Source organism: Vigna umbellata, chromosome 2 (assembly GCF_029865625.1).
Source record: "Vigna umbellata cultivar VRB3 chromosome 2, Vumbellata_1.0, whole genome shotgun sequence".
NCBI lineage: Eukaryota > Viridiplantae > Streptophyta > Magnoliopsida > Fabales > Fabaceae > Vigna > Vigna umbellata.
In genome coordinates this window covers 42965645-43083442 of record NC_142166.1, presented here as the reverse complement: position 1 = coordinate 43083442, position 117798 = coordinate 42965645, and the positions used below count along the sequence as shown (strand labels likewise).

Here is a 117798-nt window from a genome sequence, read left to right as displayed (position 1 = left end):
TCCAAGACTGAGCTCCATGCATTCATTCTAACACTCTTGAAACCGCACAAAGAAGTTCCACCTTGGAAATAACCTTCATAACTTTGAAACGATTGATATCACTTCACATTCGCATAGTACACCAATACATGAGATTACTGATCATACATTAAAGAAATAAAAACAACCATACAAGTTATTAGAAATCACCCAATAACACAATTTATTCATAGCATCTCGATACTCATATTTAGGTAAGAAAAACAGCTTTGAAACTCTCACCAACAGTTCCGAATAGGTCAAAAATCCCCAAAACGACCTAAAGAACGTCCAAAACGGACATCAAGAATCCTGAAAACTCCCCAAAATGTTGTAATGCAGTCTAATGGCGCCCAACGACACCACACTGTGCCTCCCAATAGTATGATAACAAAACACCACTTTGAAATTAAACTTTGGGGACATTATCCTAAACTTCTATAGACCCCTAGGACCCTTTAGAACTTGAGAAAACTTAAAGAACCCTAATGTAACTCAAATTGACACTTGAAAACCCATTTTTCACTTCTACAAGCTACCTAATTTCATTTCTACTCTTTTAAACCCTCAAACCAGATTTCAACCTGCACGAACAAGTCCAATTACACTTGCTAGGACACTCAAAAACCACATAATACTCTCAGTTATCCTACTTCTCATTTTCACCCCTTAGAACCCCTAAAATGGGCTAAAAACTCAACCTATGAAGTCATTTTCCATTTCAGAACAAATTTTACTAGTTTAATCACCTACACACGTCCTAATAGGTGTGATAACATACTTCTAACCTTTCAAAATAGTGCAGACCACTTACCTTAACATTTCACTACTCAACGCTCTCTTTTTACACCAAAAACACTTAAAAACAACCCATACAAACTACCCTTTTTATTTCACACAATTTTTAACCATATAATCCCTCCTAACAAGTTCTAAATTATCTCGTGACAGTCCCAAAACAGATCCCATGGCATTCCATACCTATTTCTAAATTTCACTACCTAAAACCCCTTCTTTTAAGCTTAAAGTCTAAGTAACTTGACCAATACTCTCACAACCACTTGAATTATGTTTCAAACAATCAAATATCCTTATCACACACAATTAAAACATTATACAGTAGCAAACATATTATCACATCAATTATAATAACATCATATCATTAAAAACACCAATTTACATACATCAAATTTATCCAAACACACCATATTTTACTAAAACGTCTAAAATTTATATAATTACTAAATTTACACTACAAACACAACTAAAACAAAGTCTAGCTTCCCTTACCTCAAAATAATAGCTAAGTCCACTAAAACGTCCCGTTGGTCGCTTAAAACACAAGAAATTCCTAAATGAACCTACAAGGCACCAAATTGGAAATAGACGGAGTTTTTAGAACTATAAATTCACCAAGAATATGAAGAGATGGCTAAATGATACATGAATAACAGTTCTGTGCATGATCATTGACCAAAGCAAAGAGGACAAAAAAACGAGTAAAAACTTACTTGCTCTAAAACAGAAATTGATTGGTTGGATTTGTAGGCTTTGATGCAATGATTGTCTAGGCACCTCCTGATCATCAAATAAATGACTTACGAGCAAGAACATTTAGAGAGAAGGTAGAGAAGTCTAGAAAATAAGGTTATAGAGAGATGATGCATTTTAAAATAATGAAACTCGTTTATAATTAAACTGTTTATAATAAAACCATTTAATATTAAAATAACCGAGACTCTTAAACTATCATCACTTTTAAAATACAATTTTCTAGAGTTTTACAACTTTTATTACAATTGACATTTATATTAAATATTTCTCATATTTAACTATAAAATAATAGTTTTAATTATAAATTAAATATAATTATTATATTCAATTATTAAGTAGAATATAATGATTATAATATTATTAAAATATAATTATTAAATGTTTTGGATTTAAATGTCAATATTAAAAATATAAGTATAATTAGAATATAATTATTATATTGACTACATGTAAAAATATAATTGGTTTTAAAACAATTCTAGAAATATTTATAATTAAATATAATAATTTATAATTAAATTTTGAAATATTTAATAAAAATTAAATTTGAATATGAAAACAATTTATCAAAATTAAAAAGATAGAAACCAAATTAAATAAAAATTGAGACAAAACCAAATAAAAGAAATAATATAACCACAAATTAACACGTGAGACTCACATTAATACTTACAATATTGATTTGTTATATGAAAATTTTTTAAAATTAAAAAATAAAATTAAAAATTAGAAAGAAAATGATCAACTATGACATATATATATATATATATATATATATATATATATATATATATATATATATTAAAATATTATTAAAAGTTTTATTTTATATATATTTTTTTCATTTTTCAGGACATATGGGTGAAGAGAAACATCTCTTATTTTAAAAACAGAGTAAAACATCAATCTAATTGATTCGAGTAAATATAAAAGAAAAATATATTTAGGAGTAGATTGAGAAAGAATGTGTCGATTTCATGTAATTTCAAGTTAACCTGCAGAATACAAAAGTTAGGAATTAAAGTGTTTGTCTTTTAAAGAAACTCCGAATTAAAATTGAAAGTAATATACAGGAAAAAAGTAAGATAGATTAAATTATTTATAAATTGTGAGTTTTAACTGATTTTTTTATTTTGTAATTTTTAAAAAAAAAGTTAGTAATCTATGCCGTTTTTAGATAGGTCGTTGAGAGTTGTGATTCAACTAAAATTTCAACGTTATTAATTAAAAAAAATCATATTTCTAAAACTTACGAACAACAATTCTTTTAAAATCAAATTGATTACTAAAAGGAAAGATAATTGTTTAGTCTTTAGCAATTTTTCTATGGTTAAATTTTAGTAATTATGAATCATAGTATTAAAATTAAAAATGTATCGATAGTATATAGTATTTAAAAAAAATTTCAAATCGAACTATTGGTTAATTTATATACATGATTTGTGTACAACTCATTTTAAATATATGTTTAATTTAACTTAATTCACATTTTAGATGTGAAAAATGAAAGTTAATAATATATTTATATTTAACTTGCAGTGACGTGAAACCAGATATAGATAAAATTAATTAAACTATTAATTTATTTAATGTCTGAGGACATATTTACCCCGTGTAGTACAAGAATCATCTAAAAGTTGAATAAAATTAAAGTAAATTTAAACATAAAAACGTTAAAGTGGAATTAAAAAAAATATGATTAAAAAAAATATTGACAAAAAAAAATAAAAATCGATGTGCATAATTTTCATCTTTTACATCCTCTAGTCGATGTTCTAAAACATCACATAATATTACGGAGGCCATTTATATTTAGAATTATAATACGTTAACAACTTATTTTTAATAACTTTTTAATAATAAATTATGTGTATATTTAAAATGAACCAATAACAAATTATGACATAAAACGATGTAGAAAAATGGTCGAAAAAAATTGTTAAAAAACATTTTTCTGGTTTAATAATTGTTGCTAAGTCAAAAGTAGCAAACCTCCCACTTCAACCGTAACCGTGACATGCTTCCAAACCCCAAAACACGACAAAAACTTGTTCCTCCTAAAAACTATATATCTTCATACCAAAGCAAGAATTTAACATAGGAAAGAAAGGATAAAGAATGTATTAGAGGGAAGAAAAAGATGGATAAATTGATAATAAATAATATGATGGTAGTATCAGTTTCAGAGAGTACATGAACCCTATTGAAGATCTCCCAAAAGTCACTATCAACGTGAGGTTAATAAGAATCACAATAATAAAAACAAATCTTCGCTGTCTTTCTAATTCCAACTCCACACAACCTCGTACCAACGATAAAAATAAACCCTAACCATGCAAAACTCACGGATTTCTACACCAACCCGGCCACTGCGCCAAACAACACCACGGCCACAAATCCGGCGGTCGAGACTCTGCGGTGGGAAGCGATGCTCACGGGAGAATCTGCAGAGGGACCGCCCGCGGGTCCATCGCTGGAGACGGCGGGACTGGAGGCAACAGCGGAATCGGGGGAATCGGCGGCGTCGGGAGCAGGGGGAGATTCTGTTGAGGATTCGGTTGGGGATTCGGCGGAGGTGGAGGTGGAAGGAGACGGTGAAGAAGACGCCGGAGAAGACGTGGGAGAAGTGGAGGCCTTTGGTGGGGTAGCGGTGGGGGCAGAGGCGGGAGAAGTGGAGCTGCTGGCGGTGGGAGAAGAGGCGTTGGTGGCGGTGGGAGGAGAGGCGTTGGTGGCGGTGGGAGAAGAGGCGTCGGTGGCGGTGGGAGAAGAGGCGTTGGTGGCGGTGGGGGCAGCGGCGTTGGGAGGAGAAGCTTTGGGGGCGGTGGATGGAGAAGCTTTGGGAGCTGAGGCTTGTGGCGACGAAGTGGTGGGAGTGGCGGCGGGGGAACCGGAGGGAGCTTCAGCGAGAGAGGAGGTAACGAGTAGCGTGGTGAAGAGGAAGAGGAAGGCTGTTTTTGCCATGGTTTCTGGTTGAGGGAAAAGAAAGGACAAGAAAAGAAAAGAAGATGAAGATTAAGAATGCATGTTAGGAAAAGGATAGAGTGTGGGTTTATATACGTTTGTGAGTGAAACAAAACGATGTAATGAGTTTTTGTTCATCTGAGGTGAGGAGAGGTTTTCGTTTTGTTTTCTCCATCGGTCCTGCAGAGTCAACTGCGCTAAGCCAACCAACAATTCTAATTATGTCCTTTCCTTAACACCTTAATTATATATAGCTTCTTTCTATTTCATTCAAAACTTCTATGTACGTAACTAAAATTACACCTCCTCATGCAATCACTACTCACAATATATATTCTTAATATTACAAAAAAAATATCACCTCCATTGTATTTATTTCAATAGAAAAATATATTTCCACACAAATTTTTTAACAATATTTTAATATAACACACTTAATTTTCTCACTAGTTCCTTATTTATTTATTATTATGCTCTCATACTCTAAATCCAATAAAAAGATAAAATACTTTTCTTTTTCAACAAACAAGTATTGGACAATATAAGCTTTAAAGAGAAAATAACATTGTGAGTGTATGCAAAGATAATTATTCTTTTTTTTCTCTTCATGCATTTATCTTTACATAGACTCCTTCGAAAAAAATTTGTTACTTAGAGTTTTAACTTGTAGGGATATAGTCTTTTAGTATGAGGTCATAAGTTGTGTTGTGTGTACAGAGGAGACAGATAAAAAGTATGAAGAAAACATTTCATGAATATTTTCTTATCTCTAAACATTCTTATGATTCTGACGTAAGTTTTTGAATAAAGACTTGTACTGAAATGATTTGCATAGGAAAAGAGAGCATAACACAACCAAAAAGAACATCACTACATACATGCATTAAAGCGTTAGATAATTCTAAACGTTTAGTCATTATACGCATCTAGACATTGTCTGTTTGAGTAATATATAGTGTTTATGATATTTTTTATGTATGTATTTAGCGCTTGTATTTTTATCTTAAACAATTTGCTTTGTTAAACGCTATTTCGTTTAGACGTTTTGTTAAGTTTCAAAACAATGTTTGTTTTGACAATCTTATCTTAATCTATATCTCCATTGTCTAATTCGTGGTTATTAAGAAAGGAATATTAAAATTTATCATCTACTGTATATATATTATTGTTACCATTGAATATAAGTCTGACCGCTCAACCGATTGGTTAGACTCAAATGTTACTGTTGAATGTCTGACTGGTCGACCGATCGATGAGACTCAGACCATGTTATTACGAACAGGGTCAATCAACCTCGATCGGTGATCGGCGTAAGATAAGGACTACGAAGTCAGGTGGAGGATATTCGTAAGAGCTTCCTGTAGCTGCTTGGTCCGGACAACCGTTGAATATCATTTAGCACGCAATTAATGGTGTAACGGTCACCGTGAAACGGTTAAGATTTGCATTGATTCTCATTAAGGGGCAAATTAATTAATTAGATTCCTTTAAGCCCTATAAATAACAGATTATCAAGGAGGTAAAGGGATCTTTTTTCCCAATTTTAACTCATTACTAATAGACTTACAGAGGTAAATTTTGACTTGAGCGTCGGAGTGTCTTCTGCAGGTTCCCCCCCCCCCCCTCCCCCCCACTCGGTACTTACACTCTGAAGAAGAAATTTAGGCGTGGAGATTGAGATACGGAGAACCGACCGGTTGAAGATAGTGGAGGCTGGAGCATTCTCGAGCGGAAGTGACAGGCGGTATCCTCGACCCATTTCTGTAGAAACATTTTGGTGCCCACCGTGGGGCCGATGATTGTTGAAGATACCTTAGCGAGACCATAAGGATGGCACAGGACCCAATAGTGTTTATGCAGGAGATGCGAAGAAGGATGGAGGCGATGAAGGCGGAGATCGAAACTTTGAGCGACGAGCGTGATGCGGCTAGAGAAGCTCAAGCTAATTAACAATTTTCCGCACACGCTCAGACACCACCCGTTGTAGAATTTCCAGAAACTGATTAGGACTCGGAAGAAGACACTGACCAAGAAGCTGATTATAGCCGAAACCAAGGGAAGGATCATGGCGAGACCAGCTCGCACAGGACTAATAATCGCCCTGCTCTGGCTGCTTCATCCATTCACGACGGAGGTTATGGAGGAACAAATCCCAAGAAGAGCGTTTCTAGTTCTGGAGAAGTATGATGGATCAGGAGATTCGGTGGAGCACTTGAGGTCCTTCGTCGATGCTATGACCATCTACTCTCCCAATGAGAATGTGTGGTGCATAGTTTTTTCCTTATTAATAAAGGGAGAGGCCTTAGCATGGTTCCATTCGCTTCGACCCAGAACCATCAATGACTTCGCAACCCTAAGAAACATGTTTGAGAGGCAATTTTCTGCCAGTAAGATCCGAAATTTAACGTATATGGAGTTAACGAATATCAAGCAGGAGAAGGGAGAGAGTCTTAGAGATTTTATGGACCGATATAACAAGACCGCACGGCAGGTGAGGGGGGTAGGCAAGAAATTCACGATTAGCACTTTGGCAACAGCGTTGAGGCCTTGCCCTTTTTCGGACAACCTGTTCGCAGAACCCCCTATGACCCTGGATGAATTACAAGAAAGAGTGACTAAGTTCATCAGAATCGAGGAGATGAGAGTCGTTCAAAAGCGGCAACACGAGCAAAATTCAACCTCAGGTCAAGAGAAGAAAGAGGGGAAGAGGACGTTCGTCCAAGACGAGTGCCAGAAAGGCCAAAAGTATAGAGATGGTCCGGAAGGGCCCAAATTTGAAAGATATACCCCGTTGAACGCACCAAGGGCTACAATTCTGGAAGAAGCTCTGAGTGCTGATCTCCTTCCACCTTTGAGGCCTTCTAAATCCTCAAGGAAAGCCGACGAAACTAAACATTGTACCTATCATCTAAATATAGGACATACCACTAAAGATTGCACGGTGTTGAGGGATAAGGTGGAGGAGTTGATTTGGGCAGGGCATCTAAGGAAGTTTGTGAAGAACGAACGGGTGGGGAGAAGCCCACCTAGGAGGGCTAGGACCGAACGAACCGATCGGAGAGATGATAGACGCCCAGATCATAGGCAAAGCAGAAGCCGGAGTCGTGACCGACCACTACGCGGCGTAATAAATATTATATCCAGAGGATTTGCTGAAGGAGGCTCATCAGCATCGGCAAGAAAGAGGAGTCCGAGGGAGTTAAAAAGTGTTCATCGGGTGGATGTGAAGAAGCGCTCAATGCCACCTATCACATTCACTGATGAAGATTTTCATGCCCCCGATCCCGACCAGGATGATCCGATGGTAATAACTACTGTTATCGCTCGGTATAGCGTGGAAAAGGTGTTGATAGACCAAATCGTGGGATTCACAGGAGAAAGAGTCGATACTCGAGGATACTTAGACTTGAGGACTCGACTTGGAACGGACAAAGAAGCGAAAGAACTCAGAACAAGATTCCTGTTAGTAGAAGCTCATACTCCATATAACGCTCTGCTGGGACGACTTTGTTTGAATGCTTTCGGAGCTGTGGTCTCCACCCCACATTTAGCCTTGAAATTCCCGTCAGATAAGGGTATCATATGCACTGTACGGGCTGATCAATGGACAGCCCGAGAATGCTATAATGCTAGCTTAAAAGTCACACCCTTCGTTCCCCCTCAAACGGACAGAGGAGCAGAAACAACTACTAGTTAAACTCGACATCTTGCTAAAAGAACTTATTAGCTCAAAGGAAAAACTATCCCTAAACTAGGTAAAGAGACTCATATAAACATTTTTCTTCAATTAAACATTATTGTCACGTTTTATTAAAACATTTATTCTTTTTTCTTTAAAGTTGTTTTGTTGAAGATAATATGCTCGACCAAATTTTTTGTTTACACAAAGTTATCAAATATTCGGCCACTTGGCCTCTACTGTTCGGCTTTCCGGGGCCTCAAGTATTCAAGTATTCGGCCACCCAACCTCACAAATGCTCGGCCATTTGGCCTCTAACGCTCGGCCATCCGGCCTCACAAGTGCTCGGCCATCCGGCCTCACAGGTGCTCAGCTATCCGGCCTCACAGACGCTCGGCCATTCGACCTCTAACACTCAGCCATCCGGCCTCACACGTGCTCAGCCACCCGGCCTCACAGGTGCTCGGTCGTCCGGCCATGCAGATGCTCGACCATTCGGCCTCTAACGCTCGGTCGTCCGGCCTCATAAGTGCTCGTTCGTCCGGCCTCACAGGTGCTCGGTCGTCCGGCCTCACAGATTCTCGGCCATTCGACCTCTAACGCTCGGTCATCCGACCTCACAAGCCATCCGGCCTCTACTGTTCAGCCCTATGTGGCCTTAAGTATTCAGGTATTCGGCCATTCGGCCTCACAGGTACTCGACCATCAGCTCTCACAGGTATTCGGCCACTCGGCCTCTACCGTCCGTCCTCCATGGCGTCAAGTGTTCAGGCATTCAGCTGTTCGGCCTCACATATTTCATCTACTGGGCGATTCTTCAAGAACTCCTGGGCCACAGACAGTCACTCACGTCTACTGGGAAGTTCTTCAGGAACTCCTGGGCCACGGGCGGTCACTCACGTCTATTGGGAGGTTCTTCAGGAACTCGTGGACCACGGACGGTCACTCACGTCTACTGGGAAGTTCTTCAGGAACTCTTGGGCCACGAACGGTCACTCATGTCTACTGGAAAGTTCTTCAGGAACTCCTGGGCCACGGACGGTCACTCACGTCTACTGGGAAGTTCTTCAGGAACTCCTGGGCCACGGACAGTCACTCACGTCTACTGGGAGGTTCTTCAGGAACTCCTGGGCCACGGACGGTCACTCACGTCTACTGGGAGGTTCTTCAGGAACTCCTAGGCCACGGACGGTCACTCACGTCTACTGGGAGGTTCTTCAGGAACTCCTAGGCCATGGGCGGTCACTCACGTCTACTGGGAAGTTCTTCAGGAACTACTGGGCCACGGGCGGTCACTCATGTCTACTGGGAAGTTCTTCAGGAACTCCTGGGCCACGGACGGTCACTCACGTCTACTGGGAAGTTCTTCAGGAACTCCTGGGCCATGGGCGGTCACTCACGTCTACTGGGAAGTTCTTCAGGAACTCCTGGGCCACGGACGGTCACTCACGTCTATTGGGAAGTTCTTCAGGAACTCCTAGGCCACGGACGGTCACTCACGTTTACTGGGAAGTTCTTCAAGAACTCCTGGGCCACGGACGGTCACGACCCATCACGGGTTGGCTCATTAGCTCACTTAATTACAATTTTTTTTAAATAAAAAAATTACAACCTTTCTATAATTCAAATCTAAACAAATTTCACCCCCAAATTTGTTTAATTAATTTTGAAAATAAGGAACTTAAATAATTTTTTCAAGAAAAAACAAAATAATAAATATTTTTTTATAAAATTAAAATTAAATTTTAATAAAATAAAATTAGGTAGGTGGGTTGGTGGGCCAACCCAGCCCACCACAGGTTCAACTCGCATGAGCCGGGTTTAAATAAGTCGGGTTGAAATCTAACCTGCATAAAAAAAATACAATTTTTTCAAACTCAACCCGACTCAAACTTGTGGTGGGTTGGATTAGCCCACGGGTTGTGACCCATTTTGAGAGCTCCACTGTCATTAAAGGTAATTTGGTAATCTTCATTCTCTATCTATTAAAACATATTTTTAATCAATCCTATTACTACAATCTCTCACAAACTTTATTTCTAAATCCATTCTCAATCAATTTCCAATCTCTTAAATAAAACAATACACACTTTCCCTCCAATTCATTTACTTACTCTTCCTAAAATTCATCTACTCGAGGACAACCTAAATTTATACTTATTTTTGTCTTTATATATTTTTATTTAATTCTATTTCTATAACTTTTTAAAATAGAGCCAGGTTAAAATCTATGTAAACTCTCTTTTCTCTCAAATCCATTTCTTTTTTTTACAACATAACACCATTTATTCTGACAATACCCATGATCACGAACACCACCTGGACGACACCCATAAATTTGAAAGCTTTGTTTCCTTTTTACTACTCTTAGTTTAATATTGAAATAGAAAAAATTACAATCTTTTATATTAAGATAGAAAGTAAGTATGTGTTTTTGGTGGACTATTCGTTAAGTAGTTATTTTTGTAATCTATTATTTTTTTTTCATTTATTGAATCACCAAAAGGTGTTGAGTAGTTTAATTTATATATTATGTCCCTAACCTTCATTTATTCAATGTGTTTTTTTAAATGGGAGATTTCTCATAATCCAGTCTTTGAAAAGTCTTTTAATCAATGCCTTTCACTGTGGAGGATATATTTTCTCTGCTCATTGCCAGTTTCCTCTTTTTTGTCTGTTAAAAATGACCTTTATATTAAAAAGTTGTCGATACCCTCATAAGCAAACTTGATTTATTTGTTTTTTTCACAGTTAACTTGGTGGATGTTGGACTAATGGGAGTAGTGTGGTTATTATGAAGAAATGCTAACTTCATGCTCAACTATTATTTCTTTAAAATCAGCATTACCTTACTATAATAACATCAAAGTGATTCATGGTAGAACAGTTTATGAAAAAGTTCTGTGGTTGGATACTGCAGTTCTCTGGCATAAACAAATGGCCATCAACCAGCTCAAATTATACATCAGGTGGTTATTCTTTTTAAGACAATTACTGTCCTTCAACTTCACAAATCATTTTTTTAAAATCAAACTACACAAAGGTTGGTTATCTCTTTTTTTTTTTCACTTTTTTCTATCTTCTTTATTCAAAGCAATGAATCTGTATGGAGCATCCACTCGACAGCATCTTTGTGCTACTTGATCCAAACAAAATTCAATCATATCTTTCCCAATCAGCTAACGCTGAAACAAGATCTATAACAGTATACTTAAAATATTGGCTACCGTTGCAATAATTGGGTAACATAAAAATCACAAACTCACTTGTATAATTTGCTGTGAATCAAAAACAGCATTTGCATCACATTTCACCTTCCATCCCTAGCAATCATGATCAGAATTGAAACTAAATTATAACTTTATTCCACAAGTTCAATATATAGTATGCCCAAATTACACATTTAAAAGCAGAACAGTACATTCTGCAACTGCCCCCTTGCAATAATGGTAATGGTAATAATAGGTGACAGATAGCAAAGATCTTAACCAAAACCAAAGGATTAAAAAATTTAGAACATAAATTTGTACTAATCCCACTTCCTAACTGCACAAGATGATCCTTGTGAGAACAAGAGAGAAGCAAGCCATGGAGAAGAAAAACAAGAAAACAAAGTCCCTTGAAGACCATTTCCTAACATCTTTGGTCTCCACCCTCAAACTCTTGGCTCTCCTCAAAGCATCCACCTCCTTCATCAAATCAAACTCCAACCCTTTCTTCTTCAACTCCTCCACGCACTTACCCAGCAACCCTTTGTCCTCCTTCTCCCGCAGCAGCATCCTCTCCATGTGAGCCTCCACAGCGCTTTTGTAGCGCAGGGCCCACATGATTCCGAGAGAGAATAGCAGAGAGCAAAGTGAAGGGAACCATGACTTGTGACAGGAAGAAGACGGTGATGATTGTGAAGAGTTGAAGAGGAGCATGAGAGTGGTGGAGTGGAAGAGGAAGAAGAAGATGTAGAGTGTGGTGATCTCTTTGCGCGTAGAATCTATTTGAGTCTCCTTCAGAGCTATGCGGGTATTGATGAGTTCCTCTTCTTTAAGCCACTGCTTCAGGAGGAGCTTGTGCGTCGGTGTTTCAGCGATTTGGTGAAGTGGGTGCATGTGCTTCCACTCCATGATCGATGATCTCGTTGTGCTCTGTTGTTGTTCGTCGTTAATTTTAGCCATTGGAGCGTTGCAGAGAGAGAGAGAGAGAGAGATTGGGTTCGTATTCTGAAACGAATAGTTGTATATAAAAAGGGTGTATTGATGAGGATTTTTGAATTTTTCCAACGGTCGAATTTTGTGAATTTCCAGAAATACTCCTCCCTACGGTTTTTTTAAATATACGTTTCCATATTTCTAACGCTAAAACGGGACAGATGACTTCGAACTTCTCAAATTTTATTGTAAAATAAAGTTATATCTTTAATTATATTAATTGTTGTTTTTCTGTCATCAAATATTTACTGCTGTTATTGTTATTTACTATTGCATCACTAACAACTCCATTATTTTAAAATAAAAAAAGAAGAGAATTTAAATAAAAAATTTAGTAATACAGCAAAACAATATTTATAAGAAACTAATTTGTTGTATTAGCATTTTAATTGATCGTTTCAACTTCTAGTCAGATACTAACAACGTAACGAACACTCACCTTATTATATTATTATTATTATTATTATTATTATTATTATTATTATTATTATTATTATTATAAAATAAGTTATAGAATCAAAACTTTGAAAAAAAAATTACTGAGAACAGCGAGAGAAAACCGGTGGAAAATAATAAAAAATATAGTCGATTATAAATTATAACACTTAATTTTTACTTTGGTTAACTCCTTTTAGTTGTCTTTATTTATGTGAATTTTTCTTAGTTTGATTTCCATTTTTTAAAAATCTCCAATTAAGTCCTAAAATGGGCTAATTTGAATCAATTGAGTCTCTGCCGTTAATTTGGCTTATAAACGTGGCATGCTGAGAGGAATGTGCTTGTGCCGCAGTCAGCACCATGGGCAATCCTAGGCCGCCGTCAGCCGCCCTGCCGTCTTGCCGCAACCTCGCCATCACCTAACACCAGCGTCACCGGCGCAAGACCACCTTGTGCCGCCGTCACGCAATCAATTTATAGCATTCCAGCAACCATCTTCATCTTCTCCAGCAGAACCCTTGAATGCGAATCGCAACGCCGTCCCGAGTTCGATTTCTCCACCCGTTCGCAAACATCTTCATCAACCTCCCTCATTGTCATTCAAACACCACCCACTGCAAGTCGTCGATGTTCCCCCTGGTGGTTTCGTTGTCCCAATTGATGTTGTTGTTCCCCCTGGCAACACCGGTCTCGATCCATCTTAGACCTCTTTCTTCCATGTGCTTAACATTCCAACGGTCTTGAGCCATCGCTTGGCTTCTCCAAATCGTGCTTTAACATATGGAATAATTGTTGTTATCTCAAAAGAGGAACCCCAATTCCAAAACAGAACCTGAAAGCCATAATCCCAAAATCTCAATCATCAACTCAAATGAAACTTACGAGATCAAGAACACAAGAAGCATAACTCTGACCCCAAAACGCAATTTGAGAAAACAAGAATAAAGCACCTAAAAGAGAATTCACCCTAACCCCCAATTCGTGAGACCCAAAACTGCAAAAAAGATTTTAGAGAACATCCAAAATCGCAACAATCAGGAAACCCAATTTCAACCCCGATTCCAAACGCGAAAAGATGGCTCGATGTCTAAGGAAGACGATGAACCTTTGAGTTTCAATTTTCAGAATTTTCTTTTTAATAATATATTCCAGGTACAAAGATATGAGAATGTTACGTTTACTTCCAATCTCAACAAGATTGGGGATTTTAAAAAAACAGAGATCAAACTGGAAAAAACCCACATGGGGTTTAACCTTTTACTTTTTTACTCTTAAAAGATAATGGTAACATTAGTTTCTAAGATTATATTTTACCCATCTAAAATTAGCAAAATTCAATTAAATAGATCAAGACAACCAATGTAAAAAAAGATAAAGATAGTTATATTATTGATAAAGTTGTCAATTTAATTATAGTCCATTGATCAATTCCAGTTCACTTTTAAAGTAAATTTCTTTTAATTGATTTATCAAATAAGTGGATTGCAAAAGTTTCGACCTATAAAATTCCCATATAAAATAGGGGTTAAAGTAACCATAAGACTTCAATTAATAAATCTCTATAATATTCTAAATTGTAAAATAATCATTAATTATAAATTGATCTTTAATTAAATTTTACTATTTGCAACTTAATTAAATAAATCAATACAAAAGACGTTCTAAATTATTTCCTACGAAAAAGAACCAAATTAAACTTTTAATTTGAAACTTATAAAAGAAATTGAATAAAGATATTGAAATGCAAATTTGAGACATATGATATTTCTTTTTGACAAAAAGAATTGACGATGAAAAGAGTTATTACGTTACACGATTCAATATCAATTATTGACATTTATTCCAACTCTATAAAGAAAGGGCATTTATTCCATCCAAACGAAATTTACAATATAAACAATACACCTAACGCCATGTCTAGTTCCGTTCTGGAAATGAAAGACTTAAATGTTCCTCTTACGCCTCTGTTCCTCTTGAACTGCAGCTGAAGCACGATACATTTTCATGCAGATACAGTAATATTTTCTTTGCAAATATGCATTACGCATACTCGTCTTCTAGTGCTAATGCTATAACTGCAGATAGTGCTTTTCCCCTATTCCTTTTAATGCAAAAGTCAAAACTTCGCCTCAAGAAGAATCGAGGAGTATGGAGCTATATTGTACGTGTTTCCTATGCTATGGACACCATCAAGAACAAAGTCGTCCGGTGATTTGAGATTAGTGTCCACCTGCATATGCGTCCATAATTCAAATTAGATAAAAAAGTATGAGGAAGATCTCATATCGAATTACATTTAACAGTGGACTGATGCAACAAATAAAACCTTATTGCTCTTCAGAAGAAATATAAATTAGCAACCATAGAATCCAATCACACTTTGATAGATGTATTCTTTCGATCAAGTCAAAACCATAGACTTCCAACAAGATTATCCAAGGAGTGGGTGTGTTTTTTGTGGGGAGGGTAATGCTTGGCATTTTCAGAATAATTAATCTTTCTTTGAAGTTTGGATTTGACGCTAATCTTCGGCTAGGCTACGCCCTTACTCACAAATTGTGCCCACACCTTTGTCTTCTTCCCTGGGAGCCAAGGTTGCTCCTCAACTATTAATGCGCATAATCATGTTAAATTCTTATTGATCTTATCCAGAAGTGTCTAAGCGTCACAAATTTTCAGCACTTGCCACTCTGATTCTTAGAAATGGATATTAAATCAACAACCTATAATAATAAACTTCAAATCGGCAATAATGAGAAAACACACAATCTCATTAAATACTATGAAGCTAAAGCCTGAAGAAGCTGATGCGTTCAAGATTTTGAACTTTAAAAAAGTACGACGGGATTTTCTGTACTCTTTGGGTAAATATTTTTTCGGTAGTCTTGTTCCAGGGTCTATTCCTTTGTTGTTAAGACTTACGTATAAAAGAATAGTTCAAACCAAAATGTTAATTTATTACGTGGAAAAACCTCTAGATCTAAGTTCAACATCAATTCCTTGACGCGAGACTCCTACAGAATTATTTCCATCTTATGACAAACTTTCATCGCGAAACTATCTAATCGTGAATATACCAATCCCAACCCTTGGGTATTTTCCTGTCCCTTTTCAGCCTAGAGTTTGGACACTCACGTTTTGCATCCAGTATTTGATTGGGCATGTTAATACAACTTCTAACATTTGTCCACCCAACCCAAAACTCAACAGCTGTCTCTAATGCCATATATCTGAGAAATCATGTTTTGACAATTCCTTTACCAACATCCAAGGAACATCTGAGTCAATTAATTAATGATGTTTTGACACATACTTAAGCAACTGGTTGTCAACTAGTTCAAAATTATGCTGCAGGTCGATGCATAGCTCTGTGTCAAGGAGAAGTGATGGCTTTATCCTTTTGTGGGTATGGTCATGACATCATGTGGTGGTGACTTAATCTTTGAATTGATGTATCTTGAAAGAGATTTTGTTGAATCTTAAAATTGTTCTCGGACATATGCATCTTTTTGCTTGTTGGAATATTGTTCTTTTCTCTTTCCATTATAAGGATATTTGTTTTTCTAAATATAAATTCATGATTCACAATTTTGTAGTGATCCAAAACCGCCTAAACTTGCAGTAATCTACAATTCACATCTTGTGATGGTTTTTTATTACTAAAACTTGAATAATCTCAATTTTGAGAATAGAGCATAAAGATTCAACCTCTTTAAATGAAGGACTAATCGAACTATTCCATATTTATTGGGATTACAAATATGCTTAACCCATATGTAACTTTTAATAATAAGAAAGTCATCATTCTAGCAATCAGTAAGCCATCGTTATGAGAAGGGTAATTTACTTCTTTTTCTAGCAAAAGGTACCGGGAATTTGGGCAAGAGGTAAGCTTGCCATAAATATTCCTCTATGCATTGTAATTATGTATGCAAGCGAAAATAACGTATTTTTGGATATGCCACAAAAATGGAAAATCTTACCACACGGAACCACTTCCTCTTTTCTGGAGGTGTGGGCAGCAGTGCTTTGATAAAGTAATCGTGAGCATTAAATGCCAAATAGACATCTGCCCCGCTCCTTTCATGAAGCCTGCATGCATATGCACAAACACAAGGGAAAACACGTGCTGTCAAGTCCATCACAGTTAAGTCTGAAAGGGAACAATAGACATTCACTAATTAAAGTGTTAGAAAGAAGCACTGACTTATCTATCTCATTGCCCAATTAAAGATATACATATATTCTTACGTGAATGCAAGAAATCTGCTGTCATGATTGTCCCAATTGTCTTCATGCCATGTTATTTCATTCTGCAAAAAAATAGTTGTTGCATCAGCATAATGGAAGAGTATGTATTTCTTATAGAACTGCCTGCATCAATGTTTACCGCTTTAAAAATAAATCATGTGCAACAGCATAACGAAGCAGAGGATACTTTACCTTACTGAGAAAACTTTCATGACTGAATACTTCATGGGCATGCCTGTACTTTATCACCTTCGAGAAAAACCTGAAGTGATCACTCTTCCGGGCATCCAACTATCGAGCAGAAAGATAATGAGTTAGAAAATAGTTTCTTAATTGGTCTAGAGGGATGTAATAAACTTGCCTGATCCCACAAAAAATTATTTATGGCGGTATCATGCCCATAACTATTGTTATTTCCATTGCGAGTATGACCATATTCATCTCCCATTAGCATCATTGGTGTACCCTGGTCGTTCATTACAAAATTTTAAATCAGTATTCTCTTTCAGTGATAGCATAATGCAAAACAAATGAAAATCATATATTGGTATCTTCAAGTTTTCTTCAAAAAAGGAAAATTAATCAAAACACAGTGTAACTATTTAAACTGCTTGTATATATAAAAAAATAGGTTAAAAGGCACATTTTCCCCTTCATATATGCACCTGAGATATCATTAGTGCCAAGTGAAAGTTTTTCATTTGCCGTGATCGCAAAGCTCTTACACTAGCATCATCAGTTTCCCCTGCCAAGCAAATACAATTAACTAAAAGTTCAGCAAAAGGAAAATATTACAATCTCTGCCCAACAAAGAGACATTGGTACCATCATTTCCAACTAAAATATTATAGATTTAGTAGACAAGGAAGTACAATTTGAAAACTACCTTCGAAACCACAATTCCAACTAAAATTATCATTGCTACCATCATTTCCACCTTCCCCGTTGACTTCATTGTGCTACAAAAAACAAGAATCAGGGAATATACAATGTTTTGATGAATCATGACACATTGAAGAAAAGAATAAAGAATTACCTTCAAATTGTACGAAACAAGGTCACGCAAGGTGAATCCGTCGTGTGCAATAACAAAGTTGATACTATGATATGGCCTTCGCTTGTTCACCTGTTCGAACAAATGAAGGAAGCCGTCATTATAGAATTATTTGTACAGCAGTATGACAATTCATGAAATTAAGGTAAAAATCAGCTACAACATATCTTAGACCATTATTTCAATACACTAACTGAGTAGGACAGATATAAAATAAAAAAAAAAGGCATGAATGGTGCATTTGGGTCGATTCATATGTTCCATTGATGATTAATAAGTAATGAGGAATATACTTACATAACCTAAGAGAAACTAACAACTAATAGTGTGTTTGGAAAATGAGTTTTTAGAGGATAATTAATTTTTATGGGAAATTTGAAATATTTTATGACAAAAATATGTTGCTTGAATAAAAAAGCATTATACAAACTGAAATTCTGAAGATTTTTAAGAGTATTTTGATTATTTAAAATCATGAAATTTCAGATTCCATCTAAAAAAAAGTAAGAATGTGAAATTCTTTATAAACTTATTTCTCAAATTTACACGTCTCCTATCCTCATATTTTTTTCATTAGCTTGACCTAGGCTAGGGCATCATCAGCTTGACCTAAGCCAGAGCATCATCAGCTTGACCTCAACTGGGTTGTCATCGGCTTGGCCTTTGCCATGACGCTGTCGATTGTTGGCAAGACTATTCTCTCAGCCTATGTAACTTATAGTTTTTAGGTTTAATACATCATTTGGTCCTTACTTTTAGGGGTTTGTTTCAAAGTAATCCTACCTTTTAAAAATGTTTAGTAAGACCCCATATTTCGCTAAAAAATGTTCAATCCGATCCTTTCCGCTCACGCCGTTAAAACATAATGGTGCAAATGTCACGTCATCATCACCATCTCCAGACAAACCCTAATTTCTCTCCAAGAAACCCTAGCCGCCGCACCATCCAGCGCCGTCACCGCCATCCTCGCCGGCAGCCGTCCTCTCCAACACATTACGCACCACCACCAAAGCATCTTCTCCCTACTATTGCACCTCGATCATCTTCGCATCTCACCTTCGTTCTCGCGCCAGCACCCAACGCGATCCCTTGCTATGCTGCGACCACCAATCTTCACCATTTTCACCCTCGCACCAACCAAATCGTCGTCGCGCTAACAGCACTGCCGTCCAATCTCCACCAAGGAATCGTCCACCACTAACCACCGGCCAAATTGCCAGCTGCTGCAAATCGTGAATCGCCACTCTTCTCCACCACTAATCACTCCGCTGCTTGCCTCCACCTGCAACCACAATCAAACCTGCAAGCAAACCGTGGAGACCTAGGGTTTCTCGCATTCTCATCGCATAGCTTTGGTGGTGGCGTGTGTTGCGTTGGAGAGGACGACTGCCAGCGAGGATGGCGGTGACGGCGCTGGATGGTGCGGCGGCTAGGGTTTCTTGGAGAGAAATTAGGGTTTGTCTGGAGATGGTGATGATGACATGGCAGAGACTTTTTTTTTAAATTAAAAAATCATTTAAGTCCACCTATTAACGTATGCCACGTGCTTATGAGATGCCACAGTGGCACTGCACCGTTATGTTTTTAACAGCGTGAGCGGTCCTTTCCGGATTGAACATTTTTTAACAAAATATGGGGTCTTACTGAACTTTTTTAATAGGTAGGATTACTTTGAACCAAACCCCTAAAAGTAGGGATCAAATGATGTATTTATCTGAGACTATTTTAGATAACATTCTTTTCGTTGACATTGACATGAGCTTTTATATTACATTGTGGGATTATTTTTCTCCCTATTAAAGACTGGTGTCATTTCTCTATTGACACAACTAGTGTTACTTTTTGTCTGAACATAGCCTTGACTAACATTGGTTGAAAATTATCACCAAATAATATTTTTGAATCATTAAATACTGTTTAATATTAAAATAATTTTCTGTATTTCGTGGTAATTAAAGTACTCTCTTCAAACAAAGAAAAATTCAATAGATTGGAATTGGAACCAATTCAAATTCAATGCATTTTAATTTGTTTGAAATTGTGAATTCCCTTTCTAGACACATGGTAAATGATGACCCTACAAGTCTCATCATCTAACTTTAGAAGGGAATTAAAATATATAAACCAAATATTATAAATAATATTCGAACATGTCTAACGATATTCTATAAATAATTTTACTGCTTAATCTTCTTTATTTTGGGTCTATGGTCCATCCTATCATAAAATGCTGCGTCTTTAGAATAATTTACGGTAGTTTAATCTAAGATTTTACCACGAAAAAGTTAAATTCCATAGTTGTTAGAGCTTAAAGTCATTCCTATGTCTCCACTTAACAACTTAAGGAGTTGGTCTTTGACATGATACAAACCCACGAAGTTAACAAACATAAATATCTATAAGTAGCTTACTCTGTAAAGATCAGAAGACCCAGCAATACGAGTAGCAAAGCTCCCCTTTACACCATAATCACCCTAGAACATGTTTTTTTTTTAGGAAACAACAAAAGGAACAAATCAAATAAGCCATAAATCAAGATAGATTGGACAATCTGGATGTATTTAAATTAAGCATCTTCTTACTATTAGAATTACCTTAATAAATTTCCGTACATCATCACGATATTTCCCATTCCATTCAGCCCACCTGCATCAAACATAAACCATTAATGGAACGTGTTTTCTTTTTAACAATAGATTACCTTCTCCATGAAGAAATAATTTCCCGTACTTATGCAGAGATTATGTCCTGGAAATCATTATCAGCACCAAAATTAATATATTGATACAGCTTGGATGGTGACTATTGGCACAGACATATAGATCACGTGACGATAGAGTGACCATTTCATGCTATGAAGCTACAAACAATATCATGTTCAACCACCTTGAGGAATTCAATGGCAGAATTAGAACCGCCAAAGTAACTTTTGTGATGATTTTATGTTATATAACTTGTGGTGCAAAGTTGCAAGTGAGAATGTTGCAAGCAGAAAAAACAATGAATGCCTCATGATAGCAAAACACTGAAATCAAGAATTAAAATAGTAACCTATACGCTGCCAAAATCAGTAAGATCTTCAACCTTCCGGATGTACAGGAGACTATAACAAAGACTATTCATAAGATAATTATATTTGCTTACAATTAGAAACATTAATAACAAAAAAATTACCGATCCCAATTTGGAAAACTCCCAACAAGATAAAGACCTCCACAATCCCAAGGCTCTGCAATAATTTTACATCTTGATAAGACTGCATCTTTAGCAATTGCCTGGAAAAGTAAATAAAAATTAGTTGACTGAAACATTAAAAATTATAAATTCTCAATTTTCTTGTTGACGGACAAAACCACTATTCAATTATTGTCTCCAAGTCTATAAATTGCATGTGTGGTTAAAACTAATAAAGTTAGGCAAAACCAAATCAACCAAAACTATTCAAAAACCAAATGAACTCCAATTCAAGCTTTCGTTGTCTCTAAATTTTTTATTTTGTCAGTTCTATTTGCCTTTAAACTCAAATTAGGATGGCCCCAAATTTCAACGTGGTGCCAAGGTCTTCAAGATCTGAAGGGTAAAATGAAGAAAAAGTGTCTTGCCCAGTCGTAAAGCTTATCTGTGCTTATTATCATTATACTTTCTACTACTTATGTTTCTTGTTCATTTTCACCAGGAGTTCAAACTAAAGTTTAGACCTAACAATTTGTCCTTTTAGGTTCATTAAATGCATCTAACCATAATTAACTAACCGTGATTAACTAATCACGCAAATAATTAACCCTAATTAACTAACCGTGGTTAACTAACCACGCAAGTAATTAACCCTAATTCACCCCTCACCCCTCACCCCTCACCCTAATTCACCCTAATTCACCCCTCACCCCTCACTATCACCCTAGCCTTGATCCTAACCATAAACTCTAACCATCACACTAAACCTGACCATATACCTTACTTTGAACCCTAAACCCTAACCATCACCTTGATCTCGAATATGACCCTAACCTTACCTTGAGCCCAAGCCCTAGTCCTTACCTTGAGCCTTAGCCCTAGCCTTTACCTTGAGTCCTAGCCCTTGAGCCCTAGCCTTTACCTTGAGTCCTAGCCCTAACCCTTACCTTGAGCCCTTGAGCCCTAGTCCTAGCCCTTACCTTGAGCCCTAGCCCTAAGCCCTAACCTTGAGTCTTAGCCTTGAGCCTCGGCCTTAAGCCCTAGCTTAGATCTAGCAAGAGCCCTAGCCCTAGCCTTAGCCTTGAGCAATAGCCCTAGGCCTTGAGCCTTAACCTTGAGCCATAGCCTTGAGCCCTAGCCCTAGGCTTGAGCTCTAACCCTAGCCTTAAGTCCTAGCCTAGCCCTAGCCTTGAGCCCTAACCTTGAGTCCTAGCCTTAAGTCCTCCTAGTCTTAAACCCTAGCCCTAGCCTTAACCCGCTACCGTTGATCCTTGGCCCTAGCCCTAGCTTTAAGCCCTAACCCTAGCCTTGCATCCTGGTCTTGAGCCCTAACACGTTCTAGCTCAACCCCTAGACCTAGTAGCCCTCTAGCCTTGAGCCCTAGCCAATCCTAGCCTTGATCCCTAAACCTAGCCCTCTAGCATTGACCTTAGCCTAGCCTTGAACCCTAGCCCTAGCTTTAGCCAGAAGCCCAAGCCTTAAGCCTTAACCTTAAGCCTTACCCTTAGTCATGGGTCCTAGCCCTAGCCTTAAGCCCTAGCCTTGAGCCGTAGCATTGAACCTCAAGCTCGAGCCCTAACCTAGCTTTAGCCAAAGCCCTAACCCCTAACCTAGCTTTAGCCAAAGCCATAGCCTTAAGTCCTAGCCTTGAGCCTTAGCCATGAGCCCTAGCCTTGAACCCTAGCCCCATAGCCCCCTAGCCTTAAGTCCTAGTCCCCTAGCCTTGATTTCTAGCCCTAGCCCTAGTCTTGTGCCCTAGCCTTAACCCATAGCCAGACCTAGTCTTGAGCCTTAGCCCTTGTCTTGAGCCCTAACCCGGCCTTGAGCCTTAGTCTAGAGTACCAACCTTGAGCCCTAGCCTTGAGCCTTAACCCTAGCCTCAACCCTAGCCCCCTAGCCTTGAGCCCTACCTAGCCTTGAGCCTTATCCCTAGCCTTAAGCTCCTGAGTCCTAGCCTTGAGCTTAACCCTAGCCTTAGCCCTAGCCTTGAGCTAGCCCTAGCCCCTATCCTTGAGCCCTAGCATTGAGCCCTAGCATTAAGCCCTACCCCTTAGCCCCTTAGCCTTGAGCTCTAGCCCTAGCCTTGACCCATAGCCCTAGCCCTTCCCTTGAGCCCCAGACCTAGTCTTGAGTCCTAGCTTGAGCCCTAATCCTAGCTCTAGCTTGAGCCTTACCCTAGCTTTAGCCCGAGCCTTGAGCCCTTACCGTAGCCTTGATCCCTAGCCCTAGTCATAGCCCTAGCCTTAAGCGTTAGTCCTAGCCTTAACCTTAAGCCCTAGCCTTGAGCCTTGAGTCCTAGTAGCCCTAGCCCTAGCGCTAGCCTTGAGCATTAACCCTAGCCTCTAACCTAGCCTTGAGCCTAATCTTAGCCTTGAGCCCTAACCCTAGCCTGCCCTACCCCTAGGCCTAGCCTTGAACCCTAGGCTTGAGCCCTAACCTTAGCCCTCTAACCTTAAGCCCTAGCCCTTGCCTTGAGCCCTCAACCTCAAGCCCTCAGCCTCGAGCCCTAGCTCTAGCCAAAGCCCTAGTCTTGAGCCCTAGCCCTAGCCTTTAGCCCTAGCCTTGAGCCCTAGCCTTGAGCCCTAGCCCCCTAGCCTTGAGCCCTAGCCCTAGTCCTAGCCTTGAGCCCTAGCTTTATCCTTAAGCCCTAGCCCTAGCCTTAAGCCCTAGCCTAGCCCTTGGTTTGAGCCTGAGCCCTAACCCTTGACTTGAGCCCTAGCCCTAGCCCTTGGCTTGAGCCCCAGCCTTGAGCCCTAACCTAGCCTTGAGCCTTATCCCTAGCCTTAAGCCTTATCCTTAGCCTTAAGCGTTAGCCCCAGCCTTAAGCCCCAGCCTTAAGCCCCAACCTTAACCCTAGCCTTAGCCCGAGCTCTAACCCTAGCCCCTAGCCCCCTAACCTTGAGCCTAACCCTAGCTTTGAGCCTTAGCCTTGAGTCCTAGTTCGAGCCTTAGCCTTGAGCCCTAGCTCAAGCCCTAGCCTTGAGTCCAAGTTCGAGCCCTAGCCTTGAGTCAAGTTCGAGCCCTAGCCTTGAGTCAAGTTCGAGCCCTAGCCTTGAACCCTAGCCTTGAGCCCTAGCCTTGAGCCCTAGCCTTGAGCCCTAGCCTTGAGCCCTAGCCTTGAACCCTAGCCCGAGCCATAGCCTTGCCCTAGCCCTAGCCTGAGTCTTATGCCCTAACCCAAGCATTGAGCCCTAGCCTTGACTCCTAACCTTGAGCCCTAACCCTAACCAAGTCTTGAGCCCTAACTATAGTTTTGAGCCCTTAGCCTGAGCCTTGAGCCCTAGGTCTAAGCCCTAGCCCTGAACCCTAGCTCTGAGCCTTGAGCCTAGTGGTTGGGCCCATCCTGCCCCGCCCTAACCATCATCCTAACTTGACTTTCACCCTAAACCATTACTTGAACCCTAACCTGAACCCTAGACCTTAACCTTATCCCTGACTCCTCGAACCCTAACCATCAATCTACCTCCTAATCCTAAACCTAACCATCACCTTAAACCCTGACCATCACCTTGACCCCGAGCAATAACCATCACCTTGACCTTGAACACTAACCATCACCTTAATCCTAACCGTGAACCTTGATCTAAACCTCACACCAAACCTTGACCAACCATAACCCTGGCCCTCACCATGACCTTAAACTTCAACTCTCACCATGACCCTAGACCTTAACCATCACTCTAGTTATGACTTTAACCCTTATCCTAACCATCACCCTAACCCTAAACCGTGACCTTGACCCTAACGTTAACATTATCCTTTATCCTAAACCTTTATCCTAACCCTTACCTTGAATACGGATCATCAACCTAACCTTGACCATCACCTTAACCCTAACTTTAACCTTCACCCTAACCCTAACTTTAACCTTCACCCTAACCCTGACCATCACCTTAACCATCATTTTGACTCTGACCTTAACCCCCGAACCTTGACCATCACCTGACCCTAAACCTTGACCATCATCCTAACCCTAATTTTGACCCTTACCCTAACCATCATTTTGATTTGAAACCAACTCTTTCCCTAAACCTTGAACTCTTATCCTAACCTTTACCCTACTCTCACCTTGACCCTCTCCACGAAGCCTTACCTAGACCCTCACCCTAAATATTGGCCTTAAACCCTCACCTTGACCTCTCCACGAAGCCTTATCTTGACCCTCACCCTAAATCTTGGCCTTAAACTCTCACCCCTCACCTTCACCTTCATCCTCACTCTCATCCCAATGGTTGAACTAACTGATAAGTACCATACCAAATGACAGTTGAATTCATTAAACATATCTCATGCAAATTAATAAGTTACCCTAATAATTGGGGGGGCATTAAGGGGGGAGCCATCAATTCCTCGACACAGAACACTTGCAAGATCAAATCGAAATCCATCCACATGATATTCGGTGACCCTACAATAAAGCAAATTATTATTAAAAAACACAACAGTGCTTACTAGGAACTAAAATGAAAACTATGACTTAAGTTAGTTTGGAAATGATAGCATTTGCAATGCTAAAAGATGATTCCTGTCATTTAAAAAAATTAATAACAATAGTTAATTAATAACAATAGTTATGCCTTACCGGACCCTCATGCAAACATGCCAGTTTTATTGATTGCCATGTAAAATAGAATCACGGGAAGGGGGACAACGGACAGAAATTTTGACAATGGAGATCTTCATGAAAATGTATCAATTTAAGACACCAAAAATCTAAAATTCTTATGTATTAATTCCGATTTTCTTTCATGAAAGAAATCAAGTCATACGAAGACATACAATTCAGAATTAAAAAATAACGTTGTGTAAGTAGTCCATACCAGTGTCTTAGGCTGTCAAGAAGTAGCTCCATAACCACAGCATGGTTACAGTTTAATGTATTACCTGGGGATAAACAGTCATGTGAAGTGAGAAGCTTTAATGTTGATATCAATATACCAAAATTATGTTAGTGATAACAGAAATATAAAAAAAAATTACACAGAAAGAAAGTATTGCATATTAAATGTCCTCAAATAAGAAGGCACAGCTCGACATAATGGAAGTTTTCATAAAATTAAAGAGAACCCTGGTTGCACAAACAGAAGGTTAATAAAGGACTACTACATAGCTTCAGGTGTCTAGATTTTCATAAAGGTCATGTGAAGGTGGAAGTGATGATACGTCCCCCACACTGAGCATTAACAAAATTGGGCCTAGACCAATTTACAGGTAAGCCGAGGCTTGACATAGACTAACCCGACAGTGCAATCTAGTACTGTTTTATATCTACACAACTTTGTAAATATTTATGATCTGTCTTCTTCATTTTTTTCTTAGTATTTGCCCCTCATGTTAGTTTGCTCTCAAAATATATTTATTTTTGTAAGAGTAAGTGTTAGAGATTTCCCATCAGCTAGAGTCAAATTAAAGTATGTCCTGCCCTAAGCATGAGATAATGTGTTGAAGATCTTATATCGACGAGAGAGATTATTAAAGTATGGTATATAAATAGATACAAACCTCATCTTACAAATTGATTTTGTAGGATTAAGTTAGACCTAAATCTACTTTAAGTAAGCATAATAAAAATGTTAGTTTAAGGATTTAGGAACACACACACACAAAAACGTAACAATTTTATAAGATTAAAATTAATAATTTTTTATTATAGGAAGACAGTAAAAAAAATTACTAAATCAAAATATTGCTTCTCTTTTCAAAATGAATATAACAAAAAAAACAGTAATTACTTCTTTTCAAAGTAGCACATGAAGCAGAGCTGTTGTCTAATTTCTTGTGTACATTTAAAGTTGAAATGTCTCAACAAGGCAGTTAACAATTACAAATTAAGATTATGATGTCAATTATTTCCTTTGATGTAGTCTCAATAGTGGACTAAATCGACATTAATCCTGAACCTAACACACTTTATATGAGGGTTGGGGCTTTTTCAAGTGGGTCAGTAAAAAGGAGGTTATTTTAAGGGTGGGTTGGAGTTGATCAGGAGGTCACAAGTCAAATTGACAAGTCTAATCAAATTAAAATAGAAAATATATATATATATATATATATATGTGTGTGTGTGTGTGTGAGTGTGTGTGTGTGTGTGTATATATATATATATATTCAATAGTATAACTTAAAAATAGGTGCGTGAAGTTGTAAATTTGTATGAATAAAGCTACAAGGATAGAATCTTAATGGTTAGACCAAGATATAAAATTACCACAGCCAGAGAAGTTTAGCAATTGCCCATTATTGTCCAGCATGTAATAAACCTGCAGAAACGAAGAAAGTTTTCATTAAGAAAAAACAATCATTTTTAACATTCTATATAACTAACATCACAGAATAATTTTGTTAGTGAATAGATGACCTCAAAGCTAAATAGTGTTTCCAATGACAGGTAAAGTACTCGAGAGAGAAATTCCCCAGGAATAGTTTTAAATTGTTGTAGAATTATAAAATGAGAGAAAGTTGTCATTATACCCCTAAAATTTATTAGAAAACTGAATTAATCTATCTTTTAAATTATTTCTTGTCTTTTTCATACCTCAACCTATATACATAACTTATGTTATTGTGGGTTCTTATCAATTATTGTTAACTGAAAAAACAAGATGTATGAAGTTATTTCCACTCATCAGGTAAAGTAGACTGTGTATAGGACTAACCAATTCATAAGATGACTGCAAGAGTTAACATCACTTCAGGTATCCTAACATGCAAGTAACACAATCTGTCAAAACAATAGTTGCAAATTGAAGTTACCTTATTATCTATGCCACGGAATGAGGTAGTGTAAGGATTGGCATCATCAGCCTCATTAGTATGATTATAGACCACATCCAAAATAACCTGTGTACGGATAATATTTAGTGAAAGAGCCAGCAGGTATATAAGACTTGAGATAATATAAAATAAGAGAAAACCAGAAAATAACAATGTCAAGCAGACTTCCACTCAAAGGTTGTGATACTATAATATTAACATCACTACCTCTATACCAGAAGAATGCAAGGCTTTAACCATCTCTTTGAACTCTCGAGAAGCATTAACTGATCCTCCACCAGCACTAGCATAGCGACTCATAGGAGAAAAGAAATTTATTGTAGAATAACCCCATGTATTAATCTTAGAAAGAAAAAATACAACCATTAGTCATATATGACATAGCAGCCACTTGGTAAACCAAAGTTACATATTCAGAATTTCTTCAATGGTCAAAGAAATATACATATCCCAAACATAGTTGGTCTTTTAATATTTGCACATTAACTCTGCATATCAAAATAAACTTATGCTTCCAATATGTATTCAGTTATAATGCATTGAGTTTCTTCAGAGATCAATTATAATCAGCAGAACCCCTTTATTTATTTATTTATTTATTGGAAATACACAGTACCTAAGGAAGAGCTTCAATATTAACTTTGATACAAAAAACAAAGAAAAATACTTTTCTAGATTACCATGTGATCTCTGGGATTTTGACGCCTCTGGAATTCCAACTCATCAAACTCAAAGACAGGCAGCAATTCTACTGCGTTGATACCAAGCTCTAGAAGGTGTGGAATCTACTAGACAAACAATAAATTAAGTTTAAAAACAGAAAGAGAATAAATTTTCCTGAGTAAAGATTTGTTGTGGCATGTATTCTTATATGACATATCAAAGAAATTTTCGATAGGCCCAATATAGCTTAGCTCTCCATGAACAGTCTATCCTATCCTTTGGATTTGAGTTGAGTTACCTCTTAGACTCTTCTAACAGAAACAAATCAATCTAGAGGTGGGAGAAGGAGATACCTTTATATCACCTTTAACAAAAAGTCAATGTTATTCCATAAGGGTTTAAAATTGCTGCAGAACTTCAACATTACATTGCGAAAGTAACATAATCCCAATATTCAAATCCCCCCTTTTGTCAGTAAAACATCTTTTACTCAGCTGTTTATATTTTAACGCTTGAGGCAAAGGAAAGCTTGCTTCACTCGATTTCATATCAAGGATTTCATTAGGTTCAAAACTGCTACAATTTGATACGTTTTGGGCAAAACACTTCGCAAGGAAATATAACTTTCAAAAAAAGTTACAGTGATGCTTCATATTTTTCTTAATTATAGTACAAATATTACCTTTTCAATCACACCGAGATAGCTACCACGAATTTTGCTGTCCAAACCACTAGATTCATCAATTGTAAATGCACGGACATTCATCTCATATAGAACAAGATCTTTCTGCATTAGCAGCAATAAAAATAATGAAAATGGAAGCAAGCATTAGACTTCATTCAACCAGAAATATATTCTCAGTCAAAATGAAGAGCATACATCAAGTCTTATAGCACACAAAGCAAAGGTAGAATGCTAGCTATAGACATAGTTATGCATAAATCAGCTTGTACAACACCTTGATCTAGCAAAAATGTTGTGATGAACATCGTTTACAAGCAATGGCAGGCATTTGTGCTGGGAAAATACCTCAGAAATATTTGGAAGCTTGTAATTTTCTCCCCAATCGAAAGGCAAGCTGTCAAAATCATATGTGCCAAGAAACTTAGACAACTTCATGCTAATATCCCCAAAATATCTTCGGCCTTCAACTAGTTTTGCATAAGGATCAACAAGCACAATGTTGCTGTCAAATCGATGCCCCTTACCCCAATCTTGAGGTCCATCTATGCGATATCCGTATAGAACATTGCTTCGAGGAAGATCCTGCCATTAAAAGTTGTAAATATACTTGAATGCTTATTTTAGTCAACTTCTAATAGAACTAGGTCACGTCAAAAGAAAATCAAGAAAATAGATAAAGTGATAGAAAAGTTTATTATTCTCCAGTACAGGTGTGCAACTCTTATGTAAAGCCATTGGTTCGAGTACTTATCGTTGAAAAAAGTGATGGCGTTATCTAAAATGTGTACTAGGTTAAATAAGAAAAGTTTAATGTAGATGTATTTATTTATGACAGATATCCACATTATTTAACCCTATTAGTATATGAAACCATGAAAATTTTCAAAAACTGATCCAACATGAATATGTTAGATGTGATTATAGCAAGGTTAATTTACAATAAAAAAGCAAAAATTTCAACCAGGAAGTGTGCCCAATTGCATAAAGAAATATCAATCAAAATTTAATAATAATCACCACACAAGTTCAAAATCAACCAAGTTAAATGAAAAAAAAAAAATCAATCAAGTTTCCTATGAGTATATTGACATGGTGTTTAATAGGAACAGAATCTTTATTAGACATGACAATGGGAAATTATAACAAAGGGGGAAGTGAGCAGATCCTTAACAATGAAAGAAATTGTTGACAGGTGTTGTCCTATTTCAACAGGGTATTTCCTCCTTAAAGAAATTTATTCTACATATGCGTATTTCAATATAAAAATAAGGAGGAAGTAAGTAAAAGCTTACACGAAATTTTAATATATGTTTTCATCTACATAGTCATCATGGTATAACAGCAACAAATTTAATACATAACTTCCAATTACATTTAAAACTTTTAAAAAATCTACATCACCATTCCACAGTAAAGTAACTCATGTGGGAATTCGATGTAATTATCTAAACAAACATGCCAGATACAATTCCCACCACACTGACAATATATTATAGAAAAATGCAGGTACAACAATAAAGTTGATTTTTGTCTGCTCAACCCAACATTTCTGACAAAAATTAACGAAGGTATTACATAAAAATATACAAATTTTATGCTCAAATATGCAGAACAGTATTATTTATTTAAACAATTTTGAAAGCTACTTGGTAATTGTGAAGGTATTGTACTTTTGAAGTTGTTACAGAATCTATAACAACAATTTCAGCAGAAGACCAAGGCAAGGCCAAAGTCCAGGTAGTCTAATAGCATATACCTCAATACAAATGTGCCAAATGTCCCCAGTTTTGTTCAAATCAGGATCCAATACCATTTCTATCATGCCGCCATTCAATATGCCAATACTTCCCCTACAAAAGAAAAAGTGTGCAAAGCAAAAGGAAGCCAATAAATTTGTGGCTATATTTAATTTTTTTTAAGAACTAGAGTCAAAGCATAAAGTTTAATGGCTAGATAATTCAGGCAATATTGCAGTCAAGAAAATATCTTACCAAGACAAAGAACATTTATGTTGCAATTTGCACCTCATCTAATCCCCCCACCCCACCCCCACCCAAAAATAAAACATATAATCATGCTACAGAAGAGAACTCCAAATATTAGAAAGATTTAGCAGTCTGCACCCTCTTCCAAATTTTATCAGGACCTTAATGAAAAAAGAACATCCTCAAAAATTGGACTTATACAACAAGATGGAGCTAAATCTTTAATTGACCGAGGACAAGAAAGATTGAACTGAAGGCCATTTTGTCAATAAGGACCACCTAAAAGCCTAAGTTAGTACATTAGGGTCAATTAATAGTTATAGTAGATATATAACCTTAATACCCATAAACCAAAGCTACAATAAAAAAGCACCTGATAGTGTATAGTATGAACAATATCCAAAGTTTCAGTATTTAAGTTGCTCCAGTACCATGAGGTCATTCCAAAAGAAACCCAATCAATATAACCATGTGAAACTGCTTGTGACACACATTAATATCTTGAGCGTAAATGCTTTAAGCTTTCAAAATTGATCTCAAAAAGAATTAGATATTGAATCTTTATTAATAAAGTTCTTGCGTCATGTATTACAGTTTTGAGGAAGTATACGAAACATGAATGATAGTCAATAGTAGAAACTAAACAATCATGACAATAATGCTTACATGTAGCTAAAATAAAATTAAACAAACTACATTTTTTAAATATATACTCAGGTTTATGAAATAATTTAGAGCTTGAACTAATCTCATCTTACATAAAGAATATTTAAATTTACCTCTCAGGAAGGACCAAACAAAGTGTGACAGCAGTTGCATGTCGTGAAAAAATAGAAAAATTGATGCCACTGTCAACTTCTGATACACCCAATGGAAATGCCTGGCCTGGTAAAGTTTTCCATGATGGTCTGCTCTCTATTACTTTGGAGGATTCTTCCTGGAATTGATAAATATATTGATGTCCTTCAAAAGTAGATAAGCAAGGTGGCACTTATCATAATTGAAGTGCTCTATTCGTTACTCAGGAAAAACTTTTGCTATGAGATGTATAAATCTTTCAAAGTGCGCTGTTTAGACTGGCTACTAAACCTATGCAAATTTACATCAAGTTCATCCCACTTTATTTGCTTCTACAATTAAAATTTGAACTTTTAATGTCTTCTAGAAGTAATGAGACTAACATCAAAATTTGGAAAGGCTTCCTATCCGTGAACCTTGCTCTTTTTTATATCACATTGACAGATTATAGACATAAATTTTATTTGAGTAAACTTTTTCGCAGTCATTTATTTATAGGAGAAAAATTTGATAAGGAAACATAAAATAGCTTACGAATAATTTCAAAATAATCTGAATTTCTATGAATTAGCTTATGCATAAGATCCAATATTTTAGCTTTGGGAGAAAATCGTTTTATTTTTACCTAGAAAGCTTTCAAAGAAATTTCTCTAAACAAACCCATACATTAAATATCAAGTTGCATTACAAATTCCAGCTGTGCTACAATCACGGCCTCTGATATTTACGAAATAAAAGTTTTCATCTAAGGCCAGTGACGCATGTTAATGACATAAATACCTCAAGAACCCCTTCTTGAGCACGACCGCCATAAGCATTAGGTGTCCTGTGTTTGGAACGATCCATTGTCTAACCTATGCCAAAATTTTCAATCAAAATTTAAAATAACTATGAGAAACCACTCCAAGAACTTCAAGAATGCATTACAATAACGTACCTCGCTAAAAACTCCATGTTCATCTTTCGTTATGCTTCCCGATGCTTGCTTCATAAACCTCACCGGCCTAACAATAAAACCAAATGACAATTCTCGAAAACACTTGCGCTCAGTAATAACCTAATATTCTTGCTTGTTACAACCAGTGGATGCAAAATTGAAAGCGGAGTACCTTACGCCACGGACTGACGAATTTCCGGTGAACGAACAGCGGTCGGCGTTGTTTCTTGCGGAAAACACCGAAGCGAAAAGTGTGGATTGAGATGCGACTTTTGAACCGCAGAGTAATGGCTGGAGGGGCATCGTGAGTGGAGAAGTGAAAGACGTGATCTGATTGTGTTATTTTGATGAAGACGAAAATGAGTAGTTGGAAATGGAGTGTTGCTGTGCCGATGAATGAGGTTGAGCGGTGGTGCTCTGGATATTTGTGTCACGGCAAGGAAGCAAGCAGTGCGAAATTCATGTCTGACACGTGAACGGTAGTTTGGGAATAGAGACGAGAACGTGACGGTCGAGTTCTGTCCGGTGTTGCATTATTGGGACATGCGTCTTTTTCCGTATAAAATATCTCACTCATCACCACACTTCTCACTGCTAAATGCAGATCATCTACGTTTTATGTATGAACCGCCCAAAAATGCAGTTGTATCCAATGGTTCGTAAGCTTTAAATTTGTGTTTACTAAACCATCTAAACACTTTAGCGGTGAGATTGGGAACCGCACACCTGGCAGTCCTCAAATGAATGCAGGAGAACTGGTTCTCTGAATATTACACAGGTTTGATTGATGGAAAAAAAATTTAATATTTATTTTTATTTTATTTATTTAAATTTTTTAAGGGTTAAATGTATTTTTTTAATTTTAGAATTAGTTGTTTTTTTAAACTATATAGATATATTTAGTCTTTTCTCTTTAAATTATTAATGCTATTTGACACCGTTTTAATATTAACTAATAAATATGTTTAAAATATTAAATAAATTTAATAAAATTTGATTAAAAAAATTAAATTTATGATTTTTTAAATTGAATCAAAATTTCAAAAGATAAATTAATTCTAATTTTTTTAAAAGTAAAAACATATTTAACTATTTTTTAGTAAAGGAATATTGTTCTTTAGTATTTTAGGGGAAAAAAAGATAATAATGATAAAGCTAATATCATGAAAATTTTCATTGGTAAGAATTTCATTTCAAAATACATAAATACAAAAAAGTATAAGTTCTTTTTCAGTACAGAAAACATTATTTCATTTAAAAAAAAACTTAATTGAACAAAAAATAAATGTAAGGACTAAGTTAAATATAAGAATATAACATTTAACATTAACGACAATTGATACTAACATTTGTCATGTAACACTGATAAGACATTGTCATTCCAAATTCCACGAGTATTTAAATTGCATATCCTTTAATAGATATAGTGCGGCAGAATGTACGTGGGTCCATTAGCCCAAGAATGTGTGTAGGCTTATGAGTCCTAAGTTTGGGTCGTCTATTAGATCTTGATTCTTTTTTTCACTTGGGTCAGGTGTATCATCTGAGTTCTAAAAAATGAGAAAAATAAATTGGTTCTCACATTGATTGTTAAATAAACTTAAATTAGGAGGGTACATTTGTAATTTAGTTTTTAATGTTTTCATTGTTGTTGTCATTTTGTTTTTGGAGTCCATCACGTTTTTTTTGTTTTTATACCGGTTGTGCAAATTGTTTAAGATCTTTTATTTTGTTGTATTGCTAGACCAATTACTACACTTGGTAGTTGTTATTTTGTTTCCAATTTTTATGTCTTTTGTAAACTACCTTAGGCCATTTGCACGACTATTTAAAGCCATCGTTAAATGAAAGTAACACGATAAATTTAAAAGTCAAATTATTAAATGTGTGTGTCGTAGTTGTATCATCAAGGTGGTATCAAAGCTTTTATGCTCTGAGTGTCGAGTTGAGAGAAAAAGAAAAAGAAAAAAAAGGAGAAAGAGTGAAATCATGTGAGAAAAAAAAAAGTGAGTGAGATGCTAAATCTCATAAAAGGTATGTCCCTACCTCAATGTAGTAAGTTCAACCACATTATAAACTTCTATCGGGTTGAGAAAAAGAAAAAGAATAAATTTCTTACAAAGGAAGACGATGAAGACATAGGGATTTCGATAGAATCCATATTAGGAACTAAATGGAAATCCATGAAAGGAGCATCGACTTAAACTAAGGCTAGGAGATTTGAAGAAGAATATGGACTTTCAAGCTTGTTCTTGCTTTCCCTTAAGCCTTATAAGACATTGGACCTCTCATAAAGAGTCATGGTCAAAGAAGACGGAAGAAGGTGGAGCTTCAAGGATTCTACTATAATGGAGGATCACATTTTAATCTTCTTCTTTATCTTAAAACACTTTTTGTAAATATGTAATATAGCTCACTTTTAGGTCTTGTATTTGGCCAAGAAACACATTATTAGCCCTTAGTTAGAAGGTAACACCTAAAATGGGTTAGAAATAGGTAAAAATGGCTTTTGGAAGGAGTTAGTTGCAAGGAGCCTTTGCATTAAATGCTTTAACTATGTTAGTTACAAAGTATAAGGTTACTCACATTTAATGTTTAGGCTCCTCATTTAATGTTTAGGCTCCTCATTTAATGCTTAGGCTCCTGATTTAACAATGAGGCTTCTCATTAAATGATGGAAAGGCTCCTAAATATTTCATGTACTTTGGTCTTCTCCTTCATCTATAAAAGGAGAGACACCCTTTTGTAATCCTTAGAACTTGATTGAATGTAAAGTCGTTTGGCCAAAATTGCAAGACTTCTCTTCTTGAGTTTATACCTTATGAAATTGTCTTCTTTTAGACTTCTTCATACTTTCTCCTTCATGGTTGGCCTAACCTCCTAGAAGGACATCTACCAAGACCAAACAACACCAACATCTTCATTTCTTCATCTTTATTTTCTTCCGCTACTATCGTTGTTCATATGGAGTCCATCCTTTGAAGAAGCTTCATTAACCCACTTGGAAGATCATTTTATGTTGTCCCCGTATAAAGACACTTTATTCTTAAAAAAGTACAAAGGAAATATATTGTTTGTCATCTTATATGTAGATGACCTGATCTTTATGGGAAGTAAAGTCAAATTAGTCAAAGAGTTTAAGGAGATAATGAAAAGGAGTATGAGATTATCAATATAGGTATCATGAAAAGGGAGTTTGAGATAAACGATCTAGGTTTGGAAGTGGACCAAAACACAACATGTATCCTTCTGTCCCAAAAGAAGTATGTTGGGTAGATACTAAAGATGATGAAGTGCAATCCGATTTCAGCTTTTATGGAACTCAGCACAAAGTTGTCTAAAAATGGAGATGGGAACCGAGTTGATGTAAGAAGGTATCAAAGTTAATTGGAAGTCTGAGGTACTTGACAAAAACAAGCTCAAACATGATGCTAAGCATGGAATCATAAACTGCTTTATGTAGGAGGCAATGTATTCTCTTTGTAAAGAACTAAAACGGATACTAAGGCACACGAAGGGAACTGTGTTATTCAAACTATTTTATACTAAGTCAAATAATTATCGACTTAATGGGTACTCAGATAGTAACTGATGTGAAGACATGGATGATCGAAAGAGCACAACTGGTTATGTCTTCTTTATGGGGAACACGACTTTTACTTGGTTCTCAAAGAAACAACTTGTTGTGACCCTATCAACATGTGAGGTTGAGTATGTGGCAACATTATGGAGTGTGTGGCATGCAATCTAGCTTAGAACCTCCTGACCAAATTGAAGACAATGGAAGAAAAGAAGGTGGTGATCCGAGTAGATAACATATTGAAAATCGAGTTGGCCAAGAATTTAATCAACCACGAACGGAGTAAGCACATTGACATCCACTTCCACTTTATCCAGGAAAAAGTGAAGGAAGGAAGCCTGAAGCTCAACATGTAGGAAGTAAGGAGAAAATAATTGATATGTTCACGAAGTTGTTGCATACAATGTCATTTCAAAAGTACAAGAAGTTGATAGGGATGAAATATGAAAGAACTTAAGTTTATGGGAAGTTTTGTTCGATAAACTTAAATTAAAAGGGTGCCTCTGTAAAAAAAACCAATTTTTTTATTTCTTGATGGGTTTGTATTTATGCTTTTGTGTTTCTTTATGAGTATTGTTTATGCGCGAATGGGTAAGAAAGGGGGAAAAGGTTTTAGTGTGTATGTATGTGTTAATAAAGGTGGTGACGACTTTGGAAAGCGATTGAAGGAATAAGAAATGTGTTTGTGTTTATAATCATGTAACACAACAAATGCAATCACTTATGAAAGGTCATTGGGTTGGGAAACTAACACCTTACGACATAAACTGGATTTGAGGTCTAAGGTGAAACAGTTCGTGTAAAAATTGGTGGGATATCCAAATATGTGATTATAAAGGTATTAATATAAAGATTAAGTGTGCTACAACTTACACAAAGTGACATTTGGGACATTAGGGGGACAAATCAAAGTTCAAGAGCTCTAAGGAGCGACTTCCATGATGTGAGAAGACCATTGTTGAACATCAATTAATACCAAGTGAGCGTTGGTCCCTCTAAATAAAAATATGTGATCTAATTGCGTTTCTCTAGTGGAGTTTGGTGGTAATCGAAAAATTGGGTAACTTTGAAAGTCTATCCTATAACATCCAATTTGTTGAAGTTGAGGAGGTCAAAACGAAAGGGTTTTTGTGAGAGGTGAAGTGTTGGGTGGGATGATTTGTTTATTTTCAAGGTGATTTGTGTCTTAGGCTAAGTCATGAAGTGTATTGGAGAAATTTACATGGAAGACGATGAATTGTTTGAGTTGGCGTTTTATGTTGATAAGGGTTGCAAAGTGGTCAACCATGGGAGCAGAGACAAAGGGCTTAATGAGAGCATTAATGCAAGGGATGTTTAAAGAGGATAGGGATATTTAGAAGGAAAACAAAGAAGGGTAAATATTTTTAATTTTTGTTTCGGGGTCCCACAAACTTTCCAATGTCCACTAAGTCATCTAAAGGTCCTACAATTTTTCCTCAACTCTAAGTTTTCTCGTAACCGTTCGTCCAAACCATTCGGAAGATACCTGCAAAAGGCACTCAAATGTCAAAGTCAATTCAACTTTTGACAATTCAGATATCAATGGTAGAGTAAATGCAAATCACCTATTTTCTTACCTCAAACCTATACTTATAGATTTTAGAGTGAGCTTTTGATTAACCACTAGTGCAAAATATACTTTTTATATCAATTTTTTATACCTGTTAAAATTCATCAGGCATAAACACTACAAAAAAACTGTTATTTAGTGGAGGTTTATTTTCCATTTTGCAGAGGTTTTTACCCTCCGCAAATTAATTTCCAGGGGTTCCTAAACTTTGGACGAAACTGAAGTGAAAATTAGGGGTTGAGATTTGGGGGGAAATAGGAAGAGATATTTTGGAGCAAGGGTCTGATGAAAGTTGGGAGCAAGGATTTGGTGAATAAGTTAAACTCCCGCTTAGGTTTTAGGAAAAAGGAAAAAAAAGGGGGAATTTTTTTGGAAAATATGATGTTAAGTGGGAAGGTTTAAAATTTTAATTAAGGAGGTTATAAACCTCTTAAAAGAAAAACCAAAACCCCTACAATTACTAGCAATCAGACAACTCATTGTAATAATTTTAAATAATGTTTATTTGTGGAGGGTTTGTATAACCTCCCCAAAATAACCTCCATTAAATAATATTTTTTTTGTAGTGAAAGTGTTACGGTGGCAGTTTTGTAAATATGAAAAACTTTTTTACACCTGTTATAATAAAAAATAAGTATAAAAAGTGATACGATGACATTATTGTAATAAAATACAAATATTTTAAACCGATTACAATCCTAACCGATGTAGAAAATCCTTTTTATATACCTGTAAACTCTATAGCAGGTATAAATTATTGATCTATACCGTTAAATATTATAATAGGTATGGATTATTTTACATTTCCCGTAGTACTTTTTCTTCTAAGCAAAAATTTGCCATTATTCTCTGTTGAGGTTGGGTGAAGTTGCTTTTAAAGTTGTTCCTCACATCTTTTATCTCATTCACTCACTCAAGAAGGAGCATTCACATCTTCTTTGCCTTATTTTCTCTCTCGCAAGCATTTCTCATTGTGCGCGTTGTCTTCCTCGAGATTTCAGTGGCTCGAGAGGTCATCCTTCACCATCACAGAGCATCTTCCTCGCCTTCAGGTTAGGGTTTCTCTCGCATTTCCTCAATTTCTCATGTATGACCGATTGAAACTTCATTTAAACACTATTTCACCTTCAATCTATATCTTCCGCCAACTATAATCACATTATACCGGTTTATTTTTGTGGATGGTTTCTTTTTGATATATTCGACTTGGAACTAACTCTGATTTGTATGCTTTTGGTAGATTTATAGGACGATTGGCGAAAAGTATGGTGTGGAATACTCAGAAGATGAAATATTGTTTAGATACAGAAGAGCATATGGGTAGCCTTGGGAAAATCTCGTCTCAGGTTAGCTTCTTACTTCTACTTTTATTTTTACTTTTTATCGTTCATGTGAAAATAGTTAGATTTTATTACTTGGATATGACTTTGGTTGAAATAGAATTTTGGGTTTTAAGTTTTAAAAGTTTCGCATTAATTGATTTTGCGAGAAATTGCAGAGTAATGTGACCGCAACTGTGGTTGTGATGTGATTGCAAGGCAAACAAATTTTGACATTGTGATCGAAATGGTAGTGCTGGATCGTTTTTAAAAATCTTGATGTTGATATTGGTTGTTGCTTTTTGAGTAGGTGTTTATTAATTATCATGAATTGCTTTCACGGGATTGAAAATTTCACAGTTTGGATCTTTTTATATATCTACCTTAAAATTCAAAAAGATAAAGAAACTTCCATAGTGAACTAAATTCCATAGTGTCAAATAAATAACTCAATGCTCTATAAACTTCAAATGGATCATCAAATGTTCTTCACTCAAATCTCTAACTTAAGACAATTTGTGGATGATTGGTATAATCTACAGTGAACACATGTACCCTGTTATCAACCTCAATCCAGCTACAACTTGGACTCTTTCGAATTTTATACTCTTTCAAATATAAAATTTGTAAATTATATAGGGATGAGTTGTCAGTGCCACTATAACAACATATCCTGAAAACTATACTTTTACACCCCAACTTGTTTTATTGACACTTTGTTATTTCGTTTGTTCATCTGAATGTCGTAATCTTCAAAATAGTCACTTATCTAATAGGACTAGTCCATATGTCCATTGATTCTATGTAAGTAGATACAGAAGCTTAGATATGTAATAACAAATGGCATATGGGATTAATGTCAGATTAATTTATTCAATGGTAGGACGATCACATTATCTTGTTGAGACTATTACATTTCTAGCAGTAGGGATATTTCATTTAGATGAGAGATCTTCAGTAGGAATTCTACTGATTGGTTTATCTTAAAGGCGATGTTGGTGTTGTTCATGAAATTGTAATTCCTTGGCAATGTTTTTTATGCTTAATTCCTTGAATTTATGGAACTACAGTGTTACCTCAGATCTTTCTTAGGCATTTATCTCCTCGAAGGTACTCACCAACTCAAGATGCAAGAGGCCGCCAGAGCATCTGTGGTCAGACACAACTTTATAGTTCTTCTTGCTCCTTAATTTTAGTGTCATTTCTTAATTGGTTGTACCTTAGAGGTTCATCTTTTCTGTCAACTACATATTTATTTTTATTTCCTCACTGGCAATTTTATGTTTTATGTTCTTAGGCTCATGTCTTCATTCTTCAAACCTTGAATGGTAGGTAAAATTTAAAGAAACTAAGAATTAAAGACTAAAGAGTTTTCATGTTATTGATTTTCTGAATCTCTCAATAGAGTTCGGGTATTTTATAATATAGCGATTACAAGCATTTAGGGTAACAACAAGTAACAGAATTGGAAGCTATGATAAGAGCAAGGTCTTTGGAGAACAAAAGGTAAATCAACCATGAATCGTTATGGATACTTTCGTATACATCTTTTATTTTTTTGTGGGAGCTAATGGTCTATTATTGTTCTTCTTCCATGTATATATGTTAAAATTAAAATGTCTTTCTTTTGACGGTGAAATATGCCTTTCTTGGAGCATATGTTATTTCATTTTTTCTTGGAGCAAATGCCTTTATTCATGTTTTTAGTTTAAAATAAATATCATTAATTGTTGTTGCAGGGACAAAAGACATAGGAGAAAACAAGGTATTATTGGTCAAAGTGATACTTGAGGAACAGGTTTGTAAACTCTCTTTAACCTTTCTATAACAAAAAATACGTGGAAGATTCCCTAGTTTGTTATGGAAAATTGCATGTGTTTTTATAGTTTTGTAACTTTTGCAGCTGAAGAAAGTAGATTTAGGTATCAGTGCTCTATAGAACCGAAAATTCCAGTTAGAGGTTAGTTTTATCTCTTATATTGCATATGATGTCTTGATATTGAAATGTTGTTTCATATGATGTCATGGGCATACTGATGAAGTCAACCTTCCAGTTAGCTTCCCTAAATTTAATTTGAAAAAAAAATGTACAAATTCTTATTTTTTTAAGGTGTACCTTGATGAGAGTATTCAAGAAGTGGATAGTCTTAATTCTAGAATTCAGGAGCTTGAAGCTCAAATATGTGAAGAGGATAAGGAGTGCAAAAGGTACTAGAATGTTTCAATATCCATATGTTGATAGTTTTTGTTAACTGTTACACCTCTTCGTTAATTTGGCATTTATTAATAACACGATGTTGCCTTTCGTGGCATTTCTCTGTTCTCTCTGAAACCTCAGAATTACTTCAAGAATAAGGAAATTTGTTAGAGTTCACAATCATGTCACAGTTACAAGATGAACTGAAGAGGCAAGTTTCTTTTTTACAATTTACTTTGCTTTGTAGACTTCTAGTACACATCAATGTCTTTTAATGTTTCATTTTCTTTGTCTTTCTCTAGCAGCATACCATTGTATTCATGTTTGTTTCACCATTTTATTCATAGATCTCAAGTCCAAAAATACCTTTTAAGGCTTTTGAAAAGGAAAAAAGCAAGCGTACTCAACACCTTATTTACAATAATAAGTATATAATTTTTATTAATAAAATTCTATTTATGTAAATGTTATTTAACATTATTATTATAACTTGACTCAAACTATTCATTGTGTAGATATTCGATGACACGTCTCCAATGGAATAACATGTTATAAAGGATGTTCGAGAAGAGTGGATTGCATTTCTTTTATCCGTTTGTAAATTATTAGATGTTTCAATATTACATTTTGAGTTGATGAACTATTTTATGTATAATTATGTTAAGTAAATATATTTACGTACTTTGTTGGATAAATATTACATTTTGATGTGTTAATAGAAACAATATTTATTATTTTGTTTGTTATTGATTATTTGGACTGTATTATGTATGGGATTGAATTTTATGAGGTCTGAATATAGATAGTAGCATATACAAATCAAATACTCTAAAAACAACGTCACTTTTTACACTGGTTATAACATCACTAGGTATAAAAGCGAGACTCTTTTATACTTGTTCTAACACTAGCAAGTATAAAAAGTGATATTTTTGTCGACAACGAGAACTTTTTATACATGCTCTCGGAATATCAGGTATAAAAACAAACTTTGATACCTGGTGTAGATAGAACTAGTGTAAAAGTTAAACTTTTTAAAATTAGTTCTAAATCCAGTATAAAAATTTGAAAACTTTCTATACCCCGGCTTCTATACTTGCTAAAAACCTATATAAAAAGCCTTTTTTTTAATAACGTACATCTTACCTGTACATCATTTCCTACTAATATAACTTTTTGTCTTATATGCTTTAATATGAGGAAAAATACAAGATTATCAATCATTAGAACTTATACAAAATATCAAGTTTGGTTCTTATTGTAACATGTGGTCCTATAAGTGTTAGTTTCAAATATAATACTTCATAAGAGCATGGATTTGAATCTCCTTTCTACATTTCTCTTCATTGAGTCAACTATTGTATTTGGGTCATGATTAATGGAAATGTGAGTCGGTGTAGTATTTGGGATAGTTGTACTATCATTAAAATTTCAAAACAAATTAAATATAATAATTAAAAAGTTGGTAATGACAAATTATGAGTTAGTTGTTGGGTCTATCGAGGAGGATGTTCACCGGGGAGACACAAACACCAATGAGACATGAGTCCAACCATATAAAGGATTGACACCACTCTCTACCAAAAACCTTAAGGTAATATGTTAATAGGTCTTTAATTTTTATATACTACTCTTGGATTCCTAACAATCTCCCCCTCAAGGGTGAGTCCTTCCATATAGATACACTTCCTCTCCAGCGGAAGCATTCCCAACCAACCACAATCACGAGTAGCCATTTCCAACCGTCGTTCATCTTAACGATACTTGCTTACCTAAATACCTTTTGCCATGAAGACTTTTGGTATAGGAACCATTATACTCATCTAAGCCGGTCACCAAGACAAACCATCGGCTTTGATACCATTGTTGGGTCTATGGAGGGGGTTCACTACAAGAAAAATGGCATTTATATACGGCCGAAATCCGTATATAACACCGAAAATCCGTATAAAAAGTGGTGTTATATACGGATTATATACGGTCAAAAATCCGTATATAAAGAGGTCGTAGGTAAGATTACATACGGATATTCCGTATATAATTTATATACGGATATTCCGTATATAAATTATATACGGATAATCCGTATATAATTTATATACGGATATTCCGTATATAAATTATATACGGATAATCCGTATATAATTTATATACGGATAATCCGTATATAAATTATATACGGAATATCCGTATATAATTTATATACGGAATATCCGTATATAATTTATATACGGAATATCCGTATATAATTTATATACGGAATATCCGTATATAATTTATATACGGATTATCCGTATATAACTTATATACGGATTATCCGTATATAATTTACATACCGCTGACTTGAAAGCAGACCTGGTCATCCAACATCCAAAAAGAGACAATTTACAAGACCTGCCCATACCACACAGACAATTCACAAGACCTGGACATTATATCCATTCACAAATTTGATAAATAAATTAAGTGTTTAAAACCTACAAACATGCATTTCACATTAATAATAAGAAAGTTTACATAATTGTTAATCATAATAAGTTCAAATAACATGTTCAAAGTCATTGAGAGAATAAGTGTGAGTCATACACATGTCCTACTTCTAAAAACATAACTAGTAATCTCCATAAATAGTATCATCTTGTGGTTGATCTGTTGGTTGCTGTGGTTAATCTGTTGGTTGCTGTGGTTGCTGTGGTTGCTGTGGTTGTTGTGGTTGTTGTGGTTGAACATTAGCTTGTGGCTGATTCTGGGATTGAAGAAATTGTTGTGCAATTGCGGCTGCAGGAGGTGGAAGATACTGCATCATGACACCAATAAAGCCTTGCAATTGAGAGTTCATCTGTCGAAGTTGGTCATCATGGGTTGATACTCGTGTGTGGAGGTTAAGAATGTCCTCTGCAATCGGTTGCTGAGAAGAAGATGCCTGTGTCTGTTGTATGTAACTATCGACACAGTCATCTTGAGCACTGACATTTCCAATGCCGTATACGCGTCCCTTGTACCTTCCACCAGCAACATCCAACCAACATTGGTTCCTCAATCTTTCCTCATCTGCAGGGTCTAGGGGAGCACATGTTGAAGCCCCAACGGATGCTGTCTCAGATCTTATTTGAGAAAATCTGGCTTCAAACTGTTCCTGTTAAATGAATATCGTTAAATAGATAGACCTAAGAATTATATAACCTAATAAAGAATAAGTTAGTAGAAACTAACATGTGTCCGCCTAGACCTTTCATCGACAAATTCTCCTGTTGATGCTCGAATATGTGTCTGCTGAAATATTTCATCAACATGCACTGACCGACCAAGCTCCTGTGACTGCAAGCAAAGAAGATGTTAGTTGTTAACATCAAATATTTTTAAAGTTTATCCGTATAGAAATGTAAAAATAAATTTATATGTACCAGACGAATTGCATGCTCATGCACGCTAATGGATCCCCCAGTGTGCAAACAACCACCCTTGTCAGATGTCCTGTTCTTTTTGGCCGTTTCACATTTTTGTCTATAAAGTGGCATGTTCCACTTCTCCAAAAGACCATTCCAAACATTATCCCCCATCCAATCAGGTTTTTTTCCTTCTGTTCGAGCTTTTTTAAACATCTCAGATAATCTATGAGATGCTTTTGTGTGGAAATTTTTTTTCACCTTTTCTTCATGGTTAGACCTCCATGAAACCTTTCTCTGTTGACAAAAAAGATGAATATTGGATAAGATAATTGAGGACCTTAACATTTAAAATTAACTGTAGTACATAATGTAAATGAACACAAGTGTACCTTAAAACGCTCAAAGAAAACATCTCTTCGACTCTGAGGTATTTGTCCCCATGTCACCCATGGCTCGTCAAACTATGCCTTGATGGTGGCTGTGATTGCTTTGGATGCTGTTTTTGTTGGATAAAACCTATACCAAAATAAAAGTCAAATATTAGAATAATACAGTATATGCTTGGAACATGAAATTGATGTTTTCTTACCCTCCTCCAATAGGTGTAATGATTGGACGATTGTTGGAAACATCTTCAAAGTCATTGGCTGCTGAACTTGAACGTGGAGGGTTATCCCCTATAGGAGATGGTGATGGCATATTTGTGGGAGTTGTTGGGTTAGAACCAACATGGGGGGAGGGTGATCTCCATTGATCAGCAGCAAATTGTTGTGAACTAGGTGTGACAGGAGGAACTTCCAACGAAGGTGGAATTGATGGTGGAGTAGGTGTCAAACCAGGAACTTGTAATGGCGGTGGAACAAATCTAGCAGTGGAGGTAGAGGTAGGTGTAGATGGTTGACTACTTGAAGCATTTACGTTATTGAAACGGTTTAACAACTTGACCATATAAGATTTCTTCTTGCCCTTCTCCTTATCTGATTTTGCTGAAGGTGGAATAGGAGGGTCACAACCATCTGATGCCATATTCTTCAACAAAAAACAAAATTATGGGGTTAAGAAGCTAATGTGTTGGTAATTTTGGCAGAGACTGATTGGGTTAAGAACAAGATAAAAAATAATGAATTGTCTAGAATTGGTTCTGGGGAATGGGTATTTGGTTCAAATCCGAATACCAGTTTTCTATTGGAGTGTTGAAAGCAGAGTAATTATTAGAAACTTGCTGTCCCAGAAACTTATCTGTATAAAGAGTATTCTCTGCTGAAAAACTACAAATAACATCACACTTGCTTAATTACATTCTACTAATCATCACATGGATCTCAGTTCCAACTAATGTATAAACATACGAGACCTTGTCAAACACAGCCAAACACAAGTATTCATCTTTATCTGCAAGCATTATGCAGTTTTCTGGTTCATATATACAGGATATCATAATTTATGATTAATACATTATGAAAAACAAGTTTTTAAAAGAGTCATTCATACACAACTTACAAGTTTGGTACACAATGTTCAGCTGTTAAAGGGAATCTTAATCTTTTTAAAGTTAGATACCCTAGGAATTCATGCACCAGGTTCGTCTCACTAATTGGTTCTAAGATTGATCATTGGCTTAAAAGTCTGGTGAGATCATTTGATCATTTGGTTTTTAAAAGGGTCATTCAGCTGCAACTTACAAGCTTGCTATATAATCATAATGTTTGAGAATAAAAGATAGGGTATCTTTTTTAAAGTTAGTTCTGATAGAAATTCATGTACCAGGTTCATCTCAACAAAGTATTCTTTTCGTTGAGTTTGGTACAATTAATAATTAAGAGATGTATAGAAACTCATCTCAACCACAAAATTCACATTGTAACCCGTAATTAGTAGAGTTAACCCACATAGGCACAAAGCAAATTTGCTACTGATTCAGTGAAAGACCACATAAAGGTCTATATAAGCACTAGGTGTCTGATAGATAGCTTAAAGCAAAGCATATATTTTTTATTATTCTAACTTTTATGTCTTAAAACTAAAAATTTTAGTCAGCATAATAATGATGAGAAAGACAAATATAAAAAGAGAAAATATATATGGCCTAAAGACATTACAAAACCAAATAGTTCTTTTAAGCCCTTTGAAATCACCCACTGGATAGAGGTGCACAAATAAGTGAGCTCCACTGGATAAGTTCATTGAAAAGGTTGTTTTATATATTACATTCATTCCAAGTATTTATGTTCTTGAATACGTATTTACTGTTCTTGATAAAATTTAAGTGGATTAGAAGATTTATATAGATGTATATTCTTGAAGATTAATTAGTAGTCTAATCAAGCCTTTGCGAAGAAATCGAACTGGGATGTCGTATGGTTGAAGGACAGACATCATATGCAGAAGCTAATGTGTTGGTAATTTTGGCAGAGACTGATTGGGTTAAGAAGAAGATAAAAAATAATGAATTGTCTAGAATTGGTTCTGGGGAATGGGTATTTGGTTCAAATCCGAATACCAGTTTTCTATTGGAGTGTTGAAACTGGTGGTGTGTGGGAATCATACAATGAAACAGTTGCACCAATTACAAAGAAATTTGTTTGGATTCTGAGACAAATGGTAAAAGAAAGGACGGAAGCCCCAAGGCAGAAAATCATGCGAGGGGAAACAACACCCAAATAAAAGCAGAGTAATTATTAATTTTAAAAGTATAAAAGACAACAAAAAAAGATGGATAGATAGATCTACAGTTTGGAAGCAGGAGGTGAATAATCCAATCTTTTATATTCTTGAAGATTAAAATATAAAAGATTTATTTGTAAAAATCATGTGATGTTTAAACCAGTAAAGATATTAGATTTTCATGAATAAAACAGTTAACTGAATTGTACTGAACTAAAAAATAGTTCAGACAGTTACTTTGAGATGTTTTTAAGTACATTACAGTTTTACAGTTTTCCTAAACTAGTTTATAGTTAACTATAAAATTTGACAATACAATGTAGTACAGTGTGCTTTGCCCACCCCTAATCAAAATAACACGGAAATTGAAATTACATAAATTAATTCATCACTTGTTCTTTCTCCCCTCTACAAGTATGGGTTTATGATCACCCATGGGTACACCAACACATCGTAACTCTATTCACTGCTAGAACTGTGAAATGAATCTTCATCCTCATCTTCACTTTGTCCCTCTTCACTGCATTCTTCTTCCGATTCACTTGTTTCTTCATCCATATAGCGTTGAACTGATTGTACATTGTTGGGGTCCACTTCTTCAAGACCGGCTTCCAAAAGATGTTTTTTTTCGTCCAATTATGCCACTCACCGTATCCATCTATTCTTGGTGCACCATTTTCAGTTACTTTAGGATAACCATGAACTCTATTCCAAACTTCTGTTCCCGTCAAATATGGTGGCGCGTCTTCCATGTCCACTTCCCCCTTTTTGAAAGCATTCTTATTTCTCCTAAAGGCATGGTCATTTGGTAAAAACCTCCGATGGGAGTCAAACCACGAATTTTTTCGCCCATTATATAATCTAAAAGCCTTTGAATGCTCCATGCAATGTGGACAAGCCAATTTACCATGGGTGCTCCATCCAGACAGCATACCATAAGCAGGAAAATCATTAATTGTCCACATTAGCATCGCCCTCATGATAAAGTTTTGTCGCCTTGAAATATCGTATGTTATGACACCACTCCACAACTTTTTCAAGTCATCTATCAAGGGCTCTAGGTATACATCAATGCGTACTTTTGGATTGAATGGCCCCGGAATGAGACAAGTCAAAAACATGTAGGGTTTAGACATGCACATTTCTGGAGGTAGGTTGTACGGCGTGACAATTACTGGCCAACACGAATATGGTATAGATGACGCCTGCACATATGGATTAAAACCATCGGAGCATAAACCAAGTCGAACATTGCGTGGCTCAATGGAAAAATCACGATGTACTCTATCAAAGTGCCTCCATGCCTCTCCATCACACGGATGACGCAAAACACCATTTGACGACCTGTTGTGATGGTGCCATGTCATTTCTGTTGCAGTTTCTTTTGAGGCATACATTCTTTGAAGTCTTGGAATTATTGGCAAATAGAACATGGATTTAACGGGAACTTTTTTTTTTGAACTTGCTCCTGTCTTGTGTTGTTGATACCTTGGCTTCCCACAAAATTTGCATTCAACTAACGCTCCATCCATCTTACCATATTCATTATCATAGAATAGCATGCAACCATCCACACAACAATCAATCCTCTGCGATTGTAATCCCAGCTTCGACACTATCTTTTTTGCATCGTAGTAAGTTTTTGGTAAACCACATTTGTGTGGTGTTACATCCAAAAGCATTTTTGCAAAAAAATCTATGCATTGGTTAGGAATATTCCAATTGGACTTGCAAGCTAAAAGCCTCACACACATTGATAATTTGGAGTCTGATGCTCCTTCATACAAAGGTGTATTTGCCTCCAACAAAAGGTTATAAAACCTTTCAGTTTCTTCATTTGGAGCCTCTTCTATGTTAGAAGAATTTGATGCTTGGAAGGGTTGTCTTTGTATGAGAGCATCATGGACCATGTCTTCCATCGTCATAACTTGTTCATTTGGTTCACCTTCTGTCTCCACACCCCTGAAAGTGACATCATTATCTAAATCAGCTTCTTGCATGGTTTCCCCGTGATCCTCCCAAATGAAATAATTAGGCTTGAAACCGTTTTTATACAGGTGAACCTTCACAACTCTTTCGTTCAAAATCTTTGTACAATCGCACTTTGAACATGGACATCGAAGCCCCCCATCTCTTTGATAACGGTCTTGTTCACAAGCTTTAATTATAAACTCTTCAACACCCAATACAAATGACTCTTTCAACGCACCTCTTCCTCTATAACACCTATCGTACATCCATGAACGATTTGGTGGAACTTGATCCATGTTCTGTATACATATCAATTAACGACAAATTAGCCATTACTTAATACAAGGCTAAATTAATTATGTATTACAAGTTTTCCTTCAAGGAAAAGTAATAAGAAAGTTCAACACTAAACAATCAGTAATTGAATTTCCATCACTGCTCCTTGGAAGGTAATGTTAGGTAAGTACTTAGTCATGTTAGTTTAAAAGGTTTGGCATATTACATGGGGTATAAATGTTCATGCTTTATGAAAAGTGATGTTGTTATAATCAGTACACATGATTGGATACTTTGGGGTGTTGTTTGTGTATGAAAAAGTGTCATGGATACACTTTAAAACCATTTATATTGTTTGGTAAGAGAGTATTGAGTATTCTCTTCCATTGTTTAAAGAGAAAAGAACGAGTTTTAAGTATGAGAGGAGTGGAAGTGAGGTTTGAGTGAGTTGGGGTACATGGGTTGATACAAATAATGAAGAAAGTAGAACTTTTTGGTGTCAATGCTGTGGAAAAAGATCATGAAAGAATAAAGAGCAGTGACTGTTGACTACAGGGGGCATGGACAGAATTGGGTGGCTGCTGTAGTGATGCAGAAGAAATACCACTGAGACTAGTGGACTGGACCCCAAGTCCAATACCAGATTGAGAAGAAACAGTACATATGGAAGGAAAATTGAAAATGAAAACATAAAGCTTCAAGAAAAACACCATTAACAACACTTTAAAATGAGAACTAACAGTATGCCATATTTACTTACTGATACTTATAACACATTAAGAAAACAGAAAAAAAAAAAGAACTTTGTATTGAACATCCGAGTTTACAAGTGATGAGCTTCTGTTGACAGCAAATGCATATACACTACAGAGGCTCATTTAAATGATGAAATCAATTATAACAGCTGACTAACAAGCATCCAGTGACGCTGTAACTGTAACAAATAAACTGTCAGTGATAACTGACAAACAGAAAACAACAGATCAGACAATAGAACTAATCAGACTACAACTGATCAAACAAGTAATTCACTCACTGCACAATCCTCCTCATGGGCATTATAAGCGATTGATTACTATTTGCAACTTAATCACGAACCAATCTGAAAATTTTCGATTCTACTTGATACTACAAGATCAAGTGTCTGGTGATTTTGGATGGTCCATGAATTCATATTCTACCCGGACTAAAAAACATTCATTCCTTTAATTTCTACTCTTACCAAAGGAAGCACAGAAGGCTTTACTTTTCCTTTACATAAACAGAATTCATGTTTAAGTAATACACTCACAATCAGACAAATTATCAGGCAGTAAACGATGACCAACAAAAAGAAACACGAATTTTTTTTCCCTTTCCCCTGTACAACTTTCTCCATCACTTTGTACTGAAACAGATTTAAAAATAAGTGTCCAATTTAGCTTGGAATATTAAGAGGACCAATGCTTATGTAGTAAAGAACCACATTAAAAATCAAGAAAAAAGTAACACTAGAAGAACATGCATGTTTAGGCTGGATAGCTCAATTTTTGTGGACCGTAATGAATCTTCTAAGAAAAAAAAAACAACCAAAGAAAAGACAAATTTGATAAACAACTACCTGTTGCAAAAGGGGGTTTTGCTGCTGGGCAGAAAACTGCTTATGGTTTCCCCCAACAAGAGAAGGCATATTACTTTTGCAGATTTAATAAAACAGTACATTCAAAGCTGGCTGGTTCAAAAAAAGACTCAAAGAATGCCTAAACACTAGATCTAACTACATGATATCAGCTAGAAGATTTAAAGTGACCTAAAACCACACAAAGACAGCAAGCACGGTGCAAACACTTTATTTAAAACTGTGACAGTTTTGAAATCCAGAATTTAATCAACTCAACCATTCATTTTTCAATTCTGTGATTGATTGGAGTTGCTAACCCTTGAGACATGCTTAAAATCATAAAAGAAACTTGTCTCAAGCTTTATACACAACAAAACTGAGCAGAAACAGTATTGACCAAAGCAGACCAGAAATTGAATTGGAGAATTGTGAAACAAAGACAAGACAAGCTACTGAAAGTAGGGAACTAAGGTATGCATTTTGCATTTTAGTGATTAACAAGAGTTGCTACTACTTGAAACATGTATAACAATAGTAAACACACTTGTACCAAGATTCAAAACCACAAAATCTGACCAACAACAGTGAGCACAACTTGAAACCAGTGAAGAATATTGATGCAGATTTTTGAAATCATAGTGTGAGGAATTCAACCAGTCATTTTGCTTTTCTGAGATTAATATCAGTTTGCAATCAGTTTAAACACATTTAGACTCATAAAGCAGATTTGGTCAAAGCTTGAAACACCAGAAAACTGGACCAAAGCAGATTATAACAACTCAATGCAGAAAGTACAGTTTATGGACAGTTTGCTACTGGAACCAAAATGTGCAATGCTACTTGGCTCAACTGATCAAGATGGAGGAAATTAGACATTTCTGTTTTTGCCGGAGAGGAGGCTTATGGGTTCGATTAAAGGTGTGATTGAGGAAGAGAGGATGCAGGCTGTCTTGATTGCTTTGGAAGGTTGTTAGGTATCCAAGATGAAATCCCTAACGGGCTCTTTAACTCTCACTCACTTACACCAGGTTCTAAGACCGGTCAACTACATACAATTCACTAACTCCCCTTTTCAGAAACAAATACAGGGTCCTTATATAGACCCTGTTCCCGCCCTCTTAACTGTTATTCTGTTAGATAACAGTTAGGTATTATTCCTCACCCTTTTCCTCTCATAAACCCTCCAAGGCCTAACAAAGGTAAAGATTTGAATTGCTTTCTAACACCATAGGTAGCTAAAGTACAAGAAAAAATATGGCAGAAGGCATGATAGCCAACAACAGACAAAAAGAATAATAAAGATATCTATAAAAGCTAAATATAGAAAATAGAATAAAAGTATTATATGTAAATACATGTAATCCATGTCTTTGTTAGACATATGATACACTATAGGTAATTTATTATGTGTTCAATTCTTCCAATCCAGATATGCTGCACCAGACCAATACATCATGACCACACAAACTCTTTCACTACCCTCAGTTCCAGTTGCAACTGCACTTTCCCCAGTCTTATGGCAACTTAAATATTTCTTGTCAACTATTACCACATATAGCTCCCTTTATCATGTAATGATGTTGGCTTTTTGGTTCGTAATATGGTTTCATGTTTTAAACACTTCAATTCGTCACACAAATTCGACATCTATAGTGCTGGTTTAATCTTTCTATAATTGGTAATTATCTAATGGTGACAAATTCTTCTCCTATGATTGGAACTAATCAGTCAATATATGTATTCAATTTTATATGCATCCACATATAGCTCCCTTTATCTAATTAAGCTCATATTTTGAAATGCTTAAGGTTTATACAACCCTCTTATAGGCTTTCCCTGGTCTAAGGACTTATAATAGCCTTATTCAATACACAATAAAATACAACACAAGATCATTCTTTGATTTCTTATACAGTGTATGTATAGGATATTTGATAGGTCCTCTTTAACTGTGTAATTTCTAAAGGGTTGTAAATATAATTGGGAAAAGAATCAAGGTTAAAATGTAAGGTCTGGGGCAATCAACAAACAAGAGCTGCCATTTTTTTATAAACACCAGAACAACACATAAATTTATTACTGAAAAATGAACATAATATTACAAGATCTTACAACATAATATATCTTAAATTATAAAAACATGCAATACAGTCCTTTTCTGTATTCAGAAAGATGATTATGAGAAAAAAGTTACTAAAACACAACCGTCATTGACATACAAGATTGAGTAATACCTGTAGGAGTATCGAATACAGCTAACAATCTCCTGCCAAGATCTTCAGCTAAGTTTAGTACTTAAAACTTGGTTTGAAGAGGCTGGACAAACATGAATTTCAGAAAATATGTCAATAAATATCTTCCACAGGTGCACACATCCTAACAGTAAGAAAGAAGTTTATGTTTGTATCCAAACTAGTAGAAAACAAATACTTCTAGATGTAATCATAAATAAAAAGATCAATCATTTCAAACATTAATCAAATTATCCGAAATATCATTCTTAGTGCACATTACTATTGAAGTACAAATTGGCTACAAAACTCATGGCAGGTGAAGTTGAGTTTGGATGGCTGCTGCCACATCCGCATGTCATAGCTGGAATAATCATACAACATCACAACAATTGGAGGGAGCATGTGAGGTGCAAACACGTGATTCATGGGCAGCCATGCTTCTTTATTTTTGGTACATTGGACGTGAAATTCATAAACAAATGCATGTGGCACATGGGAAGGAAGCTTATTGTTTCTTGGGACATGTCACGGCTGCACACTAAAGTAGATGACCCCTTTTGTGTTGAATAAAATATTGGAAGAAGTTTGCTGAATTCAACTCACGGCCAAGCAAATTGAAGAATCTTCTTTCACTGTGCAGACACACAATGAAAAAGGTGGAGCACCTCACGGTTTTTATGGGAAATGGAAAAGACAAAAGCAAACATGGTAAGAGAATATTCACGGTTGCACATGTAGTGGAGGGCCATCCTTATTTAATTTTGTTAAAAGGAAGTGTGAAATGAAGGTGGACATTCACGGCAATGTTTATGGAAAAGCATCAAAGAATAATTCATCATGGAGTGAAAGGTGGACAGCACTTTGTTTATTTTTCACATGGTGACATGTAGAAAACATAGCTTTCACGTAATTTGACCAGCACCACTCAAAACCACATGGCATTCTCCTATTTTTCTGAAGTAGCAAAACAAGAAGAGGGACCACCACTCAATTCATGGAAGGCTACACACATGAAGAAGTCACGGCCTTGGATGCAGCTGCAATGTTGGAATAAATTTTCTTTCTTTTGATTTTCACAAGAACAATAAGTACACCCATGAGAGACCATCCTCTTTGCTACGGTACATCCACAAAAGAAGTCTAGTCATCGAGAAGTTCAAGAATATATTTTCTCTTATTCATGTGAATTCCAGATTTGGACCTTGTAATTTCAAGACCGAGAAAGTATCTTAAAGATCCTAGGTCTTTGATTTTAAATTTGGTATCTAAGATGTGCTTAAGATGATTAATTTCTGCCATATCATTGCTAATTAAAACAATATCATCCACCTAAACAAATAATGCAGTAAAAGAAGTAGAAGCAGATTTGACAAACAAAGCTTGATCTGCAGAAGATTATTCGTAATTAAGAGAAAGAAGAGTACCAGATAAGGTACTATGCCATTGTCAACAAAGGGGAAGTAAACTAGGAGGAGGGACAAGATGAATTGCCAAAAGCTAGGCTTTTAGATGATGACATTTTCCTGGGTAAAGTTATAGATAAACCTAGTAAATTCATGAAGGGACAGATAAAGAGGATAAGGATGTTTATTGATGAGGCAGACAAAGGAGTTGCAGAGGTAAACCCTGCTAGCAGGTGGCCAGTATGGGACATTTGGAAAAACATTCACACACTGTGTTAGAAGAACCTGCACTCTATTTATCTATTCTGTGTGTTGATAAATATTTTTCTTTAATTTGTAATAAGCCAAGTAGAAAAATACCAGCTACAGAGAGCTGGAAGGAGAAAAGCAAACTGGTGTGGAGACTGGAAGGACAACCATACGGCCAAGAGGAAGCCAGTCACCACTTGTTTGTTCCTTTACTTTTGAATGTTTACTTCAAGACAACTGTAAAATGTTTTTCATGATGAATGAATTGGTTGATGTTTATTCCTTTTGTTGAAATCCCACTGCATCTTCATTTAGTTTTCTGCACATTTATACAATCTCCTCTAGCCTTTATTTTAGAAGTAGAGTAGCACGTTCAAGATATACAAGTAGGATGCCATCACTTAAAAGAAAAGAACCCAAAAAATTGTCAAATTTGAGAAAGAACTCTCGGTTTTGAGAAGAAGAGAAGGACTTGTACGTTTGTGAAAAGTAGAAGTGAATTTTGGTGAGAATAGAATGGTGATTGAACATAGACAAATGGAGTGTAGGGTAGCGTGAGTAGAGTTCCAGTAGCTCTTAGTGTGATTTCAATGTACTGCAATGTAGTTTTTCACTAAAAAAATTATAAAGTAGTGTAGTGTAGTTGTAGTGGAGAGACCTTCAGAGGAGCTGCTGTGGGGAAAGAAGTCCAACAGCTGGACAGTGGATATGGCTGGAACAGAGAGCTGGAACAGTAGGAGCTTGGCACATGTGATGGAAGGTTACGGTTGAAGCAAAATGGTGTCAAATCACATGTTTTGTTTATGCAATCAAATTTGATGGGCCGCGACAGCCTCATCAATGGTAATCACATCAAAACCATTAAACTAAATACAATACCTATTTACTCATTAAACAAAACATAATAAATGTTTCCTCAATGTGTACAAGTGAACTACTAGCTTCAGTGAAGGAAATAAAGCATAAAGAACCAATTTATTTCAATTCTATTTCTTAAACATAACTATCATACTGAAACCATTGATTCAGATAAAGAGGGAAACTCATAGCAAACATCGTATTGAAGATCAACATCTACATTCTTAAAATCAACAATACACATATCAAGTTAAATCATTCGGTCAGATCATCTACCTCACATTTGCAAGTCAAGTTATGAATTTCAACCAAGTTCATGAAAGAAGAACATAATAGAAGTCAACCATACATGAACCATTACAAAAACACACTTAACTCTCCTATTAAAGCAAAAGAATAATCAGCAGTAAAGACTAAAACACATAGGAAACATACCTTTAAAGCCCTCTCGATCTTCACTAAACAATACAACACCAGCTGAATGAAGATATTCTAAAAATGCACCAAAGGGTTCCATAGACCGACCAAACCACACACCATTTCGTGCCCGGAAAAAAAATATACATGTTAGGGTTTTTTGATATCACAAATTAAGGTATTTAGGAAAAAAAATATACATATTAGTGTTAGTCCATGTTCTCATTACATTGTGATATAATGCGTGGAAAATGAAGCTCCACAGCTAAGTCCCAACTAGCCTAACCAGGTTGCAAGCATTGGGCTGGAGGTGGGGGTTCTGGGTTTGGTTAAGGATATCCCTAAGATGAAGGATATCTAAAGCCTACTGACATGCACACTAACTACAACAAAATCTATCTAAGGGTAATCTAAAAATCCACTAAGTTGTCTAAAACAGTTTTTAATGTTCATCTAACACAACTAAGAACTACTTGTTTTGGTGAAATTCAAATCAAATTTAGAATGAAAAGCCAAACAATTTAAACTACTACTAAACTAAGTGAGTGAAATCTATCAATTTAAGACACTACACTAATAATGGTCTAAAAACAACTAATTAGCACAGGAAGTGTTGATTGAAGATATACTAAAGTAGTATATATGACCTTTTATCACCTTTCAATAACAGCCAATAAAAACAAATTGCAATCTAAGAAATTCAGACTTACCAAGTGCAGAAGGCAATTGCAGCTGGAGCTTATCTCTTCCACTTCAAAGAAACCAACCTAGGGTTTCCAAAATTGCGATTTCAAACATCCAAACAACAACGACCGAAAATAGGTAAATGTAACAACACCCAGAGAAAAGAAAACTGAAATAAACCTAAAATCTAAGCGATTCAAACTTACAACGAGTAGGAGGCAACTACCACTCGAGCTTCCAGTTCGAAGAAACCAATCTACGGTTTCCGAAGACGCGATATCAAACCTCCAAACAGTAATGACCAAAAATAGGTCAATGTAACAACAAAAAGAGACAATCAAAATACAAATTAACCTCAAAGCTTGGCTTACTCACCGCGTTCGACAGATGAAATCTAAATCCACACAACTCGCGATGGCAAAACACACGACCAAACACTGATGCGAAAGAAAGGAGTCGAAGACAGAGAGGGAGAACAGAAGAGGTGCGGGACTGATAGTGTAAAAGTTCAGTGCAGAAGAGGTGCGAGAATGAAGGTTCGCCAAGAGGCAGAGGTTCGGGAATGAAAGTTCAGTGCAGAAGAGGTGCGAGAAGGAAGGTTCGCGAAGAGGGAGAGGTTCGGGAATGAAAGTTCAGAGCAGAAATGTTTAATTCTTTTTTGAGAATCTATTTTTTTCGAGAGTGAGAGGGGGTAAATTTTTGTCAGCTTACTTTGCATATTAGATACGGATCAATCCCTATGAAGCATCCTGCACCAAAGCGCCAAAATTACATACGGCACTTATATACGGAAAATCCGTATATAACGATTTCTTCAATTATATACGGATTTATCCGTATATAACGGGTTTCCAAATATCCGTATAAAATATCCGTATATAATACATTTATTACATACAGATTTAATCCGTATATAATTATCCGTATATAACTGGCTATTTTCTTGTAGTGGTTCACCGGGGAGATACAAACACCAATGAGATATGAGCTCAACTATATAAGAGATTGACATCACTCTTTACCTAAAACAGTAAGACAAATGGTTAATGAATCATTCATCTTTATATACTGTTCTACTTTCTTATTCTTATCTAATGTGAGACTTGAACTCACGTTTAAATTTTCAATATTAATCCATTTATAACAAAAACCCATATCCATGTAAATTAAATTTAATCTAAAAGTATCTGCATTAGTTTGGTATATGTTAGTGTTATAATCTAATGTGACTTACCACCAACCAACTCTTGCTTACTCTTTCATTATTATTGAAGTTTTTCGACAAACAAACGTAAAACGTTGACCACTAAATATTTTTCTCACCAAAACACAAAATAGAAAAACACATTGTCTACCAATAAATTTGTATTCCGTATTTTCCAAAGGCCATAAAGCCATAAAATCTCCGCCGTGACTTTAAAATTTACAAGTAATGTTTCAACGAGAGAATTATGACTGTGTTTAACTTTTTTTTTCTTTCTAAATAATATTCTTAAATATTATTTCAAACAAGTCCTCAAGCTTACTGGACAATGTTTTTTTACTAGTATATAATGAGTAATGGAGAGATATAAAAATCTTGTTTACATAACAAAATGATTTCAAATATATTATTTATATAAAAATAAAAAATAAATTGATTTATCATTGATTATGAAAAATAAAAAAATTATAAATATTTAAAAGAAAATTAAACTCACAATAAAATGTCACATATTATGCTATTCTAGAGCTGTCAAAATGGGTCACAACCCGCGAGCCAACCCGGCCCACCACGAGTTTGAGTCGGGTTGGATTAGAAAAAATTGTATTTTTTTTATGCGGGTCAGATTTCAACCCGGCTCGTTTAAATCCGGCTCATGCGGGTTGAACCCGTGGTGGGCCGAATTGGCCCACAAACCCACTTACCTAATTTTATTTTATTAAAATTTAATTTTAATTTTATAAAAAAATATTTATTATTTTGTTTTTGCTTGAAAAAATTATTTAAGTTCCTTATTTTCAAAATTAATTAAACACACATGTTGGGAGTCAAATTTGTTTAGATTTGTATTATAGAAAATTTATAATTTCTTTTTATTTTAAAAAAATTGTAGTTAAGTAAGGTAGTGAGCCAACCCGTTTTATCCACCAACCCGTGGTGGGTCAAATCAGGTTCGAATTTTTCTGGCTTGCTAATAAATGAGCCGAGTTGGGTTGACTCACTAAGTGACCAACCCGTGGTAGACCGAGTCGGACCGGACCGGGTGGCCCGTTTTGATAGCTCTACTATTCATAAACTTTCTTTTATATAACATATTTGTAACATTTTAAGTTTATAACATAATATTTTAAAATCATATTATTATTATTATTATTTACATTTTTTACATGTTATATAAGTAACTATTTAATTAAATGAATTTAAAGAAAAAGAAGAGAATAGTATGTACACATATGTTCAAATTTATACTTCCATAGAAATAATTTATATCTAAATGAAATTATAAATTCTAGACGAATCTGGTCCTTATTTATTAAGGTATCCTAATTGTTATCTTATCTTATTTTATAAGTTCAAATATTTAATATCCAAGCAATTAAAGAAATTATTTCTTTTACTATAATGTGAAGCTGCTGGTTGCAATAGGATTGTAGGTAAACTTTTTTTGTAGCAATGTGATTAACGCCTTGGCTTTGACCTATAGTGATGACCCTGACAGAGAGACACATACCCTTATATTGTAGGTAAAGTTATCCTAGTAAGTTTGCTTCCCTTACTATTGGGACGCCTTGGGTACAAACTACATTTTATCAAAAAGTGGGAAAGGAGAGACCGAACTCCTTGTGGAACAGGAACATTGTTGGTCAAAGTGGGTAGTTCGCATGTTTCGAGGGATGAGCCTTCAGGCTCCCATCACTTGGTGTTTGTGTTTCAAACCAAAACCAAAAACAAACACTACAAATATGCTGCCACCGCTACACTCTCGCACTCGCAGCCGCCAAGGTATTCACTCGCACCTTTTTTTCACGTTAACCTACCCTAACTTTCTTTCACTGCTTCACTCCTTCATTCGCCGCATCTTCTTCCTCTTCTTCTCTCTCTGCGTACCTGTAAGTTATTTCTCATTCTCTCTACCGACAACGTTCACTGTTTATGCAGAAGTTTTTTTCGTTTCCTTATTCTTATCTTATTTCCCTGTCAGGATATACTACAACCGGTACAAAAGCGATGGCGCTTGTTTTTGAGGTTTACCGCGCTACATCTACTATCACATTGTCTCACTTTGTATTCTATTAAGATTTTGTTCCTGCAGTTGAATCAAATTGATTTTCTTAATCGAGCTTTGAGTCTTTTTTGGTTCATTTGAATGTTTGAATGAACAGTGCCTTGATGGATGCCATAATATGTTGTAGCTAGATGCCATGACTGCTCATGTGTGCCACCTGTTTGTCATTCCTGCCAGTGCATGATATTTTTATGGTTTTAAACTGTAATTCAGTTATTCCTGGAAATCTACCTTTTTTTTTTCTCAGGTTCTTGGCAGATTCAACCGTGCTCGCGCTGCTCGGTTGACACTCCCTCATCATGTGTGCCAAACTCCTTTGTTTATGCCTGTGGGCACACAAGGTCCACTTTCAAACTTGATTCTTTCTGTTCGGTTGCCGCAATGCGATAAAAACAATTTTTCTATTGCTCTGTATTCTCCTCCTTAAAACTTTGGTTGTACTGAAAAAACAGGGTCCATTTTTTAAATGAGTTCCCAAATGGCTAAAATATTTTTGGATTCAGTTTGGTCTGCTTAGTTTAATCTTAGAAGGTTTCACTCTGTCCAGGTGTTTGTTTAGACCAAAATGTTTCTTCTGTTAGTCAGTTAATTTGTTCACACGTGGCAAGCTTTAGAAGGAACAATCTGATCTAATAAAAACATTTTAAGTGATCAAAGTGAAATCTTTTAAATTGAGGGGACCAAACTGGAACAAAAATTTAGATGAAAGATCAAAATCATATTTTAGTTGTCCCCAAATTCTTTTCATTTTAACTGGAACAAAATACTGAATTTATGTTTCTTATTTTGAAGGGAATTATTTTCTTATGGGCTATGATTTTTGTTTGTCCATGGAAAATACTATATTAAATGATGGTATTTGCATTGATTGATGTGATTGTCTTGGTTTGTAAGGAATTTGCTGCATTGCTTACTGGTTGTGGTTCACTTGAGATGCTGCAATTTTGTCTTATAAATGGGATTTTTGAATGGTCAGGAACAATAAAGGGATTGACAAATAGTCAGCTTGAGGATATAGGTTGCCAAATAATACTTGGAAATACTTATCACTTGGCCCTTCGACCTACATCCGAGCTTCTTGATGAAGTTGGTGGCCTTCATAATTTTATGAATTGGCAAAGGGGTCTGCTTACAGATTCTGGTGGCTTTCAAATGGTAGTTCATGACCTTGTGTATATTTGGTTATAGTTTTTGTTAAATGTAACTAATGGACCTTGGGCCATCTCTTTGTATCTTCTTTGTATTTGAGACACTTATATATATGCATGATCCTATGGTGGAACAGACACACAAAGAGGGATTATTTTTGTCTCTTCACCAGATATCTCAACAGTTTTTAATAACATTGCATGTACTTTGTGATTTCTAGCATTCTCACAACCGTTCTATTATCTTTCATCCTGAATGATTTAGTGTAATATGTTATGTAATTGAACCAATATTATACATTTGTTGATTGATAATAATGTTCAGCATCCGTGTTAAATGAATTCATTTTTGTTTCACTGATGTTTTAGGTTTCGCTGTTGCATCTTGCTGACATCACAGAAAAAGGTGTGACATTTCAGGTATTTTTTTTTCCTTTTGAAGATATAGAAAATATTTCGATGGTGTGTTCTTTGCTTCACTCATGATCAGTGTTCTGAAATCTGGTTTGTGACTGTGTCTTCCAAACTTATAACTTTGACTGCAAACCAGTGTGATTAAATCCTAAACCATCTAAATAATTTCTAACCCACAAAACAGTGAAAACTGGTTAAACTGTCTAAAACTGGAGAGTTGGACTAGCTTAGACTTCTAAAAAATTGCCTACTTTTCTGCCAAACTGAAAATTGGGCTTAACTGGATCAAACATGGGCTGGTTTTCAATTCTCCTAATATTCCATGTTGATTTCAGGCCTCATAGTCCAAATATGTTAAAAAAATATAGAGAAATGGAAATAAAAGAAATGCATTAGATATTTATCATTATATATTTACTTAGTCTCATACCTCTGGTTTACTAATACGCTCTCACATTAATATACAAATAACTACATATTATATAACTTAAAAGAATTATTATGAAAGAAAGAAGATTTTATTCAATTGATCGATTTGAAACAATACATCAACTTCTATATATTGAGAACTCAAACCCTAAAGTAATAATTACATGAGATCTCTAGAACCTTCTAACAACTTCTAAAAGCTCCTAACAACTTCTAGTAATACATTTAATATCCTACCAACAACTTTTAGTATTGCATTTAATATCCAACTAACAACACTCTCCCTCAAGCTGGCGAGTGGATATCTCATTCCTAGCTTGCATGTTAGATCATAAAATCGCTTAGTGGGAAGACCTTTTGCAAATATATTTGCTAACTGAAGTCCAGTAGGGACGTAGGAAATAGTGATAAGATCATTATCCAATTTCTCTTTAATAAAGTGTTGATTTATCTCCGTGTTTGGTCCTATCATGTTGAACTAGATTGTGGCAATGCTAATAGTTGACTTGTTATCACAATAAATGATCATTGGTTCTTCACATGCTACTTTAAGATCATTTATAATAATTTTCATCCATAACAATTCACACACCCCTTGTGCCATAGCTCGAAATTCAGCCTCTACATCAGACCTTGCAACAATATTTTGTTTCTTACTTCTCCAAGTCACCAAATTTCCACCTAAGAACATGCAATATCCTAAGGTGGACTTCCTATCTATGACAGAACCTGCATAATCTGCATCGGTATGCACTTCCATTTATAATTTTTCATCTCTCCTATACAATAATTCCCTTGTCTTAAAATATTGAAGGATTTTGTTTATAGCTCGTAAGTGTCTTTCCCTTGGATTATGCATGAACTGACTAACAACAATGGCTATGTCTAGTCTGGTGTGACCTAAGTAAATGAGCTTCCTAACAAGTCTTTGATATTGGCCTTTATTCACAATAGAACTACCTTCATCACTTCCAATTGTATGGTTTTGTTATGTAGGAACTCCATTGGTCTTGCAATCAATCATACCTGTTTCTTTGAGAAGATCAATAACATACTTTCTTTGGGAGATAAAGATGTCTTTCTTCGAGTAAGATGCTTCTATCCCAAGGAAGTAATTCAATTTTCCTAGATCTTTCATTTCAAATTCGGCGGCAAGCTTTTCTTTCAAGGCTTGTTTATCATGTTCATCATCTCCTACAACAACCATACACCAGGAGTAGTGTAAGTTTACCTTTTGGGAAATGCTTGATGAATAGGGTTTGGTCACCTTGACTTTGTCGATACCCCATGGAGATCATAACCTGACTGAGTCTACCAAACTAAGCACGAGGTGACTGCTTGAGCCCATACAAAGCTTTCTTCAACCTACGTACTTTGTTCCCTTCAATAGGCCTAAAACTTGGGGGAATTTCCATATAGACTTCTTCCTCTAATTGTCCATGCAAGAAAGCGTTTTTCACATCAAATTGTTGAAATTCCCAACCAAAATAAGCTGCCAATGAGAGATTGATTCTATCTGTATTCATCTTTGCCACTAGAGCAAATGTCTCCTCATAATCAACACCATAAGTCTGAGTAAATACTTTAGCAACTAATCTTGTTTTGTAACGTTCTAATGTGCCATCTGATTTATACTTTACATTACAAACCCATCTACATCCTACTGCCTTTTCATCTAGTGGCCAGTTAACAATTTCCCACATTTGGTTCTTTGCTAAGGCATTCATCTCTTCATTCATGGCTTGAACCCAATTGTCATCCTTCTTTGCTAAGGCATTCATCTCTTCATTCATGGCTTGAACCCAATTGTCATCCTTCAATGCTTCTTGAACTGAAGTAAGGACTCTAATTGCATCAATGGCAAAGAGGAAACTTTGGTGCTTCATAGATAGGCTTGTAATAGTCACAAAGTGAGAAATAGGATACTTGGTACAAGACTGAGTTCCTTTCCTCAAAGCAATGGGCAAGTCATCAAGGTCAGGTTCACAATTAATATTCAAGGAATTTTCCAAAGGTTCAACAGTGTCAGAAGAAGGAGCACTTACATGAGATCTCCTCACAACTTCTAATAATACATTTAATATCTTACCAAGAACTTTCAATATCGCATTTGATATCCAACTAACAATATATGATGCATGTTAACCCATGGACCATGAACCATTCTGACCCCTGGTTGGTCAAACAACATTTTGATTGGATGGACGCCTGAGGTTTGATAGAATATTTATCCAAGAGGTCATGATGGATACTTTTATTGTCTGACTTGAGTGTCGGATGAGTGGGTATGGGTATTTTAATACCCACACATGGGTACCCATTTTCTTATAAAAGTTTTTTGTCTATCAAACATTACATGCATGTCATGATTATGATTTTTAATATTTCATATTAAGTTTTTTATTGTACAAGCACATAGGATTAAGTGATGCTAATCCTTTTATGTTTTTTAAATTTGGGTATACATGTAGTTATCCATGGATAATGGCCATCCATTGCCAGTCTGAATACCTGTTAATATAACTAGGGATGGATTCAGGGGAAATACTACCCACACTCACATTCACCCCATTTTCATCCCTTGGAGGCATGATATGATAATATTTTAAGTGTTTTTTCCTTTGCATTTTGCAATTAATGGAATAGTGGTGGTCATTTTACAATCAATTTATTGCATTTATTTAATTATCTTTTTAATGAAAGAATTTACATTAAGTAATGTTTATGGAATTATTTTAATGAAGTATAATGGCTATCTTTTATTCTTTGTATTATTGTAACACAAGTTTATTCTCTTGATGCAGTCACCGGTTGATGGAAAGCCGATGCTTCTAACACCAGAGGAATCAATTCAAATCCAAGTAAGTAAAATGCCTTTCTCCATGTTTTTCTTTAAATTTTACCAGAGCGTATTTCTTTTTTTGATCGAATTAGTGTGTTGTGTTTAAAATGTATAGGAAATCATGGTAGTTTGCATAATGTGATTTTACTTTTAAATAAAACATTTCGATGTTTTAAGTTAGTCGGTTCTATAATATTAACAATTGAAGGAGGGTTGATATTTCTTTAGAACTTCCATGAGCAATTGGAATTTAGACCTTATATAAAGGTCTTATCCTTTATCTTCTTTCCCATTTCTCTTTTGCTGATGTTACTGTCCTTCTCTACTCTTCATTCAACTTTCTTGCTATTAGTTTATATAAAGATTTACAAATGACAGTTCAAGACAGCCCGTAATATTCTTCACTTTACTATCGATGGACTGTGACTCATTGTTAATCATTCATAATTCTGTTTATTTTCTTAAGATATTTCTTTCTTTCTTTACTTGGAAAATGTCCTCACTTGGTCTTTTAATAGAGATGTATAGACATTGTACATATCTTTAGTATTGTACGATTGGCCAATTTCACTTGAACAATTCTATCCTTTCTCCCTCTATATGTCTTTCTTTCTTATTTTCTCAATTCAGCAGGTTAATACATTCATTTGTTGCTGTGACAGTTTTTACCTTTATGTAAGAATTTTGAAAGATTTGATGCTCCCTTGTTTTATGGGCTTTCATGTTTTTATCATTAATTATGCAGAACAGAATTGGAGCAGATATCATTATGGCTCTTGATGATGTTGTAAAGACCACCATTACTGGTCCACGAGTTGAGGAAGCTATGTATCGAACACTTAGATGGATAGACAGATGTATAGCAGGTAAATATTGAAGTGGAGTACAGAGTCACAATAAGAAGAGTTGAATTGTGATGCCGGATAAACTCTGGCCTAACTTGCACAATTCTTATTCTTGTGATACAAAAGAAGAAAGTAATCCTCCGATTTTCAATTATTTATTCCTTTATTGTGAAGCATGAGTGCAACTGAAATCATTTTAAATTGACTTGCACTTTATTCAAGCTAACCTGAGAAGCAACCCTTAAACCATATCAGTCAATACATTTTTCCTTTAATTGAAAATTTCTGAATTAAACTTTTCATTCTAGATCTAGTAAATTATAATATTGATAACTATGCACATCTTTGAAATGGAAAAAGCATCTAATATTTTGTTTTTCATTTATTTTGTAGTGGCTGTATGAGTTTTATATCACTTGGTTATTGGACAGCTATTTCTTCATAATGAAAAACATAGCCTTATTGCAGTAATATATTTTCTTACTATTATTTAGTACACATTTCTGTTGTATATTCTATTTCTTATAAGATAGAACTGTAAAAGACAGACAATGGAAGGAAAAATTTATATAGTTTTTCATCCTTGAGTTGTTTTTATTCAATCACTAGCACATTAGATACTTTGTTATAGAAGAGAGGATGAAAGTGATTTATGTTTTTCATTTAGCATGTGCCATGTATAAAAATTATGGTCAGTTTGTAAAAGGTTTGGTATTTATTTTAGCATGAATGTTAAATAGAAATAATAGGCCATTATTCTTATAGTTTTCTAGCACTGCCTGTTTTGTGTGCTAAATACCGATGCACATTTCCTTATGTGACAGCTCACAAGAGACCTCATGATCAAAACTTATTTGGTATTGTTCAAGGTGGTTTAGATCCTATATTGAGGTGAATTCAAGCACAAAACATAACCTTCTTGCTATTTGTTCTTCATTATATTTGATTACTATTTTACCTCTGTAAGTTGTATATTGCTTATAAATTATGGTATTCTGTAATCAGGGATATCTGTGCTAAGGGTTTGGTGGAGCGCAATTTGCCTGGGTAGGTGCAAAATTCTTGTCAACATGTAAATTGTTTATGGTTTTTTCTGATACTATTTATACTTTTTGGTTGTTTTAAGAAAAAGACTAGACTGTACTGGACCTACTGGCCACTTTGATTTGACTTGGCTTCGGGTACAGTTGCCTTCCTAAACTGAACTTGGTCAAACAAATTATTCATAAAGCGGATGTGCACTATGATAAGTTTTAAGCTTAAAAAATAGTTTTACGTTACTTGTTAGTTTTCTCCCCTTTTGGCCTATATCCATGTTTCATTTTTTTTGGAGGAAGGGGGACCTTTGCCTGATCTGTTTTTTTAATTCATTGACCTTAATTGCTACTGTCAATTGATTGAGGATTTATGGGAAAAAATTTAGGTACATGAAAGCCAAGAAAACTCATCAAAATCGTTAAAAATTTTAAGATCAACGTGTATTCAACTTGATCTAGTCAGGAAAAGTCATAATTTTTTTTTTTGGCGATTGTGTCCCAAATTTAGTGACATCCATGGATACTAGAAAAAATAATTCATACTTGAGACTTTGTTCTAGTATACAAGACATTTTGATGCATAAAGGTTTTCTTTTATGAATTTAAGCAAATTAGAATGAACCTTACAAGACTATCCCTTGCAATCGGCACAGGAGAACATGTATTTTTTACATGGTAATGTTTGGATACTTTTGCTTGAGCTTGGTTTTTTCCCAGCAAAAGAACATAATTTTCATAGACCCAAGTTGCTTTTATATATGAACACCTGCACACAGAAGTCTTGAAAATTGAAATTAATAGTTTTTACAATAGTTATGTGGGGTTAAATATAATTTTCTTTTGTCACAGCTATGCTATTGGTGGTCTTTCAGGCGGTGAAGATAAAAATTCATTTTGGCGAGTTGTTGCTCAGTGCACTGCTGCTTTGCCAGAGGATAAACCACGATATGTTATGGTCAGAATGACTTGATCATATGAACCCATTTTTTGGTTTTAAAAATAATCAGTGTAAATGTGTAATGTCATCACATTTTGCATGTACTTTCAGGGAGTTGGTTATCCTCTTGATATTGTTGTTTGTAGTGCTTTGGGTGCTGATATGTATGACTGCGTGTATCCCACCCGTACAGCACGCTTTGGCACTGCTCTCATTCCTGAGGTTGCCATTTTTTATCCTTTTTATTCATAATTTGACATTCTTTCCCCACACACGCACACAACTGTTATACAAGCACGCAACTACACCTAAGAATTGTACAAGGACTAAGAAACTGGTAACAAAATTGTAATTATTGTGTATACATCAACATTGGAAAAACTGAACTTTAACAGATAATGATGCTGTCTCCCTATTAGGCTCTAGTGATTCAATTTTTTATTGCACTGGTTTTAATATATTTACAGTAATACTAGTTTTAAAAAAATTCTACAAATTTTACTCATTTATGTGTCAATATATTTTTTTACTTAAATTTTTCATGTAATTTTCCAGGGAGTATTGAAATTAAAACACAAAGCAATGGCTGAAGACACGCGTCCGATTGATCCCACTTGCCCTTGTATGGTATGTCTTAGTCGTTTTTTTTATCCGATAAATCTTTTTGCAGAAGCCAGCACGTGTTTTAGTTTGTTTCCTCTCTCACAGGTTTGCAAGAACTATACCAGGGCTTACATCCATTGCCTTGTGACAAAAGATGCAATGGGATCTCAGCTTTTGTCGTATCATAATTTATACTACATGCTGCAGGTACAAGTAATATCATCTGGATAAAAGGACTATTGTAACTATATTGTTTTAACGTGTATGATTAAAGTCATTGCATCTCCAAAATTTGCAGCTCAGTAGGAATCTACACTTTTCAATAGTTGAAGGAAGGTTTCCAGAGTAAGTTCATATTCAATTTCTCCTTTCCCATTTTATCTCACTTTTGATCTTAAATCGATTTCTTCCATTCAACAATTTCCTCCTTTCTTTGTCGATAACCGTTTTTTTTCCTTGTTTTTAGGTTTGTATGTGACTTTCTACACAAAATGGTATGCTCGAGAAAATCGCCTGGACCTTGAATTTTGAGCACAGTACATTGACTTTTGTTCGTTTAACAAAGTCTTCTTAACACCCTCCTTCCTACTAAACTGATTTCGTGCTTTAGTTATAGATCTGTAAATTATGCCCTCAAATACTTGTTAAAGCTTAAAAGCAAAAGAATAGCAGAAAACGGAAGATGGGGGTGATATCACTGTTAATGAACAACCTGTCATCAGAGGTTATCAACCCTAACTAGTTTTCCATTGTCTGTGGGGATGCCCACGGGGTAAGACGGTGTAGGTTTGACTATACCCACTCTTCTTGAAGTAAAATTTTATGCACATCCTCGTCTCTCCATCTCTGTATGAAATTTGTGTTTGATCCTCATTCCCGTCAAATAGTGGGTATACTCATATATGTGTCTATAAACGCAATCCATTGTTCTAAATAATAATTAAATAATCTTCTTAGAAAAATGAAAAAGTATATACTGTCAGTATAAAAGTGTCACTACCAATAGAAAATATTGTTCATAAACTTAGCATACATGACAATGAGTGATTAAATGACTCTGTAAAAATCTCACATTTTAATGCATACACTTTTTACTTATTTTTTTCCTTGTACTTTCTTTTTAAGTAAGTTGAATTGATTGGGAACCATTCTACCCTTTCCCTTGCAATTCTTTTCACACAATACTTAGTTTGTTATACTGATAATTGATGGTATAGGGCTAGAGTTACCAAGGGAAAGGCAAATATTAAACCTCTGACCTTGCAAAAAGTAAGCCTTGTAGCCAAGCTCAGGCTATAGCGCCCTGAATGCCAGAATGAGTTTTTCCAAAATGGTACATATCTTAGTTATAGAAGTTCTTATCCAGACTTGGCCTTTTAGGACTACTTCTACCCATATACCCTTCAGTTTACTACTTGAGCAATACTTTTCGAATAGTAAACACAGGATATCGTTTTGTTAGAAGCATATGATGGATTTTGATTTTCTTGCCATTATTATTGTTTGGATTTATTTTGTTTTGTAATTGAAACCTTTAAAATATTTCTGTTGACATTATTTTTTCCAATCCAATCTGTTAGACCTACTTGTTCATGCTGCAGTTTCCGAAAGGTGATGTTCCTGAATGGGTCTGCAATGCTATGGAGGTGGCTGGAATCGACATTTCTTCCTGCTGTGCTCCATTTTCATCATGCGAAGAATCTGTTTCTAAAAGCATGCCCGAAGAAGTTATTTTAGCGGGGTAAAAATGATACAGAGATGAATAGAATCAAAAGTTACATTGAATAGATACAGTGTAGTTTACTATGATTTCTTGCGGCATAAATTTTGTATTCTGCTTATGCCGCCACAGTAAAAAGTATGAAAGGTTAGGATTATAATTTATACTATATCCCTTTAGGTTCTTCTTTATCACGCATATGAAGATTCGTCTTGTATGCTATAGAATGTAACACGATGTATTGTTTTTGTTTCCGAAGTACAGTTAGTGAGACATTATCTAACACTGAAGCGAAGCTTAAATCTAACTCTTTTATATCCACAAGTTTGCTCAATATTACATGTACAATCCCGTCTGAGTTCGTTTAAACTCAACTAATAGAGCAATATCATGAAAAAGGCTATACCATGTGTTCTATATTAAGGATATTTGAAACCTCAGTATGAACTCTTTTAAATTGTATACTATGGATATTTGAAAAAGTACCTTATAAAAATAGTTTATAAACCTATTTTTGGGTCTTTGAATTTATTTCAGTAAGTTCACGAAGAACTTTATCGAATTGGACAGTGAAGTCTGTGATAGTTTTTAATCAGATAAAGGTTGACTAAGAATGCATTCGATGAAACTGCTTGCTTTTTGCAATATCTTCTGGATTACCATCTTCACTCCTTGTACATTTAGACACTTCTAGAGCAATAGGTACTCTTCTAGTTATGAAAATTAACCTCAACAAATGTTCATCATTAACTTTGCTTTAGGTTATGTAGTTCTTTACTTTAATTTGAATTTGATACTGATATTATGTCAAAAGAAAATTACGGACGACTAATTGTCTATACTCTGTAAAATTTATGGCCATTGGAAATTTAGTTAAAAATAATTTTGGTTAATTTTAAAACAATTAGGTATTAGTCTTTTTTTTCGATGTCTTGGTACTTTGATGCCTACTTTCAATGAACGATGCTTACTTTTAATGACTACTTAAATCATGAAAGAATTTAGTTGGAATTTTGATCAATGAATTTTATATGATGCAAGAGTAGCAGGCATCATCATAACTATAATATTTTAGGTTTCCTATGTAATTCTTAGCAAGAATTTGAAAATGTGTGTAACTTCTAACCTAAAAGAGCATATTATTGAAAAGAAGAGCAACTAGTATTCCTTAAATTAAGATACATGAATGTCCTCCTCAAGAATATGACCTTCGTATATATTATGTTTATGAACACTATGTTATGAAATTTATTTTAACATGAGAGCATAGTTTGAAATTAATTGATAGTTGAGCCATTTTTTTATGCGTGCAAACATATAATGTGAAACCCCACAAAATGATATTTTAGAAGTGGTGCTAGTCTAAACATAGTGAGACTCGATTATTTTAATATTAAACGGTTTTATTATAAATAGTTTTGTTATAAACGAGTTTCATTAGTTTAAAACGTATCATCTCTCTAGAAACTACTTTTCTAGAGTTCTTTACCATCTCTCTAACCTTTCTCACTCTTGGATCATCTGTTCGACGATCAGGAAGTGCCTAGGCGATCCTTGCGTCAAGGACAACAATCTCTACCGATCAATTTCCTGTTTGGAGCCGGTAAGTTGTTTTTCCTCTTTTACATACGTTCTTAGACCGTGATCATGCAACGGTTCCTGTTTGCATGTATCTGGTTGTTTTCTCTTTAATTTCTAGCTCAATTTAGGTTCTAAGGTTGGTTTCCTATCACCAATCGGTGAGTTGTAGGTTTTTGTAGATTCCTTGCGACGCAAGATTCGGTTGGGGTTTCTGTGAGTTGCGCTGTTGATAAGAGGTAAGGGAGCTAGATTATTGCTTTAATTAGTAGTTTGACATGTAAGTGTGATGAATTTTGTGTGTTGGTGCTGATTTAATTGGCTTTAGGTTTTAAGTGTATTGAGTTGCATGAAAATTTGACTGCTTGATTGTGCCATTGTGAAATGGTGTTTATGAACTGAATTGAATGGTGCATAATCTGTAATTGATCATACTAGATACAAGTAATCGGTTATGAGAGTGATTAGATAGAGATTTAAGTGAATTATCTTGTTTTAAGTCAACTTGGAGGAAGTGAGGTAGTGGAAATGAGAACTAGGAGTTAAGGGCTCAATTGGTCTGTTGGGATAGTTTGGGTAGGTCAAATGTGACATGTTTGAGTCACCAAAATGGTCAAAAAGATGTTCAAAGTGGTAGATTGTGATTTGAGTTCCTAGTTGATGAATTTGATGTTCTAGAGTAGGAATTGATCCCTAAACACTTTAGATTGGTAGTAGGAAGATTTAGAATCATTTAGTCAAGTTTAATTACGTGTATAATACAATCTAGGAGTGTTAGAAGTTGAGAAAAATAGTTAGAATTGGTAAATGGTGTCTGAGTTGCATAATTCTATAGAATTTCGTTTTGCAGATTATGCATACTCGCTAAGCGAATGGTTTCGCATAGCGAGTCCTTATAGCGAGATGCTCTCTGCTTGGGCATTCGCACAGCGAGTTTGTACGATGTGCAAATGGTTGGAGAGGGTTGCTCTCTGCCTGATGATTCGCATAGCGAATCTGGGCGCTATGCGACTGGAGCTGGTTTGGGATCACTGCCAGTTTAATTCGAATAGCGAAAGGTGGCGCATAACGAGTGTTTAGGGGGTCTGGGCCACTGCCTAGACTTTCGCATAGCGATTTGGGGCGCTATGCGAAGAGGTTGAGGTCTGGTACTACTGAAAGTTTATTCGCACAACGAGATTGGGTCGCTGTGCGACAAACCTCTGGTTTCGCTATACTAGAGGGTGCTCTGAGTGAATGGTTCATGTTTTAGTTTACTCTTTAATCCTTGGTTCTAGTTTGATTTAAATGAAGTTTTTAATATCCGTTGGGAAGCATGTATGAATGTGTATTAAGTTATATGATTGATCGTGATCTGAGTTATGTTACAAATGAAAGTATGTGGTTTCAAAGTATGGTTGATGGACGTAATTCCATGATCCTCACGGAGAGGTTATATGGTGGTGCCCTGTGTAAGTTTAGAATGATTGCAGGAAGCTCAGTCCTAGGGGTTATCCTGAAACTCCATTGGTCTTTCACTCTCACGTAGAGAAAATTGATCCATGTCGCGAGGAGTAGCAGGAGGTCTTAGTCTTGGGGGCTTCTAGTATGCCTCAAGGCCCGGAATAGACTAACCTCGTGAGTGTGGTAAGGTGAAACTCATTGACAATGGCTTTGCAAAGCAGTAGAGGTCACCACGAGTGCATGACCCGCCATAGCTCGACAATCATTCTAGGTTCGGACAATCAGTTTAGGTCTTTGCATGTTAAGATGTTTGGATTGGATTAAATTAGACATGATTATTATATGAAATGCTTTAAACTTATGATGTATTGTTTTCTATCTAGTTTACCCTTGCTTTTCAGTGTCTGTCTTTGTATGTTGTTTCTCTATTGCGATGATCACCTAATGGTGTGAGCTTAGGGATTCACCTTCTCAGTTGTTTCAACAAGAGATGAGGGAAGAAAAAGATAAGTTGTTTGTAGATCTCTTCTTTGAACGAGGTTTGTCGTTTCTAGTGGTTCTTTTAGTATCTATGTAACGTGTCATTTCTTTTGTAGTATTATACTATTAAAATGGGATCTTATACCTAAGGTCACACGCATAAAAAAAATAGAGTAAGAATTAATTTTAACTTTATTTTGCATTTGATCTACTTTAATTAAAAGTATATATAATCTTATTAATTATTATCTCATAAACAGTTATTCTAAACTATTAAGTTAACCTTTTTATTTATTTTTAACTGTTTTAAGTGGTATATATTTTTAATATGATAATTATTTTTATACTTTTTACATTTATCCTTTATATTAGTTTTTATTACTTTTAGAAAATGTTTAGTACCGAAGAACTTTTTAGTTTCTCAAATATATGAAATTAAAACAAGTATATTTTCATATTTGATTTAGCTTATAAAAAAAAATAACATATTCAGGAAATTATATCTTTTATACTTCTTTTCTATGATCCACATAAAAAATATATGGAAAAAGTGAAAATTCAACCTTTTCAAATCGAAAAAAATTATTACTCAAATTAAAATATCACGTTAACTTATTATATTAACGTGATAAATGATTCCCTAAATCAGCAAAATGTTTCAATCACGTTAACATATTTATTATAAATATGTTTTCTACTGCTATATTTTTCTATTAAATTGCTATATTCATACTTTTGTATTTTTGTCCTTCTACCCTAAACCCTCACGGTGCGATTGTCTGTTTTCTTTCTCCGCTTCCTCGGATTATTCCTCATATAGCGTATAGCTGTATCTCTGCGACTTCGAGGTATACTTCTGGAAGCTCATGTCCCCTAATACTTCTTTTATTGAATTTGCACGCTTTTTATTTGATTCTCTCTGCATTTTTTCTGGCTTTTGTTCAATATTGTTTGGTGCTAAGGTTTTGGGGTTGTTTAATTCGTATAAAAAATGGAACTTTGGGGTGGGAGTATGAGGAGATAATTTGTTGAGTCTCACGGAGAAAGCTAAATCCTATTTGTCAGGGCCACGTACAATGCGTTCGATCTGCCTTACAATCACTCAAAAATGTATTTCTTTTACGGTCTGATGAAGCAAACCTTTTCGAAGCTGTGAAGTATTTGATAACTCTGAAGCTGTTTGCTGTAATATTACAACATCATAATTCCTTAGAATTCTCATATACGTCTGATCCCTCTGGCTTGTCATAAAGCTATGATGGAGGAAAGGCTGCATAGAACATACAATCCAGTAGAATGATTGTCATTATTCATTAAAGATGTAAAACCTCGTTACTTTCTTCAGAGGCAATTATGTTTCAACGCAGTTCTCTGTAATCCCTACCTATCCTGTTATGCGCAAGTGCAACCAAGTTCAATCCAACTGTTGGCATCCTCATTCTCTTCCCACCAATTATTATTTTTCCTAAAAGCCTCACATGAGGATCTTGTCACCTTCTGCTTCCCAAGCTTTTGACTCTCAGCAAGCCCTTTCCTCACTTTTATTCTTAATCAGGAACCATATACCATTTGTAATGCAGATCAGTTTTTTATCTTGTTATTTTATCGATAAGTGTGGTGTGGTAGGGGAGAATTGGAATCACTCTTTTTTATTATTCTTTCTTTTCTTTTCTTTTTTTCTCGAAGTCTATCTGTGGATAACAGTTTGTGCTTCTCCTTATTTGTTTACTTAGTTATGCTTCCAATCTATGTTTGAGGATGTGCAATCATGTTATGGTTAGCATCAATGGTTGAGTCTCTATAAATCATTTAAAGTCATGGGTGATACTGAAGCCTTTTTTTGGGCTGGTTTAAGACTATGGAGATTTAATTAATAAGCATACTTGCCTATGTCCTATTTGATGAAATGCCTAAAGTTTTTAGAAATAATTTCTGATTTATGTTGACAGTTGAATTTTCGATGGTATAACTCGAGGTGGTATTTTTAATGAACGGTTGTTCGAAAATTGTCTTTGGTTTTATTATTGTCCTGTGATAATTTGTTAGTGTTTTTTTTATTAGATTTTGTTTTGAATAGGAGTGATGTGTTCAATCGCCACTGATTAATTGGTCATAATAAACACAACTTCTTTGAATATGAGGGATACGAAAAAGAAGTCTGATTGATTTAATTTAATTCATAAATGCATCTGTCTTTTTCTTTTCTTGAATCTTGATTCGTAATATTGGATCTCATCCATTTTCTCCCTACACGATACATGGATGCTATAACCTGAATGGCGTCTTCTGAAGTTCGGAAAGGATGGCTTGGACTTGAATCATACCTCTGCCAAATAGAAAAGGTTACCAGTGCACACCCAACTTACCCAAAAAAATAATAAAATAGATCTAAATGATAATTATATGGTCAAATGTGAGTTTGGTCCACGAACAGGGGTGAGTAAAGATGAGTTCCCTTCCCCTAGTTTTCATTTTCACAAACCGACCCATCTTGAATTCTCTGTTTAGCCATCAGCTGTCTTTCTATTTGGCCTTCAATTGCTAGTGCACGATGTTGCTTTTTTGCAGAATTTTTCTGTATTTGATTATGTATTAATACTATTTGTGTTTTATATGTGCCGTTCCTTGATTGCGAAAGACATGTTTGATTTTTGTGATTATGACTTTGTTACTTGTAGAAAAAGATGCCTCTAGGGCTCATTATAGGAATAGGAAGGGCATTTCGAAGAAAGCGAACTTCTTCACTTGACATTCTATCATCAAAACGTGCTCCTCGTGGCTATTACAAGGGCAAGAATTGCAAGCCTACTGGTTTCCATACCCGCAAAGGTTTGTTTCTTCAATTGACATTGAGGTCAAATCAGTTTGCTTGTATAAGGATAATTAAGGATTAGCTGGACTAGAATACACTTTTATTGTTGTACTGGTCTTACTTTGATTTTAAACCAACCTCACTTAATGGATCAAGGTTTTGTCGTTGGTACTAGTCTGACTGGTTATATTAATATTACTATTTTTCTTGCAAGTAGACAATGAACATGTTGAACACCTCTGGGAAAGGGCTTGATCTGTGAAGACATTTTCTGGTTACACTTGCTGAATTGTTTCACCTGCAATTACAGTTCTAAATCTTTTGGTACTGAGATTTTGTTGAGTTCTGGAACTGATGAATTGGACCTTCTTAATTGTTGTAAATGTGTATTTGAGGTGTACACGTGATGCCTTTCCTACTTCCAGTAAAAAATCTTGGGACTTCTTAAGTCATATTTATATTGACAGGACCGCTTGGGATGGAAGTTACTTCCTTGTTTTAACTTTAACTTTAAAAGAGTGCTCATTGTCCTTTTGGTTTGGTTGACTGAAATTACTTGCATTTCTATGACCAACTCTAAAAAATTGTGGTCTCCTTGCTAATTATCTGGTCGTTTCTCTTGTCCTGGATGTCTATGTAGTTGGTAAACGTTGCATCATATAGATCTCTTGATTTGTTACTCTAATAACATTTATAACTTTTGGGTTGTAATAAATTAATTTGCCAAGCTACTTACCTATTATATTGATGCATTATTTTTTTTACTGTAAAATAAAATGTAAGTCTCCGTATTGTTGCAGGTGGGTATGTATTGATGCAAGAAAAATTGCCAAATTATGTAGTTCCTGATTTGACTGATTTCAAGGTTTGCATCTTCCACTCATTAAATCTCATCTCTATCTTTGTCTTTTGTTCACCTGTTTTTCTTCAACATACTATGCTGACAAATACCTGGATAAATTTCTTATTCAACTCATTGAGTTTTATTAGCATAGTTTGGGTCAGTTACGGTTCTTTATGTCCGAACTTTTCTTCGTCTCCCTTACACAATGGCAAGAAACATGATGTTTTTATCTTATTAGTACTCGCCTTTAATTCCATTGACACTGTTCTTACCCTCATCATCCCTGCACTACTCGACCATTAGATAGGTCAAAAGATGGCTTCATCTTCATAGAAATGATCGGAAGCTATTATGAAGAATACTATTCCTCTTCATGAATGACTAGAGATCGACAATTTCTGCAATGCCAACACTTATATAAATTTAGTTTTTCTCATGCATAGTTGACTCATATAGTCCTTTTTTTTTCAGCTCAAACCATATGTATCTCAGTGTCCTATTGAACTCAAGACTTCCGAAGCTTCCCAACCGGCTAAATAACCAAATTGAGTAGTATAAGATACTTTGTAACTGCAGATATTTTTCCCTGAAGAGGACATGCCCTTCGTTTTGTTGTTTGTTCTCGCTTTTTTTGAACTGCAACATCTTGAGTTATTGTCTGGCACAAATATTTGACATCTCGATTGGATATTAATCTATTATCAAATATCATTCAAATATGTAATGCGATGAATGATTTGAACTATCAAAATTATCAACAAAATTTCATGTTTATGATTTTTGGTTATGTTTGGATTTATGCAGTTTTATGAGTGGAATTTTTAAAACTGGAAAGACTGTAAACCTTGGTCTGGTGGTTCTTTTCATGAATGAAAAGAGGTTATCAAAGCTATTATTATTTGCATACATGTTTTAAGTGACAACATGTCCTATGCATTTATCATGCTTTTATAAATTGCCATTGACGTGGTACTCCTGAAAAGCAACTTCCCTTGAAATTTTCCAAACAATGAAGTAACAGCTTTGACACTTTTTGTGTGGTTCCAAATCAATGATTAAAAACTACCCTATTCCACTGTTTCGAAAAATCTCTAGTGAATTCATCTCATGCAATAGAAAAGGAAATGGGAAATGCTGAACAGGTTAAAGAAGCTCTGTAAATTTGTTCTTTGAGAAGTTGCCAATTTTTCTAATTCATCTCGAAAAATGTTCTTTAAGCAAGTCTTTGTGCACCAACCTAAAGAACTGAACTTTGATACTATTATTGAAAATAATTCGATCCATAGTCATTTTTACTAGTTTTGGCAAAGAAGGGTTCATGTTTATAATGTTCTATTTTTGGTTCCAAACATACACTACTTGATATCATGGAAGTGAGATGAGAAGTGAAAGTAAAGGATGATCCATACTTGTATGTTGGAGTCATTCTTGCAACAGTGTCATATGCCACCATGGAATTGGTTGGAATTTTATTAAAAAACACTAATTTAAGAAGAGTGTTAAATGAGAAATGTGATTCACCAAATTTGTGATTTTCAATAAAATTGAAATGATAAGAGAGGATGTATAGTAAAGAATGACTCTTTAATCCATTGATGACATTGTGTTATGCTAATTTTGATGCAAACAAATAATACATTAAATAATTTTGCATTGATATAAAGTTGGTAAATATAAGTTATGGTAAAATAATTTTTAACTCAACAACTTTTATTAATTAAAATTTATTTAATAATAAAATTCGCCATATATGTTATTTACGCTTAAATAGATAATACTAGTCTTAAACGTATCTTTATTATATTAAATTAAATATATCTTTACTTTAGATATCTTAGACTTGAATAGATATCTTTATTTTAATCTTAACCAAGCTTGATTAATTTTTTTTTTCAATTTAAAAATTGTTTTATTTGTTTTTATTTAACGCAATTATTAACAATGAAATCAGTTATTATATTCTTTTAAAGTTATAAATTCTATTTATTTATTTTTTTGTAATTACCTTGAATCTGCATCTCCGAAAGAAGAAGAAAATGTGTGCCAGAATGGCTGGATGAGTGAATCCCATGGATTCATTGACCAAAGGAAAGGAAAACACACCTGTCACAGCTCACAAGTTAAGTTAAGAATGAAAGACACGAAGTTCAGTACAGTACATTGTCTCTACTGAAGCCTAAGTCAAGGCATGGCAACGTACTATTGCTTCTGTACTCACAAATATTCCAACCAAACCACACACACCTCACATGCTATACCCTCGACTTCTCTGCTCCTACCAACTCAGATAATAAATTCTAAACAATTTAATATTCATAAATTCCCTTAGCGTATATAATGAGTTATCAATAACATCACACTGTGTGGATCACTCAGTACGAGTTTATGTACCTAAATAAAAGAAAAATGAATTTAATGAAAATTGATTGAAAATAAAAGTGTAATTTGCGTTGTTGGAAAAAGCAATAGAAAAACGGGGACGTTGAATCGTTTACCGTGGTCAACTTTAATTTTGAGATTTTCCAAGCCGCCCCACAAAAGAGGTTTGGCCTTTTCCACAGAGACAGGACTGATCAGAACCACCGTCTTAACCCACATGCATCAATCAGGGTCGTCCATTTTAACCTTAACCTAATTCCAAGTCATATTTTTCAACTTGCATGCAAACATCGTCAAAAAGACCATTTTCAGGAAACAGCCATGAACTATCACGGAAAGTGAAACACACCACCCTCACTCTCCCAACTTTCTCCTTTCTCCTTCCTCCTTCCTTCATCTCTTTCTCTATATATCAACCACTTCTCCACAACAAACACACCCATCAAAAATGGCAACTCTTCCGAGACCACCCTCCAAAGACAAGGACATCATTGGCAGATTCATGCTCCATGCTCGTTGCAAGAAGCACCCCAAACATCGTCAATCACCTGGCGTATGTTCTCTTTGTCTCAGAGACAAGCTTTCTCAACTTTCCTCCGACTCACCCTCTTCCTCTTCTTCTCGCAAAGCAAACTCTATTTCTTCTTCTCCTTCATCTTCCGTTTCTTCTTCTGTTTCCTCCTATTCCTCTTCTTGTGCCTCTCCCACAGCAGCCCTTCCTTTTCCTTTCTCCAATGAACCAAGGACCGCCTCCATCTTTCTCTTCACCGCCAAGCACGCTGGATTCCTCAAAAGCAAGTCAATGAGCGTTCTTTCCACCAGGAGAAGGAGAACAAGAAACGAAGGTGAAGCTGATGATGATCCTGTTAAGAATAAAACTGCCAAGAAAAGTGGCTTCTGGTCCAAGTTGCTTCATCCCAAAAGCAAGAGAATGGAAGAGATCAAGGTTCATACTACGTCTCTGATACAAACACTGGCATAGCCATCCATGTTCGTGTATTCCTTCATCATGTTCATTATTCTTTCTTTCAAATCCCACCCTACAATTTGAGTGGATTATAAGAATTGTTGAATATTAATTACTCTATATACCTCTCCAATCTCCTTTCTGCAAAAGCAAGACAGAAAAATAGAGCTCTTGTATTGCATGATAGGATTGTGTAAATAAACACCTTTTTCATATTGATGATTAACAGAGAGGGAATAATTAAAGGCTTATGCATAAGCAGAAGTACGAACAGTACGTATATATTAAATTGTTGACAGAAGAGATTATTATTCCTTTTAGATCTGATTCGATGGAAGAATTAGCATGGTTATTCATCCATCCATGGTTTTGAGGCTGTCATCTCATAACTTTCCAACGATAAACAGTGTCCCACACCCCAGATCACATATTTTTAATGATAATGAAAAAATATATCAGCTAATGTCCAAAATATATCATGTGATTAATTAATTATGTGAATTTGTTTTTAATGATCATCGTTATTCTTTAAACTTATTATATAAGTTAAAACATGTGAATGTATTTGTCACATTAAATTTATAAATAAATTAATAAAAGAAAATACATTTCTTTTAAGTTATTTTAAATATTAAAATTTAATAATTATATATGTGATATATTTACATTTTAATATTTTAAGAAAATTATATGTTTAAAATAGGACTTTTTATTGAAATTCAAAATGTATAAAATAAAATTAATTTTAATATTTAGGTGGAGTGATTTAATGTATGTATAAATTTTAAAAATTATTTTAGCATATGTATATATAAAATGTAATTAAATTTAATTATTAATTTTGTTTTATTTTAATCTTTGATTTTAAGTAAAAATTGATATTAGTCTCTTTTGAAAACTTTGAACCAATCTAGTATTCATCTTTAGAAGTGTGTAGATATAATACTTTTAATCAAATTTTGTTAAGTTTATTTGATGTTTCAAAAACGTTTCTCAATTAACATTGAAACAAAAATAATTCAAATTGTATAAACAATTCAAATAATATCATGAATACATTTGAAACTTTAAATAAATTTAAAAGTTAAAATAATTAAATTCACACCTTTCTAAAATTGAGAACTATATTGGACCAAAATTGAGAATTATATTGGACCAAAGTTTTGAGAATTTCTATCCATTTTCACTAAAAATTAAAATACTAAACATATTTAACATTCTTTTTAAAACAACTGATAAAAAATAAAAATACTACGTTATATGTAAAAAGACGTTATTAATATGATAAAAATAACCTAATCAAATTATTTTTAAAAACTAAAATATTTAATTATATCAAATAAAATTACTGATCTATTTGAATTTTTCAAACAATGCAGAAGTTAAATTAATCCTTAAAAATAAGCATCATTATTCCAATACGTAGTCTCAATATTTGTAAGTGGTTTTACGTCGCTAATTATTCCAATTTCTAATAAAGGTAGCAAGATTGAATGATTTAATGGTGGGTTTCCTGTTTGGATTCAAAACTTTGAATTTTCTTCTTCTTTTCTTTCCTTAGTCCTTATTTTTTAATATACAGATATTAGTCGTAATAGGAAACTTGTAACCCTTTCGTGGTGGGCCCTTACAATTTTCATTACATGCGTTTGGGAGGTTCAAACACCTGAATTGGAACCACAAACCTCAAACATTAATTTATTCTCCCATATATGGAACACGTAGCACGATTTAAAATTTGAAATTAATTAACCAAAGACATCAAGGATCTAGACCTAATCTTCGTAGAAATTTCAAATAATTCACATTCAAACACAAGAAAAAACATCGCTGTATTCACTCAAAATTTAAAACTCACAAAAATATTAGGTCTACGTGTTACTAAGGAAACACACACAAGTGTTTAGCTCACTGAGTTGAATAATGTGTCTCAATTTTGTAAATTTTATACTCCTTGATTTTCATGTTTGAATGTTTATATATGACAAAACTATTTTATTACAAGCATAATATTAATTAGATCATGTTGAATATGGTTGAACGGTTTGAGTTTTGACAGTACGAAGAATAAAAAAAAAAATAACTATGAAATCACTTTCTGTTGCTTCTATAAGAATTAATACTAACGCATGCATTGCCCTTTTTTCAAATGGGTTACTTAAAGTTTCTGAGTACTGATTATTTTCATTAGTATTGTTTCCCTCCTCACAACGAAGGCCAAAAAAATTATTAAAACTTTTAATCTGGTTTGTTTTTATTGTGATAATCAATATATGATAAAAGAAGTTTACGTGACTGTAATAGAATATAAAGTTGGCATAAATAAGTAATGGTAATTCAACTTTGTGGGAGAGTGTTAGAGATTGTATTATTGAAAAGTTAAATTTTGTAATTAAAATTTTATATAGTATAAGAATTTTAGCTTAAACAAAGTTTTTAATGATTTTCATATATTTTACGGGTGGTATATGATTGTAACATATACTTTAATGAAATCACTTTATGAGTGTTGAGTAGAGAGCTTACATATGATTTTGACATGATGTCTAAAACACTCATGAATACTGGACACACATATGGTCTAGTAAATACAACATAACGATAATAATAAAGATTGTGGGGTGTATTATAATTGATAAATCTTTAACACATATCAAGTGTTTTTGATTCATATAATTTGTTATACCAACTACAGTTAAGTTTCTCGATCTAAAACGGATTTATATAGCTTGTTATACCAGTTATGACGCATTATATCTTATGAGACCCATAATTTTCTTCTTTCATTCTTTTTTGTATCTTATCTTTTGCAATATATGAGGAATTTTTGTGATATTTTAAATATATTGCAAAAGAATAAAGCTTATATGGCTGCAACATAGTTATAAGAACTACACAAATGTTTTTCCTTTTTGTTATGCATCAAGAAGTTGTTACAACCAATTTTTGAATGCTACACATCTTGTTCCACAAGTCTAAAGATATTTTCACTCATTTATACCCCTTACACCTATAAATAGGTGCTCTTTCTCACATCCAAAGACACATAACACACATATCTTTCCTTTCCCTGTTACTTATTCTTTTCTCTCTATATCTTCGATCTTGAATTTATATTTACCTTTAAAAAAGTTATTCCTACTAATTCCAAATTCTTTAATATAGAGACATTCATGTTGTACCTTGGATATTTACACATACATTGTATACATGAGAACTGAGAAATTTACATACACATTGTGGATAAATCTTTAAGAAAAATGATCATTCATGTGTCAAAAAATTCTTTTAAGTCATATATTCTTATCAAATTTTCCAACTTATTAGCCTCGCATAAAAAAAATCAAAAATTAGCTTCGCAACTACGTCTAGTTTTGTTTTGTAACAAATTTATAATCCTAAGGGGTTGAGGTGTAGAGAAGAAATAGAGGGCATAAGTTTATTTTATATATTTGGGGTATTTCAGGCTTCACAAACCGTTGATGTGCATGGAGAAATTCTGAGGGTGCAAAAAGAAGCCTTGTACGTGATATGAGTGGGTCGGTAGCATAATCCAATTTAGTTTGGGCTTATACATAAGCCATCGATTACTTGTTAATTACTAAGTTCTAACAAGATATTAATTCACAAAAATATAATTGACTGGATAAGATGGGACAAATTTGAAGATTGACACAATCTCAATCCACGAGTTTGTTTGAGATGAAAAATATCATAACATGAAAAAGGAAAAACATAATAATAATAATAATAAATTTTCAAATAAAAATAAAATATATGATCGAAATAAAACGAATAAAATAAAATAAAAGTCAGTAATCTTTTTCCATTTTTATATACATGTTTCCTATTTTATTTATTTGTCACTTAACCATGTGTGTTGTTTGAGCTCATACATTATCTTATAAAAAACATTATTTGGATACTTAGTGCATAATTTACTAATATTTCATTTAACTACCATTTAATTTACCTATAAATTCTAAAAGTTACTATTATTATTAATATTTAAAATAAGTTTATTTAACTAACAACTTGTCAACTCTCTCTTTCAACAAAGGAACATTTTATGAGTTAGAATGTGGTGATTTATTTTATCAGCGTTATATTTATTTCCTACTTAAAAGTATGGAATTATTTTGCATAATTATAACTTATCAACTCTCTTTTTCAAAATAGGATAATTTAGCTGGACAACTTTTTGGTGGGATGACATTAAAATGACACTTCAGCTAAAGAAATTTGGTGTACAATTCCTTATAAATTTTATATTTTATATTTACTTCCTAATTTAAATTATATGTGAAGGGATCGAGCAAAGAGTAATAGCATGTAGACAAGTGTCCCATACCATACCAATATCATAACCATATCACTTTGGTATTACTTTTTTACTTAATTCAATCCGTTTTTAAAATATTTTAAAAAATTATATTTTCTTTTTAAATTAAATATGTAAAACATTTTTTATAAATTATTTATGAAGTGTGTGTCATAGTTTTATTAAACTATAAAATAATCAGATTATAATATAATCTTTATGTAGCGTTTGTTAAGAAAATGTTTTATTTACTTTTATAAAGTATTGAAATAAAATATATATTATTTTAAAAACAAAATGTAATTTTCAAAAATAAATTTAAAAATAAAAAATATTTTTAATCCTAAAAAATTATTTATTTTCACCACAATCAAACCAATAAGAATAAATTGTTCTTTTTCTTTACTCGGTGAAAACTAATTTGTGACATGGTTGAATGGCAGGTGCAACAGCAAATGAGATATGCTCCAGAGAAGAATAAAGTTTCGACTTTCGAAAATGTAAATTATTCAAAAGGTTTTCTTATTAATTGATTCTGAAACTAACGACCAACTATTTTTTTATTTTTGAAACAAAAAATACTTATGTGTCAGTATCACATGCATGGGAGCAAAGATGAATGAGGTTCTTGCCTTGCACAAATTGTTTTTCCACGTGTATAAATTTAGAAAATGATATTAATTTAAAAATATTAAGATTGATATTAACATTTGTTTATACAAAATATAAAATATATTTTTTGTTTCTTCGACTTTTTATTATTATTTCATATTTTCTACCTGCAAATACTTAACTGTTACTTAATTATTTCTATTTTCTCTCTCTCCGTCTACTCAACATTTTAAAATTCATTAGACTTTTAAAATAAATTTAAGTTTCTAAATTTGGAATCGTTCTTTCAAAAATTTGACTACATTTTAGTTTTTAAATTTAAAAAATAATTGATATAGTCTTCTAAACTCAACATTTTATATATATTAAATGACATTCTAAATTGACATATAAAAACTAACTAAAAAATTTAACGTGAAACTAAAATATCATTTTAAACGTCATGAAATATTAATGTAATTAGGTTAATAAAAGTATATTTATTCATTTTTAAAGTTTGGTTTGTAACCAAACAAGGAGCCAAAATGTGATAGGTGAAGACGAGTTTCATATTTGTTTTTTTAAAAAAATCTTCGTACTCATGTATAACAAATATAACATTTTCATCTTCCAAGTAACGGGTTAACATTCATATTCGTGTTTGTATTTGTTTTTTTACTATTTCAATATTAAAAAATTAATTTTATAAAAAAATAAAAATCACGATAAATAAACCATAATATTATTAAAAGAGGTAATCTTATATTTTTAATATCAAATATTTATAAAAAAATATAGTTATATACATTTCAAATTAAAACATTAAACAAAATTTCTTAAGAATCAAAATATTTATTGAGTTTGCAGAGGTTAATGAAACAAATTTGATAAAATTAAAAAAAATATTTTTAAAAATTATTAAAAAAACAAAAATCAAAGTTTAAAAATATTTTAAATGTTTTTTTTACTTTATTTTTCTAATTTTTCATTAAATATTTTTTAATACAAGAATAAAAATTATAATACACCACTTAAAAGAAATCATACAAATAAACAAAATTAAACTAATAATAATTGAAATTTAACATATATATGTTTTATTTCAATCTATATTGATGATAAACAAAAGACATGACAATAAAATTACATTATTATATTATAGTAATAAAATGTCTTTGTACATGATAAAATTACATTTATAAAATAAGTTAGAAAATAAAAATAATTATATAAACAATCATCAAAACAATATTTCACATAAAAGTAACAAAAAAAAAAGAGTAAAAATGATTCTATATCCATCTTAAATATAACTTGATCAATCATTTAATAATAAAAAAATATATATATATATATATATATATATATATATATATAAACAAAAGTTGTTCGATAAAAGAGAATAAAAAATATAACTTTTTATATTACCTATTCAATGAGGTATATACGATTAAATATTTAAAATTGAGAGTCAAATATTTTTTTTAAATAATAATAGTAATATTAAAGATTATAAATGTTTAAATATTAAAAAAAAATTTGATAAACTCACAAAATTATGATAAGAAGAAAATTAGAGTATATTTCATAAATATAAAATAAGCTAAATGATTATAAGAGAGATGAAAAATTTGTAACAAAAAAGAAAAAATAATTATAAAACTACAAACTAAAATAACACACTTATATATATATATATATATATATATATATATATATATATATATATATATATATATATATGTGTGTGTGTGTGTTTGTGTGTATCTTTTATATTTTAAATTATATATTAGTTTATTTAATATATTAAAATCAATGTATTTTAAAAAGATATAATAAAATAACAACACCAGACATTTTGGTAAGTAAAGTTAAGAGAGGTTGAAGGAGAATTTTTATTCCCAGACTGCGATGATGATGATGATGATGATGAAGAAGAAGATGGAATATGTAAATGCAGAAGCATATTTAAGTGTCATGTTTGTGCTTTGCTCCAATCAATCTATTCATCATGCGCATTACTTTCTTCAATTCAATCCAACCAATAATTCCACTTCCTCATAAAATCTGTGCAGAAAATACATTATCACACAGTAATACCTACCACCAGATAACAAATAATATTAATATAATCAATTCAATTCTTTACTGATTATAATTAGGACGATTCATTTTTATTAGATCCAATTTCAACTGCAATGTTCAAATTTTGATGCATACAATTTTTTTGTTGTTGCAAATTTCGTTTATTACATGTTTGGAATAGGTATATTTTTTTTTGTTTTAAATTATATTTCATACTATTATAATCATTTATATTAAATTTTGTTAAAATTAAAAACAATAAAAGGTCAGAAATAATCTATGTTTTATCATATTTTGAAAAATACGTATTAAGTTGATTTTGGTCTATATAAAGAGGTATGAAATAATTGTATATTAGCATGATTTTTTAAACACCATCTTTATATTTTAAAATATATATTATGTCCATTTTTATCGAGCAGCTGAAGTATTAAATAATTTTATATTAGCATAATTTTTTTGTAAATATAATTTATATGAAAGTAACTTTCAAATCAAAAGGTAAATTTTTCAAAAAGATAATCAAATTGAAAGATATTCAATGGTGAATTGCAATTGTGTGATTTGATATTGTTTTCCTCTCTTACACCTTCTCTCTCTCTCTCTCTACTTCTATAAAAATATAACTTAAAAAAAAATTCCTTATACTTATATATTTTGAAAATAAAAAACTATTATATTTATTTTCTTTAATCTCATTGTAGATTTGTTGATAAAGCATCAAAATTAAACTCTTAACCATTGAATTGACTTTATTTAATAAAATAATAATATTGTGATGGGGTCAAGTAAAAGACAAATATTTGATTAAACTTTATTCTATATGTGAAATGTAATGAATGTTTAATGTTTAATGCTAGTCAAAGAAAAAACTGTTTACTTACATAAATATAAACACTTCTTTAAGAAACATGTTAAAAATATTTATTTATTATAAACTTAAATCCTAATATAACTTATAGTTATAACAAACCAGTTATTTCAATTTAATGAACCATTTTAATTTCACATAGTAAAAATAAATAGTAAGAAAGTGATAAAAATTTGAGACAAAGTGAATAATAGTAGTCAGTTCCAAATAATATGCGCATCATACCAATTGATTAGTGCGATGCAATATTTAAAGTTTAAACCTCGTTTTTAGATTTAAACTAGTAACCTACCAAAATATATTTAAAAAAATAATAAGGGCTGTTCGTTACATTCATTTTTCTCTATATTTTAACCAACTGCTATAACTATACTATTCATTGCATATATACAAATTAAATCCAAAATTTATTTAAGAAAAGGTTCAAGATTTTTAATATATTTTATTTTGGTAAGCATGTAATTGGTTCAAGTTTTGGAAATTATAAATTTGAAATTCTGGATAATTTTGAATTATATAATCTACTTTTCATTGATCATTATTATTTAATGAATATTTTTTATTTAAAAAATAAGTAATTTATTATAGAATGAGTTTAACTTTTTTCCAGAAATTCAAAATTGATTTCCCACGACTATAGATTTGCGGGAGTGGCGAGGGAGATCTGCAACTGAAACCAGCATGAATGAAGCACGAACAATTTTAATTATAATTTAAAAAAAAAATATTAGTAAAAATGAAAATAATAATAATAAAATAATTATATTTAAACATAAAGAAGGAGAAGTAGAGAAAAGCGAGGAGTGCAAGGTGGCAAACGACGTTGAGAAAAAGCCAAAACCGAACAGCAACAGAGCAGCGCTTTTTATTCCTTACTGCAAACCAAACCATGAAGAAGACGAAGAACCCCACACTCCGAGGTTCACACTCTTCATCTCATTCTTCTTGACATAACTGTCCAACCTTGTTTTCTTCTACCTTTTATCATATTCATTCGTTCATTCATTCAATACTAAAAGTAAAAATAACGAGTTTCCGCGTTTCCTGGCTGAGTGTAGAGAGAAGAGGACCAATGCAGCAGAAGCGTCGGACGGTTCCACTGGGCATGCTCAGAAGGTTTCTCGCCGCCTCAATATTCTCCATAGTTCTCACTTCTTTCTTCTTTGTTCACGTTCACGTTTCTCCTTCGCCCACTCATCACAACTTCAGTGACAAGATCCCCTCGGTCTGCCTTTTCTCTCTGTTCCTCTGTTCTTTCTTTCCCACAAATCAAAATACTCTCTTTAGGGCTCTCCATAATTCTTTCGTCTTCTGTAACTGTTTTTTGCCTCTAACAGATTCTGTTTTTTGTTAATTCAATCACAATGAATCTATTTTACGCGGCTCTCTTTGAAAAGATTCGGTTTTCAGTAATTTTGACTTAACTAGATTGCCATTAGAGCCTACAATTTCTGAAATGTGGAAGTTTGGCTTTCGGGTTTTGTTTTTGAAGATTCTGGTTTCAGTTGTTACTCTATGGTTTACTGATCAAAGTTCCTTTTTTCTTGTTTCTATCTTTTTTTTTTGTCAAATTCTAAATTTGACAGTTTTATGACCCGCAAAGCTGGACTCGAGAACTCGTTCCGCCCTATCTATTCAAGACTCCGCTCTCTGTTCCCAAGGTTTTGTATTTTCAATCATTATATTCTATTAGAATTTATTTTGCTGATCTCTCTGTTTTTGGGATGCTCTGAATGTGACTATGAAATGAAATACACTGGGTAGTAATACTATATATTTTTTCCAAAAATTATGTATTATGAATGAGGTAAATCATAAATGTACTATTTTCACTTGGTTATTATTGATTAAGTTGCTAACTGTTGGAAAACCATCCTAATGCAGAATCTTTTTGTTTTCTTAATTTATTTTCCTGTCTGCCATTGGGGGACTTCTTCTTTGTTAACTGCCTTTCTTTTGGTTCTGCTCACTTCTAAGCGGTAATGTTTATTGATCTCGTCAAATTGTACGGTCAAATGACTTGTCTGGTTTAGCTTTAGTGCTTGTCAGCTATATTTGTCAGAAATATTTTAAATTATGCAAAGCAATTATGCATGCATCTTTTTCTCTGTTTTCACTCCTTTGGTTTTGTAGTTGAAGGGTTCAAGAAAGGAGTCAGACTACGAGAAATTGTGGAAACCTCCACCAAATCATGGGTTTATACCCTGCACGAAGCCTACTCCTAATTACACAAGTAATAAACTTGCACATGTGTAGCAATTTGTGAGTGTGATTTGTTTCAGTCCTTAATTGAAGTTTTAACTGTTTATCCAGCTCCGACAAGGTCACGGGGTTACCTTTCAGTTCATACAAATGGAGGGCTAAACCAAATGCGTTCTGGGGTATGGGTTCTCTCTCTCTAAATAAATCTCTTATGAAATAATGAAACACAGTTTTAGTGTGAGCGACTTAGCTTATGCCATGTTGAATTTTCATCTTCTTATTTGATTGTTGTTAGATTGTAGAAAGTTCTCTACGAGTTTAATTGCTGAGAAGTTTTACTTCCACGTGACTTCAGGACAAAGTTTGCTAAAGTGTCTACTTGATTGCAAAAGCTTGAATTTAGAGAACATAAACCAGTACATGTCACATTTGGATGTTCTTTACCATTGTTATTGCTAGAATCTGAAAGTTTGTTTCCTCTACTACAGATATGTGATATGGTAGCCATAGCTCGTATCATAAATGCTACTCTTGTGATTCCAGAACTTGATAAAAAATCATTTTGGCATGATACTAGGTAAGTTTTGAATCTCGTTTGTGTTTATATCTTTCTATTATCTTTCTCTATTTTGGATTTTACATGAGTTATTTTATAGCCTTTTATTTGATCTGCAGCAATTTCTCTGATATCTTCGATGATGAGTGGTTTATTAGTTCTCTAGCTAATGATATAAAGATCATTAAGAAGCTTCCGAAGGAACTGGTTAAAGCAACCAAAATCGTCATGCAATTCAAAAGTTGGTCTGGTATGGATTACTATGAGAATGAGATTGCTGCCTTGTGGGATAGTTTCAATGTATGTAATCTGATTGAAATCTGTTTGTGTGTACAGCTACGTATTTGATCTATTCATTTACTTTAAGTTCTAACATTGTATGACCATCTTGTTTTTAAAATCCTCTAAAGATAATTCGAGCTTCAAAATCTGATTCTCGGTTAGCAAATAACAATCTACCTCCAGATATTCAGAAGCTTCGCTGCCGTGCTTGTTATGAAGCTCTTCGTTTCTCTCCTCGTATTGAAAAAATGGGAAAAGTATATAACTTGATATTTAACTCTAATTAGTTTCTTTGATTGCTTATCACACTCTGTCCTTAATCTTAGGATTTTCTTTTTCATTTTCAAATACCTTTCGGATCCTTTCAGACATTAGTGGAGAGGATGAGGTCATTCGGTCCCTATATTGCATTGCATTTACGTTATGAGAAGGACATGCTTGCATTTAGTGGGTGCACACATGAATTATCTAAAGTTGAATCTCAAGAGCTACGGTTTATCAGGTATTGATGATGCTTCAAAATGATTTGTTGAAACTTTTTGTCTTTATCTGACATCTGATGTTTTTGATAATTACCGTCGTGCTCCAAAATTGTAGAGAGAATACTACTTATTGGAAAAGAAAATACATTAATCCCATAGAAGAGAGGTCCAAAGGGTTTTGCCCCTTAACTCCAAAGGAAGTTGGAATTTTTCTCACTGCTCTTGGATACCCATCAAAGACTCCAATTTATATTGCCGCTGGGGAGATATATGGGGGTGAGTTCCATATGGCTGACCTGCGATCCCGCTATCCACTGTTAATGAGCAAGGTAGGCAATTATAATACATTGATAAAGCATTGAACAGATTTTAACTTAATGATGTTTAAGTAATCTGATAATGCATTGATATGATGTTGATGACGTATGACTAATTTCAGGAAAAGTTGGTATCCATGGAGGAGCTTGAACCCTTTTCTAGTCATGGGTCTCAAATGGCTGCTCTGGACTATATTGTATCAGTTGAAAGTGATGTGTTTGTACATTCTTACCCTGGAAACATGGCGAAGGCCGTTGAAGGGCATCGTCGATTTCTCGGGAGAGGAAGAACAATATCTCCTGACAGGTGAGACTCTCTTTCAAAAGTTGTACATCATTACAAAGGTGTTCTTTCTGCGTGACCTCACTTCTGTTATCAGGAAAGCGCTTGTTCGTTTATTTGATAAACTGAAAAATGGATCAATGACCGAGGGGAAAACACTGTCTAATAAAATTATCGATCTCCACAGAAGACGGTAAGTGATAGGACATGCATTAATGTATTCGTCAAACAAGTTTGTTTAATTTATGTTTCTGGTTTTGTTTCTTCCAGTTAGATAGTTTGAACAAGAATATAGTTTGTTAAGAATTTTGATAAAGTGCTGATGAAAAAGGAAAACATTTGGTTATGACATAGTGTTTATCATGAGTTGTTGAGCAGGCTTGGCTTCTTCAGAAAGAGAAAAGGACCCGTTTCTGGAACAAAGGGCTCGGACAGGTTTCGTTCAGAAGAAACATTTTATGCAAACCCTTTACCAGGTTGTTTATGTCGGACAGAATCACTCTCTGTAAACGCTTCTCGGTATAGGTAGGCTAGATAAAGCAAAATATTTTTTCCTTTAATGGATCCATATGGCTTAAAGGATGTGTTGTACATATTGAAAAAAAATATTACAACAATAGAAAAGAAAAGGAAGTAGGGAGGGGAAAGAAAGAAGATGAAAGATATATCAAGTTGGTGAGGAAGAGAACGTTAGATTAGATTCTTGAGTGTGATTGGGTCTTTTGGAAGGCACGATTCTTTGATTCATTCAGTGAGCATTCCTTGTTTATGTAAAGCATTTTAGATATGGCCACGGACTCAAACCACACGTCACTGCAAATATGTTTTTTCGTGAAATTCATTATTGGGATTACAATTTTTAATTAATCCAACATAATTCATAGTTCCATATGGTTAGTCCTGAAGTGAAGAATTTTTTTCCCCATCATATGATCTTTTTACCCTCTGCATCGTTTTTGGCTTGGAACAGCAATATATATATATATATATATATATATATATATATATATATATATATATATATGAATTTTTTATTTATTTAAAAAAAATCTCATTTTCTCCTTTTAAATTTGGAGATGTTAAAATACGCATTACGAAATTTATAAATGGAAGATTTATGGTCAAATATGGACCTATACAGGCGGCTCATTTAACACGTGGAAAATAAATGCGTTTCCTCTACAAGTTTCCGGAAAAAGTTTTTTTACCCATAATAATAAAAAAATTATTTACTGGAAATTATATAGTTTCAACTTTCTATATTTTCATGTGTTTGATATGACTTTATAATTTTAGATGTCAAATAAAATGAGATTCGCAGACATAAAAAATTATGTCCCTCCCATTATCCTTCTCAATAAAAAAATTACATACACGTTGCATTATCAAATTTGTGTGGCTACATTCCAGAGGAAGAAAGGGTAACAATACAAAATCTCTAGTTTGTAAGGATAAAAAATCAGTAAGATCATTTGTAAAAATATCATTCTGATGAAAATTGCTTCAACTCATCTATCACCATAGTATACTCTGCCGCAACAGCATCCTCCAAATGGAAACAAAGACTGTGATCACTTACAATGATTTTCTGGATATGACACTAAGGCCACCCATGAAAGGCCTCAAGGGCTCGGGGATAAGGACAGATCCATCTTCTTGTTGGTAATTCTCAAGCAAACATATAATCATCCGTGGTACTGCACAAGCTGTTGCGTTTAATGTGTGAACAAACTGTGGTGGAGCAAGATTGCCTTTAGATTTTTTTCCACTTGTCACCTGTGCTTCTGATGCAGGACGATACCTTATTCCCAAACGACGACTCTGATAATCTGTGCAATTTGATGCGCTAGAGATCTGTCACAATAACAAGGCTCAACAAGTTATATTGAAAACCACATGATTTTTGTATATGGGATTAGCATCAAGTTGCTAATCATTGTTAACAAATAAATAATAAAACAAAATGCAGTATTCTCTTACAGCAAGCAAGACTAATACTTGCACAATAATAGTATATCTACGGGTTATAGAGGTCATATCAACAGGTACAATAAATTAAAAACTCCAGATATATTAACATTATAGTAAGTTCTGTGCAGGAATTATTTTAATAATATCTTGAACTTTTTTTAATTTGACTAGCCATGCTTCCAGGCATTGCACTCTACTCAAGCAAGAATCTCAGCCCAATGGGCATAAAAAGTGTAGAGATGTGCATTGCAAGATGGAAAAGGAAGGAGCTGTTGCAGTACCTCACCAAACCTTTCTAAACCAGGCATCCATGCCTCCACATCAAATTTACGATAGGCAGGTGCACCTAGATCTGCAGAGGCCATATCCAAAGTTCTGCATAGAAGCTTAGTTATTAGAATAAATATAATAATGGAATTATGTTAAACAATGAAGAAAGATTGTAAGAACTAAAAGTGAAAAGTAGTAGCGCTCACTTAAAATGCAATCCCAGGGATGAGAAGAGGTCTTCTTCAATTTTAATCAGCTCTTGGTGGTAATGTTCACTCTCTTCGGGGCGGCAGAAAATAAACATTTCAACCTTGCTGAACTGGTGAACTCGATAAAGACCTCTGCTCAGTAGTCAGTGACAACTATGATCAGAAAAGGTTGAAAAACCAAATATTTGAAGACATTAACATTAGTTTGTACTATAAGACATTCAGAATAGGAATTTCAACTGGTTAAATAAATTTAGTAAAGTCCAATCTAATACATGCAACAAATGGTTTTTATTCCCCCTGTATATTAAAAAAGATTGAAAATTATTAAGGGGATTCAAATCCATTGGTCAAAACTAGAATGTTCGAACCTTGTAGCAGTGCCAGCAGCACCCGCCTCCGTTCGGAAACAATGAGAAAATGCCGCATATTTTAAAGGTAGGAAAGAGTCAGAGAGTATAGAATCCATATGAAGGCCACCAACAGGAATCTCTGCAGTGCCGATGAGGCATTGGTCACTGTCATCGATGGAATAAATCTGTTCAATGTTCGGCAAGAACATCAACAAACGCTATGAACTTTAATCATCTAATTAAACACAGGACATACAAGGAAATTTTAGGAAAAATTAAATGATGATGCAATGTTTTGCATCATGAAACAAGGTTAGAAGCCGTATTATGATTATAACTGTACGACCTTTGTAGCCCTTAACTCTAGCAAAATATAAAACAAGATGGAAACGGAAGGATTAAAAGGACACATTCTTCTAACGGCAGATAAATGGTTGGCAAAAATGTTTGTCATGAGCTATGAATCTTATGGCCATGATCATGAAGGTCAAGAATAATTTAATAACAAATTTTGAGAAAGAGAGCATTGTTAAGAGATACACACTCACAAACCTGGGTATTATTTCCACGCGGTTGGAATCCACATTTTTCAACAACAGAGGATCGCACAATTTCAGGGGTTGTTAATGGAGTAAAGCCTCTCTTCATCACTTCAGAGAGTGTCCAATTTACAAGAGCCATCTCTAACAAAACTGCTTCATTTTTCAGGTAGTAGAACTTTGACCCACTGACCTGTGAAGCAGCATGTTAGATATACATCCAAAAGACAAACTGAAGTCAACTGCCAATCATATCCTAGTTCTTCTTTTGAGGATCTAAATTTCATCTTGAAGATTAAAATAAAAAGTAAGGAATAAGTCACCATCAAAGTTAATTATGAAAAGTTATTGTCAAAGTTAGAACTGAGAATCAGGTCTTAATATTGTATACAATAACAGTGATAGAGAAGAAGCATTTAATTTTAGAAAAGTTCAAGACCTAGTCAATTTCATGTCATATACAAAACATTATTGGCTACATTCAGATAAGAGAATATGCTACCTCAAGGCACGGATTCATTCCCTGGAAAATAAAAGTGATACTAACTTAATAGATTGTAATACCATTTCAGGGTCACAGTGCAACATTTCACATATGACCCTACAACTCAAACTGATACCAGACTTTGCCAAGCGGCAAATAAATGATGCTTTAACTAATCTAAGTATACCTCTGCAGCTGCATCAAAATCAAATAGATCAAGCTCCTTCCCTAGTTGGAGATGATCCTTGACAGGAAAGCTGAAATTTGGAGAACTGCCAACCTAAAATGTTACACGTTCACAATAACTAATATTTGAGGAAAAGAAATCAATGCATGAACATCATCAACAACCAACTTTTCTCTTCCAGAAGAAGAAAGGAAGAAATTTGTATAACTGAAATACCATTTTCCTTATGGTGGAACAATCCTCGCCTCCTATTGGAACATCAGGATGTGTCATGTTTGGTATACACTGTGCTTCCAGCTGAAGCCTATTATTAAGCTCCACTAGGTCATCTTCGAAAGCAGCAAGTCCCTCCTTCAAAGTCTTCCCTGCATACAAAAAGCGTCTTAAGAAATTAACCCAAAATGCACAGTTGGGTGAAAAATAGCACCAAAAGTACCTTCCTCAATCAATCTTTGACGCTCAGAGGGATCTAATTTTCCTTTCATCTTGTTAGCAACTGCATTTCTTTCTCCACGAACCCTCTCAACTTCCTGCTATCTGTAAGAAACAAATTAGCCAAGCCATTGAGAACAAAGAGCTGAAGACATTACACCAATACCCATCTTTCAAGCATTTAATCCACGGTTGGTAGCTTATATTTAACATAATCGTAAAAGTTTTTGTTTCATATTAATAAACTTCTCCATAAACACTTGCAAGAGAAAAAACTCGAAGGTAAAATGAGTTGAATTTCTCTCATGAGCAAAAATCATCTTATGTACCTTCTTTGGAGAAGTTGGTTGAAAGAGCTATAAAAATTAAGTGCATAAATTAATATATTAGTGTATAAAGAAACTCAATATATTTTTCCTTCTTATTTGTTTAAGAGTGAACCATCAGTTCCACCCCTGCACTATTACTCTCGTATATATAGTGTAAGTAAAACAAACTATCTAACTAATATGGGAAGTGTTTGAAATCGTATGAAGGGCCTCTGTGGACAAACATTCCTATAAAACACTCATAGTAGAGGGGAAAAAATGAAACAAACTTCTCCATGACCTAAATTTACCTCATACACAAGTTTAAAAAGAAATAAAAATTGGAGAAGTTATACGATAGAGCTTCTATATTTTAGTTCACGCATAAGATAATTTTAACTAATGAAAAACTCATTCAGTTATTTTCTCCTAAAAGTACGTATGGACAAATTTGTCCAAGGAGGCTTTATGTAGTCTCTTAACAACTGAAAACTCTTTCAAGTTAGTCCCTTAACGTCAGATGAACTAAGGAGATGAATACTCAATATTTCAAGGGATTACTTAAACAAAAATTATTCCTTTAGGAACCACTCAAGATTGATGGTTTATTTCTCGTGTAAGCATAACAAGATAACTTCATCCAAATACAAGCCAGGAAATAAGCTCCAGAAATTCACCCATTATCTTTGCTCTACGTAACTGAGATACAGCAGGTATTCATCAATGAAAAACAAGACATTTAATGGACTGCTATATTTCAATCTATTCAGAATAGGTAGTTTAAATAAGAGGAAAAGGATCGAAGAGAAACATAACATGACATAACCTTCTGAAGAGTAAGCATTTCGTCATAAAGGTGGAGAACAAGATCCAAATCAGCGTCAGAGTTACGGTTCCTTAAGTTGGCAGCAACAGCTTCCTTGTTATCCTTTATCCACTTGAAGTCCACCGTGGCCTTCCATTGAAGCTTGACACCTGCAAGACCAAATTGATATTTTATTATTGAGTTCCGCTGGTAAAGTGAAAGAGAAGAAACCCTGAGACTGACCCTGGTCTTGAGGGGCCTTAGGAGTAGCTGTTTGGAGGATGGCAGAAGAGAGAGCTTTGATGGGACGTGGCAATGACGATTTGTGGAAAGAAAAGGTTGAATTTTTGAAAAGGAAAGGTAAGGAAGAGAAAGTGGGAATTGAAGGCAGTTTCAGAGTTGTTTGGTTCTGGCAAGAACAACCCAGTAAACCCGTCATCATCATCATCATCATCCTTTTCTCTCTGCTTTCCAGAGTCTGTGGCAGAGCCTAACCTTCCATTTATCCTCAATTCATATATTCGTGTAAACAAAAGAAGGAAAATGTAAAATTCTTTCAGGACTCTGTTTCAAGCAAAATATTTTTTTAACAATTTTTTTTACAAATAAGAATGATAATTTCTTTTGGACAAATATTTCAAATATACGAATTAATAAAATAAAATAATGAGACATAATTTATTATAAAAGAAAAAAATTCTTAAAACATCGTAGTCCTGTTTCAATTCAAATTATATCTCAGGATACCATCCTTACTTATGTTTATATCATATCTGGTGAGTATAAAATTAAGTATTTACAAACATATTTACTTTTGTTTTATGTTTTAATATTAATTAATTAATTTATAAAAATTACAATAAGAGAAACATAATTATCATATATTCAATATTAAAGATATTTATTCTTATTTTTTTATGTCAAATATTAAAAAAGTATAACTATATAAATTTTAAATAAAAATATATAAAAGTGAAATATTTTCATGTAAATAAAGATAATCAATGATTAATATTAAAAAATAAAAATAATCAATATAATATTTAATTTATTGAAATTGATAATATACATTTTTAACGTAATTGAAAAAAAATATAATTAATGTTGTAATAAGATAGAAAGTACAATAAAAGTCGAGTAAATTTTAATAGGGTGTTGCTCCCTCCACCACCACCCTATACTTCTTTCACCTCTCCACGTTATTTTAAATACAATTATATCTTTAAGTTAAAAAGATTTTTACTTTTATCCTATTTTAAATAATTTGAAACCTCAATTTTACTTTCTCAGCACCCACTCACGAAACTCTCTTCCCCTTTCCCCATTTTCGTTTCATCTCTCCATCTCCCGCACTTCCATTATTTTTTTTCCCAGTTTTTGTTTTGGTTTGAAAGCTTCCATTGTCGCCGGGGTGTGAAGGAGCTCCGCCGCTGTGGTGTGGAGGAACATCAAGTAGCATCCAGAGCATCAACCAGCGTGAGGAAGTATACATCAACAGAAGTGACATCCTTCAACGAATGTCCCCTAATAAAACAAACTCTAAAATAAAAAACGTAACCTTTAAACGGAGGTGACATCTTCAACGGATGTCAACATCCGTTTAAGGTAAAACGGATGTCAACATCCGTTTAAGGTAAAACGGATGTCAACATCCGTTTCTCCTTAAACGGATGTTGACATCCGTTGAAGGATGTTGACATCCGTTAAAAGATGTCACCTCCGTTTACTTTTTTTATTTTAAGGTTTTATTTCAAGGTTTATTCGAGGAAGCACGACACGCACTGCACCACTCCACTCATTGCACCACGAGAGCGACACTGCACCACGAAAGGGAGACTGCTTGATAATTCTTTCCACCGCCACCAACCTTTCCAACTCTTAGTATCTCACAACGACGAAAGAAAGAGAGGAAAAAATATAATGTTAAAATAAAATAAAAGTATTTTACTCATGTACGGGACTAGAATAGATTATTAGTGAAATAAGTTGTGAATGGATAAAATTAAAAAATAATAACCCTAAAAATAAAATTTTACTAAGGGGCAAAATAATAAAGAAGAGGTGGAGGAAGAAAGGTGTGGTGGTGGAGGGAGCAACACCCATTTTAATAAATATAAAATAAAACAAAAAGAGGAGAAAAAATGACGACAAAAAACACATATCTCACCCAAAATTTCAAGGGTGTTGCTCCTTACACCACCCCACTTTGCTCTCTGTACCACCACATTCTTTTAAAATTCCAAAACTATCCTTTATATTTTAAAATATTCTACACCCCACCTCTTTTCTTCAACGGATGTCAACATCCATTGAAGAAAAAATTCTTCAACGGATGTGCCATATCCGTTGAGTTTTTTTTTTTTAATTTTTTTTTAATTTATTGTATTTTAAATTAATATATAAATATTATTTAATTTTTTTAAAATTATTATTTAAATATTTATAAATTAATTTTATTTTATTTAATAAAATAATTATTATTAATTTTAATTTATGTATTATTATTTAAATAATAATTAAAAAATTTGTTATAAATATATTAAAACGGATGTGCCACATCCGTTGCATTTTTCTTTTTGGTTTTTAGTTTTTTTTTTTATTTTTTTTATTTTAAATTAATGTATAAATATTGTTTAATTATTTTAAAATTATTACTTAATTATTTATAAATTAATTTTATTTTATTTAATAAAATAATTATTATTAAATTTAATTTATGTATTATTATTTAAATAATAATTAAAAAATTTGTTATAAATATATTAAAACGGATATCAACATTCGTTTTACCTTCAACGGATGTTGACATCCGTCCATTCACAAATCCTATATTTTAATTTATTGTTTTTATTTAAAAAAAAAAAAATCTTCAACGGATGTGGCGACATCCGTTAACGGATTGCCACATCCGTTTTAATAAAACTTTTAAAACTACTTTGATTATTATTTAAATAATAATATATAACTTAAATTAATAATAATTATTTTATTAAATAAATTAAAATTAATTCATAAATAATTAATTAATAATTTTAAATTAATTAATTAATATTTATATATTAATTTAAAATATAATATATTAAAATCTGAAAATTTAAAAAGAAAAAACTTCTCGATTTAATAAATTTTTAAAATCTTCAATGGATGTGGCGACATCCGTTAACGGATTGCCACATCCGTTTTAATAAAACTTTTAAAACTATGATTATTATTTAATCCGTTTTAATACTATGATTATTATTTAAATAATAATACATAAATTAAATTAATAATAATTATTTTATTAAATAAAATAAAATTAATTTATAATTAATTAAATAATAATTTTAAAAAAAATTAAATATTATTTATATATTAATTTAAAATATAATAAAATAAAAAACTAAAAACTTTAAAAAGAAAAAAACTTCAATGCGTTTTAATAAATTTTTAAAAAGTATTTTAATTATTATTTAAAATAATAATACATAAATTAAATTAATAATAATTATTTTATTATAAAATATAAAATTAATTTATAAATAACTAAGTAATAATTTTTAAAAAAAGTAAATAATTAAAAAACTTAAAGAAACTAAAAACTTAAAAAAACTAAAAACTTAAAAAAGAAAACTAAACGTAACGGATGTGGCACATCCGTTGAAGAATTTTTTCTTCAACGGATGTCGACATCTGTTCAAGAGAAAAGGAGGAGGTGTAGGATATTTTAGAATATGAAGGATAATTTTGGAATTTAAAAAAAGTGTGGTGGTGCAGGAAGCAATGTGTGATGGTGTAGGGAGTAACTCTCTGAGACAAGCGATCACTTTTGAGGTTACTCCCTCCACCACCACTACATGTTGTTCTCTCTCTCAGAATTTTATTAAGAGACGTAGCATCCATTTGAATTGGAACTCTGTGATAATTATTTTTCTTTTGAGTATTTGTGAGTGAGTGTGATATTACTGGAGAATTATAGATATTTGAGAGGGGTCGGTAGTGTTTAAGTGTAGTTTAGAGTAGTGCATCCAAGCTTGACTTGCTTTATGGTGGTGTACTTAGAGTACTTTGTGGCGGTGCTTTTAGAGTGTTCTTCTTGGTGTTCTTTGTACTTGCATTGATATTACTGGAGAGAGGTTAGATTTAATTTTTGGTTAATCTGTTGCCTGTTAGTATTTTTTTTTGTTAATCTGTTGCATTATTGCATGTTAGTATTTTATTTTTGGTTCATCTGCACGGTCGCACTAGAAAACTGATTCATTTTCCGAAAATGCACATATCGATTATTGAGAACCGAAAATGAGAGTTTCAGATTTTTATATCCGATTAACCTTTTTTTCTGTCAAATATTTAAATTATATTATTTATGAATTATTTGTTTGTTTATATTAGTTTATAATTTTTTTAATTTTCGTATTACTTTATAATGTATTATATAATTTTTAATTAATATAAATTTATTTTTATAAATTTATTAAAATTAATAAAATTGTTTTTAAATTAAAATCAACTTGAGATGAGCTGATCGAATATGGAAATCCGAATCTATCAAAATCGGATGTGGATATCTGATGCAGGCATACAATCACGTTCGGTTGAGTTTAATTTAGGGTTAAATAGGTTTTTCGTCCCTTAAGTATCACACGATTTTGGGTTTAGTCCCTACTCGAAACTTTGATGGTTTTTAGTTCTCATAGTTTTGAAACTCTTACTATTAGTCCTTAAAATTGGAGGACGTTAATTTATAGTAGATGTGGCAAACAGCGAGGCCACGTCTTATGACAGCTTGCCTCTTCACTTTCTGCCACGTTGTTTTTCTTCAATCTGACAAACGCTAATTTGGAAGGGGAATGAAACATTCATCACTTGAAGAATGGTACGCATCACTACACCTGTACCAACAGTAGCAACCCACCACCTATTCTTCGACCAAAACCTTGATTTGAAGAACAACCTAAGTAGTTTGCCTTCTCCCAGCCATCAACTCGAGCTTCTACCACTGTTGCGCTACCCCATTCACACTTTTCTGTGTCTCCTCATTCCTCAAACAAGTACATTCACCATGAAGGAGCCAAAGAAAAAGAAAAGAGGCTATAACCTCATACATATTGCACTTGATGGATGCTCTACCTTTTCCTATACCCGTTGACATCTATACCTCATTGATAAAAGAGTGCACCGTTTCCAGTGACCCAGAAACTGTCATTGAGTTGTACACCCACATCTCCAAGAGCGGCATGAAACCCCCTTGCCTTTCCTCAATCGGATTCTCATTATGTTTGTGTCCTGTGACCTGTTGGAAAATGCACGCCACATGTTTGACAAAATGCGTGTTAGGGACTTCAACTCTTGGGCGACCTTGTTTGTTGCGTACTGTGATAATGCTGAAAATTAGGGTGCTAAAAGTTTGCATTGAATTTCAGTATAACATATTTAAAATTCAAATTCTGATTAGAGAAGAACAGGGAAAGTTTGGTGTTTTGTGTGTTTATGTTTATGTGATTGAGTTTTGATAATTGTGGTTCTTCCAATAACAGTATATTTAGTTGTGCAGGAAATGGTGGCTTTGAAGAGGGCATATGCAGATGTAATTTTGAATACTATGAAAGAGTCTGCAAGTCGGGTAATGGTGTCGGGTAATTTTGGTTTTGTCTAGGTTCTCTCAAGCGGCGATTGGCGGAGGAACGAGGGTAGGAATGACAATTTTACCCGCAGGCATGGGTATCTGCGGGTAAAATCCGCAGCGGGTAGTAACTATCCGCGGATATTTACTACCTGCGGGTAACGGGTAGCAGGTATTTTAATACCCGCTTCTAAACGGGTCAGGTACCCGTTACACGCAAAAACTTAAAAAGAAATAATTTATATATTTTTTAATTAAATTTAATTAAAATTAAATTTTAATTTACATTTAATTTGATTTATATTTTATATATATATATATATTTGTATTTTTATTTAAATTTTATTTTTAAAATGTATTAAATGTTTTTTTTATATTTTTTACGGGTATCTGCAGGTACCCGCGGGTTTTAAAATATCCGCGCGTATTTTTTAAACGGGTACCCGGCGAGTATCGGGTCGGGTAGTGGGTACGATTTTATCCAGCGGGTCGGGTTGCGGATAGGCACTACCCGTGCCCGACCTGACCCGTTGTCTTCCCTAAACGAGAGAACTTCTCTCTCTCGCACGGAGAAAAGGCAAGGAGGGAGAAATCGACGCCGCAGCCGGCAATGGCCTCGGTGACGATTGGTGTCGCCAGCAACGCCTTGGACTTGGCGGAAGGTTCGGCACGGTGGCTAGTCTGATGGAGCCTAGGCTCTACTCTGCCGGAGAAGACGAACTATGTTCTCAAGCACAAGCAACGTGGTAGAGAGTGAAGAGGCAAGCTGGCATAAGACGTGGCATTGCCGTTTGCCACATCTACTAAAAGTTAACGCCGTCCAATTTTAAGGACTAATAGTAAGAGTTTCAAAACTATGAGACTAAAAACTATCAAAGTTTTGAGTAGAACTAAATTCAAAATCGTATGATACTTAAGGGACGAAAAACATATTTAACCTTTTAATTTATTGTGTAAAATTTTATTATATTACTTATTTATCTATTTTATTAGTTTTAATTTATTTTTAAAATTATATATGATTTTGTATAAGTGTATAATGTTATTATATAATTTTTAATTAATATAACGTAATTTATATTAATTTATTAAAATTAATAAAAATGGTTTTCAACAGTAAGATCACTCTATCTGATCTGCAAATCCGAATGTACAAAAATCGATTGGATATCCGATTTGTACCATTTCCGATTACAGTTTAATTTAATGTTATATAAAATATCATAATATTATTTATTTAATTATTTTATTAGTTTAAAACTGTTTCTAAAATTATATATGATTTTGTGTAAGTATATAATGTAATTATATAATTTTTAATTAATATAAATTAATTTTTATAAGTTTATTAAAATTAATAAAACTGATTTTGATTAAAAGAAATAAAACTATGATAATCCGATTATATATATATATATATATATATATATATATATTATATATATATATATATATATATATATATCGAATATCCATATCCGACGTTTTGTCTTAATCTACGTAATAGAATTATATTTACTGTAAAAAAAATCTTAACTAATATATTCTTTATAATTTTGAAACAAAGAATTCCTTGTTAATTCCATTTCTTCAATGAGTTTTTCCATAAGAATAAAATAGTTTTTCGATACGAATAAAACTGTTTTTAATAAAATTAAAGTTAGCAATTTATAATTTAATTAAATAATATATAATTGTTAAAAAATAATTGTTATGATTTTTTCTGATTTTTTCATGTTGCTTTAGTAATATTATTTAAATAGGTTTGTTTTATAAAAAATTTAATAAAATGAGTTAACTTAATTTTTATAATTATTTATTTTTGTTAATATAAACAATGTATTTTAAATATTTAATTTTTATAAATTTGTAAATAGAGAAATTGATATGAAAATTTGTAATAATTTTTTATATAATTTTATGTTTTTTAATTTTGGTATATTTTTTTTAAAGTTGATTTAATAAGTTTTTAAATGTATAAGTGTGGGAATAATATCTGTGCAGTCACCCATGTGAGAATTTTTTACCACTTTCAATTTTTTTTAAAAGATATTCAAACCTTCTTAATTGTGGATAGTGTAGGTAATTTAGAGAATTTTGGAGGTGCAGGATGTAACCCTCATTTTCGTTTTATCTAGCACCACTCCAAGTAATATTTTTATGGGTGTTGCTTCTTGCACCCTATCACTTTACTTCATCCACCGCATCAGAAAAACTATCAGAAATTTTTTTTCCATAATAGGGAGGGGTGATTGCTGTCCGGAATTGTTTTATTGTGCTAGAAAATAAATTACAGAAGTGTTAAGGTGCAGAAAGATAAACAACGAGTGCAGGAAGCAATTCCCTAACTTTATTTTCTTTACTAGTTTTTTAAAAATGGACCATGAAAAAACATTGAATTACGTCATTTTGTATGGGATTATTTAAAACACTAATTTCTATTACCCAAAGCGGGTAGCAACCTATATTATTATCTTCTACTGCAATTTAAAAATATAATTTCGACGTGGTTAAATTTTCCATTTGTTTATTATTTTTATGTGTTTAACTGTAAAATTGGATCTAATTTTTCATTTTTTTAGTTGCAAAATTTAAAACTTAAATTGTAATTATCCAATGTCAAAACTGAAAAAAAAATCAGAAATGATAAAAAGTTCATTAAATATTAAATAATATCAAATAAAAAAAAAGTGTATCTGAATGAAACATGTAAGGACCTAAAAATTTGAACCCAGGGTTATTGGGCCTTAATTGTGACAGCCAGACCTTTAGCAATTTGGGCTCATGACCTTGGTAAGGGGGCTCTCCTAAAAAGAAAAGGCTGAAGTTCATTTGCCAATTCTCCTTTCTCTCTCTAAAACCCTTTTCCCCAAATTCTTTTCTGCCTTCTCTCTAGCCTCCACACTGATTTAGCCATTGCATGTTCTGTTAGGTGGTACCCTAACGACCGTCTCGTAGAGAGCTTCAAAACCATCCGATTGATTTTACGTTCTTCAACCGGTAAGTGGCTTCCTCTTTTCTCTGCTATTTTCGAAATTTAGGGCTTATGGTTCTACTGCTTTTGTGCAATTAGAACTGTCCTCTTTTCAATTTCTGTCAAGTTTGAGCTCTAAGGGTTGTTCTCATCACCAATGTGATGGTTGTAGGGCACTGCTTAAGTTCTTCCCGGGGTAGGATACGGTTGAAAGTTGTGGTGTGCTAGACGGCTCAACTTTAAGGTAAGGGGAGCTAGTTCTATTCTTGATTTTACTGTGTGGAGTGAATGCATGATAAAATTTTGTAGTGGTATGTTGTGGAAGCATGAACTTGGTTCTAGTAAACTTGAAATGCATGTATGGAAGTGTGTGTTATGTGAATTGGTGATTGATGGCTATAAACTGTTTTGGAATGACTTAGAATGAGGGAATGATGTATGTTGAAACTGTTTTGGCATGAAAATTCGGTGGTAGTGCTGTTAGAAAGGAAATCAAGTGTCTTTATGGTCAATTTGGGCTATTTTAAGGGAGGTAGGGATTTTGAGTAAATGAGGGCTGCAGTGTTCCTGGACTGTTCGAGCAGCCTAGACAAGTCCATTGTGACTTATTAGAAACATAACAGTAGTCAAAAACATGTTCCAAGTAGTAGAATCAAATTTGGGTCCCTAAGTTGTTGAATTTAGTGCTTTGGAGCTGAAAGTGAACTTTAATCACTTAAAAATGGTAGTAGAAATGCTTAGAATCATTTGGATAAGTTTAATTAAGTCTAAAACGAGAATTAAGAGTCTAAGAAGTTGAGAAAAGTGGTTAGAAATGGTCAAGGGAGGTTCGGTTATCATTCTGCAGAATTCTGCAGAATGCGAAAAACTGACCGTTCGTCCATGTCGGATTTGGACGATCGGTCATGCCATGTGCTGAGTGACGTTCGGTCAAATGTTGGTTTGGTTAACGTTCGTTCGTGGTAATAGCGTTCGGTCATAATCATGCTTTGGTTTAGGCATTTAGCGTTCGTCCTTGTCTGGAGAGCGTTCGGTTTTAGGGGATGATATTAATAGCGTTCGGTCATTGGTTTAAATAACGATCGCTCAGGTGTTGGTTAGTAGCGTTCGTTCATTCGCTGGTTTAGTAGTGTTCGGTCAGTTGAAGGTTTAATTAGCGTTCGGTCAGAGGTTGAATTAGTAGCGAGCGTCCATAGGTAGTAGCAAGCGTTCATATTGGTGGCGTTCGGCCTTGGTTTAGTTGCGATTGTGAGCGTTCGGCCTTAAGTTTGTATTCTTAGGTTTGAATCTTAAGCGTCCGGTCTTGATATTTGTTAGTGATCGTTAGCGTTCGGTCTTCAGGAGGTTTGATCATTGAGCGCTCGTCCAAACAGTGTCCGTCCAATGGTTTTTGACGTTCGTCCAAACAGTGTCCGTCCAATGGTTTATGACGTTTGTCCAAACAGTGTCCGCCTAAGGGCTTTTGGCGTTCGTCCAAATAGGGTTCGTCCATTTAAGTGGTGATGTTTTCTGTTATGTTTTCTCTCATTCCAGTAAGCTATGTTATTTAAATATTTCGGTTACAATTTATGAATGCATTTTCATGTGATCCAAATTGGTTGAAAGTGTATGGTTATAAGTGGTTTATGATGTACATTGTTGATCCAAAAGGAATATCATGAGATTTAAAATGGTCGGATTGAATCGGAAATTTTGATCTCTCGGTGGGATCAGTTAGTGTATCGAACGAATGTAAGAGGCTTCCATATGGGGGGTTATCCCTAACACTCCAACGGTCTTTCATTCTCACTTAGAGAGGATTGACGTGTGTGGTGGGAGTAGTGGGAGGTCCTAGGGTAGACGCTATCACTGGAGGTCTATTCCGCGTTAACGGACTAGCCTTGTGTATGGTCGGGTGGAACCCCTCGGCAATGGCTTTGCAAAGCAGTAGAGGCCATCACAAGTGCACAACCCGCCCCAGCTCTACATACATTCTATGTCCGGACGTGTCTAGAATCTTAACATGATAGGATGTTTGTCTTGATGAGTTTTATGAAATAAATGCTTATGTTGACTAAGGTGTTTATATGTGTATGGATATTCTGGTAAATGCTAGATTGATTGAAAATGAATTGTATGATTGTTTGAGACCTAGCTCACCCTTGCATTTGTATGTGTTGCGTGTGTTTGCTTTCCCCCTTGCGATGATCATCCAATCCTTTGGATGTGAGCAGTAGGTGATGATGTACCTTTGGAGCAAGCTTTGGAAGTTGAGGAAGACCCAGCACCTAGTGCTTAGGATTTCTACTAGCTCTTATGTTAAATAGCTCTTCATTTTGAAAGACTTCTAGACTTCATTTTATCATGATCCGTCTTTTGGAAAACTTTTTATGTCTCTTTAAAATTTCAATAGTCTTGTATTTTGGAGAGTTGTGAACTTGTACTTAAGTTTTAACACTTCTCAGCCAGACTTGGATAACTGTACTCCTTAATTCTATCTATTGTGTACTCTTAACTGCTTTCTATTATTCTAATCGATGCATTCTACATATATACATTGCTATATATTTTGGGATGTCACAAAACATACAACAAACACAGTTTTCGTTATTTATTAGCATTTCACAACATAAACTTGTATTCACATACGAAATTTTAATCTATGCATTGTTCATTAGGAAAGTTCAATCAAGAGTATTTCTCCTTGTATCTCCTTACATTTTTTTCATGTAACTCCATATTTAAAAATTATTTTTTTTCAATAAATTTTAAAATTCGTTGTAAAAAAAAAGTGGATATAGAATTTTTTAAAATATAGAAAATAATTTTGAAATTTAAAAGAAATATGGAGATATAGAAAGAAATGTGGAGATGTAGAAAAAAAAAACATTCTTCAACAAATAGATGCACAAACCCAAGTACAGGGCTAGTTTGTTTTCTTCTACCAATTGGGTTGGCCTTTCTAGCATATTTCTTTCTGCACCTCCGTAGTATGCCTAAAAATAAAATACCCTTAATATTACGTATTCTAAGTTTTTCCTATGAAAAACATGATTTTCTGATTGCATATAAAAATTTCTAAATTAGAAAATTTAGAAATCATATTTTCGTACGTATTTATGAGAAAAAGAAAATCATGGGGTGAAAAAAAAATCCATGTTTGCTATTATCAGTGTGTTCCCATGGTCAAAGCTTATCTTTTTATTCTATTTTTTTGATGCGAAATAAAAGTACAAGAGACTCCCTTTATTTATTTATTGGTTGATCTTTTGTTTTTTTTCATGGAGTTGGCCCACCATGGTGATCTATAATGATGAATTTAGTTGAATGGCAAAGTAAAAAATGATGGTGGAAATGTTTTAGATAGGATAGGAGGGATGGTGATATCACAACTTCAAAAGTTGGCAAAACCTGAAATCAGACGATCCATCATCTTCATACCTCAATTCAAAGATACAAACTCACCTATTTGGATAATCAACTTTACAAATGAAAGCTAAGTTTCGATTTCACTCACAATACTCAAACCAACTTCTAATTTTATTTAATATTGTGCTATTATGCTTACCATTTCTTTTTCAAATCTAATTAAAAGTAAAGTTCACTTCAAAATTTAGTTCATTTAAAAGTTACAATAAGATGCGCAGTTCTGAAAAAACTCAACTCAACTTAATTAATCCAAATTGATTTCTTAACTGAAATTTAAATACACACTAAAATTATGTTTGATTCAGATATTTCACCCAAAGGAAAATACATTCCTCTTGATAAATTAATATAAACTAAAGTTAAGAAAACAAACATGCACTTCGTTCTTGTTTCGGAAAAGATGTTTTGACGATACTCTTTTGACATTTTTATAGTAACCCTTAATAATGATAATACATTGAATTAACTCATTTAATTAAAATATAAATCAAATGATTGAATATAAAAATAATAAAATGAGTTGTAGAATAGGAGTAAAAGAATTATAATCTCAACAAATCATGTCTTTCGTTTTATGTTATTTGAGTTGTATATATATTTGAAGAACTAATATATTTATATTCTTTAAAAATATATATTAATAAATAAATGATAGAATTAACTGTCTTGTTTGAGATACGATATGGATTAATTCAGTAATTGAGATCAAGTGTAAGATTTATGATAATGAGTTGAGTAGAGTAAAAAATAGTCTATTATCTACTATTTGAATATATGTATAAGGTTAAGTGAAGTTAAGAGATGGTATCCGTATTGTTTATGTGATGTGAATGTAGTTGTATATAAGAAACAAATACTATGTTGAAAGGTTGTGTACCAAATGGTGATTTGAAAATATTAATCTTAACTCTATTGATATTGGATTCACGTAAAAGAAGATCTTATGTTGTAAGAATGGAGGTTCCTATAACCTATAGTGCAATGAGAAAAAGAATGTATTTAGTAAAAAGCCCAATGTGGTGATGGCTGCGGACGGTAGTGGAAACTTTAAGACGGTCTCGGAGGCAATGGACGTTGCTCCATTGAAGAGTAGTGAAATAGATAAAAAGAGAAAAAAAAATGTGGCACACATTTATCATGGAAGCTGACATCCCACGTGGCTCACCATTAGCCACGTCACAGAAAATCTAACGTTGTTGCTTTGTAAAGACTAAAAATACGAGTTTCGTAACTAAAAGGACGAAAATGAACAAACATTTCGAATAGGAACGAAACCCAAAATAACATAATAGTTCAGGGACTAAAATCATATTTAACCTATTATTTTATGTTATAAGGTTAAATGTATTATTTTTTATTTCCTTAAAACAAATTTCTCTACAAGTTTGATAAGTGATATTTTGTTCTTCTTTCAAAAATCAACATCTAGGAGACGATAAAGTTTGTGTCTTCTAATTGGGTTTCTTTTAGTACTAATTTTTTTACAGGATTTCTTCTAGTACTAATTTTTTTTACAGGATTTCTTCTAGTACTAAATTACATGTGGTATAACTATGGAAAAGGTTTAATTGATTCAGATGTCCCTATTCCTGTATATTTGCGTCAATTAGGTCCTCTTATTTTGAAAGAGCTGAATTCGGTCCCTTTTTAGGTAAAATTGAATCAATAAAGTTTCTGCCCTTAAATTTTGTGGACAGACTCAAATGATTTTTAATTTAAAAAACATTCTTTGAATTTCAATAACTTTAAATAAAAAGAAAAAAATGTTAGAAGAACATAGGAAGAAGGAAGGTTTCCTTAAGTGTAATTAATTAAGGATGAGGGTTTCCTATTAATCCTAATTAAATTCTTTAATTATAATTGATTAGGATTTCTGTAAATTACTATTAATTATTAATTCTAAAATCCTAAATCCAATACAAGTGAACCCTAAATTTGATTCACGCAACTCAAACTTTTTTCCCCAAAGTTTCTTTTTGGTGCCTGGACAATAGGTCCCCTTCCTCCTTTTTGTTTTGATTCCGTAATCAGAAGCTTCAAGCTTCTTCTCCTCTCTGATCTCGCGGACCACCCAACCTTGAGAAACCCATCTATGGCTTGCGCATACGGAGAGGCTTTGTGGGGGGTGAATACGAAGGCGCGACTATGGCGCGACGGAGGCACGACGAGAGCTTCTGTGTTTTGCGGAGAGGGCCTCTGCATGTTGCGACGAGGGTGTCGTTTCGGGATTTCTTTTGGGTTCTTTGTTCTCGCTTCAGGCTAACAATTTTGGGTGGATGATTTTGGTTCCCATTTCTGGAGATTTTGATTCACGGCAAAATCCCCCTTCCCCTTGTGATTTTGCGATTTTAGGATTTCAGTTGTTCATCAAATTTTGGAGGTTTCTATGATTTCTTCTAATTTAAGATGTAGGGTTCATTCGAATTGAAATGGGGATTTGCGTTTTGTTTCTGGAAATAAAATTAACTAGAAATCAAATTAATTTACTGGAGAAAGAAATTAATTTGGTGTAAAAGGAAAGTAATTGATTTTTAAATTAATTAGAAATCAAATTATTTATTTAAAGTTATTGAAATTCAAAGAAAGTTTTTTAAATTAAAAATTATTTAAATCCGTGACGTCTTTATGTTTAATGTGCCACGTGGTTTTTAAAATGTCACCTTACCATGCTACCAGACAATATATTTAACGTCGTCCACAAAATTTAATGACAGAGACTTTATTAATTTTTTTACGTGAAAAAGGACTCAATTCAAAATTTTCAAAACACGGATATCTAATTGACGCAAATATATAGAAATAAGGACTCCGAATCAATTAAACATATAAAAAACAAACTAATAAACTACATTAGTTTGTTGTTGATTTGGTAGTGTAATATTAAAAATGTATATGTATATAGTAGGGTATATTAGATTTGTGTATTTTTATTATTACGTTAAATTAGGATGGAGAGAAAAAGATTGCATTTAGCATCAAAGATTCTTGTCAATACATAATTATTGCATTATGGAGACTAATTAACCTCTAACACGTGCCATGTGGGCAAATAGAAAAGCTCCTTTGATTTAAGCCGTATTCTTGGATTTTACTTTTAGGTTTCTTTCCGTCTAAGAACTGTTCTATCAGCAGTACTCTCCTAACCTTGTTTTCCACTCTCTCCCTAGTTTTCTTCCTTTTCACATTATCGTTTATGTCATCATCCTAAATTATATATTATAACTCTTTAACTAAATCCAAAAGCTATAAATATATCAATTTGTTTTTTTTTTTCATGAAAATAACCCAATCATTACTAGAACTAAATGGCAGAAATTAATACCTGCAATATATAACTGCTGCAAATAAGGTAAATTTGTACCTTTTCATATTTATTAATTATTTTAATAAATAATTTTACAAAACACTTTTAATCAAGATGGTATTGTAAAGATTAGAATAGCAATATGAGTTCATTTAACCTGAAAACTCACCAAAAATAGGATAAAGTGAATTAAAAATCTTAAATCACTCCCTCTTACTCACTAAATTAGGAAATCAAATTTGACGAGTTGAAATTACCAATCCACTTTAACAAATTGTGGCGAATGAACTTACTTTATTTTTTATTTACAATTTTCAACTACTACTAATCTTTCAACTTTCTACTAAGATTCCAATTAATTTTATTAAACATAAAATTTACAAAGATTTATATCATAAGTTAAACATTAATAATGGAAATAAAAATATAATACATTATTCTTTTATTGTTTTCAAAACCAATCCTAAATAATATAACTAATTATTATTATTATTAAGGTATTATATTTGTGTTAATTTCTTTTAAATAAAAACTTTTATTACAATTTAAAAGTTAAAGAAGTTCTTATGTTTTTATAACTTTTTGCTATATGTAATTGATTTTTAGTAACCCCAAGGAATTTTTTTCACATTAAATTTATAAATAATTGTGTAATTTTTTGTAATAGGTTTTCATAAAATTATTCTATCTCGAATGATTGTGACATCCGGGCACTAACGAGGGCGGGGAGTGACGCCGGTGCAAGAGGCATGGTGCAGGGGGCACAGACAAGGAGCGGCTCCTGGCAGCTTCAGGTGGAAGGGGTACATGGATGAATCGAACATACACCGGAATGAGAGGGATCTGGAGACTGTATAGGTATGGGACTATACAGTTGAAGGATAGCTTAAAGGAATTTATTTGACTACTCATATCACCAAAATGCATTTGCTTTTCGGTAGCCTAGCCCATAAGAACTCCATGGTTAAGCGTGCTTAGCCTGGAGCAATTCTGGGATGGGTGACCTTCCGGGAAGTTTTCCCAGAAAGTGTGCGAGTGAGGACAAAGCACACTGGAAAGCCTGGTGGTGATCTGTGGGGGCAGTCGATGGTCCCTGTGAGTTGCCGGGGCGTTACAGATGGTATCAGAGCCTAGCCTCTCCCAGTACGGTGTGGTTCGAGGACGAACCAGACGGAAGCTGGTGGGCATGTGACATCCGGGCACTAACGAGGGCGGGGAGTGACGCCGGTGCAAGAGGCATGGTGCAGGGGGCACAGACAAGGAGCGGCTCCTGGCAGCTTCAGGTGGAAGGGGTACATGGATGAATCGAACATACACCGGAATGAGAGGGATCTGGAGACTGTATAGGTATGGGACTATACAGTTGAAGGATAGCTTAAAGGAATTTATTTGACTACTCATATCACCAAAATGCATTTGCTTTTCGGTAGCCTAGCCCATAAGAACTCCATGGTTAAGCGTGCTTAGCCTGGAGCAATTCTGGGATGGGTGACCTTCCGGGAAGTTTTCCCAGAAAGTGTGCGAGTGAGGACAAAGCACATTGGAAAGCCTGGTGGTGATCTGTGGGGGCAGTCGATGGTCCCTGTGAGTTGCCGGGGCGTTACAATGATCACACTATCAGTGTGAATGACGTTTTTAATATATTGAAACTATTTTAAATCTAGAGAAAATCAAATTAATATAAAACATAATTATGTCTTTCTTTCTTTTATAATTTCACTTCTTTATATTTTTGTACTATATGTAATTTTATCTTTTATGTTATTATCTCCTCAATAGAGTGAATAAGAAAACTTTCTGAATATTCAGTATTCAAGAAAAAAAATTAAAGAAAAAAACAATTGACCCTAATGTACAACTTTTCTTACAAAGTGGTCACGTATTAAGCTTATATTTTATTAAACAAATGTCCCAATATCATTGTCACTTAATCTTGAAAATATATCAATAGAACACGATGGATTAAATCTAAATATGTCTTAATTAACTAGGAATGTGTTTTTAATTGACGTTATTTTAAAAAATAGATTGATTGACATAGTAAAAGAAGAAGAAAGATGATAGATTTATTAGAAAGCGACAAGCAAAGCTAATGTCGTTGTCAAAACATTGAAAGAAATAGTCAGATGTAAGAATGAATTTAAAAAGGAGGAGAGAGGAGAAGCTAAGTAATCAGTGACATATCCCTCTAAGAAGCAAGAAGAAACAAACAAAAAAATGTATAAAAATATATACAAAGGTTTTGCTTTAGTGTTCTAAGTCAAAAGTCTGGAGAAGGCAAGTTTATAAAAGATGAAAAAACACTACCATGACATAAGGCTGGAAAAAGTTACCCACTGAAATTTCCGAACCTCGTTTCTTAATCATTTGCCTATTGAAATGAAATCAATCCACACTCCTTACCTATTCTGCCTCTGCCAATCAAATGTCATTCGCCCAAAAACTTTACAACCAATTCTAAATATTTTCGTTTTCTCTTTTCGGAAATTACATACATTGCCTCCACCTGTGCGAAACAAATCTTACTTGAGTAAAACTAAGTTATATTCAACATCTCTCTTTTAACATATTTTTGTTTCAGCGACCGAAATGTTGCTTCAATAAAAAAAATCTATAAACTATGACCTACACAATATGTAATAATTGTGTAAAAATAATTCAATTAAAACTCAAATGTTCTAATGTTTAAAAATAAGTAAAGCGTAGTAGTTTTTTCAACCTTATAAAGATCAATTTAGTTTACATTGACTACATTTTACATCGTGTTACTGCAAGACCAAAATTATAATGTGAATGTTGTAATAATAAGTTCATCGGGTGAATATTACTATTTATACTAAATTTATGAACATTTACTTGGTTAATTTGGATTTTTAGACAATTATATTAATTAACCTTTATTAATGACTTATGTAATTCTCTTTAACCGTAAAGTCATATTTCTAGTTAATATGATTTAGGTCATCTTAGGTTCAGAATATTTAGGTTATCATAAGTTGATGTGTTCTAGATTGTCATAGGTCGAGATATACCAAGCCAACATAGATCAGGATGTTCAAACCCTCAAGCTTAAAAACTTGATTAGCTTAAAGGGAATGCTTGTTGCAACTATAACTAGCCTTTTAGCTGGGATGTAATTGGTTTTATGTTTGCAACTGCATAGGCCGTTTGACCAAACTGTTTGTGTTGTCTTTGACTTTGTGGGTGGATTAATATTTTGGTCAGAATGTATATGGTCATCTTTGACCTTACATGTGTATTGGTCATTTTTTCGAGTTGCGAGTGGTTGTCTTTGACCATGGATGTTATCTTGAGCGCTCTGAATTATTAACTTAATCAAGTTCATGTGTTGCCTGGGTTTAACTTGATGCTATCGTCTAAGGAGGCTTAAGTGTTACATTTGTGGACTTAACTTGTGTTACAATTTAGGTGGGCTTAGATGTCATGTTTGTGGACTTGACTTGTGTTACCTTCTAGGTAATTCGATTGTGGTGTTTGTAGTCTTAACTTGTGTTACCGTGTAGGTAACTCCGATGTCATGTTTGTGGGTTTATGATGTCATTTAGGTAACTTATGGTGTCACGTTTGTGAGTTTTTTTTACCGTCTAGG

At 33.9% G+C, this 117798-nt stretch overlaps 11 protein-coding genes and 1 long non-coding RNA gene across 15 annotated transcripts; 6 read left to right on the top strand and 6 right to left on the bottom strand.

The window, feature by feature from the left end:
• Positions 1 to 6598: 6598 nt before the first annotated feature.
• Positions 6599 to 8230, top strand: LOC124833152 (uncharacterized). The gene has a single exon (XM_047307552.2). It carries the CDS (start codon positions 6599 to 6601, stop codon positions 8228 to 8230), a length of 1632 nt encoding a protein of 543 aa, XP_047163508.2.
• Positions 8231 to 11554: 3324 nt separating this feature from the next.
• LOC124833159 (uncharacterized) lies at positions 11555 to 12413 on the bottom strand. Its single transcript, XM_047307561.2, has one exon. The coding sequence runs from the start codon at positions 12379 to 12381 to the stop codon at positions 11755 to 11757; it is 627 nt and encodes a 208-aa protein (XP_047163517.1). The 5' UTR covers positions 12382 to 12413; the 3' UTR covers positions 11555 to 11754.
• A 2175-nt stretch (positions 12414 to 14588) lies between these two features.
• Positions 14589 to 33798, bottom strand: ISA3 (isoamylase 3). Of its 3 annotated transcripts, none has more exons than XM_047307557.2 (24): positions 33346 to 33788; positions 33174 to 33240; positions 33017 to 33085; positions 32218 to 32375; positions 31210 to 31303; positions 29799 to 30035; positions 29451 to 29555; positions 28786 to 28890; positions 28313 to 28447; positions 28085 to 28171; positions 27540 to 27591; positions 26152 to 26215; positions 25640 to 25739; positions 21332 to 21432; positions 20752 to 20803; positions 20569 to 20631; positions 18140 to 18229; positions 17990 to 18062; positions 17769 to 17848; positions 17465 to 17569; positions 17296 to 17394; positions 17104 to 17165; positions 16836 to 16944; positions 14589 to 15082 (listed from the first exon to the last, which is right to left on the bottom strand). In XM_047307557.2, exons 1-24 carry the CDS (start codon positions 33474 to 33476, stop codon positions 14969 to 14971), a joined length of 2352 nt encoding a protein of 783 aa, XP_047163513.2. In that variant the 5' UTR covers positions 33477 to 33788; the 3' UTR covers positions 14589 to 14968. The 3 variants fall into 3 exon arrangements, 2 of the variants coding, with proteins under 2 accessions (XP_047163513.2, XP_087963053.1); XM_088106927.1 differs by having other exon boundaries at positions 33017 to 33090; positions 33346 to 33396; XR_015784373.1 differs by having other exon boundaries at positions 15042 to 15082; positions 16836 to 17005; positions 33346 to 33798.
• A 5832-nt stretch (positions 33799 to 39630) lies between these two features.
• LOC148204074 (uncharacterized) lies at positions 39631 to 42549 on the top strand. Its single transcript, XR_015784007.1, has 3 exons — positions 39631 to 41461; positions 41567 to 41623; positions 41774 to 42549. It is a non-coding gene; the product is annotated as an uncharacterized LOC148204074 (long non-coding RNA).
• A 1779-nt stretch (positions 42550 to 44328) lies between these two features.
• LOC148204073 (uncharacterized) lies at positions 44329 to 45976 on the bottom strand. The gene is made up of 5 exons (XM_088106925.1): positions 45839 to 45976; positions 45639 to 45765; positions 45265 to 45543; positions 45074 to 45178; positions 44329 to 44996 (listed from the first exon to the last, which is right to left on the bottom strand). The coding sequence occupies exons 3-5, from the start codon at positions 45460 to 45462 to the stop codon at positions 44526 to 44528; spliced, it is 774 nt and encodes a 257-aa protein (XP_087963051.1). The 5' UTR covers positions 45463 to 45543; positions 45639 to 45765; positions 45839 to 45976; the 3' UTR covers positions 44329 to 44525.
• Positions 45835 to 57718, bottom strand: LOC148204071 (uncharacterized). The gene is made up of 4 exons (XM_088106926.1): positions 57632 to 57718; positions 56940 to 56996; positions 53995 to 54076; positions 45835 to 46278 (listed from the first exon to the last, which is right to left on the bottom strand). Exon 4 carries the CDS (start codon positions 46273 to 46275, stop codon positions 45835 to 45837), a length of 441 nt encoding a protein of 146 aa, XP_087963052.1. The 5' UTR covers positions 46276 to 46278; positions 53995 to 54076; positions 56940 to 56996; positions 57632 to 57718.
• LOC148204072 (uncharacterized) lies at positions 47996 to 50378 on the bottom strand. The gene has a single exon (XM_088107996.1). It carries the CDS (start codon positions 50178 to 50180, stop codon positions 48342 to 48344), a length of 1839 nt encoding a protein of 612 aa, XP_087964122.1. The 5' UTR covers positions 50181 to 50378; the 3' UTR covers positions 47996 to 48341.
• A 2661-nt stretch (positions 57719 to 60379) lies between the features above and the next one.
• LOC124845728 (uncharacterized) lies at positions 60380 to 71139 on the top strand. 2 transcript variants are annotated; one of them, XM_088106923.1, is made up of 16 exons: positions 60380 to 60591; positions 60791 to 60834; positions 61122 to 61215; positions 61851 to 62029; positions 62392 to 62442; positions 65670 to 65726; positions 66453 to 66573; positions 67377 to 67443; positions 67558 to 67599; positions 68439 to 68544; positions 68638 to 68748; positions 69082 to 69153; positions 69235 to 69336; positions 69428 to 69474; positions 69596 to 69623; positions 70731 to 71139. In XM_088106923.1, exons 1-16 carry the CDS (start codon positions 60471 to 60473, stop codon positions 70872 to 70874), a joined length of 1386 nt encoding a protein of 461 aa, XP_087963049.1. In that variant the 5' UTR covers positions 60380 to 60470; the 3' UTR covers positions 70875 to 71139. The 2 variants fall into 2 exon arrangements, with proteins under 2 accessions (XP_087963049.1, XP_087963050.1); XM_088106924.1 differs by having other exon boundaries at positions 60562 to 60698.
• A 3904-nt stretch (positions 71140 to 75043) lies between these two features.
• LOC124845732 (Mitochondrial ribosomal protein L27) lies at positions 75044 to 78793 on the top strand. Its single transcript, XM_047322883.2, has 4 exons — positions 75044 to 75198; positions 77029 to 77179; positions 77963 to 78027; positions 78478 to 78793. The coding sequence occupies exons 2-4, from the start codon at positions 77035 to 77037 to the stop codon at positions 78544 to 78546; spliced, it is 279 nt and encodes a 92-aa protein (XP_047178839.1). The 5' UTR covers positions 75044 to 75198; positions 77029 to 77034; the 3' UTR covers positions 78547 to 78793.
• Positions 78794 to 80711: 1918 nt separating this feature from the next.
• On the top strand, positions 80712 to 81597 carry LOC124845729 (uncharacterized). The gene has a single exon (XM_047322877.2). It carries the CDS (start codon positions 80834 to 80836, stop codon positions 81365 to 81367), a length of 534 nt encoding a protein of 177 aa, XP_047178833.1. The 5' UTR covers positions 80712 to 80833; the 3' UTR covers positions 81368 to 81597.
• Positions 81598 to 90049: 8452 nt separating this feature from the next.
• LOC124845727 (O-fucosyltransferase 7-like) lies at positions 90050 to 94179 on the top strand. The gene is made up of 13 exons (XM_047322875.2): positions 90050 to 90140; positions 90279 to 90445; positions 90807 to 90881; positions 91354 to 91453; positions 91534 to 91601; positions 91911 to 91999; positions 92098 to 92278; positions 92389 to 92517; positions 92629 to 92762; positions 92858 to 93071; positions 93182 to 93366; positions 93440 to 93535; positions 93721 to 94179. The coding sequence occupies exons 1-13, from the start codon at positions 90110 to 90112 to the stop codon at positions 93869 to 93871; spliced, it is 1620 nt and encodes a 539-aa protein (XP_047178831.1). The 5' UTR covers positions 90050 to 90109; the 3' UTR covers positions 93872 to 94179.
• Positions 94180 to 94666: 487 nt separating this feature from the next.
• SRS (Seryl-tRNA synthetase) lies at positions 94667 to 99422 on the bottom strand. Its single transcript, XM_047322878.2, has 10 exons — positions 99144 to 99422; positions 98922 to 99070; positions 97792 to 97885; positions 97572 to 97720; positions 97356 to 97448; positions 96698 to 96877; positions 96164 to 96330; positions 95790 to 95924; positions 95595 to 95688; positions 94667 to 95196 (listed from the first exon to the last, which is right to left on the bottom strand). Exons 1-10 carry the CDS (start codon positions 99352 to 99354, stop codon positions 94918 to 94920), a joined length of 1551 nt encoding a protein of 516 aa, XP_047178834.2. The 5' UTR covers positions 99355 to 99422; the 3' UTR covers positions 94667 to 94917.
• Positions 99423 to 117798: the final 18376 nt, after the last annotated feature.

What these genes read in the sequence shown, in the direction of transcription:
- ISA3 (XM_047307557.2), bottom strand. Translation starts at nt 33,476, where the DNA reads ATGCCCCTCCAGCCATTACTCTGCGGTTCAAAAGTCGCATCTCAATCC. An exon ending in ATCTCGGTGTGATTGAAAAG is followed by an intron (nt 28,891 to 29,450) that starts GTAATATTTGTA and finishes TTTGTCTAGTAG; the next exon opens with ATTCCACACCTTCTAGAGCT. An exon ending in TTGTTTCGTACAATTTGAAG is followed by an intron (nt 18,063 to 18,139) that starts GTAATTCTTTAT and finishes TGTTTTTTGTAG; the next exon opens with CACAATGAAGTCAACGGGGA.
- LOC148204071 (XM_088106926.1), bottom strand. Translation starts at nt 46,275, where the DNA reads ATGGCATCAGATGGTTGTGACCCTCCTATTCCACCTTCAGCAAAATCA.
- LOC124845732 (XM_047322883.2), top strand. Translation starts at nt 77,035, where the DNA reads ATGCCTCTAGGGCTCATTATAGGAATAGGAAGGGCATTTCGAAGAAAG. An exon ending in TGGTTTCCATACCCGCAAAG is followed by an intron (nt 77,180 to 77,962) that starts GTTTGTTTCTTC and finishes GTATTGTTGCAG; the next exon opens with GTGGGTATGTATTGATGCAA. An exon ending in CTGATTTGACTGATTTCAAG is followed by an intron (nt 78,028 to 78,477) that starts GTTTGCATCTTC and finishes TTTTTTTTTCAG; the next exon opens with CTCAAACCATATGTATCTCA.
- SRS (XM_047322878.2), bottom strand. Translation starts at nt 99,354, where the DNA reads ATGATGATGATGATGATGACGGGTTTACTGGGTTGTTCTTGCCAGAAC. An exon ending in TCAAAGATTGATTGAGGAAG is followed by an intron (nt 97,721 to 97,791) that starts GTACTTTTGGTG and finishes TTTTGTATGCAG; the next exon opens with GGAAGACTTTGAAGGAGGGA. An exon ending in TCCCTGGGATTGCATTTTAA is followed by an intron (nt 95,689 to 95,789) that starts GTGAGCGCTACT and finishes GCTTCTATGCAG; the next exon opens with AACTTTGGATATGGCCTCTG.
- LOC124845728 (XM_088106923.1), top strand. Translation starts at nt 60,471, where the DNA reads ATGTTTCGAGGGATGAGCCTTCAGGCTCCCATCACTTGGTGTTTGTGT. An exon ending in AGGAATCAATTCAAATCCAA is followed by an intron (nt 65,727 to 66,452) that starts GTAAGTAAAATG and finishes TTAATTATGCAG; the next exon opens with AACAGAATTGGAGCAGATAT. An exon ending in GTGGAGCGCAATTTGCCTGG is followed by an intron (nt 67,600 to 68,438) that starts GTAGGTGCAAAA and finishes CTTTTGTCACAG; the next exon opens with CTATGCTATTGGTGGTCTTT.
- LOC124833152 (XM_047307552.2), top strand. Translation starts at nt 6,599, where the DNA reads ATGGCGAGACCAGCTCGCACAGGACTAATAATCGCCCTGCTCTGGCTG.
- LOC148204072 (XM_088107996.1), bottom strand. Translation starts at nt 50,180, where the DNA reads ATGGATCAAGTTCCACCAAATCGTTCATGGATGTACGATAGGTGTTAT.
- LOC124845729 (XM_047322877.2), top strand. Translation starts at nt 80,834, where the DNA reads ATGGCAACTCTTCCGAGACCACCCTCCAAAGACAAGGACATCATTGGC.
- LOC148204073 (XM_088106925.1), bottom strand. Translation starts at nt 45,462, where the DNA reads ATGTTTAAAAAAGCTCGAACAGAAGGAAAAAAACCTGATTGGATGGGG. An exon ending in ATGAGCATGCAATTCGTCTG is followed by an intron (nt 45,179 to 45,264) that starts GTACATATAAAT and finishes CTTTGCTTGCAG; the next exon opens with TCACAGGAGCTTGGTCGGTC. An exon ending in AAAGGTCTAGGCGGACACAT is followed by an intron (nt 44,997 to 45,073) that starts GTTAGTTTCTAC and finishes TTCATTTAACAG; the next exon opens with GAACAGTTTGAAGCCAGATT.
- LOC124845727 (XM_047322875.2), top strand. Translation starts at nt 90,110, where the DNA reads ATGAAGAAGACGAAGAACCCCACACTCCGAG. An exon ending in CTCCGCTCTCTGTTCCCAAG is followed by an intron (nt 90,882 to 91,353) that starts GTTTTGTATTTT and finishes TTGGTTTTGTAG; the next exon opens with TTGAAGGGTTCAAGAAAGGA. An exon ending in GCCTACTCCTAATTACACAA is followed by an intron (nt 91,454 to 91,533) that starts GTAATAAACTTG and finishes CTGTTTATCCAG; the next exon opens with CTCCGACAAGGTCACGGGGT.
- LOC124833159 (XM_047307561.2), bottom strand. Translation starts at nt 12,381, where the DNA reads ATGGCTAAAATTAACGACGAACAACAACAGAGCACAACGAGATCATCG.